Here is a 142,985-nt window from a genome sequence, read left to right on the forward strand (position 1 = left end):
TACCTAATCAAAATTAATTTCCATCAGTTCACTTAAAGGTTCAATTGTTGAGTCAGTGCTTTTATTCGCTGAAAACCCCTCTTGCTCATTTTTTGTCATGACACACAGCTTTACTTACCCACATTAAAGTACAGTATCACTGTATCAGACCAAAAATATGCATATACCACCAGCAACAAGAAGAAATTGTAACTGCAACGCTGTAACTCTTTGCTCTTAAAGTGTGTTTATCATATATATTTTGTTTGTTTTTCTTCTTTCTTAAATAGAAAGTAGTACAGCAGACTGGAAGGTGTAGAGAGAGAGACTTATTACTGACTGAGAACCCCATGGGAAACGAATGTCAGGATGTGGAATTGCTTACTCTTAGATCAATACTGAGATCAAGACCCTGTCATTTATCATTACGCATGGTGGAACTCAGAAAGAGAGAGAACTACATCCTCAGGGTTAATATACTGTAAAGAGGTGATGAAACCCTACCTGCAGTTAATAGCGGGGCGGCGGTGGCTCAGGGGCAGAGTCACTGGATTGGTAACCTCAAGGTTGCCAGTTTGAACCCTGTGGGCTCCCCCAGAGTTAGTGTCGAAGTGTCCTTGAGCAAGACACTGAACCCCTAATTGCTCCTGATGTGCTGGTTGGTGCCTTGCATGTTTTCCGCCGCCATCGGTGTATGAATGTGTGTGTGAATGGGTGAATGTAATGCACGATCTATGTAAAGCGCCTTGGATAAAGGCGCTATATAAATGCACCATTTACCATTTACCAATACAATGTGTGAATTGAATTGTGTTAGATTTAGCCAGTGTGTGAGTGGCACGCCCATGGCACTTGGCACACCTGATCTAACACTCAAATTATAAATTTTATTCCATGTTTTTACCCTTCTGTAGTTTACAAAATTCCGTCTGTGAAAATAAACACTTGACTATACTTCCTTCTAATTTTGTAAACTGAAGCTATGAAGGAATGTATTTGGTCTTGAGGTCTTAAATCATTAAATGCAGCTTTAAGTTGACAAGCATGACAAGTTGACAAGCATGACAGACCTCTTTATTGAGAGAGAACATATTGATCTAGAGAAAGCCTATTGAACAAATGATGGATTCTTCAGTAATGACAAGCATGTTCTTTGTCTGCAACCATCGCTTGTTCTTTTGTGCTTGTGACAATGTGGTGACCTCAGAGGTCACCCACGCAGTAAGTCATAACTCATAACCTCAGCAGTGATAGTTGGCCATGTGCTACTTCAGCCACCTGAAGTTGAATGAAGTTGAGAATTATTTAGTGACTGGTGGTCTGTCAGGCCGCTCCTTTGAATTTATTTGTTGAGGTGCACCTCGGCCTGAGCCGAGTGAGTGCCTGTGCGAAGTCTGCACTTGAACACCAGCAAAACACCAGCAAAACACAGTCGCCTCTGGCGTACCTCCGGCAGAACAGTAAAACAGTCTCTCGTCTCTACCTGGTATTCCTAAAGATGAAGTACCGGTAGGTCAGGAGTGGCTTAGGCTGAGCGTGTTGACCGTTGGCTATACTCCCCTTCAGCCACACGTGTGGCCGCGTACCTACTCAGCATCCCTCATCTCCCTCACTCAAATAATACAATAATTAAAACAAATTAAGTAGCCCATTTAAGAAAAGATTATTCAAATGTTTATTATTATTATTATTATTATTATTATTAGATTGCAAGTTATAGGCTACCAAAGAGAGCAACTGTGTATTGGGTTAGAGCAGTGGTTCCCAAAGTGGGGTCTGGGGACCCCCTAGGGGTACTTGAGGCAGTTCCAGGGGGGTCCCCAGCTAGTTAGGAACCAAATGGACCCTTATGGATCTGTAACTCAGAGAGTGTATAAATGGAACCAAAATGGGGTTCGTTCCATTTGTACACTCTCAGAGTTAAATTAATTAATTCTTACAATATACATTGGGGTCCCAGAGATAGAAATAGGTAATTCAGGTCAAACTGGGGGTCCTTGAAATGAAAATGGTTGAAAATTACTGCTAGAGCCTCAAACATCTGCTTATGGACCCCCATCAAATAATTATGGCCAATTTGGGGATCCTTGGCTTGACATGAAAATGTTTGGGAACCACTGGGTTAGAGAGGTCATGCAGTAGCCTAACTAGGCTACTACCAGGAGGAAGAAATTGTTCATGCCTTACAGGCACATTCAAGGATAATATGCACCTTATGCATCGTCAGAGGCTGAGCGTTCCTGACCGCCTGGCGCCGTGCAAGGCATTCATGCTGTAGTAGCCTAGTGTGAGTGTGAGTGCAGTCAGAGAGAGACTGACAGCAGGGCAGGCAGAGCTTACATCCACTACCTGTAGAGTGTAACTTTAACTATTACGGGAAACATTGAGATTAGAAAGTATTTTTGTATTGTCGCCAAGACCCGTAACAAGATAATTCTCTAAACTTGTTGGACTGATTGCTTTAGCTTTTTCCCCCCTCTCTCCTTTTTTCTTCAAAGGAAACGCTCATTGGTGGTTTGCGCGAGTCAGTGGGGATTTAAATGGACTTACTTCCCTGGCTGGAATGATCGATGATAACAAAAAGACAAGAAAAGGGTAAGCAGCACAATCAAACATAATCTTGCGAAAGTAGCCTAGTTTGAATTTGAGATTTTGAGACATAATGAGTAATGTTTTCCTCAGTCCAATACTCGATTTTCTTTCACATCATGTTGTTTTAGGTGTAGCCTGCAGAGTTACAAATTGAAATGGAACAACAAAGTGTACATCTCCTCTGTTTAGCTCAGGACTGCCACTACATCTGGTCCATATTTCTTAGAGAGCTATATAGCCTGGCTAATAAGCCAGACTCAAATCACACTGTCGGCTGATTCGGTCTGTCTTATTAGTTATTAGCCAGGCTAATAAGAGAGCTATGGACCAGAGCAGGCTACCAGACCCCTCCAGTCTCCACCTCTAGCCTACGATATAATTCTGCAAAGACTGCATGTGAAACTGTTGTGACCGTTACCAGGCAGGTATAGTCTGCTCTGCAGCGCTCAAGTCGGGGAAAGCTTTATATAAAACCTAAAGCATCAAATGAATGCTAAAGAGCGCGTTTTCCATGATGTTTGTGTTCAAATAAGTGTTAGGCTTAGGCTACATATTTTGTAAACAAACGTTTGTTCAGTAACCACAGCGGTGTCTCACTCACACTCTCAGTCTGTTCAAGGTGAAGTTAAAGAACCGGGCATTTGAGAGAATGGGTCCTTTTTCTGGAGTGGCACTTAGCTCTGGTCCATAGCCTTCTAGGGTAGAAGCAGTAGAAGGCTATGTACCAGAGATAAGTGGCACTGTGGCACTGCACTTTGGGGAGAATCCATTTCTATTCAAACCCCATTAGGCTACATGAGCAATGAATGCAACAGGTGGGTGCATGGCCCTCCATAATTAGCCCTAATTACAAGTTGACACACAAAATAGATTGGTTCTCAAACATTTTGTCAAGGACCCCACACAGATTCTGTGCAAGGGGCATCATCATAAGAGAAGATTTGTGTAAATATAGCCTATTCAAAATGTGTTATAGGATATTACATTTTTCATAATTTGTTCGAAAATGGCAGATAAGCTCAGCTCATAGATCACCTATTTTGGAATCTGTTGTATTAAATAATGTTGTTTAATCAAGTGGTTAAACATATTTTGATGCTTTATTATTTGCTGGACTCCTGGAGTGAGTCATTCGATGAAACTGGTATATGATTTGTGGTTCCTCTATCCTCTGTCCTTTTCAAATAGACACCACATATTTTGTCCATTTTGTCCTGGCCTTCGATGAAAGTGCATGGACTTACTTGAGATATGACTACTAGTAAAATTGTACAAAAATCCAGAGACACAGATTTGCACAATGTCTCAGCTCAATTAAATACACCCCCAAAAATACGATAGAAAAATTCAATAAATAAGATTAGGATCTGACCAAGGACCAGATGGGGGGGGGGGGGGGGTGGTTGGATGGCTATCTCCATGCCTGCTTTGCAACACCATATAGGGATCCCCCTGTAATCCAGAATTGATTCGGGACATCTGGTCACAATTATGCTTATGCTAATATAAATGCATTGCACACGTCTCTGTGTGTACAGTACGTGTGTGTGTGTGTACGTACGTCTGCAATCCACGTAACTCGAGAACCGTTCGCCCCACCAACTTCAAATTTGACACACGTGTTCCACACCACCACAGGGAGTGGCAGTGCCCGGTGTCATGTCCGTCAGATCGCCGGTTGTCCCAGAACCAGCACAAAGGCCTCTGCCTGGGCTCTGGACAGGGCCTCTGCCTGGGCTCCGGACAGGGCCTCTGCCTGGGCTCCGGACAGGGCCTCTGCCTGGGCTCTGGACAGGGCCCCTGCCTGGGCTCTGGACAGGGCCTCTGCCTGGGCTCTGGACAGGGCCTCTGCCTGGGCTCTGGACAGGGCCTCTGCCTGGGCTCCGGACAGGGCCTCTGCCTGGGCTCCGGACAGGGCCTCTGCCTGGGCTCTGGACAGGGCCCCTGCCTGGGCTCCGGGCAGGGCCTCTCTCTGCCTGGGCTCCGGGCAGGGCCTCTGCATGGGCTCTGGACAGGGCCCCTGCCTGGGCTCTGGACAGGGCCCCTGCCTGGGCTCTGGGCAGGGCCTCTCTCTGCCTGGGCTCCGGGCAGGGCCCCTGCCTGGGCTCTGGACAGGGCCTCTGCCTGGGCTCTGGGCAGGGCCTCTGCCTGGGCTCTGGGCATCTCCATATACGTACTGTATGAAGCGGGCCTGTTCTGACATCACAATGATGTTCTGACATCTGCCTATACTCCATATTAAAAAGGGACACAAAAAGGGACACATAAAAGGGACACAGACTTAAAGATGGAGTGCCACGATTTTTGTATTTTTTCCAGTTTTTCATGCGTCTATGAGGTGACAGTACTTCAGTATAGACATCCTGGAGTCGTTTTTATGTGCAATGCTGTATTAACTTTGTATTTAGGGTTTCTCCCTGGAGGCTGAACCCTTGACAGTCAAACGGGCCAATGAAATAAACAGTAATATAGTGACACCACACTATCAGCCTCTCCCCTTTATCATACAACTACAGCTGTGGGTGTGGCTTCAGTTCAGGCGGATCACCACCCATCATCACCCACCAGGCAAACCAGGCATACTTAATGAACTGGTGGGCGTGTCGACATAAAAGTATGATTTTAACAAATACTGTACACTTTTTGGAAAAAAGTTCTTCCCCCTTATATTATAATAATACCTGATGATCATGTTCTAGGGTGGAAAGAAATCGTGGCACTCCGTCTTTAATAACTGGGTGAGCCATGCATTTCCAACTCCATCATTCCAAGTAGGCCAGTGTCCAACAACGAGCACCACTCTAGCACTAAAATAATTCAACATAATGTGTAAGACAAAGACATATCTTAACATAGACTATACTGCATGGTATTGTACAGGGCCAACGTTGTAAAAGTGCCAAGTTCGCCAGTGTCCTCTATACCTAAAAGTGCCTGCATCGATCCAGTTAGCAAAAGAGCACGTACAGCTCTCTGATATTTTCCCCAATATCTCAAGCTCTTTCGTAAACAGTAAAATGTTTTATCCAGGGGCAGGATACAGCTGTAACTTTATTTACTTTTTATTCTTTTACAAAAACATATCATTTACATAATATACCCTTTAAAGAAATCAGTCACAACAACTCAGACATCAAAAGGTTGTCTGACTCCCAACTTTTAACCGTATATGAATCTTTCAAAGTTCTTTTCGAGTTATGTATAAAGTAACATATGTATATATATATATGCTGTTGGGATGTGAATTATCGATTAATGCATTAATAGTTAATTGATACGTTTTGATAAGGTTATAAATCAATTAACCGGTTAGTTGATAAGCTGCGGTTTAGTAAAAAAAGACATACCCGTGTGAACTGAGTAGTGCAACTCCCCTCTCTCTCTCTCTCTCTCTCTCTCTCTTAGCAGGCAACAGTGCAGCACTATCTCTCTCTCTCTGTTTCTGGCACAACAGCGCCCCTACTGGTACTCATAGTCATACTGGTGCTCATAGTCACATAGGTGAACACGGACATTGCTGTTCCTTGGACTGGTTTGCACCACTCAAAAATCTGAGAGTCTTCATTTCCCTCAACATGCAAATCTACATTTTGCCAGGCAATGGCATCTTTGTATGTGCTTTCCAATGATAGAACCGCATAATTTTACATAAAAAAGATTGACAATGCCTTTCCACTCTGTACAGTAGAACTGAATGATTGGCTTGATTGTGTCATATAAGTGTGTCATATAAGTGGCTTGGTTCTGTCCATAATTATATGCTACTATTAATTGAGTAATTAGTAGAGCAAATGTAACGTGTGTTTAAGACAGAGTTTTGTACCTTGTGCCTGATTTGCTTCGGTCTGCATGACTCGGTTTAGCTGTTTTCTGTTTTATAATCCTGGTTTATTATCTTGCCTTAAGCATTGGAAAGTACCATTCGGAACTCAGGTCTATTAGGTACCATGACCATGTTTAGCAATAAGTCACATTGTATCAGGAGAAAGTGTTATTTTATCGTTTAAGTATACGTGCATTGATGATCCCCACCTGTTCAGGGGAGGGAGGAGGTGGGGGGGATAGCGTGTACCTCCACATGCGTTACGCCCCCCTATAGTGAGACCTTTCACTGTCGGGTGGAAAGAAGATGTTGGCTTGACGGCCCGGGTATCGGAGGAGACCCGAGGCTTTCTTCACCCTCCCAATGACTGATTGTGGGGGTTAGCAGAGACTGAGTACTGGTAGAGAGGCTGGGGAATCGGGAATTGGCTTTAATAAATTGGTACTTGAAGGGGAGAAAATGTTTTTCGTTTTTCTTTTGTCTTGAAGGGCCATGTTTTGCACAATAACAGTCTTTTCATTATGTCTGCCCACGATCTCTGTGATTCATACAGTACGTTTGTTGGATTGGGGGTTAAGTCCCTGTGACATACTAGCGTCATGTCCAGGGGGTGTACTTGTACATCAAGCTGCCTCACGCTATACAGAAGCAGGAGATAGGCTCCTGCCCCTATGGGCCTCATGGCTCGGCAAGGCTACACTTACATTCAGAAGTGAAATCAAATCACCTTTGGTGATTCATTCTAGAGGCCCTTTGATGTTGTGTCATGATATATTGAACTGAATGTAGCACGTGAATTTGCACGTGCCTCCCTTCAATCAGCTGGCCATGGGTTGGTGCTAGCCATGGTGCTGAAGTGTCCCCCCTCCCCCCCGTGTCCTGACAGCTGCATTACATGAAAGGAAAGGTACTATGTTTACCCAGGGTAACTGGACTGACACAGACCCGTGGATAGGCAACCTGGCCTGATGGAGATCTGCACTTTTCTATTTGGTAAAACAGACTTTCCAAACTTTCAAAAAAAATGACCAGGCTTGGACTGAATGTCAAGTGAAGCCCATCACACACCGTCTGCGACCACGGCAACGCGTCACGCCGGACGGAGCCGGTGTGTGTTGGGCTTGAGTGGGAACATTTACCAATGTCTCAGCTGCTTACAGTAGGTGGCCGGCTTGTCTGTTTTTTGGGCGATAGTGGGCGTTTGGACGAAATTCAAGCGACGCTCGCCGTTGGTTTCCCCCGCTGTTAAAATCACAATCAGCTGGCAGCAAGCTGGCACAGTATAGGATTTGTTTCCCTTTCCTCCCCGGGCCCAAGGCCAGCTCACTTGTAAACAGACTGTGAGCTGTAAACACACTTTACTGTTGGAGAGGAGCAGAGCAGAGATTAACCACTTTACTGTTGGAGAGGAGCAGAGCAGAGATTAACCACTTTACTGTTGGAGAGGAGCAGAGCAGAGATTAACCACTTTACTGTTGGAGAGGAGCAGAGCAGAGATTAACCACTTTACTGTTGGAGAGGAGCAGAGCAGAGATTAACCACTTTACTGTTGGAGAGGAGCAGAGCAGAGATTAACCACTTTACTGTTGGAGAGGAGCAGAGCAGAGATTAACCACTTTACTGTTGGAGAGGAGCAGAGCAGAGATTAACCACTTTACTGTTGGGGAGGAGCAGAGCAGAGATTAACTGACATTTGACTATGAGGACCTCACATCCAGAGCGCGGGTCGTGGCCCTCACATCCATGTGTCGCACCACCGATCCAACCCATATGTCTGAGTCATATAGTGTCAGGGGGGCTTTGTCAGAGTACCCGTGTCTGTGTCACTTTTTTTTATTTTTTAAGATATTTATTTTGCGGCTGCCTTTTATTGGTTTTTTGAAGGGACAGACAGTAGGCTGACAGGAAACGGGAGAGAGATGGGGGGAGACATGCAGTAAAGGCCGTGGCACACTGCGACTGGATTACCAGTCAGGTGCCCAGACGGTTACGACACTTCACTTTTGTAATTTGCACCCATATATGGAGAATCGTCAGCATTTCAAACAGTTAAGGTCTGTTCTTTAACTATATACTGTAGAAGTAGACAGGATACCACTGATATGGTTGTTCTTTTCAGATGTTTTCCATTTTTCAAAGTATTATTACTATTTCATTCTATAGTATGTGGTGTCACTGAGCAGTATGGGTGCGAGGGTTGAGGGTTTTCTTTGTCTTTTTCATTTTTTCATTTTGTTTTCTATAAAAGAAAATTTTAACAAAAAAAAAAGAAACTACTCAAAGGAGTGCCGATAAATCCTTTCATTACTACTAATTATAATAATTAGTTTCAAAGGACATACAATTTAAATGTTATACAACTTTGCTCAGCTGCTGATTAATTAGGCTACTATTCATAAAATTAATATAAGCCACCTATGGTGCCTTTTCTCTTCTTCTGACTGCATGATTGATTAAAAGAACATTATAGGCTATTTGTCAGAATAAAGGGTAACAGTAATATTTTAAATAAAAGAAATCACGCTCTATTCAATCAGGATGGAATATGAAAACCCAAGTACCGTACAGATCCTTCTTGATCACATGACCAGAGATACTGTAATATACAGATTGGCGTCATGAGTACTGGAGTAGTATCAATATATAGTGTATATAGTATGAATTTGTTTCGCAAAGACAGGCCGAGCAGAGGTTTTTCCTTGGCCTCCAAGGAGTATGCGTACTCAACATTTCACGCCGTTTGGGCGTTACAATAATGAAACCAATCACCACGGTGCCACATGCAATTGCCGTTGAGAGATCCATTATCCGTTGCCCGTTATGCTATGCAGTGCTATATTGCTTCATAGCCTTATGGTCTATGCTCATAGCCCATGAAGTCACCTATACTCGTAACTTTCGGTCAGCGGCTGACTTGCGGGCAGCGTTGCGGATAACGGCAGTGACGAAAATAGAACCCTATAGTCTCTGCCAGCTCAGTGGCCTTGTGGTTAGAGTGTCCGCCCTGAGACTGGGAGGTCGGGGTTCAATCCCCGGCCGGGTCATACCAAAGACTCTAAAAATGGGACCTAGTTCCTCCCTGCTTGACACTCAGCATCAAGGGTTGGATTGGGGGTATAAGTCCCTGCGACATACTATAGCGTCATGTCCAGGGGGTGTACTAGTACATCAAGCTCCCTCACGCTACAGATACAGGAGATAGGCTCCTGCCCTGTGGGCCTCATGGCTCGACAAGGCTACTTACTTACGTCTTCGGTGTGCTGGAGACAAAAACATCAGACCATGTTGATGCTGTTGTAAGTACCTAGAAACTAAACATCATGGGGTCTGTGGACGCCCAGAGGCCCTAGGAGGCCAACTAAATAATTAATAGTTGCAACCAATTTCCTTGAAATTCAGAAGGTTGAGAACCCAGGAGCCACAACAACAGTGTACCAAGTAGGGAAAAATAATTGGCATATTACTAGGCCTTGAGTTTACCCATTAATAACACGTGTGTAACAAGATGCAAAAAAGCGGCAGGGAGCATCCAGGGAACAGAAGCGCAATGGATTGGACTTCCTGGAGGGATATTATCCCATTTTGGGCGGGAACCCCTTTTGGTGTTAGCATTATGTTATGCTTTAGCTATTGAAAAATAGCAGATCTACAAGCTCATAGCGCGCCACCGAGTGGCGCGCTACAAGCTTGTAGGTCTGCAATTTTTGAAAAATCGAAAGAACGATTTCATTTTTCAGAAAACTGTCCTTATATGTAGAAGACATTTTTTTTAATCTGGTCTCAGGTCAAAATGGGTTATGGTTAGGTTGAATAGAGTGCTGTTGTGTGACTATCTACAGTATCTGGAATAATGAGCTCTGGTGATTAGTTATAGCCCAGCATGTGGAATGGAATCATACTACATACTGTACGTCACACTTTGTTTGATTTCCGTTAACCCATTCTGACCGGGCACCCATTTTGGTGTTGGCATCATGTTATGCTTTAGCTATTGAAAAATAGCAGATCTACAAGCTCATATCGCGCCACCGAGTGGCGCGATACGAGCTTGTAGGTCTGCTATTTTTGAAAAATTCGAAGAACGACTGACATTTTTAGAATCTGATCTCAGGTCAGAATGGGTTAATCAGACCAGTGTGTGTCCCAGTGGAAACCTCGTATGAATCTGATCTCAGGTCAGAATGGGTTAAAGCTGTCGCCTTCCCAGGTTCAGGCCCTTATCACAGAAAGCGTTTCTAGAATCTTCCTCTGGTCTAAATGGTTATTATTTCTCGTATCTGTCCTGGGGTATTTTTGTTCACGTACTGTATAGCCTGGAAGCCAAACAGAAATGTTCAATGTTCAGTCCCGAAATCACAATTGAATCGCAATTATTTGATTATTTGAACCACATGAATAAATAACCTTCATGTGGTTTGTGTGGGAGGTTATATATAGGTTTTTTGTATTACACAATAAATCATTTGGACAGAAAAAAAGATCCTTTTGAGATCTGAAATTATCGGGGGGGGGGGGGGGGGGGGGGGGGCGGGGGGCGTCCCTGGGCCTATTCCTGTTTATTGTGGCGATGGACATTAAGCTCCGAGACTCACAGTCACTGGCAGGGAGGAGACACTGGGGTAACTTCACACCGGTCCCGAGGCAGACTATAGGATATGAGGGAGTGGAGGGCAGTGATCCCAGTTGGTGTCAGCTAGTAAGCACTCTGGCATGGCATGGCATGGCATTTTTGCTCCAGTCATTTGCATTTTCTCATCATCCTGCCTCCCCCTGGCCAGCCGGGGCGCCTGATGGAGGGGAAAGGAACTGGTTGGAATAACGTGTTCCTTCCACGCGCTACGTCCAACCAGGGAAACTCCCCCCCTGTCAGGTGTAAAGGAGCAACTTGGACACTCAGGCATGAAGGAAGCATGAGTTCAAGTCCGTTGCTCTCCCCTTGTCCCCAATATATGGGGACTAGGTTGGTGGAGGGTGTGTAGAGCCCAGGATCACATTAGATGATTGACACAGGGGTGAAAAATGGGTTACAAAATCGTGGGATAAAATATATATATAAAAATAAAATAAATCATACTGTCCTCTCTGTTCTCGGCTCCATATCTACTGTGTTCAATACTCCCGACTCTCTGCCTTTAATATTTTTACTCGATGCATGACACACACGCCACCTCAGGGGCTTTGCTTGAGCTATAATCCTACTGTGAAATCCATAAAATCCTAGTCTATCCTACCAACAAAAAGAAAACGGTCATCATCCACTTTCCTCCTCTGTGGGTTGACAATCAATCTGACATTGCACATGGACGTCACGTTGGCCATTGGCATACAATGAGAAGTATTGATTTTCCGAGTTAAGGACGGACAAAGATGATATTTTGTCCTACATTTGTGAACACTGCAAACTCTCTCTGTAGTGAGTCAGTCGGTCAATCCATCTGAAATTGCGCATATGCATTGCATGGACCATTGGCACATGCACAGACTTTCCCAAATTTAAGCTGATTTATTTTGCCACAGGCTATGGGATCTTTAGTTGCGTATAGTTCCATATATAGCCTGGACAGACTCCCATGCCATGGTTGCATTGGTCGTTGTTTGGCAGTCGTGACCAATCAGTGGACTGGGATACAATTATGATGAATGCATCTCATGCATTTTTCTCCCTAGCGTAGCATAGCGTGGGCATTCACCTCTTATGCATGTTCTGAGGAATCCGTTTTTTAACTTTTCCCTAAAGTAAGGTGTTTATTACACTTTTTCCCACATCATATCGGATCTGGTACGCTCCCTGCACAACAGGTGTGAATCTAGTCACACCCAAACCAGAGCAGGGTTGTGATCTGGTACGCTCCCTGCACAACAGGTGTGAATCTAGTCACACCCAAACCAGAGCAGGGTTGTGATCTGGTACGCTCCCTGCACAACAGGTGTGAATCTAGTCCCACCCAAACCAGAGCAGGGTTGTGATCTGGTACGCTCCCTGCACAACAGGTGTGAATCTAGTCACACCCAAACCAGAGCAGGGTTGTGATCTGGTACGCTCCCTGCACAACAGGTGTGAATCTAGTCCCACCCAAACCAGAGCAGGGTTGTGATCTGGTACGCTCCCTGCACAACAGGTGTGAATCTAGTCCCACCCAAACCAGAGCAGGGTTGTGATCTGGTACGCTCCCTGCACAACAGGTGTGAATCTAGTCCCACCCAAACCAGAGCAGGGTTGTGATCTGGTACGCTCCCTGCACAACAGGTGTGAATCTAGTCCCACCCAAACCAGAGCAGGGTTGTGATCTGGTACGCTCCCTGCACAACAGGTGTGAATCTAGTCCCACCCAAACCAGAGCAGGGTTGTGATCTGGTACGCTCCCTGCACAACAGGTGTGAATCTAGTCCCACCCAAACCAGAGCAGGGTTGTGATCTGGTACGCCCCCTGCACAACAGGTGTGAATCTAGTCACACCCAAACCAGAGCAGGGTTGTGATCTGGTATGCTCCCTGCACAACAGGTGTGAATCTAGTCCCACCCAAACCAGAGCAGGGTTGTGATCTGGTACGCCCCCTGCACAACAGGTGTGAATCTAGTCACACCCAAACCAGAGCAGGGTTGTAATTGTGGGTCCAGGGCCCTGCTGCTGGTCCCTAGAATATTTGCATTTAACTTCAATTTCACTTTTTTATTTGATAGTATAGTATATTAGTGAGACAACAGGGAGCAACATGCAGCAAATCCGCCGCCAGGCTCAGGAATCAAACCCAGGACACGCTTCCAACACGTCCCAACCCCAACTCATTCATTGGTTCCCCCAATTTCAGTTATTTTATGCATATTTTCTCAACCACTGAATGTTGTTGTTTTTTGCAGATCCGGCAGTTATTGCATCTCAATCCATGCCCATCCATAGATAAGATGTGACATGTCACATTACATAAGTGTTTAAATGCAGAGCTTTAAACGGCAACAGTATGGATATTGACACGACAGTGAGGTACAACCGTATGTTATACTCTACTACAAATTCATGGTTTGGTTCATGTGGAACGGGGTATGTAAACAGTTCCAGTTTGAGCTTCTTCTACAATAGACATCCCTGCTTTTAGTCACAGTTAAACACAATTACAGTACACCATCTCATCCCTCTCTCACTCACTCACTCACTCTCACACACACACACACACACACACACACACACACACACACACACACACACACACACACACACACACACACACACACACACACACGTACACAGCATCCCATGAAAGAGTGTAAAGATGTCAAGTGCCAGTCCAATCTAAATTATTTTCTTCCTCCTCCTCCCTCCTCCCTCCTCCTATTGGTTGTTGACTGCATGCCACGCTTACCTACCTCTCCTGCATTTCAATCTCACTGCTGTTGCCTCTCCGGGGATCAATATTGCCTTGAGCATTATCACCTAAATGAAACACACACCCACAAACGGTGTTACCATGCTCATTTAAAATGTCAAAATGTCTGCGGTGAAAATGGACTTAACCAACAGCAAATGTAAATCACCTGGCTAATCCTGAAGTAATTAATCGTGTGCAACGAACGGATTGGTGTTATATTGCACAAATTGGCGGGGGGTTGGTGAACTGTCAGTGCACCGCCTCTCCATACGTCCTCTGGGGGATTTAGCCTGTTTGTGGACACAGAGAATGAGAGATTAGCGTCCAGGTGTCCATGCTGCTCATCTCGGTAGGTGTGAGGTGGCGGTTGGGGAGTATTCCTCGCTGTACTTTGGGCTGCTCGTTCCCAACCTTGATTGCAAAATGGTTGTGCTTCCCGCCAGGACATTAATTGAATTGACGTCATGTTCTAGCTTGTAATTCTAGATGTGTTAATCAGGGACAGTTTGGCATGAAAAGCAGCAGTACTGGCCCTCCTGACGGGTCCTATACACGTTCAACATTGATAAAGGTTTTCTGTGGTTTGTGCAGCTGATCGGCTGTGATAGCAAGAATATATCCCATTAGACAAGGATCAGAGGTCTCGCTGCTGTTGTAATGAAACAGACTGAGATACCGTACATCTATATGGCGTGATACCGTGCGTATAGCGGTCTTGTGATGTCTTAATCCCAGATGCAGTAGATTTCACAGTTAATTGTCACCTTAGGCATGACTGATTTGGCCTTTTGAAGTTTTATTACACAACCATCCGTGCTGCGGTCTTGTTTCAAACTTTGCTGCTTTGAATGACACCACGTAAGCATGAAATCCATAGTTTCGACCTTCTCTCTCTGTGAAGACGCTCCACTGCTGATGTGAGCTGACTGAACAGCTGCTGCTTTCACCTTCTATGTGATGTTGGGTCAATATTGGTGTGCTAATCTGCAGATGCATCTCCCGTGGTGAGAACATGATGAATTCCTTTAGCCCGTCCTGGGCAGGAACCCCTTTTGGTGTTTAACCCATTCTGACCTGAGATCAGATTCAAACGAGATTTCCACTGGACACATATTGGACTGATTAACCCATTCTGACATGAGATCAGATTCTAAAAATGTCAGTCGTTCTTCGATTTTTCAAAAATAGCAGACCTACAAGCTCATAGCGCGCCACTCGGTGGCGCGCTATGAGCTTGTAGATCTGCTATTTTTCAATAGCTAAAGCATAACATGATGCTAAGACCAAAATGGGTTCCCGTTCAGAATGGGTTAACTAAGCATTATGTTATACTTTATAGCTATTGAAAAATAGCAGACCTACAGAGAGAACTTTTTTTTTTTTCCGACGTCAGGCGGCGACCTAAATGCGTTAGAAGGCTCTGATTATTCTTAGAAAATCTACTCAAAACAATAACAATTTGGGGTTTTTGTTGTGTTTGACCACATTAACCACCATCAGATTTATTTGAACTGTGCCACATATAATATATTTCACAAAATATGACTGAAGCCAAGGTTTATTCATTGTTAGCCATTATTGAGCAAGCAAATAGATTTTTGTATCTGTTATTGTTATATGAATTGTTTTACAAAGGGTTATGTATTTTTTTTTAAAGGCACAAAATGTACAAAATGACCCGCACTCCGTCTGCACCTGCAATATGAACACTTTTATTGTAAGACATGAGTCATGAGACTCAATATGAACACTTTTATTGTAAGTCATGAGTCATGAGACTCAATATGAACACTTTTATTGTAAGTCATGAGTCATGAGACTCGTGACTCGTGACTGACCCATCTTTCTTCTTGCTTTTGTATTTTTCCCCCTTTGAAAATAGTATACATCTGGATTGTTGGATTGTGAAAATAGATCAAATACTGAAGGTGTGTGATCAGACATCCACTGGAGGACAATACAGGGGAAGCATAAAGCCAGACATTGATTCTGAAAGGCTCAAAGGCTGCCCATTCATGTAGCCTATGTACTGTACCATACTGTAATGCACAAGTGAGGCAGAATCATGAGGTAACAATCCCACTGCACTGCGCAAACAAGCTTAGAATACGGATGTGTATTGTGTATATTACAGGAAACTCCCGTTAAACTTTCCAGCAAACTCCCGTAAACTCCCAAATTGTACCATCACACCTGTATATTACCGTATATTACTGTATACTATATGTCCGCTAAACTTGAGGTTTACGGGCAAAGTACAGTGCCCATAATTGCCCGTTAACCCATTCTGACCTGAGATCAGATTCATACGAGGTTTCCACTGGACACACACTGGTCTGATTAACCCATTCTGACCTGAGATCAGATTCTAAAAATGTCAGTCGCTCTTCGATTTTTCAAAAATAGCAGACCTACAAGCTCGTAGCGCGCCACTCGGTGGCGCGCTATGAGCTTGTAGATCTGCTATTTTTCAATAGCTAAAGCATAACATGATGCTAACACCAAAACGGGTTCCCGGTCAGAATGGGTTAACTCCTCTTTTCAACGCAGTGCTGGCTGTGTACAGTAAAAGAGTTCATCATTCGGTGAGCCGGGAGAGTTATCGTTCTCTCTAGGAGGACCTACACTGTTCCAGGACTGGGAAATGAGCTGGAAAGATTATCCCCGACCGCTCTCACTCTAGAAAACAACTTCTTCCAAAAATGGCAGTACTATATCCAGCAGGATGTATATCTATCCGTACCTCGCACCACTTGAACAGTTTTTAACCCATTTATTTAGGCCTGAGGCTCATGATTTAAAAAAAAGTCTTCTTAAAAACATTTTTCTTTTAAAACCTTTTTCACGTGGAGGACCCCCAGAATGATCTGCAGATGCATTTTGAATGTGAATGAGACATGATGGATTCCTTTAGAAGGCTCTGATTATTCTTAGCAAATTGACTATAAATCCAGTATACAATTGATGAGACATACAAGCACACATACATTGATTCTGCTCAAAGGTTCTAGGTTGCTAAGCAACAGATAACAGGGGGATTCCCAGGCTTTAGTTCCGACACACCAAAGTTCCGACACGACAGTCATTAGACCGACAACCTACCCCAAACCCTAACTAACCCTAACCACAAGCACGACGGAACGCATGTCGGGAGCGACTAGTGATTTCTGCACCCCGATAACCGGAAATGAACCTGAAGTGAACATTTCGCCTGCCGTCCGCCTCCACGTTATCAGATTCATAAATTTACATTTATCTCAGATTATTTTCCCAGATTGCCTTTTTGGTCAAAACAAGCTGTAGCGCCCAAATCCTAAATTTGTGGCACTACTGGTTGCCGACAGTGGGGTTGTAGTTAAGACGTGTGCTCCAGGAAGTGATGTCCAAACATGTGCGTAGAGTTGGTATAATGAGGATTTATTATCTGTTTCTGCAGGCCTAGTCACTACAGCATACATATAAATAAATGCAATAAACGTAAATGATACAAACAGCCTCCTAAACACAGTCTGAAAACTGTTTGCCTCTTGTCAGCAACACCTGCTGCTTGATTGAGATCAGATTAAATACCCTTCCAACCTTCACATTGACCACACCCCTCAGTGGACATCATTGGCCACAGTTAGGTGACTCAAATGGCGCTTACACAAGCTTTATCCAACGGCCCATAACTAAAGAACCGCGGTTACATAACTTATTTTCTGTGTGAATGAAAAGACCGTCAAGCCATATAGGTAGATGTACTGTACATGTTCACACCATCTATAGGAGTAGAGTTCAAACGTTTACATTGGATTTGGAAACAACAAAGGGAGGAAGACGAGGGAGGTAGAGATACTTTAAGCGGACATGCCTTCAGAAAACCTTCCTGTTTAGGAAGGTTTTTGACTTCCTTCACTTTGGGACAAAACAGCACTTTCCCAGAGATTCTTCTTAAGGTTTAGTCAACTACACTGGACAGTGGACACAGACAGCAATGTCATGCTATAAGACAGAGTAAAATAAGCAATTGTGGTGAGTTAAATGGACAGCGTTTTTGTTTTGTTTATTTTGATTGGTTTCTTATCTCTTTCCTTGGTGCACTGCCATGTTATTGGTATATGTTTTATCCTTTACTTTTGCTTATATTGCTTGTCTAATGGCAAACAAATGGCAAATTCACGTGCTTTGTGCTTCTGTGTGTACAGTATGTGTTGCGTGGTGAAGAATGTCACTATTCATTGAAAAGTCAGTGTCTGGACTGAGAAACACTCAGATGTCCGATCATGTTTTTGCTCCCGATCCGATCATGATCTGATCATATTTTTATAGAACACTTATGCCACATCACAATAGTACGATATCCAAAATCACAGACAATATCCAGTCTAATAGGAGGAGATCTTGAATGAACAAGAAGGCCATTCCCTGATGAAGGCTTAACCGCCGAAACGTTGGATGTTGTCTAACCTGCTGTCCGAATAAATTTTGGTACTCTGGCTATTGGTGTGTGCGGCCACCTTCTTGTTCATTCAAGATCTCCTCCTGTATAGTTTTCTCCCGTGCGTCGGCACCGCCACAAGGACTTTGGTGTGCGTAGAGCCTCTTTTTACAAATATCCAGTCTAATATCATAATATGGAATATTGATTTTAGGGATGTCCCAGACAGCATATGCACCATCATTTCATTAGATGTTTAAATGCCAATAATTAATTTAGTCATTAGATTGAGAGGAGGTTTTCAGGGGGGGGGGGGGGGGCAACAGGTTCTCCTCTGTCTTTCTTTCTCTGGGTTCACTGTGTTGAGCTTCCTGTACACTGTCAGGGTTCAGGACAGGCAGGTGTTGGACCCAAGCGCAGACAAAGGCAGAGGACAGGCATGACACGAAAACATAACACGCCACAGACCGTGACAGTACACTACTAGTACGCCCGATTGATCTTTTGTTGTAGGAAGGTGCTAAAAATATAGTAGTTGACAAAGAAATCGTTGTTTGACCTTCACTTCCCAAGAAGCTTCCAGGAATGCCTGTCCTTCCTTTAGTGCACGGTACTGTAGCTTAAAGGAGAATTCCATACTAAAAGGCTTTCTTACCTTTCTTTGTTGTTGTTACGTCCCCACCAAAGAGGTCCAGGTGTTATTTTGTGCAAAAGCTCCTTATTGGCTATTTCCCATTTCAATTCCCATTCAATGCAATGCAATTCATTGAGGGCTTATGGTAGGGAAAATAGCCACCTGTTGGTGTTTTAAGAATTATGTTATGCTTTATCTATTGAAAAATGGCAGATCTACAAGCTCGCTTGTAGATCTGCTATTTTTTGAAAATGTGGCACAAATCTTTGAATATATTCTTTCAGAGCGAACGTTTTAAACTCAAATCCAATGGCCAATTACATATAATTTTTGGGGTGCTTGACATAAAATATTGAGCACCGCTGACATAGAAACATGGGTTTTTCAGAAAACTGTCATTATTTAGAAGACATTGTCAGGGCTAAATGGGTTAATGTAGGCTCCGTGACACAACTTCAAAATGAAATGATATCACAATATCTCTGCTGTCTCGGCAGAAACCACTTTACTACAAAATGTTCATTTTTCAGGAAATGAAGAATAATATTTTTCAGGAAATGAAGAAAACCTTATATTTTTTTATAACAAAGCAATAATGCCTCATCAAAGTTGGTATTGTGACTTTGTATATTGTCATTACTTGCATGAGAGGGGGAGAGGTCTGCTGCTTAGCAGACAGTTTGAGGCAGTATAGGTTCCCAAGGTGGGGTCCGGGGACCCCTAGGGGTCCTTGATGGAGTTCCAGGGGGTCCCCGGCTAAATGATAACCAATATAAATTGGGGGTCCCAGAGATAGAAATGCCATTAAATGGGGGTTCCGTAGACTAATGCATGTCAAACTGGGCGTCCTTGAACTTAAGAATCTTCTCTTAACCCATTCTGAACGGGAACCCGTTTTGGTGTTAAGCATCATGTTATGCTTTAGCTATTGAAAAACAGCAGATCTACAAGCTCATAGCGCGCCACCGAGTGGCGCGCTACGAGCTTGTAGGTCTGCTATTTTTGAAAAATCGAAGAGCGACTGACATTTTTAGAATCTGATCTCAGGTCAGAATGGGTTAATCAGACCAGTTTGTGTCCAGTGGAAACCTGGTATGAATCTGATCTCAGGTCAGAATGGGTTAAGGGGGTTCCCTGGCATATCTCTTCAAATGGGGGTCCCACTGGTTTGATGGACTCGGTGGTGCAGTAGCTAAATGGATAGTGTACTGAACACGTAATAGCAATGTCCTGGATTTGTGCTGAGCTTTTTACCTCTCTACATTGTTCCACTGTCCTTCGCAAGTTCGCATATACGCCTTGAACGAACACTCATCCGATGTGGAAGCCAAGGCTACATCGGCCTGTAGTGCACAATAGAAAAATGGCAGGCCTATAGTTTCATGTGTTTACTGTTGTTGTCACCCTCCGCCTCCACTCCACAGCACGCCTCTGATGCTCCCCGCCTGCAGCGGCTCTGATGGAGAACAACACCTGGCCTCACGCGGCAGCGTACGTCCCTCCCTACCTCCTGCACGGGGACCCCTTCGCCTCCAGACTCTCCCGCGAGGCAGACATCCTGGCGGCCGTCTACATTTGCATCATAGGTCAGTAGCCGGAGCAAACCGTGCACGTGTTTCCCCACAGATAGCGCTGAAAGAGATTCCTGAAGGGTACTTCTTAAAGGTAGGGTGTTTTGGGTAACGATTAAAACAAAAGGGGTTTTTGTCCAAAGGTTATACAGTAAATCACTGTATATTCTGATGGTAATCATTGCTATAGAGTGGTGATTCTCAACCTGTGGTACATGTACCACTGGTGGTACTTGAGCCCCCCCCTCTGCTGGTACATAGAGGAGTCGCCCCAAAAAAGGATAAAAAAGACGAAAGTGGAATGAAATTAAATATTTATATTAACTACAGGTAGTTATTTTGACCAACCAATTGGTTAAACTTTGCTCTTCAGCTGTGCTGAAAGTGCATGGGCACGACAGCACTGCACACCTAGCCGTTAATAGAAGATTTGAGAAGGGATTAATCACGTTAGAAATATCATCAGTTTTGCTGATTAGACAGAGTGTCATTAGAGAAGCAGCATTATTGGCTTAGGGATAGAACACATTTAAATCCAGGACTTTGAATAGGATGGGGCAGGTCTACGCTCCTGTATTTTAACACAAGTTATTATGGTGGTACTTGGGTATAAACAGGTTGAGAACCACTGCGGCATTTGTTCAGTTACAGGGGTCTCCTCGTCTCTTCACACCCTGTCATTCACTCATGCATGAAGGGAGCATGAGTTCAAGTCCGTTGCTCTCCCCAGGTTGGCGGAGGGTGTGTAAGAGCCCAGGTTCACATTAGATAATTTACACAGGGGTGAAAAATGGGTTACAATTTTAGAGAAAAAAGGAAAATCATGTAGATTTTCAGGTAGGTGACAACTTTTTTAGCCAATCAGGAGAGAGTAGCTATTCATCATTCTCAATTTTTTTATAGTGTTCCAGTTCCAATTTTGTCTGCTCATTTCTTTGCGTCATCAATTATAATTCCCCTTGTTTAATCTGTATCCTCCTGACTGAGTTCTCTATCCTGATTGGATCCAGGCCATGCATGATTGCATGATTGCATGACGCACCACTAGTGCGTAGCTTTGTGTGTTTTGAATAACTCACCCATACAATTAACAAGAGTGACGGTAGAATAAGATATTAACCCATTCTGACCTGAGATCAGATTCATACGAGGTTTCCGCTGGACAACACACTGGTCTGATTAACCCATTCTGACTTGAGATCAGATTCTAAAAATGTCACAGTCGTTCTTCGATTTTTCAAAAATAGCAGACCTACAAGCTCGTAGCGCGCCACTCGGTGGCGCGCTATGAGCTTGTAGATCTGCTATTTTTCAATAGCTAAAGCATAACATGGTGCTAACACCAAAATGGGTTCCCGTTCAGAATGGGTTAACAAGAGTGACGGTAGAATAAGATATTAAGCAACGTTTTTGTTTGATTGCTAACGTCACCAAACGTCACATTTACGTTGCCATAGATTGAAAGCCTGATTACTGTACGTTGAGTTCTAGATAGCAGCAGCAGACATGGTTATAACCACCACTACTGTCTTTCAAAAGGGTGAGCTGCATATTCGATGTTTTCTGTGGTTGTGGTGGTAATTCTCTATGAATGGCTTGAAGTTTCAGTAAGTAATTCCAGAGGTCATTGTAGAAAGGGAGAAGTTTCATAATGGTGTTGTAGACTTATGTCTCACAGCGAGCAGGCCTTCCCAGGCTGTCGGGGGCGTACAGTATTAGCCTGGGTAATACTACAGTATAGCTGTTGGAGGTTGAGCAGATGGATCAAAGTCTCTATGCTTGTCAAGGGGGATGATGGTGGCATCAATGCAAAATTATGCATCCCACAAGACCCATAGTTGGATTGAAGACCATGTTTTCACTGGGAACATGTGTTCCATCAGTGGCTCTCAGCTCTCAGAGTTCATGTAGGCTTCCACTTTAACACAACCCTTAACACAACACGAAAACGAAACAAGTTGTCCTTGAAGAGTTAAAGTATTAGTGTTTCTTGAAGCAAACTTATATAGACTAATATTATAATATTGTATATCTGCCAACATTTATTACATATTAAATAGCTACAGAACCACTGCTTTTTGAGTATGCAAATAATGACTTCTGACTTTTATGTCTGCAACCATTTTGTCATCTAATACTAATTACCAGTAAGACGCCCTGAGGGCAAGAAGCGACCGGTCGCGTGTCACACATCCGCCTGGGTGACGGCAGACTGCTGGGCGAGCGCTGGCGCTTTGGCATGGGGGGTCAGATCAACATGTACTGGCCATATATGGAGCGTGTCTTGGGTGTACAGGGTTTGATGAGGTCAGATCAACATAATGGAATGTCAGAACAGGTCAGCTTTATTATTATTATTAATACCGACGGACAAGTGCCTCTGAGACCTATATATGTACACACACACACACACACACACACACACACACACACACACACACACACACACACACACACACACACACACACACACACACACACACACACACACACACACACACACACACACAGTATATACATACATACAGATTCAACCTAAATTAATGCAGTGCCCATCATTAGCGAGGCAGCTGACATCAGCCATAGCAGGAGGTCTCCTTGTCCCTGAGGATGGAAATGAATTATGAATTATGCTCTGCTGATTTTACTCCAGCCATGTGTACCTTTCCCTAAAGAATCATGATTTTACTCCAGCCATGTGTACCTTTCCCTAAAGAATGAGGGTCGCACTTTATAACTCTATGCGTTGTCTTCATTTTGCTGATGCTCCACCTTAGCCAAAACAACAGATCTACAAGCTGCCATGGCGCAGTGTGTTAATGGCGTATATATATAATAGTATGTCTATTATTTTGGAAAGGGGCGCCACATTACGCGCAACATATGAATCACTGAATCTCTCTCTCTCTCTCCCCTCCCCTCCCCTCTCACTTTACGGGTTGGAAGTTCCTGTGACAAGCAATATGGGAATGATTGATGATACAATCACCTTAAAACATATTTAAAATATGCCAAGTATGGCTAAAGTTCGATAGATGATGATGAAATAAATGTTTAATGCAGAATACAGGACAAGATGGAATGCACGCTTTCCTGTGAAAAACGTGTGCTGAGGAATTAGCCCCAGCCTGCAGGGCACAGGCTTTTCCAGCTGTCCCTAGACTCTCAATACAGTGCCTGAGATTTGGAGACAATTAATCAGTGATGGTCCCAATCCTGAAGAAAGCATGTCCACTAGAGAATAATAGGCTATAACATCTAATTTAGTCAAAGCACTGGAGAGGATACATGGATTCATACATCCAGACAGACATTCTGTTGTGTTAATCAGCTCACTTAAATGTGAACCCCTTTATACTAAAATGTATTCTCTCTCTAGGAGACCACAGAGGGTGAGATTTAACTCTGTGTTCTCAGAGGAGACACTGTGTACGGGGTGCCCCAGTACTACACAGTTTAGTACGTTGTTTACGGACGACTGTCCGGTCACATCCAGTAATCAGATGACACCGTGATATTTAGTCTGCTCAAGAGCGATAATAATAACATGCTCAGCCATACAGATGAAGTAGACACGTTTATAGAGTGGTGTGTCTGTCTGTCTGTCTGTCTGTCTGTCTGTCTGTCTGTCTGTCTGTCTGTCTGTCTGTCTGTCTGTCTGTCTGTCTGTCTGTCTGTCTGTCTGTCTGTCTGTCTGTCTGTCTGTCTGTCTGTCTGTCTTCCTTTCTCTTCCTCTGTGTGAGTGTCTCCTAATCCTCAGCATGGTGGTGCTGATAAATCTTTAAGACAATTGTGTTATTTATGTTGTCCTGTGCAGGGATGATCATAAGAGATACTTGCACACACACACACGCACACGCACACGCACACGCACATACACCCACACACACACACACACACACACACACACACACACACACACACACACACACTTGCTTGTACTCAAGCACTAATCACCGTTGCAGTAAGGATGTTAAATCATCATACAGTGGAACAGTACACCACCCTCTCACTGCCATTGTTTTTAGCCATAAATAGACAGCGCTTCTTCATGAAGACAGCCTGGTATAAGGCTGATTTAAGGCTGTCATGACCATGACAAATGACATACATTCTTGAAGAAACTGCCTGTATACAGCCATGTCCGGCATTAAGCATGAAACGTGTTGTTAGGTTTAATGTATTATTACACCTATTCTCACTGCTGAAGAATGGCAGAGCTTGTCTATTTTGCATTTCAGACATTTTATCCCACATGTTTATGAATGGTAAATGGTGCATTTATATAGCGCCTTTATCCAAGGCGCTTTACATAGATTGTGCATCACATTCACCCATTCACACACACACATTCATACACCGATGGCGGCAGAAACCATACAAGGCAGGAGCAATTAGGAGTTCAGTGTCTTATACAGAATGACTTTGTATTATCACTTACACGAGACCTCAGCCACAGAATAAGCTTTAATTATGGGATCACCAAAATTACAAGCGAAAATTGTGTTCAAGACAGATCGTATTAAGAAAGTATGGGAGAAAAGAGATGCAGAAGAAAGTAGATATGGTATGGTAAAAAATAATTAATTGAATTTCCGAAACAAATTGATTTGTAGTGGGTGCATATATTATTATTATTAATGCATTTCACAATTAAATTACTTTTATTTACTTTTTTATGAGATTATCTTTTCAGGATTTTCCTTTTTATTTAGATAGCGACAGTGACAGCTGAGGCAGTGACACTGAGACATTGGGGTAAAATATAATTTGCTATGTGTCGTTATTCCAAAGACAGACAGAGACACACAGAGAGAGAGAGAGAGAGAGGATATAAGATGTTTGTTTTATGCCAACTGTACTTTCGGCTTACATCTTCAGAGATCCATTTTCTCATTACCCCGACCCGGACACACACACACACACACACACACACACACACACACACACACACACACACACACACACACACACACACACACACACAGATTCATACAAATGTATACTGTAGTCCCAATACATCTATACAGGAGGAGACATTTTCATGGCAGACCCCTGAAAAGTATTTGTGCCACGTATTTGTGGATTGGACCATGGGTGAGCTACACGTCCTCACGTGGTCCCTGGTGTGACTCCACCATGGGTGGGCTTCCCGTCCTCACCTGGTCCCTGGTGTGACTCCCGGTGTTCTGATGGGTGGGCTTCACGTCCTCACCTGGTCCCTGGTGTGACTCCCGGTGTTCTGATGGGTGGGCTTCCCGTCCTCACCTGGTCCCTGGTGTGACTCCCGGTGTTCTGATGGGTGGGCTTCACGTCCTCACCTGGTCCCTGGTGTGACTCCCGGTGTTCTGATGGGTGGGCTTCACCTCCTCACCTGGTCCCTGGTGTGACTCCCGGTGTTCTGATGGGTGGGCTTCACGTCCTCACCTGCTCCCTGGTGTGACTCCCGGTGTTCTGATGGGTGGGCTTCACGTCCTCACCTGGTCCCTGGTGTGACTCCCGGTGTTCTGATGGCAGACTCCTGACTCTAGTGTTTGTGACACGAGACACGTTTGGTGTCGGATCAGAGCAACGCTGCGCATGTTATGTACGTCCACCGTCCGTCCACCCACAGTGTCCAATCTCCATAATCCATAATAATGGTTCTGTAACCTCCACTTCACATTCTGTATTGTTCAACTGTGGCCATGGCGCCAGGCAATGGCTGCCAATATAAATGTATTTTGTTGAACTGTACTGTACTGTACTGTACTGTACTGTACTGTACTGACATTCCTATCTATAATTGCTGTGTACGGGCTTTGTCGTTTCAAATTTATCCCACACAACTAAAGACTCATGGTCCGGCAAGTGAAAAGCAATTTTGTTGTCATGTGATGAGTGATGAAAGAATTGTGCTGCTGTCACATTTGATGAGCTGAACGTCCTGCCGTTATTGTGATGCCAACCGTGTCCATTTGAAATGGCCATGAGGGCTTAAGTTCTTTTCCTTTCTTTCTTTCTTTCTTTCTTTCTTTCTTTCTTTCTTTCTTTCTTTCTCTCTTTCTCTCTTTCTCTCTCTCTCTCTCTCTCTCTGTGTCTCTCTCTCTCTCTTTTTCTTCCTTCCTTCTTCGTGGCCTTCAAACTCAGTCCTACATTGTGCGAGAGAGAGTTACAGTATGGCCATGTGAACGGAGAGAGTTACAGTATGAGTCACAGTATGGCCAGAGAGAGTTACAGTATGAGTTACAGTTGAGTGATATCTAACGAGCACTTACAAACACATGGTGATGAATGATTTGCCTGATAAAGACCGTGTAGGTTGAAACGTTGTAATCTGTTGCCTCTAAATAAAGTAAGTCTCTGAGCTCTAGAAACTAGTCTCTCTCTCTCTCTCTCTCTCTCTCTCTCTTTCTCAATTCAATTTAAATTTCAAAAGGCTTTATTGGCATGATAAATATGTTCTACATTGCCAAAGCATACATACAACAAAACAAAAGTCAACATTGTGCACACAGAGACAACAACTCTCTGCGCACATAGAGACAACAACAAACATCCCAACAATAATGAACAACAAGCAATACAGTAAAAATGAAAATAAATTAACAAACATAACAGCAACTCTCTCTCTCTCTCTCTCTCTCTCTCTCCCTCTCCCCTGCAGGAATCATGTCTGCCACAGGGAATGGCTATGTCATCTACATGACCATCAGGCGCAAGGCCAAGTTAAAGCCTCCGGAGCTCATGACCGTTAACTTGGCCATCTTCGACTTTGGCATATCAGGTACTGTGACTGTATTAAACAAATTAAAACCAGGAAAGCATCTGTGTCATTTTAGATTTTTAGACTATGGTTAATTAAAAATAGAAGATCTACAACTCATCAATGATAGAAGTATCGCTTTTCTTTTTTTTTTTTTGTGAAAAACTATTTGCTTCTGGGGGTCCTTGGAATATTTTGCGCACTCACGCACGCACACACACACACACACACACACATGTTCACATGAACAACACAAATTCCTTACTGAATTCTGGTATCTGGGATCTGGATGGGTAGGTGGAAGGAAGTCTGTATGGAATTAGCCTCGTGTAGCCAGATGCCAATGCAAATTCCCACGCAGTGATATTGTCTGGATATGCAAGGCTAGTATATGGAAGACCCAGGGGGTAATGTACCCCAGGAGAAGTAGTTGAGACTTGGAGCATTCTTATAGAGCTAGTCAAACGCTATTACTAACAAGAGACTTCCAAGGGAGACACTTCCAAGGGTGATAACTTGGAGAAAAACAACTGAGATTGAAGGCGAACAATAGTGGGCAGCTGAGATGAAGAACCATTTTTAGGTTCTTCTCAACTGCTCAATTGTTATGGCCTTTTCGGGGAGGGATCAGAATAAATGACCTCTAATCCATAATGTATACACATTATAGATAATTAGTATGGACTCAGATTGTTCTTCGTTGAGAAAAAAGGCAAATGAAAATGACTTTATTGATCCCTGAGGAATCAATAAAGTTAGATCTGACGGCAGCTAATAACAAGTTAAGCACCGAAAGTAATCGCAATGAACACGTCATAGTCACAATAGGTCGAGGAAATGCATGATTCTCACATCCATGTGGCGTGCGCTGGTGTAGCTGTTAGCCCCAGTATATATGTTCCCTCCCTTCTTACCCTTTTCTGCACAATGAATCTAAAAAGTGAAGGGCTACTAGCGTGCTAAACTAATTTAGGAATGGCCAAGATAATCCAAGTTTAAAACGAGCGTTTAAATCGGTCGTTTAGCATGTTTTTCAAGGACTTTGAAAAGCTTTAGCGCCTCCCGGCGCCTCCCCTGGTCGAATATGGACACGCTAGACTTCCTTGATAAACATGGATGCTGACTGTAAACAACCTATTTAAATGCTCGTTTAATCGTTAAAGCATTTTAACCCAGAGCGGGCGCTTGTTATCTCAGTCCTTATTATTAAGAAAAAAACTCAATTCTACCCCAAATTACTGAGATGTGGATTCGCACGGGATTAGTATTACCCCGGGACCTCGGTGTTTTATGAATGAATTATGGTAGGTAATTTGGCCTGTATAATTGTTACAGCCCAAATCACCAACATGGTCGATTCGCACGGGATTAAAAACACAGATGTCCTCCGTGATTATGCCATATTACCTGAGGTCCTCCTGGGGTAATACTAATCCAGTGCGAATAGAGCTATCACACATTACCGAGCACAGCTCAGAAATGTTAATTATACCCTTGTCAGTCAGTGTTATCATGCCGGTCCATGTTGGCCAGAGCTGATTAATGCATTCATACTGGCAGCATGCACCTGACCAGTCCCCAAGGGCTATTAATGATTTAATACGTCAGTTACGACACTGGCCATAAGGGGGTTGACCTGGCTGTTTCACTTTGCATTTTTTTCTTGGTTCATGTCAGGCTAATAAATGAGCCGTGACTATGAAATGGGAGACACTGTTTTTAAATGCTAGGTTCACAAATGTATTATTACAAGATACATTAATAAAAACATGAAAGTTTTAGTTGTTTCAGTTATTAGTCTGTCAACAGATGGATAAGGGTTATATTATGATATATGCAAGCAATGTGTAAAATGTGGAGCTGTACAGAGTTCATGCACGCACGCACACATAACAGTTATTCGTTGCCACTGTCACAAAAATGTCTTGGCCAGGTGATGCAATGTCGGCAGTGGTGGGAAAAGTAGGCTGTAGAGCACAGAGTCGGTAACGATCTGAAGTTGGAGATCTTATGCCCCACCCCGGCTATGCAATACCCGTTGTACCCGTGTCAGAGTACCCGTTCCACCCATCTGTCTGTGTCCCTTTGACAGATTTCTGGATCTGTCTCTCTGTGTCCCTTTATTCCTATACCTGTGTATGGAGTTCTATGTCAGGCATGCCCAAATATGGAGTGTTATGATGTTGTCCATAATATGAACCCTAGGCAGGGGCCCTGTCCAGATCCCGAGCAGAGGCCTTTTGTGCCGGTTCTGGACAGACGTACAGAGACATGGTGCATTTATAGATGGATAGAAGTAGTGCAACAGTACAGTACAATACAGTTTTGTTGTTATAATGAGTAGGGACACAAATGCAGGCGACACCAGGCAGAACAATTAAACTTAGAAGGATCTATTAATCAAACTCAGGATATTCCATAACTGGCCAAAAGGCAGGTAAAACTCAGAAAACATAACAGGAACTCACGCAACAACAGGGAACTACAAACCAACAAGAACACAATGTTCTTCACAGGACTTAAATACACACAGGATAACAGGACATGGGTGGAACCAAAATGCAATCAACACTAGGATAGGCTGGAGGACTAAAAGGACACAGGTGGAAACGATGACAAATTACACGGTAGGTTAGACAAGGTACCGTAACTAACAGTAACTATAGGCAGACGGGAAACACTATAGGAACAACTAAGGCAACAACAGTGTAACAGAAAACCCAAACCAAACAGAAGAGTCAGGAACACATGAGCATATAGGCCATAGATAGACCAATACAGATCATACTGAAAGCTCCTTGCAACCTCCTTTTGTTCTTAGCAGCCAGTGTGAGAGAAGACGAGCATGAGTTTGACTTGTGGGAAAGGACATTAAGTTCAGCTTTGAATTAATTAATTAATTTGATATCCCTGCACTGCAGCCATTAATCACCTACAGTACAGTACATGGTACATGAAAGAAATCACAGAAGATGAAAGCACGATAGAGCCCATGGGCTTAAATATATATATATATATATATATATATATATAAGTTATGAGCTTCTACTAAAGCTACAAAACACACATTATGGAGACATTTCCTTACAGTAGAGCCACTCTCTCATTCTCATGCCTTGGTGTTTGTCTTGTCTTCTTCCTGTGGTCCAGTAACAGGGAAGCCCTTCTTCATCGTGTCCAGTCTGTCCCACCGCTGGCTCTTTGGCTGGGAGGGCTGTCGTTTCTACGGCTGGGCAGGATTCTTCTTTGGCTGCGGAAGCCTCATCACCATGACCGTGGTCAGCCTGGACCGATATCTCAAGATCTGTCATCTCAGATATGGTAGGTCAGCATTTCCTCATCTTATTTGACCAGGGTTCCGGGTGTCTATATCCTTGGGTGAAGTTGCCTCCAAACTTTTTTTCTTTTCGTTCTACACCTAATCTCAAACATCCAATCTGCAAGCTCACACCGTGTCGTCTTGAGACGCATTGTGAGCTTGTAGATCAGCTGTTTTACACGGAATGTTTGACACATTTTTGCCTGTTGTGACATGGCCAGAATAGGGATGATAGATCTTCATCGTACGTCTGTGTAGCTTGCCAAAGTAAAACAAAGTATCGATCAGTCTTTTTGTCTGTGGTGCAGGAGGTATTTTGACTGAATAATTACTATTATTCTATTATTATTGTTCCTATGATAATCAAACAGAAATCATTTCAACATGCAGATATGTATAAGTGTGTGTCTGAGTGAGTGTGACTTGACTATCTGTGAATCTGTCCATGTGTCAATGTGCATGTCCATCTCTGTCTCTGTCTGTCTGTCTGTCTGTCTGTCTGTCTGTCTGTCTGTCTGTCTGTCTGTCTGTCTGTCTGTCTGTCTGTCTGTCTGTCTGTCTGTCTGTCTGTCTGTCTGTCTGTCTGCCTCTGCCTCGTCCTCTGTCTCTCTCTTTGTCTCTGTCCTCTGTATCTCTGTCCTCTGTCTCTGTGTCTCTGTCAGGCACGTGGCTCCAGCGCCATCATGCGTTCCTGTGTCTGGTGTTCACCTGGCTGTATGCAGGCTTCTGGGCCACCATGCCCCTGGTCGGGTGGGGTAACTACGCCCCTGAGCCCTTCGGCACCTCCTGCACGTTGGACTGGTGGCTGGCGCAGGCCTCCTTCTCCGGCCAGAGCTTCGTCGTGGCCATCCTCTTCTTCTGCCTCGTCCTTCCCACGGGTATCATCGTCTTCTCCTACGTCAGCATCATCCTCAAGGTCAAGTCGTCCACCAAGGAGATCAACAACTTTGACGCGCGCATCAGGAACAGCCACAGCCACAACCTGGAAGTGAAGCTCACCAAGGTGATTTGTTATAGCTCAGGGGCTTTCCCAAACCTTTCCCTCTGGCTGTGTGGGCTCCCTATCGCAAAATATATGTCTTTAAAGCAGTGGTCCTCAAGCCATGTGGGCCGGGGGCCTTGAGGATGCTGCATGTGGGCCCCCCAAAAATTGCCAAAACACAATGATTTTAATGATACTAATATTTTTTTGTTAATGTTAATTAACCAAGAGAATCATGGTGTTTTCGGCAAAAACCTCAACAAATGTGTTTTCATTGTTACTTATATCGATAAATAGCAAATTGAAAATGCATGCGGCCCACCCATCTGACCACTTAACAGTAGCATGGCACCCCTTTTCCGTTTCCTTGCATGCGTGTTGCCTTATAGACATGTCTTAGGGCAATAATGTGCCTTATGCCACAGAGGTGTTGTGGTGTTGAGTGGAGTGCGACATCTAGTGGCCTAATGTTGTCTATACAGTGATTCCCAACCTGTGGGCCCCCCACATGATTGACAAAACACAACAAGATCTTAATGATATTATGAAAGAAAGTGTATTTTTCTTTATTTTAAACCTTGAAAAATGAGTTTTGATTGTGATACAGATACATAGGAACTTAAAATATGCTACGTTAGTTCCATCGATCAACACACACACAAACACGATCGGTTGATTGGTCATTAAAATAAACCTGCTCTGGAAATGCATGTGGCCCATCTGAACACATAACCACGTAAGTGACCAGTTAAGGGGTCAGATGGTTGGGTTGCAATTTACGGACGCTTTCGAGAGGATTAAGTGGGCCCTGATCCCCAAAAGATTGGGAACAGTTGGTCTGTAGCACTTTAATGACGTTTAGATCTCATCTCGTCTTCTTATCTCCAGTCACAGTTAATTGTCTTCCTGTAGAGATGACTGGTCAGCCATCGGTGAGATGAGATGCCCCATAGTTTTGTTTTCAAAATAGGGTTTTCTTCATTTCCTGAAAAATGTTGGAGTTAGGTGGTTTCTTCCTGAGAGCAGATATTCACCATTTGTTGTACAAATAAGTATATAAGTGATTAAGGAAATGTACCGTTCTTTTTATTTTTTTCTTTATACAAATCAGAAGTTAGTTACATACATAAAGACATTACTGACCATCTCAGCCCATTTTGGGCGGGAACCCCTTTTGGCATTATGTTATGCTTTAGCTATTCAAGAATAGCAGATCTACAAGCTCATGGCGCGCCACCGAGTGGCGCACTACGAGCTTGTAGGTCTGCTATTTTTGAAAAATCGTAAAAATCCGGCACAAATCTTTGAATATGTATCGTTTTTTTTGTTTCGACGTCAGGTCAAAATGGGTTGATCAACATGTCTTCCCCTATAGGTGACCATGTTGATCTGCGCTGGCTTCCTGATAGCCTGGATTCCTTACGCCGTGGTGTCTGTGGTGTCTGCGTTCGGCGAGCCGGACACGGTTCCCATCGCTTTGTCGGTTATCCCTAATCTGCTGGCCAAGTCGTCGGCCATGTACAACCCCATCATCTACCAGGTCATGGACCTGAAGAACTCCTGCGCAAACTGTTTTAAGTCCCGGCATTTTAAAACATCAAGGTAATATTTTCTCTTTGTCTTCCTTTTTTAAAGGACTATACATATATAATTATTTTTACATGTTTATTCTATTGACTTTTGTAATGTTTCAGGAAGGCAGTGCTTTCCATTTATTATTCCATTATGATATGCAAATCTACTTGCCCAGACTTTAAACTTGCTTGAGTTATCGTAGGTCATCTTTATGTTGCCTTACTTTTTGTCACGTGTATTGTACAAGAGAGATAGGGCGAAAGCATGATTGGCGTTATAAATGGTGCATTTATATAGCGCCTTTATCCAAGGTGCTTTACATAGATTGTGCATCAATTCACCCATTCACACACACATTCATACACTGATGGTGGCGGAAACCATGAAAGGCACTAGCCAGCACATCAGGAGCAATTTGGGGTTCAGTGTGACACTTCGACACTAACTCTGGGGGAGCCCGGGTTCGAACAGGCGACCTTGCAGTTGCCATCCAGCCACTCTGCCCCTGAGCCACCGCCACCCACAGTTATGTTTACAGCGTCTCAGAAACAGCAGATATCCTGGGGGTTTTTCCCACATACAGTTTGTAGAGATACTACAAGACTTTATACTCTACTCTAGTGAGGTCTACCCTAATCTAATTTACTCTACTGTGTACACGACTTCATTCCGTCAGAACGAGTCCATAATATCCCCTCAGCTGAGCTCAATCTTGACCCATGAGTGACCTGCACATAATTGGAAGCGTTTATGTGAGCCTACCTCTCCTGGACATGGTTCACAATGAATGGCTTTGGCCTTCACAGAACAGGGCAACGCGCTAATGTCTGTAGATGTTCTTACGGTTACATTTCAAACAAGAGGCTCATTATTTATGACTCAATGGGCTCTCTCTAGTAGACCATTGGTTCCCAACCTTTTTATACCGAAGTACCAGCTCAGAAAATATTTGGCTCTCCAAGTACCACCAGTAATACTAATAACTGATGTTAAAAATACAGGAGCGTATGCCCTTTTTGTTCCATCATCCTTCATGCTCATTTCAGCACGGCTGGATATCCTATTTCAACCATTTGCTTGGTCAGAAGAACTACCTGTAGTAATATAAATATTTCATTCCACCTCTTTTGTGGAGACTCCTCTGTGTACCAGTGTTACAAGTACCAGTGGTTGGAAACGTGGTAGACCATGCAGGAACCCCTGTAGTAGACCACGGAAAGTCAAGTCAAGTCAGGTATGTTCTTTTTAGAGGGGATGTAAAGACACACTCCCCCCCCTGAAGTTTGTTGTACGTATCTGTATCACAGACCTTTAGAAAATACACGTGTGTTTAAACCATTAATACCTGAGGATTCTACAAATGTCTTCTAAATTCTTCTAAATGTTTTTCTATATCAGTGATTCTCAAACATCTTCATGTCAAGGAAGGACCCTCAAAATGATGTATGTATTTGACCACCGACCCCCATCTCAAAATATTTTGCTCCAGAGACCCCCAAAAGCAAAGATCTGAGTTAAAAAATGTTGGCTTTAAAATGTATATAGGCTATATTCAAAGATTTTCAAAAAACAAACAAGACTTTTCAAAAAACTATGAGCTTGTACTGTATATCTGACTATATTTTAATAGTATAAAACAATGCTTTAAGTGGTTAAAATCTAAAATTACACAGATGCTTTCCTAAGACGTGTGACAAACACAATTTGCATGTGTATTGTTTAGTTGCCTGGATGTGAGTCACTTAAGTACTGCTTTATTGTTCTCCTCTTCAGGTTGTACACCGTTTCCGTGTCATCGCAGCATTCGCAGGACAAACGGCCTGCCAGCGAAGCAGACATTGAGATGTGAAACGGACAAAAGGACTCTCTCCTCTTGAGAGAGGACATTATTGTGACCCCATCCCCCGACCCCTTTCTGCCCGCCTGCACCTGACCAATCACACGCTGCCTGTCGACTGCTATGACAACAGCTGCTCACCTTTTGTTGGCATTTGTCACCCAGCGTCGCTGTATGTTCACGTCCACATTGGATGTCTCTCTCTGTTCCTCACAGTCTTTTTTCCCTTATAAAAACTAAACTAAATGTACTTTATTCTGTACGTTGACATTTGGCCATTTCTCTGCCCATCACTTGCAGAGTAAGTAATGTGTTGCTGTTGCATAAGTGTATACACAGGTGTACACAGACACGCATGCACGCACGCACGCGACGGTAGAATCTGTTCTCCTATATGGTAGTGAATGCTGGACCCTGAAGCCAACTCTGCAGAAGGCTCTAGACGGGAACGTGCTACACCAGAATGTTACGTATAGTGCTCAACATCAGCAAGAGTACACAACATGTTACCAACGAGAATCTGTATGCAGGAATATTCAGGGTGAGCGACAAGATAGCAGCCAGGAGAATGAGAACTCGCAGGACACTGCCAAAGACACCAAGAGCTGCCAGCCAGCAAACTGGTGCTGTGGGAACGAACACACGGACACCGGTCACGAGGACGTCCCATACTAACATATGTGGATGTACTCAAGAAAGATGCAGGAGCGCAAAGCACCAACGAGTTGGCCGGATGTACTGTATGGAGAACCGGGATGACTGGAGGCGACGATGCAAGGCTCGTCTGAGGACGACCTAGAGAGTTTCACCATCTTTTGAGCTTAAGTACACTCAGATGTCAAGTTACAGCACTTTTACTGTACATACCGTTACATGGACTGAACGATGCATTCTTTGTAGTGTTTCACCATCTTTTGTAGTACACTAACACTCAGATGTCAATATTTGGGACCAATATTTAAAACCTGTCCAACTGTGTCCAAATCCTGCCAGAGAACAGTATATATTTTTGTTGTGTGTAATTAGAAAAACTGAATAACAGGTGGGTTGTTTGAGGGCAGTAATCTGCCATGCTCAGCCTATAAATACAGCGCTGAGTTTGGTCCAAGTTTCATGTAGGCAGTGATGGAAAGCAGTACGTAACGTTTGTATATCCAGCAAACAACAAAGTAGAACAATGTATTTAGAGAACCACGGAGATTGGATAGGATGCATAGACCAATAATGAAATGACAGAGTAAAGCCCTCTCCTCACAAGATTACCTGGGGACCTCAGGTATTTGAGATGTTAAGCCTAATGTGTTTTGTGCAGCACATTCCCACAAGACATGCATGATCTGACATGATCCCACCCGGATATGAAAAAATAAATAAAAATAAAATCAATTCGTATTGAGCCTTTTGAAAGATTGAAGAACATGTAATGTCATTACTGCCGCCATGCATGATGTCATCCATCTCACCATCTTTTGAGATTGAACTCTTCTGATGGATTTGAGCGTGTTATATTATGTAAATAGGTCTCCATGCTGTGTAGTGAGATGAGCCAAATTTGGACCCAAAATGCTGTCAAAGCTTTCATTTATTATTTCTGATGCAGTCTCCACAATTATCGCCGGGGAAAGAGGCAGAGAAACACCTGGAGAACGCAAAAACCCAATTTATACTTTGACCTTGGTAATACTTGTCCTGTGGGGGAAATACAAGCCAGCTTGTTATTTCTTTTAGTTGGCACTTTCCATTAGGCCCACCTTTTTCCATCTGAGTGCCGGCTGCCGTGTGTTAAATTTACAAATTCAACCCATCAACTGCAGATAAACATCAACGTTACCGCCCCCTAACAATAGAGGCCACTGAATTGCGTCCATATAAAATTGATCATGCCAATATATTCGACCTTCCACATGCAAAACTGAGCAATTTGGTTCTGCCTGCCCTGACGTCCAGTTCTGTCCCATCAGGTTTGGCCATGATTATCATATTCTGGTTCAAAGATGTCTTTTTTTTGAGTGGTGCAACCACTCCAAGGAACAGCAATGTCCGTGTTCACCTATACTGTATGTGACGTTAACCTACCTGTGTGACTATGAGCACCAGTATGACTGAGTACCAGTAGGGGAAACAGAGAGAGAGAGATAGTGCTGCACTGTTGCCTGCTAATGAGAGAGAGAGAGAGAGAGAGAGAATTGTAATTGTACAGGTTGTTGTGTCTTTTCGTACTCTACACTTGTGGTTTGTATAGATTTTTTTAAATGCACTGCACCCTAGGAACACATGCACTCATCAACTATAACTATAACTAAAGAATTACACAGCTGTGTGTGTGTGTGTGTGTGTGTGTGTGTGTGTGTCAGAGCACAAAAAGCTGCAACACGGTAACTCTGTCATTTCTCGACCGTTTCGGACGTGGGCGGTGCGCCGGAACCGAGCCGGGCTGGGTCTGGATGTTGCAGGGACCCCCACACGGTACAGTTGCACCACTCACTTCACACAGGTGTGATTTTTTTATATATATATATTTTTTTTAAATAAGGTTTTTCAAAAAACCTTAGGTTAGGTTTTAGAAGGCGTTTTTAGAATCAGTCTCAGGTCTAGGATGACCAAAACTGTCTTCTAGTATAAGGTTTACACAAGACAGAAAACACAAATAAAAATGATGCACAAGCTGAAGCAGAAAGTAAATGTGCTGAGCAGCAGTGGTGGAGGAACTCAAAATGTTTACTTAAGCAGCAATACCACAATTACAAGTAACTTCACAACTGACAACATGAGCTTGTCTATCGGCTATCAAAGTATAAAACTGTGTGATAATAATCTGGGGGGGAAAAAATCCAATATCCAATTTGGCTTTCTGAGACAGCTAGCAATATGCAATGAAAACAATCAGGAAGCTTCTATAAATAGGGATTGATAATTGATTATTATGGTTTTCTTTTTCTTGCTGGGCCGCTTGCAAACATCAAATCCTCAGTGGCAATGTACTGTATCTATGAGTCCATTATTTACATTCGCAGAGGAACATTAATGCTGAGGATTTAACTGCATGCATGTCACTTAATATGCTTTATTGTCACCCCTAAACTTCCCTTAATTGTTTGTCAGTGCTCTGTGCGGTACAGAAGTAGTGTTTTAAACATTTTGGCAGGCTTCTGTTGAGATCTAGCTACCTTTGTTTTTAAGTGAAACTTTTAGTTTTGTTTAGTTTTGTTCACTTTTTTTCAATGTTTAGGGAGGAACACAGTCGTACGACAAGTAGGCCTATAACTTATAGGTTTAAAATAATAATTCAGTCATGTTTCTCAGAGGTTTTGTTTTGAAGCTTCTGTGGAAATTGCGGAAATTGCGGAAATTGGGGAAATTGCGGAAATTCCTGATATCCAACGAGCCCTTTGTTTAAACCACTGGTCTCTTACACAGTAAAATCCCCAGTGTTAATAAAACTAAGAGATTAAGTCAATTGACTGGTTAAATTAACATCGAGGATTTAACTTAATGTGCTATAGACTCTGTCCTTTGGGTATTTTGGTATTTTGTTCCATCACATTTTGTTGCTGATTTGTTGTTGTTTGTAAGTTTACAAACTTAAAGCACAGCATTCTTTAAAGATGGGGTGCCGTGAACCCCTCCCCTAAACACATCAGGAGCTATAATGAGACTAGGAGGAAGATGTTTAGTGTTAAAATGTTTTTATGTGGCCACACCTACCAGTAGGCTACAGCCTACCTGGTTTTCACCTGAAGCCGCGCCCACAGCTAACAGTACAGCTGTGGGCTGTTGGCTGTTTATCATACAACAAAAAAGGGGAGGGCATGATTTTAGTGTCTGCGTCACTAAAGCAGTGTATTTCAGTGTATTTTTGGGCCTTTTGACTCAAAGGCTTTCAGGAAGAAACCAAAATATTATAACCACACTTAGAGTATTAGAGTAATGTTAATTCCATAGACACATACAAAACAGCACGCCATCTTGAGTCTTCGAATGCTGTGCTTTTCCTGTTTCTGTGAGTTGAAAGATGTCAAAGACAAAAACATGCACATGTACAGTACATACAGTATGATACTATTTTTCTACTCTTTGTTTGCTCTTTTTTGCACTCTATATTCTTTTCTGTTCTGCTGTGTTTTTAGTGTGTTTGCTGTTTGATGTTATATTATATATTTGCTGCTGCATTGTCTGAAGGAAGCCAAACAAAAATACGTTTTATATGTACCTGTACACAAGATGTAACAATAATAAAGCACAACCTTGAACACATGGAAAACAGAAGACAAATTAGTAGCAAAAATGATATATATTTTTAAGAACACTATAGTTTAACTTGAATCATGAGTGATGCCACTGGCATGTTTATGCACTCGCAGGTAGCACATGGCCCACATTTTATTTAAAAAGGAAAAGAAAAAAAATCCTGCTAACTGTAATATAATTATTCTTAATCATTTCTAGCGAGAATATCATACTTTACACACACACACACACACACACACACACACACACACACACACACACACACACACACACACACGCGCGCGCAGAAACTAAAGTTAAATCCTTGTGATGACATAAAAGTGAATCTCAGGTATAAACAACTCCACAGAGCTTATTGGAGCCCTGTAGGCCAGGTTTGGGGAATCAATGCTGAGGTGTCAATACTGTACATCCCCTCGGTGGAATCGTCACTCTATAGGTTGTCACTGAGAGAGAGAGAGAGAGAGAGAGAGAGAGGTATTTGGATGGGTGGGGGTAGGTGCAGAGATTTTTGTCTAAGGAAATATACTGTATTCATAAGCTGTTACTACTGAACAAAATATATCCGTTGGTATGACTTTTGAATGGGTATAAGAATCACATAAAACTGCACACGGTCAAGTACTGGACATTTGTATTATGTCCTTTTTTGCCAGCACTTTAATTGTTGTTGGTAAACATTTGTATAATATTAACTGTTGCAGAATGATGACTGCAGATTATTACAATGGAAATGAGAGTGACGGTGTGGTCACATCACTGCTACTGAATGCCTGAGGAAGCTTTTGACAATGGAAATGTTGCTTGAATGTAGTGGCTCTCATTCTTATCTTAATTGGGCGAATGAGAGCCCAGGTGTCTAGATATTCTTATAGACTTAACCACTTGATCCCTTAAATTTATACTTTGTCTACGATGGTGTCATGTGATAATAGGCAATGTGCAAGCTCACAATTAGCAGCGCAACGGATTGTGAGCTTGTGGGTGGGCTATTCTCATTAACCCATTCTGACCTGAGATCAGATTCATACGAGGTTTCCACGGGACACACACTGGTCTGATTAACCCATTCTGACCTGAGATCAGATTCTAAAAATGTCAGTCGTTCTTCGAATTTTTCAAAAATAGCAAACCTACAAGCTCGTATCGCGCCACTCGGTGGCGCGATATGAGCTTGTAGATCTGCTATTTTTGACATGAGATGGATGCCAGCTAAGATAATAAATAATCACACACTAAAACACACACACACACAATAAATGTTAAGTTAAAGTACTTGCTTTACATCACACTGCTTTGTCTGTCCAGTGTATTCCCTGTTACCACAACACAACGCCGATCGCTGCATGTCATGTTGATGGACGGTTGGACCAGACAGATTCTATCTTCATCAACAAACATTTGTCATGTAACAATCATACAATCAAGATGATAATAAGTAATCTCACACCTTTTGTCCAGCAGTGTACGTACTGTACTGTACTGTCTGGTAGGATTAAATTCACATGAAATGCTGTACTGTATGTGTTGACTGTACTATTCCAGTGAGGTAATTGCATTGTTCTATTCTCCCACGTGTCACATTTACTGAATAAACCTCCACATGATGCTATACTGAGGGCTTTTTGTCCAGTTGTTTAGAATTGGGGAAGTAATTCAGCACCCCCTCACCACTGCAAATGTGTTGTGTTCTGTAATGTCTCGGATGAAAGTGCAAATAAAGGTGCAATTATGCACAGTATGATATTTAGATGATTATATGGTATTTATTCTGTTTAGCAGTTCTGCTTTCAATGGTTTCTTATTCTCTTTAAGTCAAACAATTGTGAATTTATAGCAGGGGTGGCTTAATGTGCGTGTCAAAGTGTCCTTGAGAAAAGATCCCTCCGCATGAGCAGGACGGAGCCTCCGCTCTGAAGCATATTAGGTTTTTTGGGACCGATACCGATCATCATTGACAAATGTCAAAACTGTTCCAGTGTGTTTTGGGGACTCTGGGGAGGAAGGGGAGGTATAGGCCTGTCACAAAAATGCAAAATGATGACTCTATATCTGATTGACATTTATACCACTTAAATGGTGTAAAGGATCAGTTTCTCCAGGTAAATTGCAGGATAGGGTAAATGCCGATTACCGATCAGAGTGAATATCGGTCGATTTGGCTAGCCGATTATCGGAGCATCTCTAATACATTTGCGGTGAATATGGAGTACATTGTAAAACGCAGTTGAGTGGGCGAAAAGACTACACAAAGTGGTGTATAAATGCTGTCCATTTACACAGTCAGTCAATCCTTACAGCTAACAAGCTATAATGAGACCTGTGACATTTAATCTTTAAAATCTTTCAACTTAATTTTGTTCCCATATTGACCCTTTATCCTGGAACAACAAGAGGTCGGGTCTCTCAAAGAAACGAATGTGCTGTTACTGCTAAAGTGAACCCTAAAGCGGAAGTAACTTATCTCAATTATCTTAGAACAAGTGTTTAGTGTACCATGAATACAGTAAGACGTCTCAGAGCAAGAAACAGCGTAACCCTCTGTGGGGTTGGCAAAAGGGCCTTTGCATGTCGTCTCTGTGTCCCAGCAAGACAAATGACGCCATGATGACGTCATGATGACGTCCTCCAGTGACTCCGGTGACGTTCAGGACTAGGCCAGATCACAGCCCATATGGGGATGATCTTTACAATTTACAATTACAATTTAGGCATTTAGCAGACGCTCTTAATCCAGAGCGACTTACATTAACCCATTTAGACGTGAGAACGATTCTACAAAATGTCTTCTAAATCATGACAGTTTTCTGAAAAACCCTATGTTTCTATGTCAGTGGTTCTCAAACATTTTCATGTCAAGGAACCCCAAAAATTATATGTAATTGGCCACCGACCCCCATCTGAAAATATGTTGTTCCAGGGACCCCCGGCCCAGAAGCATAGATTTTAGTTAAAAACGTAATAAGAACGCTCACTCTATTCTGTAATGCAGGTTATTGGCAGACACTCCCTAACGCCAGGGCTCCACTGGGCGCGTCTGCGTCGCGTCAGCGTCACCGTCACAGAATGTTCCCTTTTTAATCAATGAAGGGTGGCTCCACTGCCGCGTGCGTGCGTCACCATTAAAATTGAACCGGTTCGTTTTTTTGACGCACGCGTCGGAGACGCAACGCGACGCAGACGCGCCCAGTGGAGCCCTGGCGTAAGCAGGCTTCACGCGCGGGCTTTGGTTATCCCGCCCCCCCCCCCCCCCACACACACACACACACGTTTGTTTGACTCAAACTCCTTCGTGTTTGTTATTGTTAGTAAAACAGTGAAATAAACAAGTTTAAACGTACCAACTTCCACCTCATGGAAGATGAGGAGAGTTGTCAGTGTTGACAGGGAGTGGAAACTGCCCAGAGACATGACGGTGACAGCAGGAGGAGAAGTTTAATTATCGTCCTTGGAAAAAAAGGGAGTCCATTCCCCAAGGAATACTGGACTACTCGCCCCAAGAGACCAGGTGCGTTAGCTTACCTAGCTACTACCTACAGAACTGCTGCTTTAGCATTCATGGTTAATAGAGGTGAATTGTTTGTTTGTGTGTAATGTCATGTCACTAATTATATTTACAAAAAGTAAAATGAAAGAACTAGTCAGGATATAAAGCATTGTTTGTGTGCTGTGCCTGTGAAGTGAATAATATTGTGTTTGTTTGCTGTTAAGCAGAAATATCATATCCCCTATTTAGGCCTGACATTTAAAAAATATATATTTTTTCTGAAAAACCTCATGTTTCTATATCAGTGGTTCTCAATATTTCATGTCAAGGACCCCAAAAATGATATGTAATATGCCACGACCCCCATTGAAAATATGTTGTTCCAGGGACCCCCCAGAAGCAAAGATTTGAACTGAAACTCTGAAAGAATATATATTCAAAGATTTGAGGCAAATTTTCACTAATTTTTTCAAAAATAGCAGACCTACAAGTTTATAGCGCGCTATGAGCTTGTAGATCTGCTATTTTAAAGTATAACGCCCCAAAATGCCTTAATGCCCTATACTTCTTCATACAAGACTGTCACACTAAAGTATGAGAATAGGCATTTCTACAAGCAAATGTGCAAATGTTTCTTTTTAAATACTAAAATAACAATAACTGAACAAGTAGATTCAACTATAATTATTATTATAAGTCAATATCAAACAATTTACAATAATAAAACCATACAATGTAAAAAAAAAAATACTCTACTATAGTATATTCATGAAAAAAATAGCATGTTTTTGTTGATGTAAAGTGTGTTTTTTAAGGTGCTATATAAATTCAAGTTATTATTATTTATGATTTATGAACCCCTAATGGCTCCTGATGTGCAGGTTGGTGCCTTGCATGGTTTCCGCCGCCATCTGTGTATGAATGTATGTGTGTAAATGGGTGAATGTAATGCACAATCTATGTAAGGCGCCTTGGATAAAGGCGCTATATAAATGCACCATTTACCATTCATGATGTCCGCTCTCCTATATAGCTGTGGATGCTGAACCCTGAAGCCTGCTCTATCGTCCCTGGCCCCACTGTGCTACACCAGAATGCTACGTGCAGTGCTAAACATCAACCAGGATGAACACGTTACCAACATGCATCTGTGTGATACCGAGGGTGGGTGAGAGAAGATGGCCTCCAGGAGGAGGAGAATGAGGCTGGTCGGTGCCATTGACACTGGGATTAAATGGTAAACGGTGCCATTTATATAGCGCCTTTATCCAAGGCGCTTTACATATGCATTACATTCACACACACACACACACACACACACACACACACACACACACACACACACACACACACACACACACACACACACACACACACTGATTGCGGCGGAAGCCATGCAAGGTACCAACCTGCACATCTGAATTTTGCCCAAGGACCTGCTCTACCTCCTGAGCCACAGTCGCCACAGTCGGGATGTATGGAGGATGGAGAGGACTGGAGACCCCGCTGGAGGGCTCATCTGAGGACCAACTAAAAGAGGACTGCTCTATCTCTCTCTATCCATTGGTGGGTTCCAAACTTTGACCCTGCTGGCCGCCATCCCTTCTTCTACAACTGAAGTACTCAAGGTACGAACCATTTTCCCCATCTTTGCTGCTGCTGCTGCTGCTTGTGTTGTAAGCAAATTAAGCTGTGTGTACACTTCAAGCTGTTGCTGTCATTTTAGGACGCAATGATTGGGTGGCAATTAATGAAACATGTTCAGTCAGTGACTGTTTGTGTCTCTGGGATTGGATGCTGCAGTCTGTGTTGTGTTGTTTCTGCTCTGGGATTGGACGCTGCAGTCTGTGTTGTGTCTGCTCTGGGATTGGGTGGATGCTGCAGTCTGTGTTGTCTGCTCTGGGATTGGGTGGATGCTGCAGTCTGTGTTGTGTCTGCTCTGGGATCCTCATCCTCATCTCTCTCTGTGAGATCCTTCATCCTTCTCTCTCTCTGTGAGAGAGGGACACTTCCTTTGTCTTGTATGTGTAGGACATGTTAGTGATGCGTGAGTTCATACATGTCCAAGCACCCAATTATGTGTGACAATTAATCATAAATTATATTTGTAATCGTTACAGCCCTACCATTTGGTGTAAGAGCGTGTGTCCTTATTATGGAGAGAAAGTGTTGGTACCTGAGGAATAAAAAATAACATACAAAACATAGTGGCAATACAAAATGCCATCCTACAATATTTAATACAATTAAGTTTCGAAATACATTTTAAACCCATGTCCTGCTTTCCTTTTTAAATATGCTTTATTTAAATTATTCATGGCACTCATATTACATTGAGTTTGGCAGTACAGTAGTAAGGAATTGCAATACACACACAGAGTGTTGGTATACACACACACACACACACACACACACACACACACACACACACACACACACACACACACACACACACACACACACACACACACACACACACACACACACACACACACATTCATACACTGATTGCGGCGGAAGCCATGCAAGGTACCAACCTGCACATCTGAATTTTGCCCAAGGACCTGCTCTACCTCCTGAGCCACAGTCGCCACAGTCGGGATGTATGGAGGATGGAGAGGACTGGAGACCCCGCTGGAGGGCTCATCTGAGGACCAACTAAAAGAGGACTGCTCTATCTCTCTCTATCCATTGGTGGGTTCCAAACTTTGACCCTGCTGGCCGCCATCCCTTCTTCTACAACTGAAGTACTCAAGGTACGAACCATTTTCCCCATCTTTGCTGCTGCTGCTGCTGCTTGTGTTGTAAGCAAATTAAGCTGTGTGTACACTTCAAGCTGTTGCTGTCATTTTAGGACGCAATGATTGGGTGGCAATTAATGAAACATGTTCAGTCAGTGACTGTTTGTGTCTCTGGGATTGGATGCTGCAGTCTGTGTTGTGTTGTTTCTGCTCTGGGATTGGACGCTGCAGTCTGTGTTGTGTCTGCTCTGGGATTGGGTGGATGCTGCAGTCTGTGTTGTCTGCTCTGGGATTGGGTGGATGCTGCAGTCTGTGTTGTGTCTGCTCTGGGATCCTCATCCTCATCTCTCTCTGTGAGATCCTTCATCCTTCTCTCTCTCTGTGAGAGAGGGACACTTCCTTTGTCTTGTATGTGTAGGACATGTTAGTGATGCGTGAGTTCATACATGTCCAAGCACCCAATTATGTGTGACAATTAATCATAAATTATATTTGTAATCGTTACAGCCCTACCATTTGGTGTAAGAGCGTGTGTCCTTATTATGGAGAGAAAGTGTTGGTACCTGAGGAATAAAAAATAACATACAAAACATAGTGGCAATACAAAATGCCATCCTACAATATTTAATACAATTAAGTTTCGAAATACATTTTAAACCCATGTCCTGCTTTCCTTTTTAAATATGCTTTATTTAAATTATTCATGGCACTCATATTACATTGAGTTTGGCAGTACAGTAGTAAGGAATTGCAATACACACACAGAGTGTTGGTATCAGTTTTTCTGTCTTGAGTCCAGGGTTCTCTGTCTTTTCAGTTCAGTTACTATTTGTATGAAGACCACCTCTCCAGAGATGGCCCTCCTGATCACTCCTGGTGTTCCAGATCTTATTGACCACAGTGCAAACCACAGCCCAATAAAAGTCTTGTTCCATAGCAGACATGTTTTTCATCAAAGACTCCATACAATACTGCATTATAAGTATAACGTTAATGTTAATGGTAAAAACCGATCTGTGGCATTTCCCCCCATACATCTCTAGACCTCTGACAGTCCACTAGCAGGTTCTCTATGGTTTCATCTGGGTTACAGTTTGCATCCGGGCATTTAACAGTTTTTACAGTTTTTACAAAACAACTCCATTTGACCACCTCCCTTACTCCCTTACCGACATCCCTCTTTTTTTATGGATATACTTTTACTACCAATGTTCTTTAAACATACCTGGTTTTGTTTTTCATCAAGATTTCTTTTTTTTCTAACTTGTATATATATTGCCATTATAAGCTCATTTACAGGCAATTTGTTTAATTTTATAAGACATGTTCAATTTTCTCTCGGTTCATAATTAAGTTTTTCAGTGTGAAAGCAAAATAAGTGACATTACACTTTAACCCATTTTGTTATATGTTAGCTATTGAAAAATAGTAGATCTACAAGCTCATAGCTTGTAGAACTTGTAGGTCTGCTATTTTTGAAAAATCGTAAAAATGCGGCACAAATCTTTGAATAGGTATATCTTTCAGAAAGTTTTTTTTATTTCGACGTCAGGCCTGAATGGGTTAAGCAAGAACAAAAAGCATGGGGAATACATCACATAAAAACATTTATCATGAAACATGCGTAAGCTAAGAAAGTAACAGTGGAATATCTATAATGAAACTATACATATAAGCTATACATCTATACTACTATGATATACATTATGTACTATGACGTGCTATGACTACATACAATGCACTTATGCTGTTTACATAACATGCTATAAGTCTGTATCAAATGCTATCTAAGTCTACAGAATTGCTATCTAAGGGGGTGGGGTAAGTGCTATGGGCCATGATGGAGTCTGAAAAGGTGGGTTTTCAAACTACGGCGGAAGATTGGGAGTGATGCTGCAGTTCTGACTGCAATGGGAAGTGCATTCCACAGTTTTGGAGCCAGAAGGGAGAAGAGTTTGGGACGTGTGGAGCGTTGTCCCGGCGTTTTTAGCGAGGGTACTTCCAGCTTCCCTGCGTTGGCTGATCTGAGTGAGCGGGAGGGTTTGTAGGGTTCGATCATACTTGCAAGATAAGGGGGAGCCATACCTTTGGTTGCTTTGAATGCCAGCATCAGAGTTTTGTATTCTGTGCGGGCAGCGACCGGGAGCCAGTGGAGGGAGCGGAGCAGGGGGGAGACATGTGAGAACTTTGGCTGGTTGAAGACCAAGCGAGCTGCGGCATTTTGGATCAGCTGGAGAGGCTTAAGTGCACATGCTGGTAGGCCAGTAAGGAGGGAGTTACAATAGTCGAGTTTTGACAAGACTGTTGTCTGGATTAGGAGCTGGGCTGATTCCTGGGTGAGGAACGGTCTAATTCGTCGTATGTTATAGAGTGTGAACCTACAGGATTGAGTGACAGCTGTGATGTGAGTTTTGAACGAGAGCTGACTGTCCAGGACAACACCAAGATTCCTGGCTGTTGGGACAGACGTTACCAGGGCGTTGTCTACGGAAATAGTTAGTTCCCTCATAGGGCAGGACTTAGCTGGGAAGAACGTTCAGGACTAGGCCAGATCACAGCCCATATGGAGATGATCTTTACGTTCAGGACTAGGCCAGATCACAGCCCATATGGGGATGATCTTTACGTTCAGGACTAGGCCAGATCACAGCCCATATGGGGATGATCTTTACGTTCAGGACTAGGCCAGATCACAGCCCATATGGGGATGATCTTTACGTTCAGGACTAGGCCAGATCACAGCCCATATGGGGATGATCTTTACGTTCAGGACTAGGCCAGATCACCGCCCATATGGGGATGATCTTTACGTCATTTCCAGGACGTCTTCACCAGTTTAAATAATATAGCTTATTCTGGGCCAGATCTGACTATAGTTATGATATGACTTAAGTTGATCTGGCCTCGATCGGACTCTCTGTGATTCATCCAGGGACGTCCGTCTTAGTGGGCAGAATTTATGTTGGTTGAAATCAGGTGAAATTCTGGGCCAGATCTGACTAGTCTTGGTTTGACGTGATTTGGCCCCAATAGAGACGTCACTAATTTGTCCAGATCCTGATTCCTGACCGTGCTTGCTGGGTAGGGTAGGTACCCTCACAAAAACATCCTGGTCTATTTACTGCCTCCCTCTGGTCATCCAATTTCTTTTCCCCTCCATCAGGCCAAAAAGAAAAAAGAAAAAACAATAAGAACTGGAAGCGGCCTGCTCACTCCTCATGCATTGAAGGAAGCATGAGCTCAGTTCGGGTCTCCAGGTTGGCAGAATGAGAGTATACTGTATATAGCGCCCAGGATTACAGTTTAGGAAATTGGCACCGGCGGTCACCAGGTGAAAAATGGGTTACAGAATCGTGGGATAAAAAAAAGAAGAGATAAGATTTACACACACACACACACACACACACACACACACACACACACACACACACACACACACACACACACACACACACACACACACACACACACACACACACAGTCACACACACACACACACACACACACATAAAAAGGTGTAAAGATGATTTACCCAAATATGCTGTCCATTTGGATCCCTTTTTGTGAGCCTGTAAACGTATGAAGAAGCAGTGATTCGAGCAAGTCACTAATTATAAACCACAGCAATGGGACTTGGAGCACCTTGATTCCAGTGCATGAGAGTGAAACAGAGACAGGCTTGTGAGGATACCCACACAATGTCTATAAATAACAGCACAAAGTTCTGAGGCCTCCTTAGTGAAGTGAGTGTAGGTTTACTAGGCTAGCCTAATTTGATTGAGGATTTGATTGAGTGGCCATCTCACCCAAAAATAATGATCTTTTTATCTTCAACTTTATTCTTCTTCCAACTGCGTTATAAAATAATAACATTTGGCTTGACGGCCCTGAGGCTTTCTTCACCCTCCCAATGACTGATTGTGGGGATTAGCAGAGATGGAGTACTTGTAGAGAGGCTGGGGAATCGGGAATTGGCTTTACTAAATTGGGACTTGAAGGGGAGAAAATGTTTTTCTTTTGTCTTGAAGGGGCATGTTTTGCACAATAACAGTCTTCATTATGTCTGCCCACGATCTCTGTGATTCATACAGTACGTTTGTTTACCTCAGTCACTGATACTAACATCTGATATTTAATTTTTCTATGAATCTGTGACTTGACACCCATTGATTTATAAAACGAAAATAAAAAGATTTTGAAAAGAAAGAAAATAATTTCCCGTCTTGGATAAATACAGTTGTGTCGCCTAATAAGCCTATTAACTGAACATGCCATTTTATTTTTTCTATACTGATGTCCACCAATGAAATCTTTGTTGAAGACTGATAAAAATCAATTGTTTCAATTTGGGGAAAAACGTCATACTGGAACATTCAGCAGCATGATCTGATTATGGAATAGGTCGTAATGTTCATATTCTATAGTCTGGGATAAATATTCTAATAGCTGCAGGACGTGGACACTTTCACATTTAGCCTGTCAGAGAGCAGCCTATAGTGCCCTGTTGTCAGTCACACAGGCTACACAGCTGCTTCCTATTCATTGAGGACCATTAATCCAGTTAGTGTTGAATGTTTTATCATTGGTACATCTATATGCACTGTTGAACATTGAAGGACTGCAAATATTTTTTACCTTAGAGTTGTTTGCCTGTTGTCTGTGTTGCCTAGAACTGGAGGCAAGAAAAAGAAAATCAGTAACATTATGAAGTACATCTCAGTGACATCACAAAGATGTACTTCATGGGACTTGAGTGGTATTCCCCTTTAATGGGAAGGTGCCAAGTGTTGTGGTGGAGGAGGGGTGTTTGGTTTCATAGGTTAAGATAAATGTTGTTTTTGATTGTCTTGTGAATATATGTGTGTGTGCCCAGAAAGGAATATGACTTTGATTGTAAAAGATCATGTCATTGTGTAGAATAAGTCATGGGCCTTGGTTAGCCGTATTTGAGTTGAATGAGTTGCCAATTACTAATTATCATGGTTTGTCCCACAACTCCCACCTATTATAAAATGGAGGTTCAAGGTTCAGGCCTCTTTGTTCAAGGCTTTAGAAAGTTGTGCTTGGCCTATGCTATAGGCTAACAACACCATGAAGGGATAGCTTTTAAATTCTATTATCCTATATTTTTGGCCAATTTCTTTTTATGTGAAGTTGTCTTCTCTGCCTCCTAGGCGCACTGTGGAAATATGGACTGACTTTTTATTGGTGTTTTGTGAAGGTAAATAAAAACCTGCATTCCTGGACTGGTCAGATTTTTAGAGCCTTGGTCAGCCTTTACATATAGCCTAATTTATTTTTTGTTTAGGTTTTTTTTTACATTCAAAGGCACATATGAACAAGATGCAAGTTTAATTACAACACAAAAGAATGGGAGTCCCTGGCCTGGAGTGAAGTTCAGCCATGCATTTAATTGGCCAACAGACATTGGTGTAATGGTGTTTGTGCTCAATCACCTCTAGGTTACTGCAATCAAGGTTTTTGCTGAGGGATTGTCAACTCCAGGGAACTTGGATACCGTCCAGGATGGATCTATGGGATGGATGCAAGAAGCAGCCATGCCAACAGGACTGAGAGGTAACACTAATAGCCTATTGTTTGTCTGCATTTAGTGGTTGGTTGGTTGCATCCACAGTAGCTGTAAGTGCATCAGAGAGTAAAAGGCATAGCCTATTGCACATTGTTTGGGTGAATAATCACACTGTTTGAACATTTGACTACAGTGATGCGATCAAGGCCTTTACATATCAGTTTTTATTAGATGATGGGTGCCCACAGGCCCTTGTCAGCCATGTGTATGAATGACTTGTCCCCTAAACACTATTTTATTTTACATCCATCCAGCAGTAGCCTAAAAAACTACTTTTCTGTTCTTCTAAAACCACAGCCCAACAAGATCATCATTTTCTTTCAGTATTGAGGTCTTTATGCCCTTGCTGCCTTGTTCCCATGGCCACTCTTCATTTTGACAAAATGCGCCATCGTATCTTTAACAATGTAGCTAAGTGGTTCCGTGTCTGCATTCTTACAACCTATCCCACAGAGCTATTTGTAGTTTATTGATGATGACACTGGCACAATGTACTGTACACAGTTCTAGCTTGGACAGTGTCAACTGTTCTATTATTACAGTATATGTACCGTAGCCTTTAACATCTCTCATATTTTATGATAATATGGTGTGTGATGTATTTTTTTGTATTGTATCATACCATACAATATAACATTTTTGGCCAGTGGTTCTCAAACCTTTTCATGTCAAGGACCCCCAAATTAATATATATTTGGTTATGGACCAAAATATTGTGCCACGGAGCCCCAGACAAGATTTGTGTTGTTAAAATGTGTTAAATATCTTTTGTAAAATAGCAGATCTACAGTATAAGCTCTAGTGTTCTACAAATGTGATGCTGTAGCTAATTTAGCTGGGGACCCCCTGGAACCCCCTCATAAGGATCCCAGTTCAAGAACCACTGATGCAGGCTTCTGAATCAACTTACCAGCATTCATATGATATCCCAGAATTGAGCCCAGGATGTATTTTGAATCCTACAGTGTACTGCCACTTTGTGGTCAGTGACGTTAACAACAAGTAGCAGTTCTGCCCTGGTAGTGGCAGCAACATGGGGCTGCACAGTCAGAAATGGCAGATCAAAGCTTTCATTCTTCTTACATCTACTGTCCATCAGTCTAATGGGACGTGAGAGAGACACTAGGGTACGGATAGATCACACAATGTTGTCAGCTATTTGATTCAGGGCAGTCCGACAGGCAAAGTTTCTATTAGCAGGTATACAACTGCAGGTAGTCTTAACTTGGTATGTGTTTCTGAAATGCTGCAGAAGTTGTGCTGAAATGTGTAGCCTGCTGATTACACTGGGGTGGAATCTGTGAAAAGACCTCTAACTGTAGCTATAAGTGCACGCCACGGCCATGACATTGGCCTTGTTTGTTTGCTGTAATTATGAAAAAAAATTGGCCTTGTTTGTTTGCTGTAATTATGAAAAAAAAAAGTGATCTAGACTATAGACTAATAATAATTAACCTGATGTACAATGTACGTTGACAGTAAATACTGCATCTATAGATTACAACAACCATCTAAAATTACAATGAACTGAAATGTACATGCAAGTGTCTTTTTAAGGACACGACTCCTCCTGGTTGTCCTTTTGCTCTGACCCCCGAGCTGCTTTCTACAAGCTCACAAGTCATCGTGAGCTATAGCTTGTAGATCACCATTTGCACCGTTTGCTGTTCATGCCTCTGGTGGAATGTGTTGCATGGAGGTCTTAATTAAGGCCTGCTTTATACTTGATGTTAATAATACTTGATGCACGCTGGTCAGGTGTCACTGACCGAAGGTCTCAGTCACCTAGCTGTGTGCAACTATAACTATTTCATAGACTAGGAAAGGAAACTCAAAAGAACAAAGTGGAAGTACGTACTTCACTAAAACGCCATGACAACACTCCACACGTCCCAAACTCTTCTCCCTTCTGGCTCCAAAACTATGGAATGCACTTCCCATTACAATCAGAACTGCAGCCTCACTTCACTCCCAATCTTTTATGTAGACGGCACTAGAATAGCATTTTTTGTAGACATAGCACTTGTACAGTTTCACTATATAGATATTCCGCTGTTATGTTCTTAGCTTACGCATGTAAGTTTCATGATAACTACTTGTTATGTACAGTATGTGATGTATTGCCATGCTATTTTGTTCTTGCTTAATGCGAGTCGCTCTGGATTAAGAGCGTCTGCTAAATGCCTAAATTGTAAATTGGTTCCCCATAGAAGGCTTTTCCAAAGATTGTACATTCAAGAATTAAGCGTTCCACAGAAGGGGAATAATTACATTGGAGAAGTTGCTGAGTAATGGGAAACCTCTAGGGGGAGCTAATGCTCTTTAGTTTGTTTTGGTCTAAAGCTACACAGACAAACACTAGGCCTACAGTAAGAAACCACAGCCCCTGCATAAGTAATCACATCTTTTAATTTACCTCAACAGTAAATGGAAGGAAAAAAAAACGTTTAATCTGCATGCACAGACAGAATCCGTCAACGTGTTATAATATAAGCCTGTAGATTGGCTATAGAAAGAAATAGACCAACTACAGCTGAGCCAATGGATTGAAAGGTTAAATGTCTGAAAATACACATTAGCACGAATCCAACATATTCATAGAAAGGATTTTGTAAGCAAAAAAAACACAACAAAAAATATATATAACCAGTAAGACGCCTGAGGGCGAGAAGCGACCTAGGTCGCGTGCACTGGCCATATGGATCGTGTCTTGAGTGTACAGGGTTTGATGAGGTCAGATCAACTTATGGAATGTCAGAACAGGTCAGCTCCATACATGGGGATCTAAGGGTGGCAGTGGGGGCAGTGTCTTGAGTGTACAGGGTTTGATGAGGGCCCATGTAGGGCCGGGCCTTAATTTTCGGGCCTGTTGAGAACTCTAGTTTGCGCTGCTGCACAAATAACTTTGGGGCAGGCCCGTCTATAGAGTTTAAATGGACAGGTATCAGTCAAAAGGGAGACATCGAAGTGGAAGGATCAACATGGAATATCGTATATATCCATTATACTAATATTGATGACATCTGGGATCTCCATATATGGGCTTAATTGCAAACTAGTTAGAGTGCCCCTCGGGGCACAGGTCTCCACCAAGGCAGGTCAGCTTGTGGCCTCCTGGTGGCGCTATAATAGGCCAATGTGAAAAGGGTGCCATTTCTTCTTACGCCTTGGATGGCAATTGGATGATTTGAGACATTTTGTTCCAAAAATGTGTTCTGCAAAAATCAACCTGTTGGTGGCGCTATAACAGGCCAATGTGAAAAGATATATTCCTCAGCCTAGTAGGAAAGTCTGTGAAAGATTTCACGTAAATTGCACGCTGCGTTCATGATTTGAGGCTTTTTGTTCAAAACGGGCCAATCCTGCGAACTTTGAAAGCCAATGTTAGCCAATTAGAATAGAATATGAAACATCGGACAGATCTGTCAGAACACATGACTATACAGATAGTGTGTAACGGGATTGCAGGATTTTTGGACAGAATCTGGAGGAGTAATGTCAAAATGTTTTTCAAAAGTCGGCCTCCTGGTGGCGCTATACAGGCCATTCTGGTTCATCGTTGGCATCCAGGGAGTGTGTGTGCAAAATTTGGCATCGACCGGGTTGACGGTGCCGGAGATTAGCTGGTAACAGACGGACACATACACACACACACACAGACGGACTCACACACGGACGGAGTGCAAAACATACTAGTCTCTCCCCATGCCTTCGGCCTGGTGGAGACGACAACGTTACATTACACAACGCCTGGCGATAGTGGTGTCCATGCAAAAGTAATCTGCAAAACGATTGTATACAATATGCAGTAGGGGAGGGGTCCGTATAGGCTTCATCTATCCTTGCCCTTAATAAACATTGAATGAAGACCCTTTGATATACAATAGGCTATATGGAGGCTTTGTTTCTGATGACGGTAGCTGTTGTGGGGAGGGCTGACTGTTGGCTTGCTTGGCGGTGGTGGTTGTGTTTACGCTGACTGTAGCGGTGGTATAGTGGTCATGCGGCATGGTGGAAGAGACGTTAGGAGGCAAGGCTGCGTGAGAGAGGCAGCAGATAAAATCCAGGACTCCCATGAATATTTCATTTCCTGCGAGACTCAATCTGGAGTGTGTGTGTTAGTGTGTGTGTGTGTGTGTGTGTGTGTGTGTGCACGCACACACACGCGCATGCTTGCTTTTTGAAACCTATAATGGCATGTTTTGGTTACACTTACAGAGAAAGAGATAGAATAAACTCAAAGAATCTTTAGGCCAGAGAAATGGCTCATCGTCTGTCTCCTTGTCTTTGTATCTCTCTCCCTCTCCTGAAGATTCTGTATCTTCTCTCTCAACTGCTCTCGTTCCCAGCCTGCCACTTTGCTGTGCCAGATGGGGCTATTTTCATTATCTGATCTGGATTTGTAATTAGTGCAGATGAGCTTGTAACTTAATTAATTTTGAATCAGATGTGGGAATGGCTTTTTTTTAATGGAATGCCTCTGTGGGTTGCATAGTGTCATTTATTCATTTAATGTATAAGGTTTGGAGTGTGGGAATGCACAGATTTATGGCAGAACCACTTAACACAGGCCACTGTGTTAGAAGGTTTAACGGTTACCCTAGAGGTCAACTGAGATTCCATATCGTATTGCAATGCTTGACTAAGTGGAATTGTGATAGTTTTATTCCAAATGGTGGTATCCATCATTTTAAAATGTCTACAGTGCTGGCTGTAAGAGTGAAAATGCACTACCTATCTTGAGACCGTTGCTCAACAAGTACTATGTTAAAACGTATCCATCTGTATGACTGACATTTTTTGAAAATATTATTGATATGATTTACCCTATTTAACATGAACTCGGATTACTTCGTTTTTTCAAGACGGAGCCCAAATCAATGAGCTTATCTCATTTGTCTTTTTGTGGCCTGGCTAGGACAAATGTTGGTACTATAACGTGTCACCCGTAACTGAACTGAAAGAAGACGGGTGCTGTCGTGTCCACCTCAACGAAGAAAGAGTGGATCGCTTTGTATAGTTTAACATCAATACATCTGGGGAGAGATATTTGCAGGATTGATTGAACATAGCCATGTGCCCTGCGGCTCATACATCATCAGCTCCAAGATGTGCCAATACAACTAAATGCGTCAGAGCTTGGCAATGTATCTATGAGGAAAACGATGAAAACTGTTTGTGGAATTGAATAGGAAGCTGACATGTACAGTGTGACTGATTCACACTGTGAGCAACATCAATTTATTAAATTCACAAAGCTCTAAGGAATTTTGAAAATATCATAATAAATGATCAGAGTCTTTGTTATCAGTTTAACCATGTATAGCAGATCAATAAGCTCACAATGAGTCTTATCTTTAACTGTTTTTGAAAATGTTTGTACAATTTTTTTCGCCTATTATTATTACATGCCCCAAATAGGGACACCCAGGTTGGAAATTATGAATAGGGTGCCTATTTGTGTGTGTGTCGGTTGTTTACAAAGCCCAAAAGCCAGACATGTCATTTTGATTTATATGTTCCAATGTTCAATTCCAAAAACACAATTACGTTGTTAATCTCAATTATTAGTAATGACAATGAATCGTTCATGGTCGTGATAGCCCTGCCCTCGTCCGATATTTCCTTTAGATTTACACATCTGGGGAATCGATCGAATCGACAGCCTGATGCATTAACCCATTCTGACCTGAGATCAGATTCATACGAGGTTTCCACTGGACACACACAGGTCTGATGAACCCATTCTGACCTGAGATCAGATTCTAAAAAATGTCAGTCGTTCTTCGATTTTTCAAAAATAGCAGACCTACAAGCTCGTAGCGCGCCACTCGGTGGCGCGCTATGATCTTGTAGATCTGCTATTTTTCAATAGCTAAAGCATAACATAGTGCTAACACCAAAATGGGTGCCCGCCCAGAATGGGTTAAGTTCTCTAAACTTCTGCAATGCTTCTGCTGTCCAATCTCATGGGGAGATGGGGCATCTTCATTTGTGAAGAAAAGCAGGCCAGTCAGTGTTAGACAATAGCATTTTTTAATGAAAATCATCTTTTTCCGTTGTGTAAAAAAAAAAAGGATTTATTATGCATACTATTTATTTATAGCTTCCACGTCGCAGGCAGTAGAAAAAAGGGTTTTACACTTAAAACATTAAGAGCATTCATAAGCAACCTTCTAATAAAGTTGGACTGAGACATTCCCTTACATTGTCAACTCACTATGGTTTCTATTTTTGGCTGGTCGGATTAGTGTTCAGATCCTCGCTAGTCGCTACAAGAATATACAATGCATACAGTAGTTCGTTCATAAGCCAGGCTCATCCATCATAATTCCAGGTTTTTGCTCGGGCACATCTGCTTTTTCTATACCGAATGCTTTATTGATGCCGTGGCACCGCCATACGACAAAAATCTATTATTTATGCTCCGTCTGTCCCATGACGGTGAACACGTGGCAGAAATAGACAATCTACAAGCTCTTGCAGATGGGCTATTTTGGGGATGTGCGGTTGTACAGTATGAATCGGGGCCAAAGAGTGCCAAATTGGTGGCTTTTACACTGTTGAGACAACACAATTAGTGACTTCACAACTGTGCTAGGCAAACTCAAATACTCACCGTATCCATAATTTGATATCGGCTAAACGGGATTCAAAATCATATACATTGACCCATGACACACATTGACACATCTGCAAATCTATAAGGTTTAATTATAATCCAGAGTATAGGCCTATACCAGCTGAGGTGTGTGTATGTCCCCCCAAGATGTCTTTCTGCACGTATATGGAAGACTGCTTATTCATTTTGCTGCTGTCGAGGCTAGCCGAAACGAGTACTTTTAAAGACATTTTAAAGTGTGCATGCAGTGCAAATCTCATTCTAGCCATCACTTCCCAGATTATTGACTTTCAAGACTGAACACACACACACACACACACACACACACACACACTGCAAGCCGAGACATATAGTAGCCTAATCTTTTATCTGATTCCTACTGTAGGCCAACCCCTCTCAAGTAGTGTAGTTACTGGTATGAAGCTGTCGGAAAGTTTGCTCTTTACAGTTCAGGGTGCCTGCATGTTTCAAATTCCATTAAAATGTCCCAGTCCTTGTTTGCTTATCTAGCTGTTTATTTTTTATTGTTTTTATAAATACCGGTAGGCTATGTATACAGTACTGTAGAGCAATGGTGACTGGAGACTCCTTTATATAATTCAAAACAGCAGATAACCATTCATAATCACATAAAACATATAATCACCTCCGGTCTAGTACAGCAAAATAAAATGTGCAGTAGTCTTATCTCATGTCTTTCCAGGGGCCTCTCATTAAATGCTACCGTCCTTCCCTTGCTGATCATTCCATAGTGTTTGTCAACATCACTGAACACGTTTATAGTCCGTCATATGATAGTGTCGCACACCGAATATAGCAGATATACAAGCTCAGAACGAGTCGCAAATATACAGTAGGCTATGTCAGTAAAGCAACAAGTCTGGGATGAAAGCTAAAACAATGGTTTCTGCAAAGTTTTAGAAATGTCAACATTTTATGATAATTAAAAATGTAGACGGGAGACTTTTAGAGGAGCTGGAGGTTTTAATATATTCTGGAGGGTGGGAGGTGTATTGCTGTTACATTACATAACTGATTTGGTCACCACTGCCAGCATGGTAATACAGTGAGTTGACTTACAGTATGCAGATCCAGGCAGGGACCATGCAGGCTCCATAATGTTAGTGGGAGAAGAACTGGAGGAGAGAGAGAGAGAGAGAGAGAGAGAGAGAGAGGGGAGGGGGGGATAATGGTGGTAAACCCCCAGAGGAACAGGCAGGGAATGTGAAAGTGGAAACCGATTGGTGAGAAAGAGACAGTGAAATGTGAAGCCATAAGGTATTTATGAGAATAAGGTTTTATGTTTTGGTTTGGTTGAAGGTTTAACCCACTCTTAAAATCTTTTAAATCTGTATATGTACACTACATGCATGTACTCTGCCATGTCAATGTTTTATAAACTAGTACTTTATCGGGAAATATTGCATGGCCCCACTGCATACTCGCTGTACCAACAATAAAAGTAACGCTAGATATTTCAATCAACAGGTTATTTTGTAATCGGGCACCGGCCTACTCTGGAACATACCCCACCTATTTGCAATACCCATTTGTAGCCTACTTGATGTCAGGGTGCCCAGTGTGGGACCAAACACCATGCAATGTGACTTAATGTGGAGGCACAGCCAGGGATCTCCATATTTGCGCGCTATCACTTTTATACTAGCTCAGCGGCACAAACGTTACTCAAAGATCACACAGCCAATCTGTGAAGCCGCTAGAGGTTTGGGTTTGCCAATCGGGGAAGCTGACACCCCACAGACACAGAGGCCCCGTCCACGATCAGATGTTTTTAGGTGTATATCCGTAAAGGTTTTTAATCCTATCGCAGTTTTGTCCACACAGAACCGTCATTTTAAAGATGGCGGCTCCCATCAGCGGTGTGTTCGTCCTGCAAAAGCTAGTGCAGAAGAGTGCGATAGGGCTTTTACAGCAACTATAAGACCACCGTCGGCAACAAGTGTAAATGGAGAACTGCTTTCTCCGTTTCACTCATCGTACAGTAAACGTTTTGAAAACAACTCTTGACATACGTATATTTTTTTAGATGTCTGAGGACGTGGCCTGAGATTCGGACAGACGGATACAGACGTCCGTGGGTTTTTCAATTCTCGAAAATCGTTTCCAACTGGACGATGCACACGCCAGGCTCATCGCTGGAACACATGCCAAGTTTGAGGTCAATCCGTTGGACGGTTCCCAGAGTTAGACCCGGGACAGATGCACACGCACGTGTGTCACACGTGTGTGTGCACTGCACACACACACACACACACACTCACACTCACACTCACTCACAATGAGAGGTTTTAGAGGGAGAGAGAGAGAGAGAGAGAGAGAGAGAGAGAATTATTTACGATGGGATTAAGACAAGGTGGGAGCCAAAAATATCCCTGGGCAAGACACTTGGCACAATAATACCCCAATGAAGCAGGGACCAGCCACACCTGCTGCCAATCTCCTTCGGAGCAGGCAGTCTGGCCTGCCACTGGGGGATTATGATGACACACCACCGTACAGTAGAACTCACAAAGTCATGTATAAACTTTCAAGCTTAATTTATACTCCATTGCACATATAGTCACAGCATACCATATGGACCACATACGGAGTATGCATGTTGGCAGAAATGCTTCCATTTTCTTCTGTATGTCAAGTAATGTCTCAGGAACTCACTCTCAAAGATTAGTCACAGAACTAATGTACTGTAGCCTACCAGCTGCTCTTTCATTTCAGGGATACTGTTGTGTTTAATGTAATTCCACAAATTCACCACTCAAACACGTGTATGCACATACTGTAGGCCTACTTAATTGTAAGTAAAAATATATATAGTGAAAATACAAATAGCCGAGCTCACAACAAGCTTGTACATCAACAGTTTTTGCCAAATGTTCACCTATTTTCACTGAATGACACTAGCGGTTCAAGTTTTTATTTAATTTATTCCGTGCTAATGTCACTGTGACCGCCTCATTGCTGAAGGCAGACAGCTTGTCAGACAGCTTGTCTGCCTCAGTCATGTAATTTCCATACACCGAAAAGGCGAAAAACACCACACTACACTATACTGATAAAATATTCTCAAATTCAAATGAGGCCTCATGTTTTTTGCTGGCAGCATGTTTACTTTATATCTGTTCGCTGCCTGACACCTTTTTCTTTCTGTCCCTTTCTCTCTCCATCACTTTCAATTTGGTTAAGTCGTCCTGCCACTTAGAACGAAGCAGCAATGGTTTGCAAAAGTGCTGCCGAAGGCCACACAGCAAGCCCCCACAAAGTCTTATGGAGGGATGTTTTCATGCCCTACCGTGTGTGTGTTAGTTACATCTTTATCATCATCATGTGCATGCCCAAGCCAGTGCCAAGCAAAGAAATACTTTGTGACAGCTACAGTATGTAATGTTACTGAACCCATACAGTATGAGGGGACAAATGCCCATGAATTCACAACAACGGCATACATATACAGTATGGTTTTTTTTAAGCCTTTTTGTTTTAGACAGATATAGGTGAGAGTTCCTTGTCTTGCTCAAGAACACCTCGACAAACATCAATATTTCAGATATACCTCCAGGATATGATCTGTATTGAAGGAAACGCGGATATCGCAGAAGGCAAGGCAGTGGCACGTTTGATTATAAAGGTACCAGGAGTTATAAATCGGAATGCCACTGAATTTAATAATTCATCATGTCAGAACTAAGTTCAAGGAGAGGCCATTTTGTGAATTCTCACCCTAAAAATGTTATGGATTAAACAAAAATTAGGTTGTCCAAATAATCTTTAACATTTCTGACTAAGTGCACCCTTATTCTCAGAAGGTCAGCATTTGCATGATGATGACCTCAAAGTGAAGTGGTCTCTGGTTCATCTGCAAACACTGTTATGACAGATGTAATAATTATGTAAAGGCTATTCTTGTATTATGAAAGAATAGCCTTTACATACATCTTATTAAGACACAATATCTAAGGCTAAATCAAAATGACCATAATCTCAGCTGATATATCCACAGTATATTATGACGAATAAGCCAAATGCATTGCAGTGTCTTTGACATCAACACATTGTACTAAACTCTAAAAGATCTCTATCATTTGGGTCAACATTTTTATCAACCAAATGATACAATAAATGAATACAGTAAGATAAGGATCCCAAAGTTACAAAATATTGGTAAATGCAAATGGACCACTGTTGTCCTCTGACATCAGTACACCCAGAAGGGTATTGCTTTGCAATCTTTTAAATTAAATCCTGAAATGTACAAATTAATTAAACAAACAAGATAGATAAATGTGTGTGTAAACGAAATAAATTTCGTTATCTTACAATAGCTAAAAGGAACAATGCAAGAAGTGAAACCCTGTCCATTCTATCTGCTAGTGTAACATTATTTCCATTTGAGTTTATTTTCTCCACAACATTGACTGTCTTTACACAACAGGTTTGATGAACGAGACAAAAAGTCAATTTTGTGGCTTGATTAGTTGACATAGATAAGATAAGATTACAAATAATAAAACAGTAATTTGTCGTCTGAGGCTGCTATTAAAACGCTTTGCTTGTTTTCTCTTTGCTGCCATGTAGATTGTTCAGCAAGTGTAATTGGGATTGCATAATTTTATTGCCCTGTTTTACGGGAATGCTGTGCTGTCCCTGCTTATGAGAACTGAGACTGTGCTGGTGTCGTAGCGCTTATTCATTCTACTATACTAATTTATGAACTAAATTAGCTATTAGTGCTGTGAAATAAATATGTTCACAGGCCCAACCCTAACACTTGAGTGTCAAAGTAGCCAGTAGCCAATAACATCACAGGAAAAAAAGGTATTTCGGTCTTGCATTCAGCTTGTGTGGTAGGTGGCCTTACTTCAGTCATGAGAGTGTTAACTAGACCGTTTTTGAAATGTATACAGCACACAAGAAGACTGTTTTAGGGATAATGCCACAAAGTCAGTCGAGTTATGTTACCATTAAAACCTACACCGCCGTACAGATGCTATATAGCCAAGGACTTATGGGATGAATCTCATTGATTAAAGTAATTTGGAGCAGCGTATTTGAGTGACATATGATTATGTGTCTGGGGCGTAGAACAGAAGGATATAGACCAACTACTACTTACAACTTTCTATTGAGACACACACACACACACACACACACACACACACACACACACACACACACACACACACACACACACACATATACACATGCGCGCGCGCGCGCGCGCGCGCACACACACACACACACACACACACACACACACACACACACACACACACACACACACACACACACGCACACACACCCCCCCTATGCCGCAGTAGCAAAGTTCCTGATCCTAATTAACAGAGCAAAGCATCCATCTTTCTCTTTGCACAGAAAGCCATGCTACTGTAATTTTTTTATTCAATCTCTGTGTGCTATCCTAGACATAACCTACAGTTAGTATTTGGTGGACTTCCAAACCTTTAAAACGCACAGTAGACTCACTAGACGGCATTCAGCACCAGGTGTAATTCTATCAATGGTGAACCTGGCTAGTCAGGACAGGTAATGTAATTTACAATAGGTGGGGACTAAATGTAAAGCAAACTATCAACCTTTGTACATCAGAGTTGAAATGATTTGTGTAAATATTTTATATTTCTTAAACTATTGTATAAGATGTGACTTATGTCTGGTAGGAAGTATACCCTCGCCAAGCCTGAATACATTTTTGTGTTGTAGAAAAGAGGCTGTTCATATTCTCCAGTAATCTAATGGCCACATGGTGATGAGACACACAGGCAAAAATAATAAAACTGTGGCCAGTCTTCCATATAAAACATATCATCAGCAAACAATGACACTGCAGTGTGCAAGGAATAAGATCTAGTACTTGTAACATTCCACTGTTTATTACTGGCCTACTGTGTTAAACCGTTTTTTTTCTTTTTATTGCTTTTTTATATAAAAAAAGAATTCTGTCATTAAAAATCTTTATATTATATTTTCCCCCTTTTCTTTAAAAAAATATAGAAAAGAGTAATGTACAGTTATTTTACACATGAGAAGAATATTCTCTGGCTTCTGTTTTTGGAACATAAATGACGGTTCTTTTGCAGCACATGGTGTTACAGAATATGTTTTGAAACAACAAACATAGGTCACTACGGCGTAGCAAAATAAAATATACGCAGAGACTTAATACAGAAAATTATATACATGCATACATACATACATACAATACAGTGCCATGCATACACAGTCAGTTTTGGGGAAGTAAATTATTTCAGTTTTGCATTATTTTCCCGGTTTCTCAAAATGTCATGCCTTCTTGCTATACACATGACATGGCTTTTACATAATGTGATGAAGTTCACTGCTTTATTTGCAGTAAGTAGCTGGCCTGTTATTGCTCATATCAGAGTAGGACAATAGGCTATTTGCTTGTTTCATGAAAATAATTAAAACAATTGAGGCTCTTGTTAATGATACAACTAGCATTTTCAGCCAAGCAATCTTATAGTCAAAGATACGTTCCATGGAAGTATTGGCAATTGAGCCGATACCCAATTATAAAATACAGCTAGCAGCACTTTTGTGGTATACAGTATATGCCCACATTGTCAGTGACCGTGATGCTGGTTAGCAATGGTTCTCGCTTTCTCCAGTGTTTAAAAATGTTTATGCACTACTTTGAAGAAAACAGCACACAGCAGATGGTAACCATTGTATAAAAGCCAGTCCCTGAAGACATTCTTTACTGAAATTCTAAGTATGTTGGTGCTGCACAAAAGGTCCTTACTGTAGCTTTGCCTTCTATCTAGCCGCAACACTGTTGTACAAGTCACAAGGAACATCCAGGGATATCACTTCTTTAGTTGACACTTAGGATTACTAACTCCACGCACAGTAGATCTGACAATCGCATGACATGAGTTACACTTTTGTTCATCCCAAGTGAGAAATACATGGCTTTCAGTAGTATTTAATTAATACAGCATGAGAAGGAGGATCTCTCTCTAATTTGTTCACAAATATAATTGATTTACACAAGGCTTGGTGTGCCTAAAGTATGATCAGCCAGATCGATTCGAGGCGTCATTTATGATAAGCTGCCATCTCATACTTGAAGATAAAATAGTTGTCTTTTTCCACGTATTGGTTTCTAAATACCGTACCCACAGTAACAACAATAGACATTTTCTCGCACATAATCAACATTCTCGCACGTGTTTCACATTTGGTCCAATATGCACAGTACAGTATAACCCCCTCTGCTGTTCTGATTAACTCTTCGCTCCTATGGATAAGAAGAAGACTCACAACACATACAAGTAGCAGCTTAAAAAAACAGAATACAGTGTGCCCTCTTTTTGTCACAATGGCACACAGTTAAGCAAAACCCATCCCAGTGAGAAAGAAGATATCGACCGGTCTGCAATCAGCCACATCTTCTCTTTTAGGCTCACTCACATGGCCAGCTCTCCATTCTCACTATACTCTCTGAATGGAGGTTTGGGGGAAAAACTCATGTTGGAAACAGTGGATGGAGCTAAACTGTGATTGAGTGGTGACATGGAGCATTGGGACGTGTGTGTGTGTGTGTGTGTGTGTGTGTTAAAGCTCTGAGGCCCAGCCGATAGTGTAAATGGCCCTGCCCCTTTTCTATACAATTTTCGCTTCAGAATTCCCCAGGCTTTCATTCTGAGTATATATGCACACCTGGGATCTGTGGTTACATCTCTTTACATGTGAGGCCTCTCTATCGCATGCTAGGAGCCAGAGCAGCGAGCACCGCCTGGCAGAGGTCAGAGCGTGGTCTGTATTATGTGAGGCAGCTGACCTTGAGTGCGTTTGTTTCTGGACTGCAACAGAGATCCCTATCACGCTGTCCCACACCAAAAATAGCCAATCTTACTAGCTGACGAAGTGTCACGCTGCAACATGTTGTGAGCTTGTCAATCGGCTGTTTGTGACACCTAAGTAAATCCGGCGGCTTTACCCTCTGGGGAGAGGGTGTCCATTTTGGAGCCCAAAGATGGAGCGAGCATGTTAGGGAAGTTGCTAATAATTTCACCCTCCCTTCTTTCATTTCGGACCCATCATTGCAAGTATTGCAAGTGATCTTTCAAATCTGCAGTTAAAATAAAGCACATTTTATACTAATTTTAGATGCCACCTTTGTGACCTTTGTGATCAGGCAATTCTAAATACAACAGGAGACCACTGAAATTGGCTAGAATATTTATGAATCTATTAACTTTTTTTGATTTGTGTGTTGGTTGACACACTTTCCATAGGGATTCATCACAGAATTACATGCACATAATTCTTATTTATTTGGCACCACGTGGGTTCATCCAGTCTAAACAATTCTGGATAATCTAAGTTTAAGTAATTTCACGCAAACCTTTGAAATTGACATACCCCACACATGCTTTTACACTTTATCAATGTAAAAAGAAGACGATTCAACACCTACATAATTTAACTCGAGAGTCAATACAATGGAGCACCGAAGTCCTGACGTAACTCGTTCGTCCCTTCGATAATTCCCCTGGTTCGCGGAAGTAATAACACGGGCTCATCTTAATATCGTCTCATATAAGCGTTGTGGTCCAAAAATAAACAAGCTGTCTCGAACGTTATTGTCTGTATCGTTTGCAACAGTCAGTCACTCATATATGATACAGTCTGCTTCTAGCGAAAATGTAACTAATTCAGTAGCATGAGTAACATTAGCGTTTTCTCTCAGTCAGTTGATTCTTCATATCCATGTGAGTGAAGCGGCCGGGGTGACATGTTTATTTTTCAAACGCAGTTCTTATATGAGGCCATCTGAAATCCCCCCCTATGGGGATTACAATACAAATAAAAAGTACATGAACCTGTGGATTTGCGCCCTCTATCGATAGATATTGACGTCAGACTTCGGCGCTCTATATTGACACACTCAGAGTTAAATGAACACTCAGGATTTTACCGTGTGGTCGGTCTGGTTGTAAAAGCCATTTAGGATTTACTTAGGTGGTGCACCGTCTCTCCCAGCATTAATTGCCATAATGAACAGTGTCTTGTCACGCTGTTACTGCATGCACATCCCTGGCTCCATTACACTACTATGTGAATTCTGAAATAAAGCAGACGTATAGGGCTCCACTTTCGTCACCGCTAAACCCCTTATCCCTAAATTTTGAAATTTTCAACTAGCCAATCTACACTGACACGTTGTGAGCTTGTAGACTGGCCATTTTAACTATTCATTGCAAAAACAGTAAAAAAAAAAAGAAAAAGGCAAAGAAGTTTAGGGATAAGGGGTTCAGCGGTGACGAAAATGGAGCCCTTAGTTTTCTCTCTTGCTTAAATTAACCTTGACAATTCTACTCACATGATGTAATGTGCAAGATACAGTAATTCTTCATAATGGACACAGTGTATGCCATCTGCTGAGTTCAGCTGTTTTATTCAACTATTTTGGTGTTAGAGAAAAGCATGCAATGTGCTGTCGGTCCAATGTTTCCCCTCTAACAGAAGGTTTTGGTTGATTCTTTGTCTCTACGTAGTTATCAGTGTAAAGAGTAATTATGTACTACATTTTAAACTGAAACCCCCAGTCTAATCAGATGGATCCTCTCTTATGAACGAATTTGATGAATACGTTTCTTCCGCACTTCCCTTGAGAAGCTTCAATATTCTCCTTTGACTGCAGTACCAGGGTCTGAAAATATCCAGTAATTGCAAAGGTTTGAGTTTACTCATTTAGAAATTATAATATTGCTAGGTAAGTATTGGTCCTAGATAATGTATGAATTGTTGTATTTAATTTAGGAATATCTGGGAAAGAGCTTTGGGACCGTGAGCATTTTGCAGGTTGTGCAAATGAGATACACTGTCCAGAATGAAGGACTGATCAATTGGACTGCTCTCTACTCTGGCCAGCATGGCCGCTATTGGCTTGGGGTTCACGAGTGCCTCGTCCCCATATTATCAGGTCAGGGGTCATCTCAGAGACCTGGACCCCCCCCGAAAGGTGCCTCCTCACCATTGGACAGCCAAACACCTCTCTCATCCACCAATCACTTGATGGACACCTGCCGATGCTCCACTTTTTCACGTTAACGCCCCACTCAGACGTTGGTCACATGGTCGGGGTTCTCCCTGACTTCGATGCACTCGATCTCTTCGCGTTGCCGCTCGCGCTCTTGTTCGCGCTCTCGCTCGCGCTCCCGCTCTTTCCGCTTGGCTCGCTTCTTCTTGCTTCGTCTCTTTTTGGACGGCGGGAAGAAGGTGAGGAAGACGGGCATCATGACGAAGCAGTGCAGCACGGTGCAGCCCGCGGTCAGGAGGGAGCACTTGAACAGCGTGTAGGTCAGGTTGGAAGGCACGAACACCAGGGGCATCATCCCGATGACGAAGCAGGAAGCGTTCTGCAGCACGGCCGCCCCGTGCTCCTCCAGTGCCGACTTGATGCACGCCGTCCGCGTGTGCTCGGTGGCCAGCACAAACGTGTACAGGTGCGGCGCACAGTGATCCATGGCAAAGTTCAGCGTATAAATAAGGCACAGGATTGAGATGCTGTCCATGCCGACGTTCCAGAGGGTCATCAGGCCCAACACGCCCAGCTCCACCGACGTGACCGTCAGGATGAGCCAGAAGTTCCCCAGGGGGTTGATGACCAGAAAGAAGGTGAGGATGAGGACGGTGAGCACGCTGAAGCCCGAGGTGAGGATGGGCGATATGACCGAGGAGCTGTAGCGGTCCATGAAGACGAAGGTGGGGTTGAAGGCGATGAACTTGATGCTGTTGATCAGCATCAGCGGCCGCAGCTTCTCCAGCAGCTCCACCACCTCCTCGCGCTTCTTCTCGGTGGTGCGCGCCACCAGGTACATGCGCGAGGCGATGATGTCGTACTCGTCGCCGTCGCTCTCGCGGTTCTTGGAGAAGATGATGTCCTCGGTGAAGTGCTGGTACTCCGGGCTGTGCAGGAAGCCGCCCTTTAGGACGGTGATGAAGTCGTTCTTGGTCGACGCGCTCACGTTCACCACCCGCAGGTAGTGGAAGAAGTTGTCGATCCAGGAGATCTTGTTGAAGCCGTGGCTCAGCGTCCTCAGGTGCTCCTGCACCGTGGAGTTCCAGTACTCGATGGGTTCATAGATGTAGAACCCAATGACGGGGCTGTAGTTGCTGAAGTACTTCTGCTGGGTGAGCGCGAAAGACACGCTCGGAGAGTTACTCGCCAGCAGGTTCACGACGTTCGACCCGTCGCTGATTTGTAAACATCCCATGAAGGAGAACGAGGCGTAGATGAGATAGAGGATGACGACGAAGGGCTTGACGTAGGTGTTGGTGATCCACTCCGTGTAGTGCTCCCGCAGGAAGTGCTGGATGAAGTGGTTCTGGTAGGGGACGGTGTCGTGGTGCGTGGTCATGTCGTGGCCGTCGCTCATCATGGTCTTGAACCACGTGGGCTGGCGGTCCAGGTACTCCACCGAGGGGATCTTGCAGCAGAAGACGCTGTGGTAGCGGTTCTGCTCCAGCTGCCCGGCGAACACCAGGCACGAGCCGTAGAAGGAGAACACGTAGAAGTAGTTGACGAGGACGGCGACGCACATGCTCTGGCAGAAGACCTTCACCGACTCGATGTTGGTGAAGGGGCTGGCGCCCATGCCGAAGGTGATGATGTAGAGCGAGCTGGTCATGGTGTAGCAGACCATCACGTCCGCGAAGGCGTCCGCCACGCGCTCCTTGAAGGGAAGGGTTTCCCGCGTTCTCCTCCACCCCGCCAGCAACTCGAACACCCCTTTGGTTCCGTGGCCTGGAAAGAGAGGAAACGGGACTTGGTCATACTGCTGTCACAATCATGATTTTACTTGAAGATTAATTGTCATACAAATAATTGCGTTTAACGATTTAACGGAAATAAAAATGACATTCCTGTTTGGCCTTTGTAAACAAAATTGTACTAAATATACAAAAGTAATAATAAAAATAAATGTACTATGGCTAAAACAGGCCATATTTAGCCTTATAAAACATAGTGGAAATATCTGATCTACAAGCTCACAAAGCATCACATCACATGCGTCGTGAGCTTGTATATTTGCAATTTCTGCAATTGTTTGGAAAATGTTCAACATGTAAACTATTCTGACACTTAATGACCATAATTAATATAACTGCGCCTATAAGGATATGTGTCCAGGTAGCTCAGTCGGTATAGACCTCTCGTCTTTGGACCACAAGTTCATGGGTTCGATCCCGGGCACCGCCAACCCAGCGTACGAGTAGCACGGCTTGGGTGCGGCAAGTCGTATATGAGAAGTACTGGGAGCTGATGGTAGTAGTAGCTGATATGGTGATGTGGCGATATAGGTGATATGATATATGGTACTGTATAGGTGTGGTTGTATTAGGATGTTGATATTCATTTTGTATTCATCTTTAGGGCCCCAAATCACACCTTGGAAAGCATGAGTGTCTATTTCAAACAGTGTTTTTTGACTGGGGGTCATTTTTTGACGGCAGCAACTGCCTGTCATAATTTCACCCCCTCCCTAGCTAAGTATTGGACAGTATTAGGATGTTGATATTCATTTTGTATTCATCTTTAGGGCCCCAAATCACACCTTGGAAAGCATGAGTGTCTATTTCAAACAGTGTTTTTTTGACTGGGGGTCATATTTTGACGGCAGCAACTGCCTGTCATAATTTCACCCCCATATCTAATATATCACCCCCCACTGATTTTATCCTTCCTTTCTTCCATTCAGCGTTCACAAGATGTCTGCCCACCGTAGAGCTGCCAGTGCCGCCGCCGCCGCCGCCTCCTTGCCAAAACGGAAGAAAGGAGGGTCACGAGGGTGAGTGTGTTTAATGATTTGTTTTAACTTTTGGTCAACGGGCAGCGAGTATAGGATGCTGATATTTATTTTGTATTCATCATTGGGCCCCAAATCAAGCCTTGGAAAGCATGTGTTCTTTTGACGGCAGCCAACTGCAGCCTGTCATAATTCAACTTTATTTTATTTAAAATATCAACAATATCTACCACCATAGGCTTATTCGCGTAAGTGAAATCTGTTCGTTTTCTCTCCAGTGACAGAGATAGAGATGAAACGCATGGTTCAAAGGCATACAGTACAGAGTACAGCATAGTGGACTGCCCACACATACAGTACTGCTTATGTGTGAAGTACTCAAGCCATCTTTTTGCTGTGCCAGGAACCTGTTATGAATTCCTGAACACCAGAATAATTCAACATGCATCTGCCATCTAAATATTTCAACACAAGTGAACCGCAGTGGTTTTAGACCTGCAGGCCATTCACATGGGGTTCTGTGGATCAGCACATTTGTTTTTAGTTTGTTTTAGGTTTGTCTTCAGATCTATGGAGGTAAACTAAATGACGGGACAGGAATGGAATGGAAAAGTTGCTTTTCATTTTACAGCATTAGATATGATACACAGAAGGGGAAAAAACAAATTAGCTGAAGAATTAGCCCAACGATAATAAGTCAGGTATAGTTAATTGGCAAACTTGGCACTGCCTGGTTTTGGTTTCATTTAAACCATGAGACGACTCAATTAGCTCGTGTCAGCCGGTTAGTAGAGGATGTGTAGAGGAAGGAAAGGAAATTCACACCCCTGATTTGTTTTTTTAGCAACATCGCCTGCATCCTTTTCCAACAAATAGGACATTAAGTAGCGTGTCGTTTGCTCAATGTGATTGGAAAAGCACCAGGATCCATTACAGTGATTGATGAGACTCAGGTGTTGGTGGATAATGGAGACAAGGGCTCATCTTGTAAAGCAGAGTTTCTCAAACAATGAGTTGGGACCCATTTGTGGGTCAAGGGCCCATTTTCTTTTGCATCCCGAATTCCGAGTAAGTATGCCTTTAAATGGTTACCGGTAATTCATAATGGATTTGTTTGGTAACTTTGGTTCCTGGTGGTGAGACACCAAATGTATGTTTTTGGTCTCAACTGAAATGGTTTGGGAACTAGTGTTGTAAAGCATCATAGGGTTGTATCAATAAGTAGCCTTGCCGAGCCATGAGGCCCATATGGCAGGAGCCTATCTCCTGTTTCTGTAGCCATGAGGCCCATAGGGCAGGAGCCTATCTCCTGTTTCTGTAGCCATGAGGCCCATAGGGCAGGAGCCTATCTCCTGTTTCTGTAGCCATGAGGCCCATAGGGCAGGAGCCTATCTCCTGTTTCTGTAGCCATGAGGCCCATAGGGCAGGAGCCTATCTCCTGTTTCTGTAGCCATGAGGCCCATAGGGCAGGAGCCTATCTCCTGTTTCTGTAGCCATGAGTCCCATATGGCAGGAGCCTATCTCCTGTTTCTGTAGCCATGAGGCCCATAGGGCAGGAGCCTATCTCCTGTTTCTGTAGCCATGAGGCCCATAGGGCAGGAGCCTATCTCCTGTTTCTGTAGCCATGAGGCCCATAGGGCAGGAGCCTATCTCCTGTTTCTGTAGCCATGAGGCCCATAGGGCAGGAGCCTATCTCCTGTTTCTGTAGCCATGAGGCCCATATGGCAGGAGCCTATCTCCTGTTTCTGTAGCCATGAGGCCCATATGGCAGGAGCCTATCTCCTGTTTCTGTAGCCATGAGGCCCATAGGGCAGGAGCCTATCTCCTGTTTCTGTAGCCATGAGGCCCATAGGGCAGGAGCCTATCTCCTGTTTCTGTAGCCATGAGGCCCATAGGGCAGGAGCCTATCTCCTGTTTCTGTAGCCATGAGGCCCATATGGCAGGAGCCCATCTCCTGTTTCTGTAGCCATGAGGCCCATAGGGCAGGAGCCTATCTCCTGTTTCTGTAGCCATGAGGCCCATAGGGCAGGAGCCTATCTCCTGTTTCTGTAGCCATGAGGCCCATAGGGCAGGAGCCTATCTCCTGTTTCTGTAGCCATGAGGCCCATAGGGCAGGAGCCTATCTCCTGTTTCTGTAGCCATGAGGCCCATAGGGCAGGAGCCTATCTCCTGTTTCTGTAGCCATGAGGCCCATAGGGCAGGAGCCTATCTCCTGTTTCTGTAGCCATGAGGCCCATAGGGCAGGAGCCTATCTCCTGTTTCTGTAGCCATGAGGCCCATAGGGCAGGAGCCTATCTCCTGTTTCTGTAGCCATGAGGCCCATAGGGCAGGAGCCTATCTCCTGTTTCTGTAGCCATGAGGCCCATAGGGCAGGAGCCTATCTCCTGTTTCTGTAGCCATGAGGCCCATATGGCAGGAGCCTATCTCCTGTTTCTGTAGCCATGAGGCCCATAGGGCAGGAGCCTATCTCCTGTTTCTGTAGCCATGAGGCCCATAGGGCAGGAGCCTATCTCCTGTTTCTGTAGCCATGAGGCCCATAGGGCAGGAGCCTATCTCCTGTTTCTGTAGCCATGAGGCCCATAGGGCAGGAGCCTATCTCCTGTTTCTGTAGCCATGAGGCCCATAGGGCAGGAGCCTATCTCCTGTTCCTGTAGCCATGAGGCCCATATGGCAGGAGCCTATCTCCTGTTTCTGTAGCCATGAGGCCCATAGGGCAGGAGCCTATCTCCTGTTTCTGTAGCCATGAGGCCCATAGGGCAGGAGCCTATCTCCTGTTTCTGTAGCCATGAGGCCCATAGGGCAGGAGCCTATCTCCTGTTTCTGTAGCCATGAGGCCCATATGGCAGGAGCCTATCTCCTGTTTCTGTAGCCATGAGGCCCATAGGGGCAGGAGCCTATCTCCTGTTTCTGTAGCCATGAGGCCCATAGGGCAGGAGCCTATCTCCTGTTTCTGTAGCCATGAGGCCCATAGGGCAGGAGCCTATCTCCTGTTTCTGTAGCCATGAGGCCCATAGGGCAGGAGCCTATCTCCTGTTTCTGTAGCCATGAGGCCCATATGGCAGGAGCCTATCTCCTGTTTCTGTAGCCATGAGGCCCATATGGCAGGAGCCTATCTCCTGTTTCTGTAGCCATGAGGCCCATAGGGCAGGAGCCTATCTCCTGTTTCTGTAGCCATGAGGCCCATATGGCAGGAGCCTATCTCCTGTTTCTGTAGCCATGAGGCCCATAGGGGCAGGAGCCTATCTCCTGTTTCTGTAGCCATGAGGCCCATATGGCAGGAGCCTATCTCCTGTTTCTGTAGCCATGAGGCCCATATGGCAGGAGCCTATCTCCTGTTTCTGTAGCCATGAGGCCCATATGGCAGGAGCCTATCTCCTGTTTCTGTAGCCATGAGGCCCATAGGGCAGGAGCCTATCTCCTGTTTCTGTAGCCATGAGGCCCATAGGGCAGGAGCCTATCTCCTGTTTCTGTAGCCATGAGGCCCATATGGCAGGAGCCTGTCTCCTGTTTCTGTAGCCATGAGGCCCATAGGGCAGGAGCCTGTCTCCTGTTTCTGTAGCCATGAGGCCCATAGGGCAGGAGCCTATCTCCTGTTTCTGTAGCCATGAGGCCCATAGGGCAGGAGCCTATCTCCTGTTTCTGTAGCCATGAGGCCCATAGGGCAGGATCCTATCTCCTGTTTCTGTAGCCATGAGGCCCATAGGGCAGGAGCCTATCTCCTGTTTCTGTAGCCATGAGGCCCATAGGGGGCAGGAGCCTATCTCCTGTTTCTGTAGCCATGAGGCCCATAGGGCAGGAGCCTATCTCCTGTTTCTGTAGCCATGAGGCCCATAGGGCAGGAGCCTATCTCCTGTTTCTGTAGCCATGAGGCCCATAGGGCAGGAGCCTATCTCCTGTTTCTGTAGCCATGAGGCCCATAGGGCAGGAGCCTATCTCCTGTTTCTGTAGCCATGAGGCCCATAGGGCAGGAGCCTATCTCCTGTTTCTGTAGCCATGAGGCCCATAGGGCAGGAGCCTATCTCCTGTTCCTGTAGCCATGAGGCCCATAGGGCAGGAGCCTATCTCCTGTTTCTGTAGCCATGAGGCCCATAGGGCAGGAGCCTATCTCCTGTTTCTGTAGCGTGAGGCAGCTTGATGTACAAGTACACCCCCTGGACATAGGGCAGGAGCCTATCTCCTGTTTCTGTAGCCATGAGGCCCATAGGGGCAGGAGCCTATCTCCTGTTTCTGTAGCCATGAGGCCCATATGGCAGGAGCCTATCTCCTGTTTCTGTAGCCATGAGGCCCATAGGGGCAGGAGCCTATCTCCTGTTTCTGTAGCCATGAGGCCCATAATGGCAGGAGCCTATCTCCTGTTTCTGTAGCCATGAGGCCCATAGGGCAGGAGCCTATCTCCTGTTTCTGTAGCCATGAGGCCCATAGGGCAGGAGCCTATCTCCTGTTTCTGTAGCCATGAGGCCCATAGGGCAGGAGCCTATCTCCTGTTTCTGTAGCCATGAGGCCCATAGGGCAGGAGCCTATCTCCTGTTTCTGTAGCCATGAGGCCCATAGGGCAGGATCCTATCTCCTGTTTCTGTAGCCATGAGGCCCATAGGGCAGGATCCTATCTCCTGTTTCTGTAGCCATGAGGCCCATAGGGGCAGGAGCCTATCTCCTGTTTCTGTAGCGTGAGGCAGCTTGATGTACAAGGACACCCCCTGGACATGACGCTAGTACAGTATGTCACAGGGACTTGTCCACAATCCAACCCTTGATGCTGAGTGTCAAGCAGGGAGGCACTGGGTCTCATTTTTAGAGTCTTTGGTATGACCCGGCCGGGGATTGAACCCCAACCTCCCAGTCTCAGGGCGGACACTCCACAAGGCCACTGAGCTGGTCTTATATCAATGCTACACTGTAAAAGTAGGCAGAGGCGGTACATGCTAAACGTTCCTGAATTAGTCATGGGTGTGGTTTGTGCGTTATGTTAACGAAATAAATCAGTTGTCTGCCATTCATTCCCTTTTAAGATCAAGGCAGGCAGGCAGGCACTGTTAACATCCCTTCATCCACTATGTAACAAAGGTCTGACATTTCTATTCAGAGCTATAACACGTGATTGCGTTGTAGTAACATACGTTTTCATCATGAAAATAATTCTTCCTCTCTATTTCATATCGGCAAGAGCTTCCCCTGAAATTGCCCTGTAAACTAAACTATTCGATATAAACCAATTTGTTTTTTTGTTTTTTTTAATGAATGTACTAAAGGAAAGCAATTATTTCTGTCCTTGATTCACATTCATGTTTTGCAATAGCCTGCAAGAGCTGGGTTACATTATGTCTCAGTACAACATTTCTCAATTTTGGGCAAGAAAAGTAAAAATGTAAATCATTTAGTGATACACAACTCCTGGGAAATTTCAGAAAGGCACTGTATCTCTCTTTTAAAGTAGCCTGTCTCCAACAGCCTTGCTGAGTGAAAACTGAGATGGCAATGGAATCTAAATGAGGATGGCTGAGTTGAACATGAGCATAGACCACAACTGTATTCATATTCAGACACATGTCAAGTAACCTGACAGGCTTCTCAGACTAAAGGAGGAGACAACATGGCAGGTAACAACAAGTACTGTATAGAATGATGAGCACTTGAGCAGGTACACCAAGGCTTTTCATGTTGATACATGTTAATTTTCTGGCCCCAAAGTCAACTTAAGAGGACAGTTCATAATTTGCGCTATAACTGGTGTTCACTACATGGCCATTAGTACAGGCACCTGAAGGGTGGACCCGTTGTTGACTAGCCCCGACAATTCACCTTTAGCTAACCCCTGCCCTCTCCCACTTAGACACTTTCCAGCTGGGCTCATTCATTCCAATGTAAATATCATGGATTTTACACATTTAATACTGGTTAGTTTTTGGAACCAGACCTTCAGAATCTCTTCCAAATCCGTCAACAAGGCCTGCCACATGCACTGGAAAAATATGTGCGTGAGATTTATTTTCTAAAACAATGTTTTATCATGGAGAGGTTTGTCTAACCCGTGTTATGCTTAGCTGTGATTGGACCATAGCAGCTTGGGGATGGAGGGTGAGAGCTCAATTATTTTGTCACCCTGGGTTTGAATCCAGTTGCATGGAGCTTACACCCAATGTACTCCAAGCTAAATAATACAACCTAACAAAGTCTGGACAATCCAGGATCATATCAATCAACATTAACAATGATGATGATGACGAAGGGGGTGAAAAGATACAGTGAGAGAGGAGCATGGGGACAGAAGTGTGACTGCAGCTCAATGCTAATCGGTTTTTGGAACCAAGATGTCTCAGACTGTCTGCATTTTGAACTGGCTGTCCCTGTTCACTGATGGATGGATGTGGAAGAAACAGGGTGTTATTGAAGGAGGCAGAGCCTTAATTGGCTATTGCAGTAATACAATTCAACTACTGTCCCTTTGCTATTCCCAAAACAACGTCACACAGACGCACAGATACGCACACAAGTACACACAATTACAGAAACACATGTGACAGTCTGAATACCATCTAATGCCCTCTGTCTCCCTCTCCCTCTCTCTCTCTCTCACACACACACACACACACACACACACACGCACACGCACACGCACACACACACACACACGTGTCAAGTCAATTTCATTTCTAGGGCACATTTAAAATACAGCCAAGGTTGACCAAAGAGCTGGACAGTATAAAAACAAAACTTATACAGTAGAGAAAATGCACAAGAAGGTACAGTAGAAAAAAAATTCACGAAAAAAGGAAATACAGAACAAACTGTAAAATGGGAGAGCACAGCAACCCATGACGCACACACGCACACACTCACTCACTCTCACACTCACACTCACACTCACACTCACACTCACACACACACTCACACACACACACACACACACACACACACACACACACACACACACACACACACACACACACACACACAGGACATCAACATTTTATGATGGCAATTTTATGAATGCCATTTTTAACCCTAACCTGAGTTATAGTAGATGCATATACTCTTGTTGTCGCACACCAACAATGGCTGATCTACAGGCTGGAAACGTGTTGCAGCACGATTGATTTGTGAATTGCTGAACCATCAATGCTGATACAGTATCCCGCATACAAGTGTCGGGAAACCTATAGTTTCCGAATCTTGCACTCCAAATGAAAAATCAATCGGCATTTGATGCTTAACCCGTTTTAAATTTGAACCATTGCAGGTACAGTACAGTAATCGACAATGCACAGGGGGGCAGTTTGTTATAGCAGTCTGTCTTCTGGACTGTTTTTTTTTTTGAAGCCAAGGGTGAAGTGCTGATGTGAAAATAATGCCACCCCCCCCTGCCCCAACAGCAGACCTCTAATGGAGACCCTGGCTTGCATTTGTGCTCCCCTCTTGTCTTCCCCTGGCAATACACAGAAAAGGCTCTGAGTCATTAAGCTAAATCACTGCTCTAAAACTTTGGTGGCACGACGAGGCCCCTTAAAAAACACATTAATCACAGCGGGGAGTGTGAGGACGTGGCTCCCCTGCTGCCCCGCCCCGTCTCCCCAGACTCTCCGCGTCTGTTCAGCAGCACGCCGTTTCTTTTGTCATCTATATAGTTGGAGATGACGGACGAGCCAATCCTGTGAGATGTTGGTGGAGGCGAGAGAGGGACCTCGCTCAATTGTGAACCCAAAACTCAATAAACTGATAAGGAGAGAAAGAGAGTGCGTTGACGATGTCGGAAGGGGAGTTGAGACGGGGAGAAAAAAAAAGCAATCTTTGTGTCCAAATCAATATGGTATAATTGTAAAAAAAAAAAATAATAATAATAATATCTCAGTTTTATGCCATTTCCTCGTTTTCCTGAGATGCCACGTACATACAGAACATGTCTTGAGATAGTTCAGTCTGACTATTTCATCCTCTTCCTTTGCACTCCCCCACAGTGCTGTTCTGTTGGTCTATGCAGCTCAGTGTGTTGGTGTGTGAGCTAATCCAGCAAAAAAAGACAAAAAACAGATGGACGGACAACTAGAAAAACTGCTCCTCGGAGCACAGGTCTCGACCAAGTCGGGTTTGTGATGTTTGGACAAACGATGTGTAGGAGTATATAAACATGATTTAATTCTGCAAAGCACGGAATCATAGCTTCAAATCGACATTCATGGTTGTTCAGTTTGACCCACCAGTTTTGAAGATATGGTTTATAGACTAAATATAGAGTAATGTTCTTGCAGAAAACAGCGAGTTGAGAAAACAGGCTTGAAAGGTTCACTTCTGTGGACTCTTAACATTACACATAGCAATTTCAGCTCTGACATTTATTTCAGACATGCTCTAGTGTGTAAAGTCTGCCTGTGCTATTAACTCATTTTTGGATTAAAAAACCCCCGTTTTTCTCCTCTCCTGAACAGTTAGTCTTGCCGTCATGCCATGACTGTCTCTGTATCAAAAAGAGTCACATACTGAATGGCTAAAATTTGTAGGAGTAAATCTGCCTCATGGTGGCGCTATATAGCAGGCCGTTCTGGAAAATGTAGTGCAGAGGTTTGGAATTGGCATGCATGGAGTGTGTGCACAGTTTGGCAGCGACCGGGCCAACAGTGCTATAGAGATGAGCTGTATTCAGACGAACAGACAGATGGACAACACGGATGGACGGAGTGCAACGCACATACTCTCCCCATGCCTTCGGCCTGATGGAGACAAATATCACAAGAGGAGAGAGAGAGATGCAGAGACAGGAAAGGATATACGTAAAGGACAGAGGAAGGGTAATAACAACCTAATGAGGAAGGGAAAGTATCAGAAGACAGAAATAGGGAAACGGTGACAGAAGGAAGCCCTAATGAGAAAGGAAAAACAGTGAGAGACATAAGGGAAGTGTGTGAGAGAGAGAGAGAGAGAGAGAGAGAGATGGCCTCCAGCTAGTCACCACAAGTGGGTCCAGATCTGTGCCAAGGGGCCTGTTGTGATTAACATCCTGTGGTTAGGAAGGCCCTGGCCATCTTGGGCTACATCGACCTTGGGACACTCGATGAGGGCTTTTCTCAGCACTATTTCTAATAGTTGTGCGTGCTGACTTTTGTCTTTAGGGGGAATGTTTTGTCATTTTCCAGCAATAAAAATCCACTTGTGTTCTTTCTAGGGTAGATGACAGAGTACAGCAACTTGCAATGGGCTTGGATTTCAAGATACTCAATGGACCAGTGCCCGCATGTACCTGTCAACTTCTTCAAAGAAAGTGAGTAACATCCATTGGCAAACAACAGAGGGGGCTCCGCTCCACTGATCTCATTCCCCTCAGATTCAGCACACTGATAACAATCAACGTAGCTAACATGGAGTGAATTAACAGGAAGGGAATTTACTTTCAGCGACATTTATAATACTCAACTCTGCTGATAAATGCTTGTTATAGACTTAGCCTACTACTACAGTAACAACATACTGTATATTAATAATTGTGTGATCGGCAATCGGCATGTTTCATGTTTAAGGAAAAATTGCAAATGTATTTCTGGCAAAGCCAAAGACATTTTGAAGTTTCCACAAGTTATGGAAATATTTTAATTTAATTTACCGGCTACATTTATGAATGTACGTTGGAGGATTCAGCCAGACGTATACATTATAGTATGAGACGATAATATTCTTTGGTCTTCACTGTTCTCTCAAGTTAACTTGGAAAGCTTCCAAGAAAATCGTTTGTGTTCTTGGTATTGAGAGAAACGGCCTCGGTGGATATTCAGTTTCCATTCGCCGGCTCTGTGTTGTTCTCATACGTGTCCTTGGAGAGTCTCCCCGCCATGCAGCTAGTGAGCGCCTGCTGGAGGGTACCCCTCGTGTCCTCTCTGACTGGTTAAACTATAGGGTCAAACCATGTGACGTACTAGACGTATTAAAGTCGCAAATCAGTTCCCATGACGCATGTCTTCAGATGAGGCTTGAGGACATGCATATACTACACTTAATTGTATAAGCATTGTGCACCTGCACAAAGGCGTACTACGCACGCATCACACGCGCACGCGTGCCTCGCACGCACGAAAGCACGCCCTTCAGCAACACGTAAACGCTCAGTTGAGCAGCGCTATTGGTGAGGATAAAATAACGAGGGACCTGTCTTGGTTGAAACATTTGCTGGAATGGCCCCCGGGTGTGAACAGCAAATGTGGTCATTAGCATTTTGAAGGCCTCGGCCTTCTGCAAGAAAAAAACTACTTGGCATGAACCGTTAAAGTATGCTGATATTCTGCTGCAGTATTGGGAATTCGCAAAAGGGGAGAGAACGGCACCTTTAGCCTTCTTTCTTTTATTCGCCATGTCTTCTCTTCCCCCTCCTTTCCTCTCTCTTATAGCTCATTGCGAACGCAGTGATTGCGAACGCAGTGAGCACTTACTATGAGACCTAGCAGATCATGTCTGTGTGTCTGTCCGTGTGTCTGTCCCGCTATCCAAATATGGAGTGTGTTGCATCAGCAATCACTCAGCTCCATATATGGGCACAAAAGGGGCCAGTGATTTGTTTGTTGTGGACCTGGCCCCTTTTGTGCCCATATATGGAGCTGAGTGACACTAATTCGTAATTTTTCTAATTGTTATTGCAATTTACGATCTGCGTTCGCTTCCCGCGTTTGCGCGTCTTACTCGTATATATACAGCTTAGTTTTTGAGGAGTGCTAGCCCCTCCTATATTCAGCTATTGGTGTAGATTTTTGTCTTACACAAATATTAAATTCCCATTGACAATGCATGGAGAATTTTACGTCAGTGTCTGAGCAAACCCATTAAGACCTGAGGCTGATTCTACAAAATGCCTGCTAAATCAGTATAGTTCTCAAACTCTTTCGTGCCGCAGACCCCCAAAATGATATACTGTACATGTATTTGGCCGCGGACCCCTATCTGAACATGTTCTGTGCCAGGGATCACCCAGAAGATAAGATTAATAGTCCTAAAAATCACACCAGTGTAAAGAGAGGGGCACCCTCTGACAACCCCCTGATGCAGTTATGATATGAAAATATGTCTAGGGGCACGGTGGCACAGTTGGTAGTGCTGTCGCCTCACAGCTAGAAGATCCTGGGTTCGATTCCCGCTGGGGAAGCTGTGGGCACTGGCGGCGTGTTCCCTCCTCCGCGTCATCAGTGCCCATACCCAAGGCGGGGGTTGACGATAGGGCCTTTCTGTGTGGAGTTTGCATGTTCTCCCCGTGTCCCCTAGGGTAGATACCCTCACAAAAACATGCCGTAATCCTGGTCTCTAAAACTACCTCCCCCTGGCCAGCCAGGGCGCCTGATGGAGGGGAAAGGAAATGGTCGGAATAACGTGTCCCTTCCACGCGCTACGTCCGGCCGGGGAAATTCCCCTCTGTCAGGTGAAAAGAAGCAGCTTGGACTCCTCATGCATAGAAGGAGGCATGAGGTCAGTCCGCTGCCCCCCCAGGTTGGCAGAGGAAGTGTAGCGCCCAGGATTACATTAGATAATTGGCACTGGGTGAAAAAGAAAACTGGGTTACAAAATCGTGGGATAAAAATTTAATTAAAAAATAAAATATATATATATGTCTTCCCGGTTGAGAGTTGAATGACTCCTACATGTAGTATACAACATCAATGTTTGTGTTTACACTATAGAGCGGCCAAAGTCCTGACTTCACTCGCTCATCCCCTGTTTCACGGACGGTTTTCTCTATGGAGAATAAACATGGGCTCATCTTAAAATCGTCTCATAAGAATTGTGGTCCAAAAATAAACAAACTGTCTTGCCGATAATTTAACTAATTCAGCAGCAGTAACATTAGTGTTTTCTCTCAGTCAGTTGATTCTTCGTGTCCATATGATTGAAACGGCCAGGATGACATGTTTATTTTTCAAACACAGTTCTCATATGAGGCGATCTAACATCCCCCACCGGGGATTACAATGTAAATAAAAATATATGATATTGACGTCAGACTTCAGTGCTCTATGACACAGGAATTTAATGTTTGTGTAGGACAAAGTTTGTGCACACACACACACGCACTAAAAGCTGGACATAGGAGGGGCTAGTGCCCCTCAAAAATATATATTCAAAATGTTTCAAACACTTTCAAGATTTTAAAAATAAGATATGCTGTAGTGTGAGCCTGTACATCTACTTACACTGTTCTAAACCACTGTTGGCAAGAAACAGTTAAAATCTAAAACTACACAGATGCTTTCCCGGTTTTAATGAGCTAATTTGACACACACAAAGAAATGCACACATGATTTAGATGTGATGCCGATAGGTGGTCAAGGATGATATACTAGCAAGGTTCAACACCAAGTTGTCGACACATCTGTTTCTTGCAGAACTCCCAATCTATGATGTATGGTAAGATCCATCCATCCACTTGCTGGCTGTTCTCCAGTATTAAATTAGCTTTATAATTCTAAAAAGTACTCTGAATGCTGCTGAATCAGCCTCTGCTATAAACCACCAGAATAGCGTCGCTATTCTGGACATCTCATAATAATATATAGGCAAACATTTGGCGAAAACAGGGCAACAAATTCACACAAATAATAGCACATATGCTCACAATGTGTCGCAACTGTGAGCTTGTAGATCAGCTATTTTCGGCGATTGAAAGGAGGGGCCTAGACATTTTTGTTCTAAATGTCTTTAATGGTTTAAGGCAGTGGTTTAGTGGTACTAGTGGTACTAGTAGTTCCCAACCACTGGTACTAGTAGTACCACTAGTGGTACTAGAGCCGCTCTCTGGTGTCTTTAATGGTTTAAGGCAGTGGTTTAGTGGTACTAGTGGTACTAGTAGTTCCCAACCACTGGTACTAGTAGTACCACTAGTGGTACTAGAGCCGCTCTCTGGTGTCTTTAATGGTTTAAGGCAGTGGTTCCCAACCACTGGTACTAGTACCACTAGTGGTACTAGAGCCGCTATCTGGTGGTACTCAGAGGAGTAGAAAGAAGAACAAAAAAAAGACAAAAGTGGAATGAAATGTTTATATTAGGGAGTTCTTCTGACCAAGAAATTTCTGGAAAAAAAAGCTGAAATCAGCATGATAGCACAACTAGCCGTTACTATCAGTTATTATGGTGGTACTTGGAGAGCCAAATCTTTTCTGAGGTGGTACTTATAGGCCTAAAGGTTGAAAACCCCTGGGTTAAATCAGTGCAATGATACATAATACATTTACTATGCTCTAATCCGGTGGTTTACAACATGTACATCCAGAAGCAACAACAAGGATAAGTGCTAATCCGGCCCCCTCAGCACCCCTTGGACAGTCCTTTGTACCGGCCGCTATCAGGCTCCCGGCTCCGCAACCAATCTTGACCCTGTATGAGACTTTAAGACACACACACACACACACACACACAGTTTGTTCTCTGGCATTAATAACTCCCGCTACTCTGGCACTCAGTTCTTTGGAACTATTACTGACTGATGTTGACTGGCACACTGGCACACATAACTACAAAACCTTGACAGATGGTTTTTATGGATAATTCTGAGGGCTATTATTGCTTATGTATATTCATTGCTGATCGCCCGTTGATAGACTACAGTTTTATCTTAAATGTCAGAGCCGAGGCTGAGGGGTGGACCGTTGCATAAGTAAGCGATATAGTCAGACTCTGTGTACACTCACTGGTAAATCACATCACGCGTAATGGAAACCGTGCTCGAGATGTTGAGACGTTGCTTTATTCATGAATTCTTCCTAGTATTCCTTCAGAGAAGGCTGCTCTACTTGGGAGTTATATGGAGTCTGCAGAAGGGCGGCTTTGTGATGCATAAATCCAGTCAGGCAATTTATTGAATGCAGTTTTGTCATAAAGTTTTACTGTCACCCCGTGGAGGGACTCAGAGGAGGACCCGCGTCACAGCGGCGGGAGGGTACGTGTGTACGAGTATATATCATATAAGCCCCCATAACTGCACCTTTGACATGCAGGAAAGGGTGTTTTTGGTTTTTCATCTAGAAATATTGCCTATTGTGACAGGTAAATAATATATTAGAATACGATACAAAGGTATTGAATCACACTCTGTGTGTGTGTGTGTGTGTGTGTGTGTGTGTGTGTGTAATCCTATTTTTTCAATGCTGTGCTATAAATACCAACAGCAGGTCTAAATATAGTCATACAGTAGTCAGGTTTACAGTGACGTTTCCAAATAATCAATTTAGATTAGGGTTAGTGGTTTTACAAAATCACTGACTGAAAATCAGTAGTTTTTTGCATAATCTGTCTCTTTCTCACCATTCACCATAACACAGTATAGTATTGTGACTTTAAACTAGTAGAGGTTTGAGCTGCTTCGCAGCCCTCACATACGTGTAGATTATGCTTTTGGTTTGCCGTTTTGTTGACTCATCAGAAATGCTCTGTTTCACTTTGATGGTGGTGGTAGTGGGAGGGGAGGGTTATCTGTCATGTCGAGGCTTCGCTTCCTGCTGACCGTCCAATTAAAAATGGATTAGCCCTTAGACGTGCCTACTCTTATTGATTCTCATCTTTGCAAGTGCCTCTCCTCCCAGTCAACCAGTCAATAGCTCAGCACTTCACTAACTAGCAATGTGACATAGTGCCTGGGCACATGGTGTACCGTATGGTGAGAGTCCCACTTGGGACACCAATCTGTACACAGTGTGAAAGCTATCCAGTGCAGCTTTCGTGCTATGGAGGCAACAGGCAAGACAATTCAATCCAACATGCACACGGTACATAAACCTTAAGCAAAAGAAACAACCGGTTACAACAGGACCTTTTTTAATTCAGTAAAAATTTAAGAAAGGGACGTTAAACACCTCTAGAAGAATACGTTTAGAACTGACTGCAGAAGAACATATATCTTGCCAGCCTCAAGCTATTATGTCCTCTTACTTTCCGAAAGAAACATGACTCGGTATCCGACTGTAACGCTATACATATATTACAGTATGCATCATGCCAAATTGAAAGCACCGTTGATGTTCATTATCTATATCAATGTGTCTGCTCTACACCCCCCCAGAGCACAGCATACGAGAGATCTGCAGTTCTTAGCATATTATAGACCACAAGCGATCTGCCGCAGTGCCCTCAAATCCCCTTACCTCCGAGGCTCACACGGCAACGGAACATTATGCAACTTCCCACTTAACCCATTCTGACCTGAGATCAGATTCATACGACGTTTTCCACTGGACACACACTGGGTCTGATTAACCCATTCTGACCTGAGATCAGATTCTAAAAAAATGTCAGTCGCTCTTCGATTTTTCAAAAATAGCAGACCTACAAGCTCGTAGCGCGCCACTCGGTGGCGCGCTATGAGCTTGTAGATCTGCTATTTTTCAATAGCTAAAGCATAACATGATGCTATAACACCAAAATGGGTTCCCGGTCAGAATGGGTTAATGACATGTAATTACTGTATGTGACGCTTGGGGGAAACCGTTGGCACGGAGGAACGTGGTTGGATAAAACTATACACTCTGGCGAAGCGATCGATTACAGGGAGGCCATACGTGCTGTTGATGTGGTGAAGTGTGTGTGTGTGTGTGTGTGTGCGTGTGTGTGTGCGTGTGCACTCGCTCGCCACATTGCAGGCGACTTTGTTATTGGCTTTCCGAGCACCATATTGTACTGTATGATAGTTAGTCATGACGAGGGATGGAACAATAGGAACATTCTGTCACAATTATAATTAATTTGCAACTCGTGATAATTATTATCCCAATAATCATCAAAATAGGCTTAAACACCCACAATCGCACTAAAACATACTATGTAAATATTAAGCAACTAATACTATATACATTTAGTTAAGAAACATTATTTGTAGAACACATTTGTTTTGTTATCCTTTTAAGTGAAAATCAAACGAGGACAAGGATTCAGACGTTTGCCAACACCCAGCAGGCAAGTAATAAATCTGTGTGTGTGTGTCACTGTGTGTGTGTGTGTGTGTCACTGTGTGTGTGTGTGTGTGTGTGTGTGTGTGTGTGTGTGTGTGTGTGTGTGTGTGTGTGTGTGTGTGTGTGTGTGTGTGTGTGTGTGTGTGTGTGTGTGTGTGTGTGTGTGTGTGTGTGTGTGTGTGTGTGTGCGCGCGCGGTTGTGATACACTACATTATTCACGATTGATTGATGTGAGAATGACGTGTGTGAGTATGTGATGTTCAAGTGGGCATTTAATCAATATGTCTCGCACATTAATTTTGTGAGCACACACATTGCGCGTGGCAGATCGCAAACATGTTTGTGTGTTACCGACTGTGTTTGTGTGCGCTGTGTGCCTTATGTGAGCATGTGTGTTTCACGAATGTGCATGCAGTCTATTGCATTACGTCCAGAGTATATAGTGCACACTGCACATAATTATTTCCCTTATCAGGGAACTCTGGCAGCACTGTGAAGATAAATTCACTGATACAAAGAGAAGGGCATTTTAGTCCTGAATGACAAACCTCTGTCCTTACCGCCCACACACACACACACGCACACACACACACACACGCACACACACACACACACACACACACACACACACACACACGCACGCACGCACGCACACACACAAGCTATAGGTCCATCCAGTCAAGATTGCTGGCATAATAATGTACTTTATTCTACTTAACCATGCCAGACTCAGATTCAGCAGGTCTTTCATTTTGAATACCCCCAAATTCACCCCAAATGAACCAGAAGGAAAGTTGCCTAATAGCTAATGTCTCGATCGTAACTTTAACCCATTCTGAACGGGAACCCATTTTGGTGTTGGCATCATGTTATGCTTTAGCTATTGAAAAATAGCAGATCTACAAGCTCATAGCGCGCCACCGAGTGGCGCGCTACGAGCTTGTAGGTCTGCTATTTTTTGAAAAATCGAAGAACGACTGACATTTTTAGAATCTGATCTCGGGTCAGAATGGGTTCATCAGACCCAGTGTGTGTCCAGTGGAAACCTCGTATGAATCTGATCTCAGGTCAGAATGGGTTAAAACACCTCAATAGGCAGCGGGGCCTGACATTTGCACTTTGATCAGATACAAAAGGACAGTCTTGTAATGGAGTTATGCCTTAGATTTTAATCTTAAGGATAGTAAAATCATTTGTGAAATTCAGGGAATTTAATCAGAAAAGCTAAGCGTTGAATGATCACATGCACTTTGCGAGAACGGCTACTGAAAGTGACCAAGCCGAAGTAACGGGCGATGCTATTGCAGATTGCGGTTTGCATTCCCCAGGCATGAAAACAGTGTTGTGATTGGTTGAAAAAGACAACATATATGTCATTTTTACTACACAGATATTCATTTTTTTTTTAATCGTGAAAATGTGGTGCAAATCTTTGAATTAATAACATTTTTAAGAGAACGACATACGGTTTTTCAGAAAACTGTCAGGACTTAGAAGGCATTTGTAGAATGGTCCTCGGGTTTAAATGGGTTTAAAGGGCCTGGGCTCGAGGGAAAACCTGGCATGGGCTAACTTTAGCCTTCTAAGCTTTCTGCTGAGACAATTCATCAACCATGGCAACCCTGAGTGCTGCGCATATAATAATAATGTAGTGAAGGGAAGCTCACACATTTAACAACCTCTTTGTCTTGACATAATACATGCTCTTCTACAACATTCAGTATTTATTCAACCGGTGATTCAAAGACATTCTGAAGGCTTAATAGAGGAATATCTTTTTATTTGAAATATTAGAGTCCTGAGTTGGTCTGCATTTAGGTCCAATTCTCAAAGGATTGTAATGGTGTGCCGTCAAATCCATGACGTTGCATTCACTCGAATGGACCATAAGGGAGAGTTAGAACAATGTACGTAAACCCTATATACTTTGTTAATCTGGGTACCACAGCAGAGGTGCCCACACTTTTTTTTGAGTGGTACAACCACTCCAAGGAACAGCTTTGTCCCCATGTCCTAACCAATGTGAATATGTCCCGCTGTGTCCCGATGTTTAGAGTACCAATAGGGGGTGCTGTTGCACCACTCTCTTCAGACTGGTTTGATTTTTAAGTGGTGCAACCACTTCTACATCCAGCTTTGTCCGTACGTACCTGTGTACCTGTGTAGGTACCTGTGTCTATGAGCACGAGTATGTTACTGATTTATACCAGTAGGGGGCGCCAGAAACAGAGAGAGGGGTAGTGCTGTGTCTCTAATGAGAGAGAGAGAGAGAGAGAGAGAGAGAGAGAGAGAGAGAGAGGGGAGTTGCACCACTTGGTTCACACAGGTGTGATTTTTTACTTGAGAGCTACTTTCAAAATGACCAGCTCAACAAGATCTAGACTATACCCACCGGAAACACAATACTATTACTGAAAATGGCTTTGGAATAGCGGCGCTGGCATTACTGTACATTTAACCCATTCTGACCTGAGATCAGATTCATACGAGGTTTCCACTGGACACACTACTGGTCTGATTAACCCATTCTGACCTGAGATCAGATTAAAAAAATGTCAGTCGTTTTTTTGATTTTTCAAAAATAGCAGACCTACAAGCACTGCTTGTAGGTCTGCTATTTTTCAATAGCTAAAGCATAACATAGTGCTAACACCAAAATGGGTTCCCGTTCAGAATGGGTTAAGACAAATGCACTTGGAATGGGACATACCTGTAGACTAGTCTACAGGTATACTTCCATCCCTCCATATCTATACAGAAGAGTTGGCAATCTACTGTACAAGCTCACACTGCACTGCACTGTGAGCTCAAATGTTCACCTATTATGATTTGGCCCAGAATAGAGATGCTACTAGGGTTCAAGTGGTTAACCCATTCTGACCTGAGATCAGATTCATACGAGGTTTCCACTGGACACACACTGGTCTGATTAACCCATTCTGACCTGAGATCAGATTCTAAAAATGTCAGTCGTTCTTTGATTTTTCTAAAATAGCAGACCTACAAGCTCATAGCGCGCCACTCGGTGGCGCGCTATGAGCTTGTAGATCTGCTATTTTTCAATAGCTAAAGCATAACATGATGCTGACACCAAAACGGGTTCCCGTTCAGAATGGGTTAAATGAACTTGGTGTTGTGTGGTGTTCATGTACTGTAACGTCCATATCTGAACAAGAGCTGAATTCTTGTTAGCATTCTGGCATGTTTAGCCCATTGGTTGTGACTATACAAATCATACTATACTTTGATACGGCCATAGCTCGTCATCACAAATATGATTTTCGTGCAACACTAATGCTTGGAATGGATTCAGAATCATGAAAACCCACTATAGTTTGACACGCTACAACATGCTACAGCAGGGGTAAGCAACCTTTGGCATCGGTGCCAACATTGGCACAAAGAAGGGTGATCTCTGGCACACTGGCATGAATTGGTTTAAAATAAACTATATAAAAAAAAGTCAAATTAATGAAGGCACTCACATTTGTATGTAAATTAACATCCTACACATAATTCTGCATTCATTAAAACTCTGAACGCTGACTGGGGAGGGAGTCTGGGGGATAAGTGGATTATTGCTTCTCAGATTCTAATTATATCATGATCATTATAATAATGTGAAAGTAAACATTTTACAAGAAGGGAAAAGGTTATATTCGTGGGGCAATCAAAATACGTTGAAATGTTTGATGTCGTGTCATTAAAATTAATGTTCACAATGACATGGCACACTGAAAATAAACACGTGGCACTTAATTTCACAAAGGTTGCAGACCCCTGTGCTACAGTACTTAAAGCATAATGAAAATTGGAAAATGTTGCCTTTTATATAGGTTGGTGTGGTCACATAGAGCAGGGGTAGGCAACCTTAGGCACCAGTGCCAACGTTGGCACAAAGGAGGGTGATCACTGGCACACTGGCAAGTGTGTGAGAGAGTATTTTTGGTTTTAAATAAACTATTAAAAAAAATGCAGTCCCTCACATTAGTGTGTAAATTACATCCTGCATTCTACATTAATTAAAACTGAACTCTGCCCTGAGTCTAATGATCATTATAACAACATCAAAGAAAAAGAAAAGAAAATACGCGAAAAATATAAACTAGAGACAGAATTAAATAAAAATGATAAAATCACTCCCATGTGAAGTGAGGGGCACTCTTTTTCGTCTTACAACATGATGTAAAACAAACATCGAGACAAAACAAACTAAATTCTCTGTATTGTCAATGGCGTTTTTAAAACAAACATCAAACCTGTATATAGGAGGGGCTAGCACCCCTCAAAAATACAAAAAGATTACAGTCACCTCTTAGCGGTGGTACCAAAATCTGTCTCGGCCCCTGGACTATAGCAGAGAAATTAAATCACTGTGAAAGTCATCGAACTTTGTAATTGGAATGGTACCAGGAGTGCAAATCCTAGTGTAGTCCTTGAACTGATTCTGTCTTAACCCATTCTGACCTGAGATCAGATTCATACGAGGTTTCCACTGGACACACACGTGGTCTGATTAACCCATTCTGACCTGAGATCAGATTCTAAAAATGTCAGTCGTTCTTCGAATTTTCAAAAATAGCAGACCTACAAGCTCGTTCATAAACTGGGGAAATAAAACCGATTCTGAAGTTAAATCACTCAACAACTGCAACTGCATCTGATTAAACTATACAATTCAATTTCTCACTCTGTAAAATATTTGTTGATTTCGGGCAGGAAACCTTGTATCTCCATAATTAAACTTTTTAAATTTGCCCCCCCCCCCCTCTCCCGTAAATTAATTAACCCATTTAGGCCTGACATCAATATTTAAAAAAAATACTGACAGTTTTCTGAAATAACTATGTTTCTGTATCAGTGGTACTCAATATTTCATGTAATTCGCCACCGACCCCCAACTGAAAATATGTTGTTCCAGGGACCCTCCAGAAGCAAAGATTTGAGTTAAAAACGTTCGCTCTGAAAGAATATATATTCGAAGGATTTGCACCACATTTTCACGGTTTTTCAAAAATAGCAGATCTACAAGCAGCTTGTAGATCTGGTTCCCGCCACGTGGTTCCCGCCACAAAATGGTTTAATATATTCCCTATCCTGACAAGTAGCCGTTTTTTGGACATACAAGGTCTCCACCACACAGTGACGGTGTAATGTATGGAGTGGGATTAGGATTTAGCCCTCCGGTCCTCCATAATGACCATGAAGCTGTTCCATCACAATCGGCCCCTCGGTGCTCATGGAAAAAACATCCATGGATCGCTCCATCAGTCACCAGCGCCCCCCCCCCGCCCCCACCCTGTTTACGGAAACATGGGTAAATCCTCATATGGCTGTTCATCATTAACCCATTCTGACCGGGAACGCTACGAGCTTGTAGGTCTGCTATTTTTGAAAAATCTAAGGAATGACTGACATTTTTAGAATCTGATCTCAGGTCAGAATGGGTTAATCAGACCAGTGTGTGTGTCCAGTGGAAACCTCGTATGAATCTGATCTCAGGTCAGAATGGGTTAACCCGTTTAGACCTGACACAAGATTCTACAAATACCTTCTAAACCCTGACAGTCTTCTGAAAAACCTTTGTTTCTATGTCAGTCTTTGGCCGCAGACCCCCGTCTGAAAATATGTTGTTCACCCCCCAGAAGCAAAGATTTGAGTAAAAAAACGTAAGCTCTGAAAGAATATATATTCAAAGATTTACACCACATTTTCACGATTTTTCAAAAATAGCAGACCTACAAGCTCGTCGTAGCGCGACACTCGGTGGCACGCTATGAGCTTGTAGATCTGCTATTTTCCAATAGCTAAAGCATAGCATATAACACCAAAAGGGGTTCCCACCCAAAATGGGTTAACAGAGATGGATGCCCTCGTGTTGCTGTGGAATGTTGTGGAAGTGTCACTATTCATCTTGTTCTCACCGGACGAAAAAACCCCCATAAAATATAAATATGGAAAAAAAGGAAAATCTATTTGCTCTGAATATGTGCCATCCAGAAATGGAGAAATGCCGAATGGCTTGTAAATCAGACATCAGCCACAGAACACTCACATGATTTGACGGATGAGGTGGCATATTATGAGGAGAACGGGAGACGGAAAGCATGACTGAGAACAATCTGTGCTGAGAACTTATTTGATGGGAGATATTCCTCCTTGGTGGTGATGTTGTTGTTGTGTTTCTGGTGCTTTTATATACTGTACATCATATTGCTGAACATTATGCAGAATCAAATGTTATGGTAATGATTCACCAGGAAGGAGCCTGGGTGGCTTGGTTCCAGGCTTAAAATAATTGATATACATATTTTTTGAGTGGTGCAGCCACTCACTCCAAGGAACAGCAATGTGTGTCCCTTTCTATGTCTGTCTGTTTGTTTAGAGTACCAACAGGTGACAACGTGGGCTAAAAAGCCACGGTATGAGTATACACTATAGAGTGTTATGTCTACATAATATGCTATCTAAATTGCATAAGTTTAGCCTTTGCATACGCCTGTAAGGTCGTCGAGGCTAGTGCAAGTGCTACGGTCAGTGCTACTGGGCTTAGATGGAGTCTGAAGAGGTGGATCTTACTGCAGCGGAAGATTGGGAGTGAGTCTCCCGTTCTGATTGCAATGTTGCAGTTCATTCCATAGTTTTGGAGCCAGAAGGGAGAAGAGTTTGGGACGTGTGGAGCGCTGTCCTGGCTGTTTTAGTGAATGTTCTACCAGCTTCCCTGCTGTGTTGGCTGAGTGCGCAGGGCATGTTGTATAGGGTTTGATCAGACTTGATATGGGGGTGCAATATCTTTTGGTTGCTTTGAAGGCAAGCATCAAAGTTTTGCACTAACGGAGGGAGCGGAGAAGGGGCTCCCCCCCCCCCCCCCCCCTAAAAAATAAATTCGACCTCATACAGTACATCACTTATTCTCTGTATCATAGTGTCTGCATGTTGCCATTTTTTGAGGCTGCCTGTAGCCAGCTACCCTGACAAATGAAGCCTGTGTATCCAGGAAAGGCTCATTACGATAATGCTTGTATAATTTGGAATGGCAATTAAACTCTTCAATTATTGTGTTTGTGTGTGTGTAGCTTCTCTGCCAGCCGCTGATGTGGATCGCGGAATTGGTGTTCTGCTTTTTTTTTATGTGGCTCCAGTATAACAAAGCTCTAAAACTATAATCCCGCAAGCTCTTTGAAGACAGCAGGTGAAACTCTCCTTGATCTTCATGCAATCTCAGGATTGGATGGACTCAATATTTCTATCTGTGTGTGTTCTCAACAAGTGAGAGAACCACACAATCATCTTCACTGCTTGTTGACGGTATTGTTTCGTCATATAATAATAACAATACTCGTGTGCAATGTAGCTGTGGCTGTGCAAAAATATTTCTATAGGCTAAAACAAATAATCCTAAAAAAAAAACACATGGTGGCACATTTAAAATCGCATTGCTCTTTTGAATAAGCTTGTCATAAAGCAGCGCCGTAAAGTCGGAAAAGCAGTTTGCGAGTGTCAAGAGTGTCAAGTTTCCATCTTTGACAGATAAGCTATGCACAGTTGCACACACACACACACACACACACACACACACACAACAACAACGGAGTCCACTCCATGCCAATGCTATTGGCACAGTTGTAGCACTGCAAGGCAAATATAGCTGGGGTGGTGCAGACAATTGGATCAGAGCTAGTAGTATACCCTTGTGGAATGTACAGCAGCTTTGTGCTCTGTAAAGTAAATAATAAACAGTCTGGGCTAGGTCAATATTCTGAGTTCACTTAAGGCTGAAAATAAGGGGGAGAGAGAGAGAGAGAGAGAGAGAGAGAGAGAGAGAGAGAGAGAGAGAGAGAAGAGAGAACACACAATCGCTCACATATGCGTGGACAGAGAAATATACACATGTGCACAGTGCACACAGATATTTTTCCTTGTTCCAATTTTTTATTAAGTTTACTCTACTCGGTATAGACTAGGGTTTGGCAATATTATTCATGCAACAATTATGTTAATAATTCATGATATGAGAGAGAGAGAGGTCTGTATGACACTGAGCGAGTGCCACGGCCATGCCCCATGCAGTGTCTTCTCTTCATTTTGTTTCTGTGTTTTCTTATTCTTCTGTGTCCCCTATTCGTATCTCACACACACACACACACACACACACACACACACACCTGCCGCCATCCATCTTACAGTGCATTAACCCCAACTCTTCGCCCCCTCTTCGTCAGATCATTGGTAGTGAGTCAGTGACTTCAGACCTCTATAGTTTAGTGATTAACTCTTCATGTTCGATTTAAAGTTTGTACAAACTATCTTTCCTTCCCTTGATCAATCCTCTTTGCCTGCTAACCTGACACTCAGCCTGCCATTCCACATTTCTCCAGCCTCTCATTCACTCATCAACTCCCAGCCATCCTCAACAAGCCATAGTGGACCGGATGCCCAATTGGCTCTATAAGCTATACTCGGTCCCCGCCTGTTTTCGCTCAACAATAACCAAGCTGCAAGGTCACAATGCATCACGTTGTACATTGTAAGCTCGTATAGATCTGCTATGGAGACTCAATCAAGATTACAATCAAAGTGAATACATACTTTAATATTAAATGCATAGGCCTACTGTTAATATAAACGCTAACTCAGAGTGTACAAATGAATGGTCCTATCTGTTTTGAGGCAACGGAAGCTAGTGGATAATAATGGATGATGTCCGTAATTTTACGTAAAACACGGACGTTGCTTATCCCGTGTGATTGTGCCATAAAGAACACAGGCGTCCCCAGGTCATTTCTAAATTACCAGACGTCCCTATATAATAGTAGTCCTGTCCGAATAGTGGTTCATTTTCTATCAATTACACAACCCATGAAGCCTTGAATTCATGGAGATTAATAATTTGATGACCAATGGATACACAATTGAGTCTCCTATACTGACCAGCCACCCCGTCATCACATTATTGACTTAGGAATGCAACAAAACTAAAACGAATAATTCACGACTTCATGGGGTGTGTAATACTGGTACTACTCATGCTAAGGGTTTGAAGTGGTGACCTTATGTTCTGTGTCTGTGTTCGGTGTTTTATAGTATACGAATTCACTCTGAACTTCACAAGTTCCATAAGTTCCACCAAACCAGTCGGCTCCATGTATGTTTCATGAGGTCTGTTGAGCATCTTTATTCCCCCCCCCCCTTCCTCCCTTCTTTAACCCATTCTGAACGGGAACCCATTTTGGTGTTGGCATCATGTTATGCTTTAGGTATTGAAAAACAGCAGATCTACAAGCTCATAGCGCGCCACCGAGTGGCGCGCTACGAGCTTGTAGGTCTGCTATTTTTGAAAAATCGAAGAACGACTGACATTTTTTTTAGAATCTGATCTCAGGTCAGAATGGGTTCATCAGGACCAGTGTGTGTCCAGTGGAAACCTCGTATGAATATGATCTCAGGTCAGAATGGGTTAACATTCTCTCTGTCTGTTTTTACACTTCTAACATCCAGAGAGAGCAGGAGCTGACAGGCTCAGCTCAACAGTAATTGGCCTCCTTGCACATGACACTGTCTGCAGACAGACATCGGGGAGAGGCGCTTGAGGGGAAAGGGCTGCTCCATATTAACCACTTTAACCCATTCTGACCTGAGATCAGATTCATACGAGGTTTCCACTGGACACACACTGGTCTGATTAACCCATTCTGACCTGAGATCAGATTCTAAAAATGTCAGTCGTTCTTCGATTTTTCAAAAATAGCAGACCTACAAGCTCGTAGCGCGCCACTCGGTGGCGCGCTATGAGCTTGTAGATCTGCTATTTTTCAATAGCTAAAGCATGACATGATGCTAACACCAAAAGGGGTTCCCGTTCAGAATGGGTTAAACCCTCTATCCTTAGAGAAATGGACATGAGTTACTACTGTACCAGCTCACAGCGTGAGCCCAGCTTGTATATATCTGCTATTTTTCGCTGAATTGCAAAGTGGTTTGAAGAAATCGGGTTCAGGTTCATTTATTAGTTTAACTATAACTTATATCTGTTACTAGTGGCCCCTGGGACCTTTAGGATAACTTATATATGTTACTAGTGGCCCCCTGGGACCTTTAGGCGGAGGCCGGAAGGGAGCAGCCTAGCTGTATTCAGAGCTGAGGGGATGCAAGTTGTCCATACGAATGCACTTGGCTTTCTTATAGGAATACTTGATCCAGGCTACTGAAATTTACTCCGGGCTACTGAATTTTACTCCGGCTATCTTAAGAATTGTGACCCCCGATCCTCAAACAAGTCTAGGTCCATTGAAGTGTGATGGTCGATATTAAAGTTTCAAAAAGTGGCAGGCAGTGGATTCATACAGCTTCCGGTAGTGAAATACACTGGACATCAAGCACTGCGGGTGGTGTAGTAGTTAGTGCATGTTTGTGGCTACTGGGAGCAAAATTCAGGTCCTTGCCTACAAGTGAAACGCAAAAAAAAAGAAAAACAAAACATTCCAAAATGTGCTAGCGGCAATACAGTCTTCACTTCAGTCAATACTGTTCCTTTTAAAGTTTGTAGTTCTCCATCTCCACCAACCGCTTATCCAATTCTCTGTCTATGATTTCAGTTCTTTCCCTTCATGCTAGCACTAGCAGTCATAGGTGCCAGGTGTTTTGATTAAAAAATATAACATTTGAGTTTTGAATGCGACCATGCATATCTTCTTTAATACCTCTGAGAGTGTTACTCTTACATGCAGCCTGCTGCTACTCTGACAGGGGCCGTTAGACTTGACAGTGTTCCTCATGGTAAACTATGGTTAAATCATTGTTCTTACCTAACTTGATAAAAGAGGAAAACCTCTGATATATTTTTCGATCTTGCAATTCCATGTCATTCATTTATTTATTTTATTTGTATCAGAGATATTTTTCCCAACCAAATCATGTTTTAGGTTGTTACTAGAGAAAGTCATTTTTTTCTCCATTTGCTGCTTCGGGGGTATTCGAACAAGTGGCTAAATATTATGTATTTATTATTATTTACTATAGTCCTGGCCACAAAAGATCATGGGATCTACTGAATGTGAAGGGGGAAGTGACAAACTGACATATTGAGCCAACACACAAATTAAGGCTGCAGATTAACAAAGTTTTGCCTTCGGCAGGAGCCACAGATCGTTGTTTGTTTTCATCAACCTCCAAGGTGTTTAACGTCATTTGTCTCCGAGATTTCCCTATTTCTGGCGACAAGGCAATGTGGACAAAGTGTGTGCTCTCTCTCCATTAATTAATTGACAATCTGGCTGTGTTTGTAGTCTCTCAGAAAGGGATTATCCTCAGCCAACCTTTCTGCAGAACTGTCCATGGAACGTTTCTCACAGCAGGAAGGTTTTTGGCTAGTTAGAAAATCTTGGAGGTGTTACGGAACAGAATGTTGGAAATAGGCATAGACTGCCGAAGTTCTTAGGGTGTAATTGTATTCTTATTAACCTTTACCCTAGCCGAACTAAGTTTGGATTCGGTTGATCGAGTGTGCTGCAGGCTTTAATTCTAACAAGACTGGCTGCTTAAATATATAAATCTTTAGCTGCACAGGAAAAAAATATGGAAAATTATGCACGTTTGCAGATTGACAGTAAGCTTGTTCCACTCTTCAATTGTTTAAAATAAAATGCAGATTGTGCAGCGCCTCGCTCAGGGAGCTACTACTGTCTCCTTGAAGCAGACCTTGAAGCTGTGATCATTTTGCCCCAGAGTGGATCTGAACAGAGCTCTCCAGAGGTGGTGGATTATATTATGCCCCTAAACCGACACCCCGGTCCCCGGCACAAAATGAAGTTGTTAAAACTCAAGGTTTTGCATTTGACAAGTATATCACCATGATACACTGTGCCATCTGCATACATCAAGGTCTTCACACTATCACACGCAGATGGAAAGTCATGAATGTATGCTCAGCAAAACATTGCTAAGATGAGGCTTTGCGGCAGTCTCCATACTGCAGGCTGTAAACAGTGGGAGCACAGTACAGTACAGTAACAGTGTGCAGACTATTATACTGTCCTTATTTCCCCGTGGTCACTGTTCATTGAATATCATTATAATCTGTAATTATGTCTGCACCGCATGGCTACACGTCCATGGTCTGTATCGTGGATATAGGCTATAGTTTGTAATCTTGGTCGAAGGCACAGTGTATTTAATTATTTTAGAATTACAATCAATAAAGGTAATGTTTAACCCATTCTGGGCGGGAGGGAACCCCTTTTGGTGTTTTAACTAAGCATTATGTTATACTTTCGCTATTGAAAAATAGCAGATCTACAAGCTCATAGGTCTGCTACTGTATTTTTGAAAAATCGTGAAAATGTGGCACAAATCTTTGAATAGGCCTATACTGTATATGAATGTTATCTAATTTCACATTTCAGATTCAGTTCAGATTCAGATTAACTTTATTGTCACTTACGGTAGATGCACTGTAGGCTATAGGTAGGCCTACATGGAAAAACTCCAGGCTCGGAAGCTCCAATACAATAAAACACGATCATAAATACATGATAAAAGACCTAAAAGCACTCAATAAACCGTAAATAATATAGCTCAGCAGTATTCCTTTTCATCCCATGGCCACAACAAACAGTTCAAGCCACCAAAGATTAAGGTTGAAATCTACAACAAAAACTGTAGTTTGTGTGCATGGTACAAACTCTGGTCTTCATTTTCTCACATTTCAAAACACAAATCCTCCTTTAACTATAGGCCTACTCAACTCTTCTTGGAGCCAAATTGGCAGCATGCAGGGGGTCATTAGCAGTCCCAGTTGATGGTAATTAATTACCACCCCTTGTGCAATAATTCCCATTTAGGCCTGACGTCGAAATTTCTAAAATGTCTTCTAAATCCTGACAGTTTTCTGTCAGGATTTGTGCCACATTTTCACGATAAAAAAAGAAAATAGCAGACCTACAAGAGTGGCGCGCTATAAGCTTGTAGATCTTCTATTTTTCAATAGCTAAATTATAACATCATGTTTAAAACACCAAAAGGGGTTCCCGCCCAATATGGGATAACCTAAGATATGGTTCTTTTGAGCATATTTTATCTACCTGTAAAAGTGTGTGTGTGTGCGGATTTGGTCACTTTAGTTTGAAGGTTCTAGTTTGTGTTTAAATGAAATTAACAAGGCCACTTCGTGAAAACAAAGAATTATTCAGTCAATTCAGTTGCAAAATGCTGGAGAGAGACTACGCCGTTTTGCCTTTTCTAATTGGACTGAACTCCACGAGGAGGGCAGGCTTTTTCCCGGTCAGACAGACTCAGGAAGTTTTCCTCGTTAGATTCTGTGAAGAGGCTGCCGGGCTACGGGCTCTTCCCCCTAGGCTCAGACTGACGCAGGCATATCATATCTCTGACTGGAGTCACTGAATGGGCGGGCTGGGATCTTGTTCACCAAACGAACCTGCCGTATCTCCCCTCAGTATGGTATCTGTGACTGCAGACGGTGAACAGAAACAGGAGGGTTGAACGACCTATCTTTGTTACGGTCAGACAGTGACTGCAGCAGTGTTGTTTTTGTCAGCAAATTTAGTTTTAGTCATAGTCTCTTGAATAGTTTTCACTTAGTTTTAGTAAATATCATACGATTTTAGTCGACTAAATCTACAGTTGATTTAGTCGACTAAAATGTGTTTTGACAGGCCTTGATGTCGTTGTAATGACATATTTTACACTTTGGTTGCATGCTGAAAATAGCAGATATACAATCTCACGCTGCGACGCGTTGTGAGATTGTATTTTCAGCATGCAACTGGATAAAACTGGATCTCTTGTTCACTAGTCCCTTACTAACATTTTAGTCTAGTTTTTATTTGTTGACGAAATTGTCAGTATATTTAGTCTTAGCTTTAGTCATCATAGATTCGTTTTTATTTAGTTTTAGTCAGTGAAAAAAGGTAGTCGACGAACATTTTTCGTCTTAGTTTTAGTCGACGAAAACTGCAGTCTGAGGGAGGACTGAGATCCCGTTTAGTCGCTCACCAAATGAACCTGAGGTTAGGTTCGTTCAGGGAAGAGGATAATTATTGCTGAACGATTTGAGGTTGGTGTGTTTCCGTGCAAACACACTCAGTCTGTCAGTCCCTGGTCCCAGCATGCAGTAACACACAAAACAACGTGTTAGGGTAGGAAGAAAAACAACGTGTGTCTACTAGAGCTGACCTTTTTGTTTGTTTGTTTTTTTTAAGTCGAAGCTAATTTGAAACTTCGACGGGGGTGGGGCTGGGGGGCTGGGGACTAGTGTCTACTAATACAAATTGCAGAATTAATTAATTGGTTCCACCCGCCAATTTGAACATTGTTTTTGGGGGTGCCGTGCCCAGCTTGGCTGATGATTGGCTGGTCACCCTATAGATTTGATTTACCGAGCAGAAAAGTGAAGACGTGATTGGCTGGAATGACATGTGTGATGATTTGATTGGCTGAGCACGGAATGTGATGTATGATGATGATGAGAGCGCCCCTCACTTCACACGGGTGTGAAGTACAGTATATGTGGCTAATAATCAATGTAATATTATAATAACTAATCTAATAATCAGTCATTTAACTATAGAAAAGTGCACTCCTCAAGAGTGCAGATCTCCGCCGAGGCCTGGTTGCTTAGCCATAAGGCTGTGAGTTGTGAGGGTGTGCCATCAGGACACGGGGAAGCTGCCTGGCGGGGGAAACGGTTTGTCGGACAGACGGTGTGTTTAGAACCTCGCCACACCTGCACATTGATTTATGATACTCTCTCTTTAAAGAGGATAATTGGTGTGAAGCATTAATGAACTTTGTGGGGTGCAGGACGGGTGGCCGCCCTAGTCTCTCTCTCTCTCTGACACTCTGACTGATCGTAAAACAGTGGTGTCTGATTACACATGCTCTCACTAGTGGTGATAGATCACTTACTGTATGCCAGACGGACAGCTTGCGCACCACTGCCAAGTTCCCACCCCATAGCCTCGCAGATATGCCATCCCATAGTGTGGAGGGACTTATAAATTCACAAAACGAACAGTTGTCTGCAAATTGCGATATTCCTGCACACACACACACACACACACACACACACACACGCACAGACCCTGCCTTCGGCCTGGTGGCGATATAACTATCATGCATCTCCTTGGATTTATAGGCTAGTAGGAAGTATATTTACAATACATGTGGCTACAAAGAAACTCCTGCAGCATCGGCAGGCAGGCAGGCATCCATTTTTAAAGCATGGCCCATCCCTCTGCCCTGGTGGGTGTGGGCCGGGTTCACACAGTGATGCAGGGTGTGTCTGTCAGTCACTCACAATGGCGTTGGAACATCTGTTGTCTCTAGAGGTCCTGTCACAGAGAGTTACGGACTTAATCATGTCTGCTCTCTCTCTTTCCCCATCTCCCCCATCCTCAGCTCTCTCTCTCTCTCTCTCTCTGTCTCTCTGTGTCTTTCTCTCTCTCTCATGTCCTCTATGGCTTTGACCATGTCCCGTCTCTTCCTTCTTTAATGTTGTCTTATATCTTCTTTAATTTCCCTTGTACTCTTTTTATTATCTTTTCATTCCTGTTGTCCTTTCACCCCCACTCCCTCTTTTTCTGGTTTTCTGGTTTCAGAGACCTGGTTGCCATTGTCAGGCCAATTGTCATTTCCAGGTCTTAACATGGAAACAACGCAGTCTCTTTGAAACTTGTTCCTTCTCTCTTTCGATCCAGCTTTAATCTTTTCGAATTCTGTCTTTTTCTCCTTGAGCTTTATTTATATTCCCTTGCAGCAGTGATGAATTTTATGCACCACAAACTCCCTGTGTTAAAATTGTGTCATTTTAAATCAAAGCTGAACAATTTTCAGACGCCTTTCATTGAGGTTTTTGATTTCCTGAGCCGTACTTTAATTTTATTCGCATATTCTTTATCTGTATTTAATGCTCCTAATGTTTTGTGTAAAGCACTTTGGAATTGCCTTGTTGAAATGTGCTAGACAAATAACCTTGCCTTGCACCCTGCGTCCCCCTTTCTCCCGTCCCCTCCAACACGGCCTCTAGACCAGAGAGATATTATCTAACATTCTAATTCTAATTCTTCAACCATTCGTAGTCCTTTGACTCAACCTCTCCTTATGCTCCTCTAATCCTCCGTCCCACACTTCCAGGGGGCAGAGTGACCCTTCTGGCCTCCTGCTAAAATGTCACTTAGGCTTTAGGCTGAATCCAAATATCCTTTCTTTTCGCTGCACTTGCAGAGTTGCTGCCCAATTCATCAAATCTGCAAAGGGGGCTTTCAAATGGACTCTCATGCGGACTTCCAGAGTCGGCTTTGGGTGTATAATTCACCAGACTTTGGAACTGTCCAAATTTAATTTGCAACAAGGATGTTGAATATATAACGTTTCCTATATACCCACTGCCTTCACCCTGTTTTTATAGAAATAAAACCCATTTAATTAATATTTGCATATACAGTAAGTGCCCAGGTTCATGTTATCAATCACTTAGTCTTAGATAATGGACGCTAAACTTAACGTAACTACAGTAGTCAGTGTTATACAAGACGGTGGCAGAGCATTTTGTGTTAAAGCAAAAGGTGAAAGGGTTTTTGTTGTTGATGAGTAGACATTTACCTCGCTGGATTGCTGGAAAAGACACAGGATTTGTGTCCAGCACCCTGGCACATCCCAGATTGGCCGAGGACTGTATTTTTTGCTAGTTCAATTGTGCTCGCTCTATTTTTGCGTATATATGGTCTGACTCTATCCTATTCCCCTGTGCATACCCTGTGTCACCAAGAAAGACACCCAGCTGAAAGTGTGCAATGACCTTCAGTTAAGTTTTTTTTTTAACTTTTCCTTCTAGCCTCCCATACCTGAACTTTCCTTAAGTCTTAGTTTATGTCGGCTAGCCTGCAAATCTGCAAATCTAACGTTTCCCCCTGGGGATCCGATGACCTCAGCAGCACACCGGGAAGCAAAGCATAAGATATACTAGACTGTAAATAGAAGAACTACCGCTGAGGAAGCATGCACGACGGGGACGGGAGGAAGGGAGAGAGAGAGAGAGAGAGCAGGGTGATGAACATAAAGACGATGCTTAGGAGACAGAAAGATGGAGAAGGAGGAAGGTGGAAAGAGACAGAGTTGACAGGGTGAAGGAAATGAACGAGGTAGAGAGATTGAGGATGGCACTCCTCCGTGTATGAGAACGAGTGGGTACAGTTGTCCACGAGGATGACTTTTACCAGTAATTTATTGCAGGGGATATGGTTATTTCCAGCTCTGCCTCTCGGGACTGCATGAAAATGTCCTGCACTGTCACAATATGAAATCACTGATGGGATATCCGTGTGTCCTGATTGGCTGAGAGGACACACAACATGTAACATTTTTTTTACATAGATCTCTACATCGGTCTACATCAGCTGTATCTAATGTGTGTTTTGAGGTGCGCTAGCCCCTCCTATATCCAGCTTTTATATGCACAAACGTTGTCGTTCACAAACATTAAATTCCCAGTGACAATGAATGGAGTATTTGACGTAATAGTGTCTGAGAAAATAGTGTCTATTTTACATCATGATGATGTACGATGATAAGAGCACCCGTCACTCCACACGGTTGTGACTGTATAATAATAATAATAATAATAATAATAATAATAAAAGGCTCTAAATGTCCGTGCTGCTCCAGTGTCCTCTCCTCCTCCCTGCGTCTTTTTCTTTCTTTTCTATTGTCCCCAACAAACCATTTGAGTCTGGTTGGGTGGAGACATTTTGGACTCGTATACTTACATGTTAATGCAATTTTGCACTGCCTATAGTGCCTATACAGTCTATTCTAAAACGGTTAGTAGTCCCAATACTTGATTCTGATTGGCTGGTTACCGTCACGTGACCGTTGTACATTTCACCGATAACCCACACCTTCAATCACTTCATATCATTCCCAGCTGATTCAGCAGCTCTGTAGCTGTACTTGGGAAGGGGAGCACTTGATTGCCTTATACAAGCCCATGCCGTGCGGGCGTCTAAGCACCGCCCGGCTCATACGACTGTGAGTGAATGTGTGGCTCCAGGCAGCCCCGTAACCGTTTTGTAACCGTTTAAAAATCCATGGTAACCTGAGACCTCTTGCGGCTTATTGCTTTATTCTAATTCACACATGCAACCTATAGGAAAACCAAGAGCTGGTTACAGCTTATCACAAATCATGGACTTGATCAGTTAAACTTGACTTCCTTTGAGAGAGAATTACAGAGACAAGAGAACGAAGTCAAAGACAGAACTGACTGACTGACAGACCAACAGAGAGGGAAACAGGACTATGAATGTGATGATAAACTTTGGCCCAATCAACCATGACCTTACTTAGACATGTGTTTCATCCACCCTGACCCATTGACTGACACATGAGTATTTTTTATGCTACCTGACCTTTCACGTTTCAACAACAACTTTTCCCAATACTGTAGAATGACAGTAGAACTCTCAGAATGTTCCAATCTCAATTAATTAGTGTTTAGTACAAGAAACCATTGATGTGAGAGCTGGTGTCTAAGTGAAACGACATTTATTTTTCCATTCATGATTTTGCCATTTAATATAAATTAATTACAGTTCAACTGTCCTAACATGAAACCGATGCGCTGCTGCACATGGCATTTACTACTAATTTCCAACTTTTGTCCCTAGTTAAGCTTTTAAGTATTTGATGATTTGACGAATGTGGACAAGCAATTCATGCCACTGTGTTTTATTGCTTTGTTGAATCCGATCCTTGCTGAGGGTAATATTTTCCATCTCCACTATATTATACTTACTTCAGCTCTATGGCCAAATAAGATTAATTAAAAAAGCTGTACTGTACTATTTTGCTTTCCTATCAAACTCACAACCCAGCTAAATATTCTAGTTATTAATTATAGAACATATAAATGATAAATATCCTGTACATTCTGAACACCTATCACCAAAACGGGTAACTGCAATTACTTCCGGGACTGCATGTTGTCTCAGTAAGACAGCCCTCCCCCTATCCACAAGGAGGAGCAGTGCACCAAAGCATTATTATGGAAATTGTAGTCCAGGAAGGAAGTGCTAAAATCTAAAATATCTAAAACCGCATATTACACACAAAAATATCCCCAGGAAAGTGTTCTAAATCTTCTAAACGTCATTGACATTAATTTTTTTTTACATTAATCTGACATTAATCTTTAAGATTGCTTGATCCATAGCAGAGCTCTGTGATTGCCATGTCGAGCTAAATAAAATGCCAAGTTTAAATAAAACATAAATGTCTTGTATGCAAAACTAAAATGAAATCAAATACCAAACCGAATCAAAACAGCACTTTAGTTTATTACCTTTTATCCCTGCGCTGGGAAGCTTGGCTGCAGATAACGGTTTTCGGGTGTTTTTGTCCTATAATATACATTTTGTTCTTGACTTGATAAATTATTCCATTACAAGCCTTTCCTCTTGTTTTGGGATTCTACTTTGGGGTTCTGATAACCTTCAGTTTTCCAAATTGTGGCTGGCATGTCATCTATTATCGGATCCACGCGGTCCCAGTGGTAATAACATCACCTGCATCTCAATAAAATCCAGGGAAGCTTTGATACGTTCAGAATTGAGTGTGTGCACAATGCCGAAATAACAGAAAAATCGCAGTGCAAGATTGGCAGTGCAAGGCAGTACACACACACACACACACACACACACACACACACTGCAAGGCAGTACACACACACACACACACACGCACGCACGCACGCACGCACGCACGCAAGCACTGCTGTCTTCATTCCCTCAGTCCCTCGGCTGCTACAGAAAAACACCACCGCAATTCTACTAATCCTTTCCCCAATATCAACCTTCTCCGAGTGGCTGCTCCTGATAAGATGCCCATGAAGTTGTACACAGTACAGTATACCACACACAAAGGCCCAGAAGAACCCACATAGACACGTACAGTATACTTCCCATTGATCCGTCATCCACGTGCGCACACCACTCACTCGCACACAAATACTGTACAGTACGTGCTGTATGCACAGATATGCATGAACACATACGTACACTCACACACACCAAAGTCAGACAAATATCAAATACACTAACATGCACATATACGTACATTCCCATCCACACACACACACACACACACACACACACACACACACACACAGCGCCCCCATTCCCCCGGCCTATACGCCAACCCATCCCGGCGCTCAGTGCTCACCCATGGCGAAGAAGGGCACCCCCAGCAGCGTGGAGTTGAACTTCCCGTCGGAGATGACGAAGATGCCGGCCGCCGTCACGTTGGCGATGCAGATGGTGAGCACGCCCAGCAGGCCCAGGAAGGGCTTCCCCCTCAGGCAGTCCCGCATGGAGCTGGAGATGGTGGCCGCCAGGAGCACCAGCACCAGGCTGACCAGCACCTCCCCTTTGGCCAGCACGCCCGTCTGGTGGAAGTCACGCCACAGGCTGAAGGACGTGAGAGACTGGACGTGGAGCTGGTCCACCACCACCGCGGCGGGGGGAGGGGCCACGTGGGCGCCGCCGCCGGCAGGCCCCTGCGGCGGGGTCCCCTGAAAGAAAGGGATGGTTTACGATAAAACATTATTATCGTTTTGTCGTGACAACGCTCACAACAAGCGCGTCGCAGAGATTGCTTTATCTATCGTGAAATTGTCCTCATGCACTGTAGGATGTTGTGTTACGTTTTGTTGAGCTGCAGATTCAGCGCCACTTATAAACCCTCTATACTCGATAAAATGTGCACTGTAAACGGAATGTTCATCATGTTTGTCATGTTTGCACTATAAATAATATAAAATGTGCACTGTAAACGGAATGTTCATCATGTTTGCACTATAAATAATATAAAATGTGCACTGTAAACGGAATGTTCATCATGTTTGTCATGTTTGCACTATAAATAATATAAAATGTGCACTGTAAACGGAATGTTCATCATGTTTGTCATGTTTGCACTACGACTTGCACTATATTAAAAAATAAAAGTAAAGTGTGCATTTGGTACCCTCTTATTTCACTCCTACACAAATCGATTTTGTCTAAAAATGGCAGATCTAGATTGGCTGTTTTTGGGCAAACGTTTGATTCAAGTGGTTTAACAAAAGTATTTCAACCATACTTTATGATTATCATGATGATAATAATCGTTGTGTGTATATATATATATATTGAATCTTCCTTTTTTATTTTGCTGTAACCCTACAGGGACTTCAATCCCCAACAAGACGACGGGAGACGACCTAGACACGACCAGCTACATCCCCCCCACACCCCCCTCCCACACCCGCGGGGGAGGGGTGGACGCCGAAAAGCAAGAGAAAGGTTAGGATCTTTTCATTTTTTACGATTTATTTGGGGGATTTTATGTCTTTATTGAGAGGACAGTAGGCTTCTTGCTGACAGGAAATGGGGAGAGAGAGATGTGGCAAAGATCGTCAGGATTCGAACCTGCGACACACTGTCAGGCAGCAGCCTAGGTGCCAGGATTGCTACCCTATAGCCACATGGTCCCCGTGCCCTGTATATACCTGCGTGGTGTCCCTGCCCGTCGCAGGCCGGGACAGTCGGCTGGCCAGCGCGCAGAAGGCATTCTCCCAGCGCTCGGCGATAACGTCCTGCACCACTGGACTGTGGTTGCGGAGGTAGTAGGTGATCTGGATGGCGCGCGCAAACTTCACATGCTGGTCGCGGCTGTTGGCCGAGAAGGACACGCCTCCCAGCTGGTGGCCAATGAACGACACGCGGCCGTCCTGTGTGGAGGAAAGAGAGAGAGGAGACTGTTATTTTATTTTATGCCCTGTTGGACAAAACAGGGACTCTAGAAAATTAGCACCTCTTCAATCTAGTTAACGGCTAGCAAATTATACATCGCTCATAAAACACTGAACATAGCCTTTCAGCAGCAGCGGTTAAATGGGTGAAACTACAATCTAAACTTAACAGTGACAGGAACCTTTGAGATAAAGGATAGATAATTCCCCAGAAGACATTTTAATATTGGCTCTTTTTTGTGAGCTTATAGTAGACGCTTAAAGGGACACTTCACCCTTTTTGCAAAAAGATATATGTTAATGACGTTTAGGAGCTTTAGAACACTTTCCTGGGGGTCTTTATGTGTGTAATATGTGGTTTTAGATATTTTAGATTGTAACAGTGAGCCTGTTGTCTCTGATGTCATGGACACTGGGCTCACTTCCTTCCTGGACTACATGTTGTCTCAGTAAGACAGCTCTCCCCCCTATCCACAAGGAGGAGCAGTGCACCAAAGAATTATGGGAATTGTAGGCCAGGAAGGTAGTGAGACCAGTGTCCATGACATCAGAGACAACAGGCTCACTGCTACAATCTAAAATATCTAAAACCACATATTACACACATAAATACCCCTAGGAAAGTAATCTAAAGCTTCTAAATGTCATTAACATATCTTTTTTTGCAAAAAGGGTGAAGTGTCCCTTTAAGATGTCACCATGGTAGAACTGTATAGTACTGTATACAGCACTACTGCAATATTTTCATATTTTGAACTTGAGTAAAAATGTCTCAATCTCTAACAAAAGCCAAGGCAACGAACGCTGTGTTTGGAATTTCTCTTCTCACAAACCATTTGTGACCGTTTGTTTAGTATAATCGCACAGTAATTGCTTAGGGTAACTGAAAATGTTTGGACTCGTGTTTTGCTGGTGTAATTACACAAATTTCAAAATTGATCTTCTACTACAGTCTGTCGACCACTTTACATGAATTCCTGTGATTTCAAGATACAGCACTGCATTGTAAATTGAACACATTGGTCGTTTTTTAGTGGCCAAATACAGGCTCAACATAATGAGTGTGGAGAGTTGGAGACAATGATAAGGCCACTGATAGCTTGCGCTGTTGTTACTGCGTAGCTTCACCTTAAAATACGTTCTGTAGCCACTGTTTGCGTACATTGTGTGTGTGTGTGTGTGTGTGTGTGTGTGTGTGTGTGTGTGTGTGTGTGTGTGTGTGTGTGTGTGTGTGTGTGTGTGTGTGTGTGTGTGTGTGTGTGTGTGTGTGTGTGTGTGTGTGTGTGTGTGTGTGTACGTGCGTGTCTGCGTAAAGTGTTCCTGGTGGTGTTGTGCATGATGCGTTCGCTTCAATGATACATAATACTGTATGGACAGTGGGAGATCAATTTTCAGTAAAGTTGAGTGATATGTGAAGAGGGGAGAAATGACAGGCTGTCTCTCCGAAAAGACGGATTATGGCAGGAGATAGGCAAGTATTCTTAGACCAGGTTGTATAGGGACACTAGCAGACCTAGGAACATCTCTGTTGGCCAGGGATTGAGTCTTGTTCCCCCATACCTCCTCCATGCGGACTCCCGCTAAGCTTACCTGTGGCCAAAATCAATGAAGAAAAAACACAAAGGCAAGTGGACTGCCCTCTCCTCATTTAATAAAAGCCGTCTGATGTGCTCTTATCCTGATGCACTAGCTTCCAGTGAATGGAAGGCATCGGAATAAAACCTGCGATGTTTATATTATGGGGTGATCACCCTTTCAAGTATGTTGTGGATTATTTTGGGATTACTACTTAGATCGACGTGAACAACTCTCTTCACCAACGCGTATTACACTGTATAACCCATTCAAGCATGTGAAAGCTCCACTGTCCAGTGGACCTCAAAGCACTACTACCTCGAGCTCACACCTCAGGTCGAATCACCCAGAGAGTACTATACCACACCCTGGAAACCCCCAAATCAAACACCAAATGCCTTGATGGGAGCCTTCTCCACTCTGCTATAAGGACATGGAACAGCCTTCCCCAGTTCCCCTGCGGTTGTTGGAGACTTACATCTAGCTAGTGTTCACGCCTTCAAGAAGAGGCTATCAAACACCTCCTCAGTATGTGACTGTAATCCCACAAAGCTCAAGGACTGTACACCTGACTGAGTAGCTGCACATCATTGATAGGCTCTTCCAAATGTATTTTTCTCATAGCCTGTATCTGTTTAAGCTTAAGAAAAAAGAAAAAAAAGAACTCGACCCCTCACGGCCAGTGAATGTGACTGAGGTGGTATATTTTACGATAATGCGTGACTTTTTTGTTGGACCTCAAAGTCATAACCAAAATAGATAACTACTTCAGGAGCAGGCCTTGCATGCAAATGACGAACCGTTAGCGGACTGGTAACCTACGTACGTGCCTTAATTGTTTGATACGAGGTCCCGGGTTCGCCTCCCGGGCCGAGGCTACGTTGGTGGCAGCGGCACCGTCTGTGCCGCCAGGGAGACAGAACCCGAACACGGGTTCTGTCTCCCTGGCGGCACAGACAGTATTTGTTGAGCGTAGTCGACAGCACGTTACCTGCCTGGGTGTGGAGGTCCCCCCCCCAGTCAGTCGAGCCTAGCTCCTGGCTGGCACACGTGGACGCGCATCCAGATGGATGCTGAGGCTCCACTCCTTTTCACTTCCTTGCTTACCTTAAAACTATCTATATATTATGTTATCAAGAAGTCCCTCTGCCTGCTCCATGCTCTCATTTAAACTGTCACAGACCTGTTTGTGGGTATCCACCACTGTCTCTTGTACTGTAGATCACCAACAACCCACTCTACTTCACGGTGTTATGATTTATTAAAGTGAATGGTGGATGTCACATGAAACGTACAATGACCTTGGGCTGACATCCCCTCGCTACATACTGTACATACAAGCAAAACTATCTGAGAACGTAATTCAATCTAGGAAATCTGTCTTTAATAACCTTGCATGAATGAATGAGAACCGTAATGCTGTAAAATGCGACAGTACCAGCATTCATGTAATTAATCTAATACAGATAGAATGGCCTAATCTCCTAATATAAATTCATGCTGACCATGACATTGCTTTGGGGATAGTGTACTCTAATTGTACATTCACAGCTCAAGCAGCCTGAGAAACCCTTCGCCAAAAAGTCAATTCATTTTCTACGACCCGTGAAAATGGTCAACAGCCACTGTTGATGACAAACGCCCAGGAGGAGATGAGATCCTTATGTTGTGCTGCTTTCCCTACTCATGCTGCATGGTGTGCTGTTATGTACACTACAGCACATCAAGCTCACCTCTCTGTCTCACAGTGGGAGAAAAATGTCATGCCATAATCTCCTATTATTCTATCACAGTATGCATCCCTGTCTAGTGCACAACCTTCTGTAGTAACTCTACGCTCTTCTCTGCATAATGCCAACCTCTCCTCCCATGATAACTCAACCTCGCCTCTCTTCCACTCCCAAGACCCGACTCAATCAAGCTGCAGGGTGTTTGGGTGCATCAGTTCGCGACCTAGGGTCAATTTAATCCTGTTGCATTGCATTCATTATTATGTCTAAAAATGCATCCCATCAAACTTTCAGATGCTGTTTTACTCTCCGTGTGGAGGAAGAATGGTTAGGTTGTTTACAGTGATCTCTCGCTCTTGAAATATATAATCCTTGGTTTCTGTTGTGTGTAAACGATCCTCCAAACCCCACCTCCAGTCGCTGTCATTAGAATGGAGGGAGAGAGCGCTCCCTATATGAGCACGGCACCAGAGCTTGCTTGCTCGCACAGACCCTCAGCCTAGTTTATGCTCTGTGGCATAAGGACGAGTGAGAAAAGAAGACCTCCAAGCTCACACCGATCGCATCCACAACGCCGCAATACTGTTGTGCAATATAATATGTCTAGGGTTGTCCCGATCCAATCACGTGATCAGAAATCAGGGCTGATCACGTCATTTTCAAATGATTGGAATCGGATCGGAGCACAAAAAAGTGATCGGGACATCCGTAGTATCAATATTATATCCATGTCATGCTATTAGACTGGATATTGTCTGTGATTTTAGATATTGTACTACTGTGATAGCTATTGTTATGGCATAAAGGTTCTGTAAAAAAAAAAATATTGGATCAGGAAAAATCTGTATCCGGCAGATACTCAACATTAAATGATCGGAATCGGATTGTGAGCAAAACAAAAACGTGACTGGTCGCATTACAAGAAAGGATAAACATTTCGGCTATCCAGCCTTCGTCATCCCCTCTGGGTGTAAGGCCCGCATTTCTTTTGCTATGGTGTGTTTTGAAGCGAGGAGTGATGTTTATGTGTTGTTCAGCCTGAGTTTAGAGACTGACTGGACACTTCCATGCTTGGAATCTATACTTTGTACAACCATGCAGCTCCACTTAAGACTTCTGGAGTTACTGGCCTGGCTAAGGGCTCTGCTACGGTTCTAACTGTTGAGGGAGTCAGAGGGTGTTTATCATTGGCTCTCCAGTCTCCAAGACCAGATTGTCTTAAGTCAAAAAGATTTTCTATAGCCAGCGATCTTCTGTTCACAAGCCTGCAGACTCTCTGACTCTGACCTCTAGGTAGCCATGCATGGCACCATGAGGATACATACATGTGCATTGAACTGTATGTACTGTAGGTATGTGTGCAAACGCCTCCGTCTGAATGCTTGTACACTGTACAGTATCAACAACACACCGTGCTTTGCAGTTTGCACACAAAGTCGTACAATTAGTCACAGACGTTACCACAGTGAAATTACTTCTCTGCATTTGACCCATATCTCTTGGAGCGGTGAGCCACAGCGTGCACCGCACTCGGGGAATCATTAGCCCATTCTGACCTGAGATCAGATTCATACGAGGTTTCCACTGGACACACACTGGTCTGATGAACCCATTCTGACCTGAGATCAGATTCTAAAAATGTCAGTCGTTCTTCGAATTTTTCAAAAATAGCAGACCTACAAGCTCGTATCGCGCCACTCGGTGGCGCGCTATGAGCTTGTAGATCTGCTATTTTTCAATAGGTAAAGCATAACATGATGCTAACACCAAAATGGGTGCCCGGTCAGAATGGGTTAGTTGATTTGATCCCCAATCCAACCCATTGATGCTGAGTGCCAAGCAGGGACGCATTGGGTCCCACTTTTCTTTGGTCTTTGGTATGACCCAGTTTCAGGGCGGACACTCTAACCACAAGGCCACTGTCTGGTTGAAATATTGGAATATTGAATATTGAAAGACAATTACGGGTCAAGTTAAATCACTGTGTACAGTAAAGCCAGAGAATTGCTGCAAACTATAATTCTAGAGTACTGACTTGTTCCTCATTTAATCTGCATCTCACAGACCTGCTTTTGCTGGATCAGAATCTAGAATCTAATCCTGTTATAACCGTAACATTATGGTAAACTTATATTGTTGTTGTTCTTGCTATAGTGTGATAAGATGTTGGAACAAACATAAAGGAGTTAGGCGCCGCTTGACTCATTCCGGTATGTTTGCTTCAGGGCGCACACCAGTGTTGGTGAGGTGCTGGCCTAAGGCAGTAAATAAGTAAAAATGAGAAAAAGGCCACACACACGTAGCCACCATGCTGTATATTTATTATTATCCAACGTTTCGACCTAGGTCTTCTTCAGGGAATGAGTGTTACTAGATGTAAACACAACCTGATTGCGAACGCACTGAGCACTTACTATGAGACCTAGCAGATCATGTCTGTGTGTCTGTCCGTGTGTCTGTCCCGCTATCCAAATATGGAGTGTGTTGCATCAGCAATCACTCAGCTCCATATATGGGCACAAAAGGGGCCAGTGATTTGTTTGTTGTGGACCTGGCCCCTTTTGTGCCCATATATGGAGCTGAGTGACACTAATTCGTAATTTATTCTAATTGTTATTGCAATTTACGATCTGCGTTCGCTTCCCGCGTTTGCGCGTCTTACTCGTAATAATAACAATCAATTCCGTCTCTCTTTCCTTCACAGAAAACTAAACTCTGCAGTGCTGCCTTGCAAGAGAAAAACCTCCTGAAGAACCATGACCTGATCACCAGCCACAGCCTGAAGGAGTCCAAGTATGAGCAGGTATGAGAGCTATACATGAACACACACATAAAGACACGGCACGCACGCACGCACGCACGCACGCGTCGTCACCTGTCGACCAGAGTGAGGCTCAGTGGTGGAAAGTAACTAAGTACCCCCCCTCCTCCCCCAGTTTTGAAGCACCCGGAAGACTGCCAGAAGTATAATTGCGATGCAGTGAGCACTTACTATGAGACCTAGCAGATCATGTCTGTGTGTGTGTGTGTGTCTGTGTGTCTGTCCGTGTGTCTGTCCCGCTATCCAAATATGGAGTGTGTTGCATCAGCAATCACTCAGCTCCATATATGGGCACAAAAGGGGCCAGGTCCACTCGGCTCCATATATGGGCACAAAAGGGGCCAGTGATTTGTTTGTTGTGGACCTGGCCCCTTTTGTGCCCATATATGGAGCTGAGTGCGTTCGCTTCCCGCGTTCGCGCGTCTTACTCGTACGGTACTGTACAGTCTGTATGTTGTGATTTGTTCTGTGTACAAGTCTTGTTTTTGTTTATAAAAGCAAGCGCATATATCTGGCTATTTTAACTGTATTATTGTGGCACTATTGTGGCACTATTACTATTGCTTCAACACTGATAATATGATTTTGTAATACTTTATATCCATTTCTATATCAAATGTATAGACTACTTTTATATCTTGCATGTGTATTACATTTGGTACAGTAAGTGGAAAGGTCAGATTAGATAATGTCTCCAAGATAATCATGACATAATCATCTTTAATTATGTTATCTTAGATTCTCTCACAGAAGGCTACTACACTATGCTGTGTCACTTTAACCCTTGAGGTGTGAATTCACAGCAGAGGCAAAAAATATATTTTCAATGCAAAGATGGTAATATAGACACAAGTTTGGGTGGCGCAAGTGTACAAATGTACTTTTGCATTTGTACTTCCAAATGCAATTTGAGGCTGTTTTGCATTTGAATGTCCTTATTCAGTTCTCTACCTATTTATGCCAATGTCCAATTCATACATACAGTATGTATACCTTATCTAGAACTATTGATAGGATCTCATCCATATCAGGCTATAAGATAAATATTGGTCAAAATCTGAGGCCCTACCACTCGCTTCATATTATCCTGAATCGTTGTTTCAGGAGGGCCTAAAATGAATGGCCTAAAAAGGGCATGAAATATTTGGGCATAATCTTCCCCTCTAAACTGGATGAATTGGTGGAAAAAAGGAGAGAGACGGTACACTTCTACACATGCTTTGGGGTTGTCCCAAAAACCCAGGCCTATTGGACTGCTATACAAGAAAGACTGGAGAGAATAACAGGGCCTTTTTTATACACATTCCTTTCTGACCCAGTCTTTTCATTCCTGGGGGATTCTGCCACATTGAGGAATGCTTGCTCCTCCTTTAGCTAAATGGATACAAACGGCCATTATGTCAGGTATAGGAGGCCGTTGGTCAAGGACTGCAAGGCTCCATCTGCACCTGCACCGTCCCTCTGGGACGCCTCCATGGGACAATTGGCCGCTTACGAGCGACTGTCAAACAGGCTGCTTAACCTATTTAAGCCTGAAAAATGTGTCTTCTAAATCCCGACAGTTTTCTGAAATACCTATGTTTCTAGGCCTATATATCACTCAATATTTCAGGTCAAGGACCCCAAAAATTATCTGTAATTGGCCTCCGACCCCCATCTGAAAATATGTTGTTCCAGGGACCTCCCCAGAAGCAAAGATTTGAGTTAAAAACGTTTGTTCTGTAAAAAATATATTCTAAATTTGAGGCACATTTTCACGATTGTTCAAAAATAGCAGACCTACAAGCTCGTAGCGCGCCACTCGGTGGCGCGCTATGAGCTTGTATATCTGCTATTTTTCAATAGCTAAATTATAACATAATGTTTAAAACACCAAAAGGGGTTTCCGCCTAAAATGGGTTAATAGGACAGACGATTATGACTTAAAATGGGGGATATTATTATCACATGCACGTATATCCGGACTCTGATGTTGTTTCCGGCTCTGAGTGAGCTCTGAACGGGCTACATCTTTGGAGGAATATACTGTACACTTGGAGGACTCGAAGTCTGGCATTGGGGCTGGGGTGGACTGCGATATACTTCTGTGCAACCTTGTTTCATTGCTGTTTTGTTTTGTGTAAGTGTACACAAAAGTGTACAAATCATAAACAAAAATACAGTACATACAGTATACCGATTATGATTTGTATTCGTACAGTCATCGTTATAAGCAGTAACACTCGATATTTAACCACTTGAAACCCTACCATCTCTATTCTCTATTCTGGGAGTGAACATTCGGCGAAGATAGATAGATCTACAAGCTCACAACTCATCGCAACGTGATGCATAATGAGCATGAAGATAGTCTATTTCCAGTGGATATTATTTGGCGTAGAGCCCTTGTGAATTCGGATTAGCAAAAATAGCTCTATAGCTCTAGCTTCATTTAACAAAAAAATGTTCTCCAATAATGATAATCATGCCCAAAAATAGGGATGCCATGTGATTTACAGCTACAGCATATAAAAGACTCACCAAAGAAATGTGGAAGCCATACTCCTTTTTGTGTATCTTGGCCTGTGACTGACTCCTGATTTTACTGTGTGGTGTTTGCTACCTCACACTGTTCTGGGAGCTCTAATTGAGGGTTATAATAATTACATTCTAAGTGAGGGGTGTGTGTGTGTGTGTGTGTGTGTGTGTGTGTGTGTGTGTGTGTGTGTGTGTGTGTGTGTGTGTGTGTGTAAAAGTGCAAAGTATTTAGTCTGTTAATTTCTGTTACTGTACAGTACGTGTGTGTGGTTATTGCATGAGGAGATTGAGCCGTATGTGACACATGCACCACAATTTAAGTGTTGTGTGGCCTGGTTGTCGTGTGTGTGTGTGTGTGTGTGTGTGTGTGTGTGTGTGTGTGCGTGCGCGCGCGCGCATGTGCGTTGCAGTTATGCAGTACGATTTCCCATGCTGTCAGTGATTTGCAGTATCAATACTTTTCCACCTCCCCTAACACAATGCAATGCAATCATCATAAGTTATTAACAACAAACAAATAATTATAGCCTACTCATCCCCTCACCCATTTTAAAGACAACTATAAGAAAATGGCTGCAAATGTACTTGTAGGCTACTGTACAAAGACATTTAGGGTAGTACATCTCAGTATAATTATGGACTATACTATGGCTAATACAAATCATAGTGAATTTAGTTTACATGCTACAGAATGTCAACACGTTCTCAAACACATGAAGAGAGAAGAGAGATGCAGGCCCAGAGCCTTAGTGTATAGCCTATACTGTACTGTACATTATGCAACATTTTGACATGTTTCATTCATGGCAAACACTTGCTGTTATTAGATTTGCATTTACTCTAAGAAGGTTGTGTGTGTGTGTGTAAAGCAGCGATTGGTTGACTGATTGATATGGCTGCTGCAGTCGTATTACTCACACTGGGGGGGCTATGATTCGGTATACGGAGAGCTAGGGAGGGAGATAAGATTCTGCCAGGTCGGTCTCCACAGAGTACAGACAGTCTATTCGCTGGCTATGTCGTTCTATCGCCTACTATATGTGCAGCTAGGAGAGGGAGAGAGAGGGGGACACTGCATGGGAGGGGGGGGGGGGGTGGGGGGGGGGAAGTCCCTATGCTCTCCCTTCCCTTCCCTCTCTTTCTCTCCCTGATACACCACACGCGCGCTGGGAGAACGGTGGGCACTGGGCAGTGTGCTGGCAAAGGGTTGTATAGAGAGCTATTATAGTCGAGTAATAATAACCTGTCCTGAACCAACTACAGTAGCAAGACACAAAACTGCTAAGCAGACTGTCTGTGAAATCGAGAGGGTTTCCCCCTCGCCATCTGATATAGCCTATGTAGCAATCTGCACTGAGGCTGAGCGAATACAAGTCATTCATTCAGAAATGATGGCAGCCTCCAAGCGGCCGGACAGGGACAGCCTGCCTGAGCTACAGAGCCCAGACAATGCTGAATGAACGCTGCACCGACTGACTGTCAGGCGTTTATCAGGGCAATTTAGCTCAGATTCGCTGGGACTGACTGTGCAGCTACAGGTCTATACACTGAAATCTGAGATTGTTCTCGTGACCACAACAGCACAAAGAGACAGTATTTGGAGATATTGTCAGTGCAGTGGTGCCAGTGGGGCTTTACAAAACGTCAATTAAAAAAAAAACATTTTCAAAATCTCACCTTTAATGTTGTGTTTGGATAGCTCACGGGCACCTTATGAAAAGTGCTGTTGGCGAGCACAGCCAATCTTATGTCTTCGAATATGGTGACGATGTCGTCCAGGAGGCATCGCTTGTCCCTGTAGCTCAGCACGCAGAGGTGCGCGAACGTGTAATTGAAGCCCTTGTAATTGACGCGCAGATCCAGCACCTGCTTGTGGACCTGCAGGACCTGGTCGGCCAGCTCCAGGATGTTCCCTCCGGACTTGGCCAGCAGGATCAGCCTGCCATACCGGCCGGGCGTGTGCAGGTCCGAGTAGAGCTTGTGCTTGGACTGGTCGATGGGGAACAGGCTGTTGGCGAGACTGCGCTCGATCTTCGCGAGGCTGTGGGTCGGCGCGACGAGCAGCTCGAGGTCCGTCTCCGGTTTGAAGCGGCTCAGCACGGTAGATCCGAAGATGATGGTGAGCACCGCGGGGACGGTGAGGAAGAAAACGGGATGCCTGCTAACGAATAAGCCGAGCCAGTAGAACGAAGCCTTGAGCCCTCTGTGTATCACTTGCCGCAGCATCCTCCACAAAAATCCAGCTTGCAGATGCCCCGTCTCCTCCGATGAAGCACGTGTGACATCAGACTATCCTCCCGTGTCTTCAGTTTTAGTCAATCCGTATACGAAAAATTACACCACCAGCCTCAAACACACCACAAGCGGCACCATGCACACACGCACGCACGCGCGCGCGCATCGCACCACGCTCACACACATATTCACACACACACACACACACACACACACACACACACACACACACACACACAGTCACACACACGCGCGCTCACTCACCACCACCACCACCACAACACCTGGAAAAAACAGCACTGCAGCAATTCGTAGGAAGACAGACAGGCAGACAATACGGAGACAGACATTCAGCTATTGATTGCGCGCATCAGGTCGATCGACGCGATCCGTTTTTCCGTCTGTTCTCAAGCCATCATTCCTCCGTGGAATAGAAAATAACCGCCGGCGCCGTCCGTTACGTACAGTACGGTGGGAGCCTGCACCCTCCTCCGCTGCACCTGCTGCAATAGCAGCTCTGAGCCGCGGCGGTGTGACTGAGTGTGTGCATGTGTGCCTCAACTCAGTCTGCCTCGGTTCGCCTCCGATGCTCTCTCTCACACACACGGGTGGCGCCTGATGTACTTAACTGTAACCATGTGGTGGGTTGAATGGGGGGGGTATTAGGATATACCTGGTTATTTTTAGGAACAGCCCAGGGCAAAACAGCCTCCCTCACGAGAGTTGTGTGGAATATTCACGCAGGTGGTCGGCTATAATAAAGTGGTGCACTTCCTGAAATGAGTCGGTTTGCCTTCTGATTGGGGGAATATGTGCCATTATCCATCATCAGGCTAGGGGCTTATCCGAGGTTAAAATAGAATACCACAGGGCAGGATGAGATGTCTAACAATATATAGGCTATATATAGGACTGATTGATTGATTTGATTACTTATTAGCTGTTTGCAAAAAATCACACCCGTGTGAAGTGAGGGGCGCTCTTTATCGTCATAATATGTTGATCATCAATCGACATGCATCACATTATTATTATTATAGCTTTGTCTGTTTTCTGTTTTTGTTTTTTGTTTTAATTTTCTTTTCTTCTATAAATGTCCTTTGTTTGTTTTGTTTATATGTTGATTGTTATGCATATCTTCAATAGTATTTTGGAATACATTGAGATAAGGATATAGGCACTAATAAGCTTTAAGCTTCTGCCTATATGCCTTTTCGATCACCTAACAAAAAGAAAAAGTAGGCCTAAACTGTTTTTGTGTAATGTCTCCCTCTGAAAAGATTGAAATAAACTATTCATTCACATTCACATTCCGTGCTCAGCCAATCAAATCATCTCAAATTTGGTACACAAACACAAAAAGCTGCATGGCCATATGGGGCCGGCTAGCTCAGGAAAGTACAGTTTGATACAAGGTCTGCTATAGAGAATATAGCAGACCTATCCCCTCATATATGTCCAGTTTTTAGTGTATAGGCTACCGTATGTGCTAACACAAACTTTGTCCTAACACAAACATTAAATCTAGTTGACAATGAATGGACAATTTTGAGTGTTCATGTAAAAAAACAAACATTGCGTATAACACAAACATTGAAGACAAAGATGAGATGATGTATGATGATGTATACAATGATATAAGATAAGATCAGCCCTCACTTCACACGGGTGTGATTTTTGAGGGGCCCCATACAGCTTTTGGTACACGCGTCTCAATGTTTGCAGCCATTGACAATTAAAGGAGAAATTAGGTCAAATGTCCGTCAAATAAGATGACGTATGCTGATAAGAGCGCCCCTCACTTCACACGGGTGTGATTTTTGAGGGGCCCCATACAGCTTTTGGTACACGCGTCTCAATGTTTGCAGCCATTGACAATTAAAGGAGAAATTAGGTCAAATGTCCGTCAAATAAGATGACGTATGCTGATAAGAGCACCCCTCACTTCACACGGGTGTGATTTTTAAACCCAAGAAAGCCTGTGGCCATTTTACTGAATTCATCAAAATAGGTATAAGCCTATAGACAGTAGAATATAATGGGCCTTTCTGTGTGTTTGTGCTAATATTTAATGGCATATCGTAGGTATAGGGCAGCCAACCTATAGGATTTCTCATCCAGAGAAAACAATAAACAACCTCCAAAGGTTCCACTTAGGCCTTTATATGTGTAGCCTGTGGGCCTGCCTGCGATATGAAAGGGCTTATAATAGGTGATCCACCAGGGATGATGACACACGTCACACACCTTGCGTGCAGGTAGCCTACCTCTATACGGCACTTCAAAGTCAGAGCCATGTTGATGATGAAGTGCTCTCTTATTGAGCCCAGGAGATTTGTAACCTCAAGGTCAAAATGACATGCTGTTTTATCTCCATCTGGCAGTAGTCTCGTGCACTAACCGAGCAAAGGGACTGAGTGCAGTTTCTCACCTGATCATCGGTTATGTTACACAGTGCAAAGCACATATAGCCAGGCATACTGTACATATACTGTATGTATGCCTATATGTGCTTTGTGTTGTTCCAAATCTTCAGTTTCAACCTCTTTGGGGAATGGGGATATTGGGTGTACTATTATTTATCAATAGCCTAGAATAATCTAATTCATGTTGGCATTTACTACACAGTTAGTGCTATTATTATTATTTTACTATTCCATTTTATTTCTTTTTTGTAACCTTATACCTTGTTAAGAAGCATGTCATAATTATAGGCCCATATATGGATATCCCTGCAGTCAACTATAATCAAAAATATCGGACAACGGTTTCTGTTGTGAATGACATCACATGCCCATACTTAGACATAATCCAACGGCAGAGGGCATTCGAGGGGGAGGGGTGGGAGAGAGTGAGCGTAGGGGGAGTATAGGGGAGGGAGAGAACCCAATTTCACCCACAGAATAACATGGTTAACGCACAGATGAGCCCATAATGGTTTGGGCCAGTATATACGCTGCACCGTCAAGCGGACTGCTCTGCCCATTACATCTATCTGTCAGTGCTGTCTACCCATGCCCATAATACTCTGTATCTATCAGTCCTTGTCCTTTTTATATTGAGATCCCTGTATCTGTCACTCCTTGGGCTGTATTTTGCGTGTCTTAAGTTCCAGGTCTTATTCCCTAACTTGAGTAAACTAAAGACCTGGAGGTGTGATCAATGCCATTTGGCTATTCTGAGTGGCCAAAGAGCATTGATCACACCTCCAGGTCTTTAGTTTACTCAAGTTAGGGAATAAGACCTGGAACTTAAGACACGCAAAATACAGCCCAAGGCTTGTCTCTTTCATGCAGTGTTGATTTTGACAGCAAGTTCATTTAGTTTCAGTCAGTCTTTTGAATTCTAGTCATTCTAGTTAGTTCTAGTCATATTTTTTTGTCAGAAATGTTTTACCTTTAGTCTAGTTTTAGTTAACTAAATATAAGATTATAGACGACAAAATCTACAGTTGATTTTGTTGACTAAAATGCATTTTGGCGGGCCTTGATGGCGTCGTAATTCCTGATTTTACACTTGGATGCATGCATTTTCAGAGCGCAACTCCTGAGGGCAACCAAACATAAAATTGTCTTTTCGTTCTGCTGGATCTCTTCTCCACTAGTCCCTCATGTTAGTCTTTATTAGTATGGTTGCTTCTTTCTTTCTTTCTTTCTTTCTTTCTTTCTTGATGAAATTGTCAATATATTTACTTAGTTTTAGTCATCATAGCTTAGTTTTGATTTCGTTTTCTTCAGTGAAGAAAGGTATATATAGTTGACGGTCATTTTACATCAGTTTTAGTTGACGAAATTTGGCTTCCACATGCGGCGCCACATGGGTGCACACACAAAGCCACGTGTTCGGAGCGGAGCGCTAGCCCCCCACGGACGCGGCAGGGGGGCTCAGTGCACAGGGACCACCCGCATGGTGTTGGTGTTGCCGGAGCCAGAGCGCCAGCCGGTCAGGACGATGACCAGGTCTCCCTCCTTGACCAGACCGTGGACTTTGCCCGCTTCCATGGAGAACTTGACCCGCAGGTCCACGTCCTCCTCCCACACGTCGGCGGCGGGCTTGTCGTAGAAGACGGGGAAGACGGCGCGGTGCAGGTGTGCCTGGCGTGCCGTCTGGGCGCTGCGGGTGACGGCGATGATGGGAACACGGGGCCTGTAGCGCGAGAGCAGGTGGGCCGACGTGCCGCTCGTGGTCACCACGATGATGGCGCTGGCGCTGCAGCTGAAGGAGGACGCCACGGCGCCCACGGCCACGGCCTCCGCGGGCACCCTGGTCAGGTGGGCGCTCTGCCTCAGCTCCTCGAAGAGCTGCTTGTGGAAGACGGCCGCCTCGGCCTCCCGCGCGATCATGTGCTGCATGGTCACCGCCTCCAGGGGGTAGTCTCCCTTGGCCGTCTCGCCGCTCAGCATGATGCAGTCGGCGCCGTCCAGCACGGCGTTGGCCACGTCCGTGCTCTCGGCGCGGGTGGGCCGCGGCTTCGTGATCATGCTCTCCAGCATCTGCGTGGCGCAGATGATGGGCTTGCCGGCCCTGTTGCAGCGGCCGATCATCATCTTCTGGGCCAGGAACACCTTCTCCGTGGGGATCTCGATGCCCAGGTCGCCGCGGGCCACCATGATGCCGTCGCTGGCCTCCATGATCTCGTCGAAGCGGCGCACTCCCTCGTGGTTCTCCAGCTTGCTGATGATCTTGATGTTCTTGCCCTGGTCGCCCAGGACGGCTCTGACCTCGTGGACGTCTGCGGCCTTGCGGATGAACGAGGCGAAGACCATGTCCACTCCCTCCGCCAGACCGAACTGCAGGTCCTTCACGTCCTTCTCCGAGACGGCGGGCAGGTCCACTGCGGCTCCGGGGAGGTTGATTCCCTTCCTGCTGCCCAGGGCGCCGCCGTTCTCGATCTCACACATCAGGTGGTCATGGCCGATCTCCTTGACCTGCAGGGACAGGAGTCCGTCATCGATGTAGATCTTGCTGCCGATATCGACCACGTTAGCAATGTTCTTGTAGTCCAGCCAGAGGATGTCGTCGTCGCAGTTCTCCTGGAAGGCATCGTCCCACGTCAGCTTGATGGTGTTCCCCTTCTTTAGCTCCACCTCGGCCGTCCCGCTGCCCTTAATGAGTCCCGTCCTGATCTCGGGGCCCTTGGTGTCCAGGGCGATGCCGACGGAGCGGTAGTGGACGCTGCCGGGTCCAAAGCTCTCGCAGGCCTCGCGGATGTTCCTGATGGTCTCTTTGTGGTACTCGTGTGAGCCGTGAGAGAAGTTCAAGCGTGCGATGTTCATGCCAGCCTCGATCATCTTCTTCAGCGTGTCGACGGAGCGAGAGGCCGGCCCGATGGTGCAGATGATGCCGGTGTGTCGCGTGGTGGAGGGCTCCGAGTCGATGTCCAGCAGGCACATGTGTTCCAGAAGGTTGTCGGCCGTAGCAGCATTAAGCTGCTGGGCCTGGATGGAGGGAGAGAGCTTGTGTTTCTCTGGCAGAGACATTTTGGACGTCTGGTGGATTTACACTTTATGTGAGGAAAATGCTTGTACCGATATGGTATTTATGGCAGTTACTCACCGGACTTATATAGGGTACTTATATAGGTAGTTGTGACTCATCACAACTGTGACTCAATAAGTTGTGACTCATCACAACTTATTGGTGACATAATTAATAGAGGATCTGCACGTTACATCATCATTATCCGGAAAGTCGGTCTCATATGCACATGACCATATATGGGTCATTCTCTGCATATAGACGGACAAACTAATACAGTGAAATGTCGGAGCGGCTATAGCACCAAAAAACGAAACAAGATCAACCCGCACCCGTGAAATGGCACCAAGCCAGAGTGGGCCCATGACAATTTTGGTCCGATTCCAAGTCGTTCCGACTTTTTTTTCCTCCAAGTAATAACAGGCCTTTTCTTATATATGGACCTGGTCCCTATAGACCTGTGAAATTTGTTCTGAGGAGATCCAATACATTTTACAGACACGACACAGACACCCCTTCAAAAAAGCTCATGAAACGGACGGATGGATTGATGGATGGATGGATGGAGTAATTCGATCATAAACCAGCCTAAAACATCGCACAGGTTAACCCATTCTGACCGGGAACCCGTTTTGGTGTTAGCATCATGTTATGCTTTAGCTATTGAAAAATAGCAGATCTACAAGCTCATAGCGCGCCACCGAGTGGCGCGCTACGAGCTTGTAGGTCTGCTATTTTTGAAAAATCGAAGAACGACTGACATTTTTTTAATCTGATCTCAGGTCAGAATGGGTTAATCAGACCAGTATGTGTCCAGTGGAAACCTCGTATGAATCTGATCTCAGGTCAGAATGGGTTAAAGCACTTCATATAGCGTTTCTCTCCGCATCATTGCAGCGCACCACACACACACACACACACACACAGTAATATAGAACCGAACCCATACCGACCATGCAGGCCACAAGTGCGAGACTTCGATAAAAAAACACTTGGTCCTGTTGGTTATTTTCAGAATCGGGTGACCCATGAAGACAAGAGCTCTCTAATACCCATATAATGTGCCCATATATGGAGCTGAGTGATTTGTTTGCGCCTGATGCCATGACGACACATTGAGGTTAGAGGACACACTAGATGGTCATCAGAGGTCAGCCGGCCGGCCGGTTGGTCCTCTCTGGAGCCGGCAACGCTGGCATGCAGAATCTGACATGCTTGACAAATCACCACAGAGTGTGAAAGAGGGAGAGAGGTTGAGAGAGGTTGAGTGAGAGGAAGGGAGAGAATCCTGCGCCACCCATTAGCCCTTATCCTCAAACCTATTTGCCATTTTTTTTTACTATTTTGCTAAACCTTTTAAAATAGTTCAAATAGCAGATCTACAAGCTAACGTGTCGATGTAGATCGGCTATAGTTCAACAAATTTTTTTCTTTTTTAATGTTACATAAATATGAACGCGCACACACACACGCACAGTCGTGCATCGAACGCACTGACAATCCGATCAATAGGTCTGAGTCATAGTGCTGGGGGCTTTGTAAGAGTACCCGTCTGTCTGTCTGTCTGTGTCCCCTTTATGCCCGTATAATATGGACATATCGCTGTTGTCAGTCCTTGTCCCTTTTATTACTTTCAACTGCAACAATTATTCAATATACATTTTTACCTTCCTATATCGGGCTCTGTAGTCTTGTACATTGTATACAGTATCCTATCCTATAGTTAAATGCGTTTTCTCACAGGCCCCTTTACTGTACAATGCATCTGCAGTGAGAATATTTAATGATGTACTGTAGTCAGACGTTTCCATTCTGAGTGGGTGAGACAATACCGTCCTCTTCCTTCCTGGACAGTAAATCCTCCCCTTTAAGAGGGAATTAATTAAAGGCCACCCAGCGTTCACTTTCCATTTGGCCTCTGAACGTCGCCAAGTGGTTACCTTATGAGACGAGAACCAACCTAGTCAGCAGCGGGAGGAAAGGAAAGGGACCACTGTTACGTCTTATTACCTTATGAGACGAGAACCAACCTGGTCAGCAGCAGGAGGAAAGGAAAGGGACCACTGTTACTTCTTATTACCTTATGAGACGAGAACCAACCTGGTCAGCGGGAGGAAAGGAAAGGGACCACTGTTACTTCTTATTACGGCTCGGTTGAATGTTTGTTTCTGGACAATCACTGAATTCAGCCCCGTGTTATTTCTGGATAATGACCGCTGAGCTCAATGAGAAATGCACTCTGTCGAGGTGCCAACTACTGCTACAGCTACAGTAGTACTGTAACTATAATGTCTATTACAACTACTGCTACAGCTACAGTAGTACTGCAACTATAATGTCTATTACAACTACTGCTACAGCTACAGTAGTACTGTAACTATAATGTCTATTACAACTACTGTTACAGTGTACAGTATAGTACTGCAACTATAATTTATATTACAACTACTGCTACAGCTACAGTAGTACTGTAACTATAATGTCTATTACAACTACTGTTACAGTGTACAGTATAGTACTGCAACTATAATTTCTATTACAACTACTGCTACAGCTACAGTAGTACTGCAACTATAATGTCTATTACAACTACTGCTACAGCTACAGTAGTACTGCAACTATAATGTCTATTACAACTACTGCTACAGCTACAGTAGTACTGTAACTATAATGTCTATTACAACTACTGCTACAGTACAGTACAGTAGTACTGTAACTATAATGTCTATTACAACTACTGCTACAGCTACAGTAGTACTGTAACTATAATGTCTATTACAACTACTGTTGCAGTGTACAGTAGTACTGCAACTATAATGTCTATTACAACTACTGCTACAGCTACAGTAGTACTGCAACTATAATGTCTATTACAACTACTGCTACAGCTACAGTAGTACTGTAACTATAATGTCTATTACAACTACTGTTACAGCTACAGTAGTACTGTAACTATAATGTCTATTACAACTACTGCTACAGCTACAGTAGTACTGTAACTATAATGTCTATTACAACTACTGCTACAGCTACAGTAGTACTGTAACTATAATGTCTATTACAACTACTGTTACAGCGTACAGTTGTACTGTAACTATAATGTCTATTACAACTACTGCTACAGCTACAGTAGTACTGCAACTATAATGTCTATTACAACTACTGTTACAGCGTACAGTAGTACTGTAACTATAATGTCTATTACAACTACTGCTACAGCTACAGTAGTACTGTAACTATAATGTCTATTACAACTACTGTTACAGCGTACAGTAGTACTGTAACTATAATGTCTATTACAACTACTGTTACAGCGTACAGTAGTACTGTAACTATAATGTCTATTACAACTACTGTTACAGCGTACAGTAGTACTGTAACTATAATGTCTATTACAACTACTGTTACAGTGTACAGTAGTACTGCAACTATAATGTCTATTACAACTACTGTTACAGCTACAGTAGTACTGCAACTATAATGTCTATTACAACTACTGCTACAGCTACAGTATAGTACTGTAACTATAATGTCTATTACAACTACTGTTACAGCGTACAGTAGTACTGTAACTATAATGTCTATTACAACTACTGTTACAGCGTACAGTAGTACTGCAACTATAATGTCTATTACAACTACTGCTACAGCTACAGTAGTACTGTAACTATAATGTCTATTACAACTACTGTTACAGCGTACAGTAGTACTGTAACTATAATGTCTATTACAACTACTGTTACAGCGTACAGTAGTACTGCAACTATAATGTCTATTACAACTACTGCTACAGCTACAGTAGTACTGTAACTATAATGTCTATTACAACTACTGTTACAGCTACAGTAGTACTGCAACTATAATGTCTATTACAACTACTGTTACAGCTACAGTAGTACTGTAACTATAATGTCTATTACAACTACTGCTACAGTATAGTACTGTAACTATAATGTCTATTACAACTACTGTTACAGCTACAGTAGTACTGTAACTATAATGTCTATTACAACTACTGCTACAGCTACAGTAGTACTGTAACTATAATGTCTATTACAACTACTGTTACAGCTACAGTAGTACTGCAACTATAATGTCTATTACAACTACTGTTACAGCTACAGTAGTACTGTAACTATAATGTCTATTACAACTACTGTTACAGCTACAGTAGTACTGCAACTATAATGTCTATTACAACTACTGCTACAGCTACAGTAGTACTGTAACTATAATGTCTATTACAACTACTGTTACAGCTACAGTAGTACTGTAACTATAATGTCTATTACAACTACTGCTACAGTATAGTACTGTAACTATAATGTCTATTACAACTACTGTTACAGCTACAGTAGTACTGTAACTATAATGTCTATTACAACTACTGCTACAGCTACAGTAGTACTGTAACTATAATGTCTATTACAACTACTGTTACAGCTACAGTAGTACTGCAACTATAATGTCTATTACAACTACTGTTACAGCTACAGTAGTACTGTAACTATAATGTCTATTACAACTACTGTTACAGCTACAGTAGTACTGCAACTATAATGTCTATTACAACTACTGCTACAGCTACAGTAGTACTGTAACTATAATGTCTATTACAACTACTGTTACAGCTACAGTAGTACTGCAACTATAATGTCTATTACAACTGTTGTTCTAAATACTTTAGAACCGTTTTTTGACCATAATATACCAACCTTGAAACGCACCTTAGTTACGTCACCATAAGGGACCACCATTCTTACCCCAACATACATACATGCATACATATACATACATACATACATACATACATACATACATACTGTACACTATTTAGGCCAGTGCACCAGAGCAAGCTCTTTCCTTTTTTTAAACCCTATACCCATTTTAACCAAATACATACATACTGTACAGCCGATCATCAAACATACCTTGGTTACGTCATCTAGAATGGTGGGTCCTTATTGGCCGGTGGACAACACCGACATATACATATAGCACATACATACCCAGCCGATCGCAGTATACTTGCGCAAGTATTAACAGACCTCTGTCTAATAAAAGGCTCAGAGCTCCTGCTGCGCTGCTTGTCATCCAGGGAGTGTATGTGTGCAGTTTCACGTTGATCGGGCCAACGGTGTCCATGCAGATTATAGCTGCTCACAGATGGCCGGACAGACAGGGTGCAAAACGAAAAACCACACCTTCACCTGACAAAATATGATTAAGTTACAAAAATGAGTATAGGCTTAATTCACAAAATGTGAACAGAACAACAGATTGCTGTAGCAATTAATCAGAGAAGGGTATAAATATAGGTACGTATATTTAGACGTGCTTGTTATTTACCTTCATAAAAAAATCTTCATCCCATGTTTGTTCAAATGTTATACCGGTATGCTAATCCTCAATGATGGGAAAATAATATCGTTTTTAAATGTAAAGCCTGGACCCCCCCCCCCCCCCCCCATAATGTGTGCATTCATTTCTGTATGTGTATATATGTGTGCGTGCGCGCGTGCGTGTGTGTGTGTGTGTGTGGGGGTGCACGCACGGGGTCACTTCATGAAAGTGATTTTCCACCTGAGTGGAGGTTTCCCCCAAACACTGCTGCTGTTCTATAATCCTACAGGGTGCTCTGAAGGCTCCAGTGTCATCCTCAGTCCTAATCACAGCAATTCATCAGCACCTTCACACCAACACGGCCACGCACACGCACACGCGCACACACGCACACACACACACACACACACACACACACACACACACACACACACACACACACACACACACACACACACACACACACACACACACACACACACATACACAAGAGCACCGCATAGAGGACGAGGCCCTCCCAGAAGCTGAAGGATGCCCATGGGTATTCTTTATGCAGAGATAAGAGATTCACTAACACAGCCACGTTTCTGTCGGCACGGTGCGTTCGTATATTATGCATATACAGGCACATATATATACCGGTATACTGTACATTTACTCCAGTTAAATATACTCCGGCTAGTGGCTACACTACAGTATTCAGGGCAGGCACGCACAACAAACATGACAGAACTTGTGTGCCCCTGTCAGCATGCACATAATACACCTCAAAGGCTCAAACATAGACCGTATTTAATTAGACACACTGCTGATATGTCCAGCTGTGTGTGTGTGTGTGTGTGTGTGTGTGTGTGTGTGTGCGTGCGCGCGCGCCCATTATTTGTGCCAATTATAGCCAAGATATAGCGTATACAGCCTACAGAGAAATAGTGCGGCCAGCATGGAGGCCTGACCGAATCCTATATATCACGGTGAGCTTGTCATTGAACCACAATGTTAACCCATTCTGACCTGAGATCAGATTCATACGAGGTTTCCACTGGACACACACTGGGTCTGATTAACCCATTCTGACCCGAGATCAGATTCTAAAAATGTCAGTCGTTCTTCGATTTTTCAAAAACAGCAGATCTACAAGCTCGTAGCGCGCCACTCGGTGGCGCGCTATGAGCTTGTAGATCTGCTATTTTTCAATAGCTAAAGCATAACATGATGCCAACAGCAAAATGGGTTCCCGGTCAGAATGGGTTAAAGATGATTTAGAAGTTTAGCTCTGATGAAAAGCCAATAATGGCCAATTTTGTGACTATATACAGCTGCCACCCATACTGTACGTTCCCTTTCAGTAATGTTTGTCCATGTCCAGCACACCTACTGTATATAGCTAAACGTGATGGCACGAATTTCTCTCACCCCATTTTTCTCACCCAGTGTCAATTATCTAATGTAATCCTGTGGGCACTATACACTTCCTCTGCCAACCTGGGGGGGCAACGGACTGACCTCATGCTTCCTTCTATGCATGAGTAGTCCAAGCTGCTTCTTTTCAGTTTCCCCAGCCGGACGTAGCGCGTGGGAGGAACACGTTATTCCGACCAGTTCCTTTCCCCTCCATCAGGCGCCCCGGCTGGCCACGGGGAGGTCGTTTAGAGACCAGGATTACTGCATGTGTGAGGGTACCTACCCTAGGGGACACGGGGAGAACATGTGAGGGTACCTACCCTAGGGGACACGGGGAGAACATGTGAGGGTACCTACCCTAGGGGACACGGGGAGAACATGTGAGGGTACCTACCCTAGGGGACACGGGGAGAACATGTGAGGGTACCTACCCTAGGGGACACGGGGAGAACATGTGAGGGTACCTACCCTAGGGGACACGGGGAGAACATGTGAGGGTACCTACCCTTGGGGACACGGGGAGAACATGTGAGGGTACCTACCCTAGGGGACACGGGGAGAACATGTGAGGGTACCTACCCTAGGGGACACGGGGAGAACATGTGAGGGTACCTACCCTAGGGGACACGGGGAGAACATGTGAGGGTACCTACCCTAGGGGACACGGGGAGAACATGTGAGGGTACCTACCCTAGGGGACACGGGGAGAACATGTGAGGGTACCTACCCTAGGGGACACGGGGAGAACATGTGAGGGTACCTACCCTAGGGGACACGGGGAGAAGAGCCGCAGCTTATTGAGCTGCAGGATCTAATGTAGAAAGGTTCCAAAACAAATTAAAAGAGGAAAGCAATAAAAAAGTGAAGGTAAAACTAAAGCAGAAATTATTATTGCTGAAATAGCCCACACTTAACAGTAACATTACCATAACATTATGTTGAAGTATAGCCATGAGAATCCCTCAGAGATGCTATACAAGATATTACCATTTGTTTTATTAATGAAGCAATTAAACCGTTGTGCTGTAGCTTACTTTTCTGAACAGGTTGTTGGCACAATGTCATCCTCGAGATCATGATTAATCTCGTATAGGCAAAGACATTCCCCAAGAGCTGTCTATCATGTAAATTAATTTGGCTGCACAGGGCTGGACGCCAATGGCTGCAGAGCTATTTTTATCCAGTTTAAACATTATTTGTGGGACTAAGAAAAACCATGTCTGAGTCAGGTTGTGCATGCGTTGGTATGGCGAGTGGGAGGCCCGGGTTCAATCCCTGCTTCCACGCAATGCTACGGCATAGGCAGCTTAATCTAGATGCAGCTGCACGACATGAGACAAATTAATTAGAGCGACAGAGAGAGAGAGGAGTGTGTGTGCGTACGGGTGTGCGTGTGTGCGTCAATTTAAGAAAGGTGCAGACGATTATGAAATCAGCAGAGAGTGCTCAACGTTTGCGCTACTCTATGCCGAATTGAAGTGGACTCGGTCCGGGGTACCACACTTCTTTTTTTTTTTCTCCCTGCAGGGAAATAAAAACGTCTGGGTTTCGGAGGCTAGAATCATATTGACCAACGTATTCAGGTGTTACATTTTATTATGGTTGTGCTGCAGGTGTTTGTTTTATAAAGAGCTGCAGCAAATTGCATATTTGTGGTTCCAAATTCTCTTCGCTTCCCTCGTCTATTTGGAGGACAGGATCACTGGTCTCTGAAGCACTGAGGCTTGTTGTATAAACAACAACAATGGCAACAGAGAGGACTTGCGATGAAGCATCATTCAGTATTCAGCTTGCATGTGTTGCCTTTATAATGGAAGAGAACACCATGAATAGTTGAATAGGAGGAAACAAAAATAAAACATTTTGTGTGTCTGTGTGTGTGTGTGTGTGTGTGTGTGTGTGTGTGTGTGTGTGTGTGTGTGTGTGTGTGTGTGTGTGCGTGTGCGTGTGTGTGTGTAATTCATGATGATTAGCAGTGTTGTAAAGTAACTAAACGTATTACCTAAAGGCGGGCACGGGTATAACGAGTGTTGTCCAAATCGGAAAAATGCGGAAGTATAGAGTGTGGAAGGAACACGTTATTCCGACCAGTTCCTTTCCCCTCCATCAGGCGCCCCGGCTGGCCAGGGGGAGGCAGTTTAGAGACCAGGATTACTGCATGTTTTTGTGAGGGGACCTACCCTAGGGGACACGGGGAGAACTTGCAAACTCCACACAGAAAGGCCCTTTCGCTAACCCCGCCTCAGTTATGGGCACACGGAGTCCCCGGCTGGAATCGAACCCAGGACCTTCTGGCTGTGAGGCGACAGCACTATACCGTCTGTGCCACCGTGTTTATTTATCAATAATAATAATAATTATGGATATTGTTAGGTATGTCCATATCACCACCACCATAATGCTCTAAAGGTGAGAAAAACATATTTTTCATTTCACCATGGCATTTAAGGCAGTGGTTATCAGATTGTCGTCTGACTGAGAAGCCTATCCAGCGACATATCACATGCGGGACTTCATTCTTAATAAAAATGAGTGCCACTGTGAAAACAGGGGCAAGGCTACGAGGGTACTTACTACTTAGTATATCCATGGTCTTGAAATCCCTACCGTAGAATTTGCACCAATGGATTTTTTCCACTCCTCTTCCTGCCATTTAGGAGACAGTGATGGAGCCCTCAGGTCCTCCCCTTCAGCTCCGTGGTCCATAAACTCTGTTCAAAATGCACTATATACACTTCTCTTGAGACACCGTCAGCTCCTTTTTCATCTATGTAAGTGTGTCTCAGGGGGTGTTTGGGAAGTGCTGGATCTTTGAACTGGCTAATCAACTCCTCCAGAAGATTGACCTCATGAAGTTTTATAGTGGATCAAAATAGGGTAGAGCGGTATAGAGCCACACTCACAAAATTAATGTGAATGCTTCTTCTAACTCGTAGCAGCAGCGGTCAAACAAACAGTGTTGGGTCAGCTATCGGAAGCGTAGCTTGTAAAGCTACAAGTAGCTCACCATGGCATAGCTTGATCAAGCTACATTTCTGACCCTGGAGAGCACCCACTTGGACAGGAGAGAGAATAATGAAAAAAAAAAAAAAAAAAACTCTCACGTTTATTACAATATTATTAATCTTCACTTGTGACTTTTTGTTTTTATATTCTATTTCCATTAAGACGCCCTGAGGGCAAGAAGCGACCGGTCGCGTGCACACATCCGCCTGGGTGACGGCAGACTGCTGGGCGAGCGCTGGCGCTTTGGCATGGGGGGGTCAGATCAACATATGGAATGAATTCTGTACTGGCCATATATGGAGCATGTCTTGAGTGTACAGGGTTTGATGAGGTCTGGCCATATATGGAGCATGTCTTGAGTGTACAGGGTTTGGTGAGGTCTGGCCATATATGGAGTGTGTCTTGAGTGTACAGGCTTTGGTGAGGTCAGATCAACATATGTAATGTCAGAACAGGTCAGCTCCAAATATAGAGATCTATGGGTGGCAGCGGGGGCAGTGTCTTGACTATTTTACAATTTACAATTTAGGCATTTGGCAGACGCTCTTAATCCAGAGCGACTTACATTAAGCAAGAACAAAAAAGCATGGGAATACATCACATAAAAGCATTTATCATGAAACATGCGTAAGCTAAGAAAGTAACAGTGGAATATCTATATAATGAAACTATACATATAAACTATACATATATACTACTATGCTATACATATGTACTATGACGTGCTATGACTACATACAAAGCAATTATAGTGCTGTCTACATATCATGCTATAAGTCTGTATCAAATGCTATTTAAGTCTACAGAAATGCTATCTAAGGGGGTGGGGTAAGTGCTATGGGCCATGATGGAGTCTGAAAAGGTGGGTTTTCAGACTACGGCGGAAGATTGGGACTCAGTGATGCTGCAGTTCTGACTGCAATGGGAAGTGCATTCCACAGTTTTGGAGCCAGAAGGGAGAAGAGTTTGGGACGTGTGGAGCGTTGTCCCGGCGTTTTTAGTGAGGGTACTTCCAGCTTCCCTGCGTTGGCTGATCTGAGTGCACCTTTGGTTGCTTTGAATGCCAGCATCAGAGTTTGGTATTCTGTGCGGGCAGCGACCGTGTGCCAACTAAAACACAGACGGAAGACAAACGGATAGTACAAAAATAAAGAGAGGAAATGTATAGAAAAGTTCAGAGTATGTGTTCACTTACTGTGTACCAAAGTGCAGGTTAACAAGCAAATGCAGAGTCAGACCGGTAGTCGACTCTTGAGTGTACAGGTTTTGATGAGGTCTGGCCATATACGGAGCGTGTCTTGAGTGTACAGGGTTTGATGAGGGCCCAGGTACTGTAGGTCCGGGCCTTAAGTTTCAGGCCTGTTGAGAACTCTAGTTTTCGTTGTGGGCCCGTCTATAGAGTTCTATTTGAATGGCCACCTAGGTATCAGTCAAAAGGGAGACATGGAAGAGGAAGGACGGGTGGGGAAAATGGAATGTCAGAACAGGTCAGCTCCATGTCAGGAGGTTGTTTATCTGCAGCAGCATCTTGGCTCATTTCTGACGTCCAAAACGATTTGTAGAGCCTACAGAAGAAGCAAGTACTGTAGGCTATACTACTAGCGTTGATGATGAGGAGATTATTGAGAACGTTTGTCGAGTTGTTGTTTTGTTGGAGGAACGCGAACGTGGAAGGTAAATAAGTAATAGGATTTACAATTATTGTGTGTTGTGATGATGTGCCAACTAACTAACTGCTGCTGGCTGGCTGCTGCTAATGTTAATATAGATCTAATATAATCTATTGTGTTCCGACGGTCGGGCCGCTGTGCTGAACTGATGGCCAATTAAAAAGCCCTCCTCTGTTACAAGTGTTCTGGGCTGGCCACTGTTAAATTATTATTATTATGTAAATATGTTTTGATGATCGGCGCCTTGTCACTGCATGTAGACTAAATATGCCATTTTTTTCCTAATGGGTTTCTGTGCCATAGCCTGCGTGGGTGGCAGAGTGGCGATTCAGAATTTATTTTATTTTATGAAATCTGTTTTGATATAAATAAAATAAATGTCAGAGTTGTTCTGTCTGGCACTGCAAGTGTCCTTGCCATTATTGCCAACACTGAAAAGCTGCTCAGATGCAGCACTGGCTGGGACGCCACTCTTGTACTTTATAAATAGCTGATCTACAAGCTCACAGTGTGTTGCTTTGCAATGCGTTGTAAGCTTGTAGATCTGCTATTTTCTAAAGTTTTGTATACATTTTCAATACAATCTGCATAATGAGTACTGTTACTTTTTGTACTTTGAGTGCATTTTGATGCCTTTTACGTAAGAATACATTTTTAATACCAGACCATTACTTGTAACTGAGTAGTTCTGTATTGCAGTATTGGTACTTTTACTAAAGTAAAACATTTCAGTACTGCCTTCGAGTTATCGAGGTGGTCAATGGCACTGTTGTAAATCACTCACCTTGAATTTCTTCAGGCGGCGCAGACAGTGTGAAACAAAATAAACAAAATAAACTCTATATATTTTATCCCAGACCTGCCACAGCCCACAGGGATTCTCTGGACAAAAGAACAGCGAGTGCCTCTCAGAAGTGTTTAGCGGGGCACGGTGGCACAGTCTGTAGTGCTGTCGCCCCACAGCTATAGAAGGTCCTGGGTTTGTTTCCCGCTGGGGACGCTGTGGGCCGACCGAGGAAACTAAGAAGCAGCTTGGACTCCTCATGCATAGAAGGAAGCATGAGGTCAGTCCGCTGCCCCCCCCCCCCCCCCCCCCCCAAGTTGGCAGAGGAATTGTAGCAAAATCGTGGAATAAAAATGATAAAAAAAAGTGTCAAAGACGTTAAGGTTCAAATGACCATTTGCTTGTCTCAGCTGCTTAACCTAAAAAAAAATTACAATTGAAAGAGAATAGAAATATCATTAGTATTGCAGTTAAGAATATGACTATCCATGAGATACAAGTACAACAAGACATTTCACACATTTGCCTAAAGTGCCATTTGAACAAAAGAAGTGAAAAAACACTGAATTGTTTTTGTTTCGTTCACAGCAGAGATGAGTGACAACAAAATACTATTCATATCGCACTGTGGTTAAATAAAAGTGTTGTAAAGCAATGCATTTGTATGTGATATTGTTAGAACAAAATCAGGAGATGGAGTCTGTTACTCTGCCCTATAGTGTTTTCATATTTTCAAATAATTGCCCCCTATCACAATCCATAATTGTCATAATAAACACAACTATGTATTATCAACATAGATTACCATATGTTTCGAAAAAACAAGATGCCAGATGAGGCGTTGCCATCTTTAAACAATGTTTTACTGTCACTTCCAACATGGTGACACCCTTTTAACTTGTCGACTCCAAAGACAGACCTGAATTTGAAGTGTGCCAGTGAGCACTGAATAAACTGCAGATATAGGCCTTCCTATACTTCCATATCAAGAGAAGCTCCATGTGCATTTCTGTGGTTGGCAGACAGAAGACTTCCGCTAGTGCACACAGCAGGGCAATTGATGAATGGCCCTATATTTTCCACTTCACTGTCTGTCTGAAAATAGCTCCGGGTCTGTCGAGGAACATCAGTAAACTCAGCTGTCACTTGGATCCCCAAAATACCTGCAACATAGACATGACTAATACTATACACACACCAGGCAGGCGTGCACGAACATGTTGGTCATCGCCGGACTAATCTACTTATCTTTTGAGTTGGAATCATGGAAATGCGAATTTTGGTAAAGAAAAGTTAACTTGATAAAGAAAAGTTAATTACACTCCATTGAGTAATTGTTTTAATGGGGTCGTGAATCACCATGAAGGGATTTATTTTCTCAATAATGACGCCGTGCTAATTTTCCTACTTATTACACAGCTTCTAACACAGACATAATTGTACTTAAAAGTTTAGGATTATAATGATTTAAATAGTTTTGCTTAGCCTATAGTCTAGTATTTATTCAGTTTGGGAAATCCCATGGTCTTGGTATGTTCAAGTTGGTTGCCTCAACAGGGACTAGAGATTGTCTCAGGCAGTCAGACCCCATCTATTTCCAATGAAACGGAGATAACACTAGCAAAACATTTTTGGTTTTTATTTGATTGGTAACGATTGTATAATCTATGAGTATAATCTATGAGTATAATCTATGATGCTGCAGGGTGTGCTTTACCTTTTATTGGCACAGCAGCAATCTGGGAACCCATCGGCATAACAAAGAAAAAACTGCACCCTCTGCTGTTGCACAGAATCTGTTCTTGAGAGATTAGCACAGCAGCGATGCGATCAGGAATTAGATCCTTGTGTTAAGCTCCATATAAGTATCACAGACATGCCAATAATGACAGGAAACTGTCGTCATTGAATTGAATGCTTAAATGTACCTAAAGTGATGTCTCTCCTTCATAGTTGCCTGATTGTATAGTGCTTAGTTTTGCTATTCTTCATCAACTGAACACCTGACATAATATAGTTTACATATCTTTTTTGTGTAGCCCAGTGGCATATATGCCTGTAGTTCTATGTAAATCCACCAGGGACACTGTCACTTTAAGAGTGCCATGTTCTGGGGGTCAAGGGTTACACTGAAAAACGTCTTGAATAATAAGAAGCCACCTGTATTTGTGGGGATTCTTTGAGAAGATCTTGCTGGTAAAAATGCAATACTTGCATTGTATATTTTCAGATCCAAATGTAAACACATTCTTGATGCAGTATAGTATGAGTGTATTTCCAGATGATTAAGAATACATGTTGTTGATGGTTGCAGATTGTAAACAAGAGGTGAAAGCTGAACTAGCTATTATCAACTTGGTTGATATGAGTTTTTGTGTCTTTGTACTGTAAGTACTGTTTCTTTGTATTTCTATTTCTAATTCTACATTAAGTAAATTGTAAGGTTGATCTCTTTATAGGTTACTATAATGTTGTGAATGTAATGTGTTTCTCAGTGGAAAAGGGTGAATCTTGGGAGACCAGTGTTTGCTCAGTGTGCGAGTTGGCCATTCCTCATACACTGTTTGTGGTGAGTTTTAGGTTTAACTCACAATTAATGTCATTTAATGTTTGTTTCATTGAAATGGAATATCTCATTTCATTGTGGTATCTTTCCTCTTTGTTTTATGTAGATAGTGCCACTACCGTATTTAGTTTAGATTTATTTTATGTTACAGGCTTGCATGCCATATTTGCCAAACTGTGGCATTCTTTATACCAATAAGATACACCAACACCAACTTCTTGGGAAATAAAGAACCCCAATATATGTCTGTGTCCTGTGCCCTATTTGCCAGGTTACATCTATGATGCTGCAGGGTGTGCGTTACCTTTTATTGGCACAGCAGCAATCTGGGAACCCATCGGCATAACAAAGAAAAAACTGCACCCTCTGCTGTTGCACAGAATCTGTTCTTGAGAGATTAGCACAGCAGTGATGCGATCAGGAATTAGATCCTTGTGTTAAGCTCCATATAAGTATCACAGACATGCCAATAATGACAGGAAACTGTCGTCATTGAATTGAATGCTTAAATGTACCTAAAGTGATGTCTCTCCTTCATAGTTGCCTGATTGTATAGTGCTTAGTTTTGCTATTCTTCATCAACTGAACACCTGACATAATATAGTTTACCTATCTTTTTTTGCATGAAATGGCTTGGAAGCTAATTCTTTGCAGGTACCTTTACCTATAGCCTATAGTAGTCTCTCTTGAGACAGACTGTTGACTCCGTCAGGAAAATAGGGCGCCGTTTTTCCTTTATTTTTTGAGGGGGTTCTCAGTTTGCCTATACTAGGCTACTCTGAGGTTCCATTTGGTAGCACGCAGTAGCCAAAGATAATGAATTTAATTTTGACAGAAGTTAGTTAGTTGGTGTGAGTTTCAGTGTGACATAATTTTGCACAGCAGTTAGTTCTAGTGTCTCTGCCATCTGGTGCGTAGTCATTATACGACCACACATAGTAAGCTTGGATATTAGCAGTTTTTTAAAATTGTTTCAATATCGTTTGAGTGGTTAATAGGAGGAAGCATGACCTTTCATCTGCAAAAGAAATGTGTGGGGGGAAAAAAATTATAATCTGCGCGGCTATCTTAATGAGACTACTGTGGTGTACTGTATGTCTCTGATTGATTTCACTTATCCTCGCTTGCTCCCAGCAGATCAGCCCCTAATGAGTCCTCTGCTGTTCATAGTAAAGCCCACTTAACCCAAATTGCGTGTCACGACTTGGACTTGGGCAATGGCAATCATTAGCACTGACCAGCTCAGTGGCCTTGTGGTTAGAGTGACCGCCCTGAAACTGGGAGGTCGGGGTTCGATCCCCGGCCGGGTCATACCAAAGACTGTAATAATGGGACCCAGTGCCTCCCTGCTTGACACTCAGCATCAAAGGGTTGGATTGGGGGTCAAATCTAACGAATCAAATGATTCCCGAGCGCGGCGCACGCTGCAGCTCACCGCTCCTTGGCTGCGGCTGCACCGCTCCAAGAGATGGGTCAAATTTCACTGCGGTAACGTGTGTGACAAATCGTATGACTTTGACTTTGACTGTACAATCAAAATATATATATTGCCAAAAGTAAGGCAATTAACTAGTGAGCTTGTCGGCCTCTGTTCGTGTCCCACTTATAGGTTTCTACTTCTTCAACAATCTTAGTAAGGTAGAAATTCAAAGTTGAATGGACATCTTAATCTCGTTTTAACATAGCCCATGTCTCGCTCAAACATCATGACAAAAGAACACATGTCATTTATTTATAGAGTGGAGCATCATATTGACCTCATGGGCCTCTTAATTGGCTGGAGGTTTTGAGTCTCATAAAGACGTCATTCTTCTGTACACCACAGTCATTACAGCATGTGTGATTCACAATAACCAATAACAAGTTGTGATTAAATAACCATGGAAACCATACTGAATAATTGATTGCATGTATTGTTTATGTATTGTACTGTATGTGTAGAGTTACATTTTGTAGATCTGCAGAAGCAGTGCATTACACAAACCCGGCATTACACAATCCCCCGATAGTTGTACCGAAGAGATAGAGACGCCAAACAGTGACGGAGAGAAAAGGCAGAGTAACAAAGAGACGAGAAGAGTGAGAGGCTTTTTGTGGTGAATCCTCTCCCACTCTGCCAGATTAAAGGAGGCTGAATTCCACAGAGACTCTGGAGTGATAGGGAGACCAAGAGATTGCAGGGCAGGGCCGTACACACGCTGTATCGCAGGTTTTTTTTCTTTTCTTTTTTGAGTGGTGCAAGTTTGCAACCACTCCAAGGAACAGCAATGTCCGTGACTATGTTACTATGTTTAGAGTACCAGTATAGGGGCAAAAGTGTCGCTGTTGTGCCAGAAACAGAGAGAGAGAGAGAGTGCTGCACTGTTGCCTGCTAATGAGGGAGATAGAGGGAAAGAGAGAGGCAGGGGGAGAGTGGAGTTGCACCACTCAGTTCACACGGGTGTGATTTTTAGATTAAACTTTAGTTAGCATGACTAATCTGGCCTCTTGCTACTACTACTACACGTGCACATGCACATGCACATGCACATGCACATGCACATGCACATGCACATGCACATGCACATGCACATGCACATGCACACGCACACGCACACGCACACGCACATGCACATGCAGTGCTCACAGTGTGTGGACAGTACATGTGTCCTCAGACACCAATAAGAACGGTGCAGGGACCCATGCATGGTCACTCATGAATGCATCAATGGTGTTTTCTTCAGTCTGTTCAATAGAAAAGTTAACGGGTGAAACAAGCCAACACTGTGTCATGCTTTTGTCCTCTGCTTGTTTTCCTCTCCAGGTGCCAACATCGCCATTACTGCAACAATGAATGGAACAGTCGTCACCCCTGAGGGCTGTCATTTTCCTTTAGGTACTGACGCAAGCACGCACGCACGCACGCACGCACGCACACACACACACACACACACACACACACACACACACACACACACACACACACACACACACACACACACACACACACACACACACACACACACACACACACACACACAGACACACACACACACACACACACTCACACAGAGCATCTTGCAAATCACTGCACCCAATCTACACCAGATTTCTTGTGCACACTGCCAGAACGCAGAGGTTCCTCCATGCATATTTATTTTCAAATTGTTTGTAATCCGATAATGGTGGTGAGTGTGAGTCGGATCTGGCTGAAATCCTGCCCAAATACGGAGACATATAACAGTACAGATACTTCATAGATGATTGAGTCAGACTGACATGTAACAGGCTATATACGTTTGAGTCATAGATCCCATGTTACTTTTCATTATTTGGACAATTATCTTGCACATGGCCTGCACTGCACATAATGGTTCTCTGGGATTGTTGCAGCTCAGCACATGACCATTTAAACGTTTACATCAAGCGTATATAAATTGAGCGACTCTGCGTATAGTCCAATTACCATTGGGCGGGAATTTGTTATGATCTGTCGTTGTCAGCACATGGTTATTATTTATTCTTATTGGAATAAGCACAGATTCACTAGATCACATGCAGCAACCCAAGCATGGCCCCAGCTGCCGAAGATTCATAACCACATGACAGGCTGTGACTCTGGAGCCCAGGGGTACTTTAATTAAAGACTCATTAATTCAGCATTTTGTTGTCCCCTCTGCCTTGGGCGACGATGTCATTACACTTACAGTACCGTCCATTTTACTGTAAGGTCCTGTAAGCAAAAACATTGATAGTGTGTGAATGGAGCATTAATGGAGATCCGGATGGTTTGGTCATTTCTTTTGGCTTCGTGTCTCCGCCAGGCCGAA

General features: G+C 43.3%; 3 protein-coding genes across 4 annotated transcripts; 1 reads left to right on the forward strand and 2 right to left on the reverse strand.

The window, feature by feature from the left end:
* Nucleotides 1–20,272: 20,272 nt before the first annotated feature.
* opn5 (opsin 5) lies at nt 20,273–34,854 on the forward strand (the record flags this gene model as incomplete). Its single annotated transcript, XM_080791497.1, has 6 exons — nt 20,273–20,399; nt 27,031–27,150; nt 30,280–30,450; nt 31,111–31,451; nt 32,806–33,032; nt 34,779–34,854. The coding sequence occupies 6 exons, from the start codon at nt 20,273–20,275 to the stop codon at nt 34,852–34,854; spliced, it is 1,062 nt and encodes a 353-aa protein (XP_080647623.1).
* A 32,800-nt stretch (nt 34,855–67,654) lies between these two features.
* On the reverse strand, nt 67,655–118,962 carry ptchd4 (patched domain containing 4; the record flags this gene model as incomplete). 2 transcript variants are annotated; one of them, XM_080790881.1, is made up of 4 exons in its annotated part: nt 118,371–118,962; nt 107,808–108,029; nt 106,481–106,754; nt 67,655–69,342 (listed from the first exon to the last, which is right to left on the reverse strand). In XM_080790881.1, exons 1-4 carry the CDS (start codon nt 118,917–118,919, stop codon nt 67,655–67,657), a joined length of 2,733 nt encoding a protein of 910 aa, XP_080647007.1. In that variant the 5' UTR covers nt 118,920–118,962. The 2 variants fall into 2 exon arrangements, with proteins under 2 accessions (XP_080647007.1, XP_080647006.1); XM_080790880.1 differs by having other exon boundaries at nt 106,481–106,829; nt 118,371–118,944.
* Nucleotides 118,963–122,812: 3,850 nt separating this feature from the next.
* Nucleotides 122,813–124,408, reverse strand: LOC308334694 (pyruvate kinase PKM-like; the record flags this gene model as incomplete). The annotated part of the gene is made up of 1 exon (XM_080791498.1): nt 122,813–124,408. The coding sequence occupies one exon, from the start codon at nt 124,406–124,408 to the stop codon at nt 122,813–122,815; it is 1,596 nt and encodes a 531-aa protein (XP_080647624.1).
* Between the last annotated feature and the right edge of the window lie 18,577 nt (nt 124,409–142,985).

Source organism: Protomyctophum bolini (genome assembly GCF_963924005.1).
Source record: "Protomyctophum bolini genome assembly, chromosome: 19".
NCBI lineage: Eukaryota > Metazoa > Chordata > Actinopteri > Myctophiformes > Myctophidae > Protomyctophum > Protomyctophum bolini.